The sequence below is a fragment of the Puma concolor genome, chromosome B1 (genome assembly GCF_028749965.1).
Source record: "Puma concolor isolate L17-30 chromosome B1, mPumCon1.1.hap2, whole genome shotgun sequence".
Classification (NCBI taxonomy): Eukaryota; Metazoa; Chordata; class Mammalia; order Carnivora; family Felidae; genus Puma; species Puma concolor.
The window spans coordinates 110,631,528-110,753,423 of record NC_141670.1 but is presented as its reverse complement, the minus strand read 5'-3'; the positions used below and the strand labels follow the sequence as shown (position 1 = coordinate 110,753,423).

The window sequence follows — 121,896 nt, the reverse complement described above, 5'->3', positions numbered from 1 at the left end:
GTAACAGTCTAAATGTTCTTTTATTGATTTCCATAAATTGTGAAAGGCAGTCCCTTGAATTCTGATGCAAATGTATTTAATGGTATGCTGCCATACCACCGCATACATTTTGTTATCACAGTTGTAACTACTTTCTGTGATTTTTGAAGTGTTGACTATGAGGCTTAGAGGCCCTTGTATTAGGGGAAGTCACTTTAAAGAAAACTCTAGGGCAGACAGAGGAGCCACATCAATCTAGGCCCATTGATGACCCATGATAAATTTTATTACAAACCATGCTCTCCTTTTTTTTTTTTTCTTTAAGTTTATTTACTTATTTTTGAGAGAGAGAGAGAGGGAGAACAGGAGCAGGGGAGGGGCAGAGAGAGAGAGAGACAGTGAATCTCAGCAGGCTCTGCATGCTCAGCACAGAGCCCAGTATGGGGCTCTCAGTACAGGGCTCGGTACAGGCTAGAACTCACAAGCTGTGAGATCACGACCTGAGGTGAGTCGAAGGCTTAACCACCAACTGAGCCACCCAGGTGTCCCAAGATCATGCTCCTTTAATCCTCCTCATGGTATTCACACATGTGAGTTCCAAACCAGATTTTTAATTATTCCAGGTAGGATCCATATCTTCATTTCTCTCTGTCTCCCCAGTGTGTCCACTTTATATAAGAGTAGGATCATTATAAATGTTATTTATTAACAAAAGGACATTTTTGTCTATGAAATAGCCAAGTGGAAACATCTCCTATTTGAAAAAAATCCATATTATTTACTATGGTAGTTAGCAAATCATACCTGCAATTGCCTATTTGTAAAGATGTTTGTTGTTAAGATAAAGAATATAATTTCATCTAGAAATTAGATCAGAAAAAGCCACAATAAAGTTTCTAGTGCCATAAAATAAGTCATTTTAATAATAAAGACACATAAATAAGGTGTTTATTATGATAGACAATAAAGTTGTCTTTCAACCCCGTACAACACTGAATTCCAAGTAATTTGTAAGGAATATATTCATCTTTTTACATTCAAATAATGGCTGAACAATGAGGATTATCATTCTTGCTGAATAATTTTCTTTTTATCTTTTACGAATTCACCCAGTATTACAGTAATTTATAGTACTACAGTGCTTGGTAATATTGAAGATATGAAATAAAATTCTTCTAACAGTATTTAGAAAATAAAAATAAAATAATTAAAAGTTATTTGTATAACTTTTTTTGTGAAAACAAAATAATTAATATTTTTTTCTGTAAAAATAAATTACATACTTTACGTTGAAACGTCATTCTATTAAAGTGTTTAGAAAATAGTTACATTCACGTTTTGGCAGTGTGCTCAAACATTCTTATATGCCATTCCCTCATGCATGACAGAATGAGGTGCAAGCTGTTTACATGGGAGCAACAGCTTATTTTCACAGGAAAGGAAATGATACGTGAAATGGAATTAACTTCAAAAACCAAGTATCATAAGACAGAGATACAATAATTCACGAAGAAAACGTATCTTTCAAGGCCTTTCAGGTGATGCAACCTTTGACTGTACTTTATCAAAGGTAGTTTTTAATCATGCTACCCTGTAACTTCCATCAAATTAGCATGTCCGTTGATCGCAGTTTTAAAGCATAGTGTCTGGTCAGTTGACGAAAGCACAACAGTTGCACTGATTAAGGACCATTTTTGTAAAGGAGAAAAAGAAATCAGCATCTCCATTCTCCTCTAAGTGTGGCTTGCAAGGGTAGCACCTTTGGCACAAAACAGAACCGTCTTCCACATGACGACCAGGTGGCAGCAGTCTCTGGAGTGGCACAACATGAAAACAGGGCTGCTACTTCCGGCAGTAAAATTATTGAGCCAAATTTGCTGGTCTCTCTAGAAAACAGCTAAAAGACTAAGACCGACTTAAGTTTAACCAGACAGGAAAAAAATTTGTACTTATCTAAGATAATGGCAAACGCCTGAATGGCAATTTGGAAATGAACCTGCTTTCGGCTGTTTCTTCTTTTTCTTACTTTTCTTCTGCTTTTTCTCAGCCTTATTTTTGCTCGGCTTCTTTTTCTTGTTTTCCTCTTTATACCATGGTCCCCAGACTCCTCCGTTGAGCCGAGGATTACTCCTAGGGTCTTTGGGAGGGTACCTGACAGGCACTGCAGTTTTATTGAACTGTGAGAGCCTCCGTAGGAGCTGTTTCACGATTCCAGGATACCTAGTAGATAGGTCCACCCTCTCATATGGGTCAGCCGTGATGTTGAAAAGCCATATGCTTTTGCCAGTTGACAACGTAATTCGTTCATTGTGCCACCGGTTTGGCCCCAGGTTGCTGAAAGACTGAGGGGGAACCCAGTCACTGTAGCCAGGGTTTCCTGTAAGCAGTTTCCAGTGCTGCACCCTGATGGCTGACTGGATTGCAGTGTTCCAGATCCCGTAGCCTGCTGCCCAGGAGCCATTTTTTGCCTTGGTATAAATGGGGTCGATGTTGTGCAAAATATCCACCCGGGGTGAACGAAGGCCTTCGCTTATGGTTTCCCAGACATCATAGCCATCCAGTTGAGTGTCCTCATCAATCTGTCCTTCAGCCAGTGAAATAAGAGTGGGGTACCAGTCAGTGATGTGCACAAGCTCCTTACACACTGTTCCCTTGTTTTTCAGAAGTGGACTATGCACAAAGCCAACAGCTCGAATGCCCCCTTCCCAGTATGTTCCTTTGCTACCTCTGAGAGGCCAGTTACTTCCTCCTGCTGTGGGTTGGCCACCATTATCTGAAGAGTAGATGATAATGCTGTTGTTATAGAAACCGTATGTCTTCAGAGCCAGGGTCACATTGTTGATTGCTTCATCTAAGCAGGAAAGCATGGCAGCGTACCTCCGCCTATTTATGTTGATAATGGATCTGTAATGTTCAAAATACCTGCCAGGAGCTTGCAGTGGTGAGTGAACAGCTTGGTAGGCAATATATAAAAATATAGGCTTTCTGGGATCATGGGAAGCTAAGATTTGCTGAACTCTTTGAGTGTACATCTGTGTGGAGTATAGGCCATTGTCATAGTCCCAGGCAGCATTGTCATTTTCATATAAGTCATAGCCACACATCCCAGGACTGTCACATTTGTAGTGTGTATAGTAATCACCACTTCCCAAGAGGGAACCAAAAAAGGTATCAAATCCTCTCTTTGTGGGCATACATTCTTTTCTGTAAAAACCCAAGTGCCATTTTCCAACCATATGTGTCGAATATCCAACCTCCTTCAGCTTCTGAGGTAGGGTTGCATTGTCCAGAGGTAAGCAGTTGGGTTGGGTAGGTCTTATGATAGAATGTTGAAGTCCGGTGTGTATCTGATACCTTGATAAGAGTAAAAAATTTTGTCAGTGCAGGATAAAAGAGACATTATAAAGATTCTTAAACTAAACAATGCTCTTGTGAAGAGAAACTTCACCCCAACTAAAATATGACCAATTCAGTATTTCCACTGCTGATTCAAAAGTCTTATCCTAGTTAGTTTCATATATAACATTTGAAATACATTTGACTCTAAATCGGTACTTTTGAAACTGAGATTTCACCACTTACTTCAAAGTGTTTTTAAAATTCTTTTAACAGGATTAATGTGAATAAACTTTAATCTCTTAACTAATTATGTAATGTTGAAAACTAATGTGATAAGGGAAAGGATATGAATGTACATAGAGTATTATTATTATTATTATTATTATTATTAGTCTAGAGAACTCACATTAGCTCCCAAATCATTTCCTGAGATCTCTAATTCAAGCTAATTCTGAAGTACTAAAAATACATGCAAAAGTTATACAAAAGTCTCCTGTTTGATTGTCACAAAAATATTTTATAATTAGTCCCCAGCCTGCTAGATGTCTGTAAAGAGAAAGAATCTTTTCTGGCTCACAATACATTATTGCTGAAAAACCATCCTAGGGTAAGTATTTTAGCTAATGCTAAGGAAGGATTACATTTTCGCCCAAACAGCAGGAAATGAGTTCTTTCATGTATTTTCCACAGTGTCTCCCTTTTTAAAAAAGTTACATTCACTTACAATGTAGTCTAGGAAAACAAGGTAACCCTTTCTATACATTAAAATTAAATGAACGTTAGTTTCTGGCATTGTTCTTTTTCCCAAAGATATTTTGCCAAGGATTTTTTTTTTCAGAGAATGGTTATTATCACATAGTGTATGAATTTTCACTTGGGTCAAGATGTGCCTATCAGTTAATGATATTTAAAAGTGATTGATTCCATAGTTATTATATAAGTTCAAAAGGACTTTTAAAATAGAAAATATAGAAATTCTGAGAAAATGAAGGTTGTAGAAGGTTTTAAAGTAAATGTGAAAATATTCTTGGAATCAAGTTACAAAGAGTAATATTGAGATCAAAAGTAAAAGTTTTTACAATGGATTTAACCAGAAAGGCCAACATGTCATACATACCTTGGGTGAGTACTTCAATTTATTTAAATCTACAAATGAAAGGTTAATGTAACTGCGAGTTCTTTTGAAGTATCAATTGTAGTCACATGCTTTTGGTTTTGTAGGGTCTATAGGGATATTTGGTCACTAAGGCAAGGCAACATTCACAGGGGCCCTGTCTGCTCTGCTGATCATTTAGCTGTCAAAGTTTCACAATTATCACAATTGTAAGAATTTAAAATGTAATCAATTCTCAAAGAAATAAGCATTTCAAAAGCATTATTTAGCACCAAAGTCAGACAGTATTGTTACTATCCTTGGTAACTTTTTAAAATACTATTTTATGTATATTGTTCTGGTTATTTTAAGTTTGTGTATTTTGAGAGAGTGCGTGTGTGAGTGCGTGCAAGCAGGGGAGGGCCTTTCAGAGAGGGAAAGAATGAGAATCCCAAGCAAGCTCTGCACTGTCAGCTCAGAACCCAGTTCTGGGTTGGGCTTGAACTCATGAAACAAACCGTGAGATGGATCATGAGCCAAAACCAAGAGTCAGACGCTTAATGAACTAAGAAACCCAGGTGCCCCTCCTTGATAATTTTTGATGATCTAGTTCAAGATCCAAAACATTCACTTGTGAAACTATTGATTTTGTGACAAGGACATGACAAATTGGTAACACCTATCATCATAAGCATTGAGTAAATTTAAAAACTGAAAAATCTGTATGGGCAAGCATTTTGATGAATTATTAACTAAATAATTCTATGCAGAAAATGTACTTGGCCAGAGCATCTATTCAATTCATTGAATGGCTAACCAATTTAATCTTTCTAATCAAACTGGGCATTCTCTCAGCTAGTACTAAAAGCAAAACTAATTGAGCCTTTTGAAAAGCAGGAAGTACAGAAAATGTTTACACAAAAAATAGTAGGAAAGAAGAGGTGTGCTTCTTTCAGGAGAGGGTACAGTGTTAGCAGATAAGTGAGAGAGGTCAGAATTATTAACTGTGTGGTTTCTGTCTTCCCCACAGCCTAGAACAGTTTTCATATGGGAAAATCCAGAACCAACAACAAAAAGATTAGGCAGCGGCTCATAACAGAAGAGATATTTTCAGGACAGACTCTTATTAAATGAACTTGAGACTGAGGCCAAATTGGTGAAGTTTCGGGTAGAATCTGGGGCATGGGTTAGGGGTACAGTTTGGGGGTCAGACACTGTTGGGTTTGAGTTTGCTCCACTGCTTATTAGCTGTGTAGCTTTGGGCAGTACTTAACCACTCTGATCCTCAGTTACCTCCTCTGTAAAATAGAGATAATAATACATATTGTGTTGCTGTGGCATTGAAGACAGCATAGAGTCTGGTAAGGAGAATATGTCAGCAAATGATTGGTTTTGCTATTATTACATCAGAGTTCTGAGTTACTATGTTACACATTTGTGTAAAGTTTTATAATGTATAGGCTTTCTTTCACATGTATTATTGGATTTAGTCCTCATTGCAACAGTAAGAAGTAGGATGCTTTTATGTTAACTTTAAACATTTTTTAAAAGTTTATTTATTTTGAGAGAGAGAGAGAGAACAGGAGGGGTAGAGAGACAGGGAGAGAGAGAGAGAAAGAGCGAGAAAGAGGGGGGGGAGAGAGAGAGAGAGAGAGAGAGAGAGAGAGAGAGAGAGAGAGAGAGAGAGAGGGAATCCCAAGTAGGCTCCGCACTGTCAGCACAGAGCTTGGCATGGGGCTTGATCCCAGGACCTATGAGACCACAACTGGAGCTGAAATGAAGAGCCAGATGCTTGACAGACTGAGCCACCCAGGTGCCCCTTATGTAAATTTTAGAGACGAGAATAGAGACGTAGAGATGAGCCCAATTCCTCCAACCTGCTCCTCCAAGCTGTGAAATGAATTCCTGAATGACAGAGCTTAAGCTGATGCTCTTTCTATTCTCTTACAGAGTAAATATCAGTACTTCTTGAAAAATCAAGGAGCAGAGGAAAGATGGCATCAGTCTTGAGAAGCAAATCGGTTCTAACTTTCTAATGAAAGATGGGGAGGATTTTTGTAAACCAAATAGTGAGGCTTATCATGATCCCAGAAAAAAATTGAGAATAATTTTTTAAGGGGATGCCTCATGAGCATGTTAAAATAAAAAAAACAAAAAAAAAAAAAATAAAACAAAACAAAAACAAATTAGGTGGAGCCAAAAAGAAAAGTCTTGCTAAGTTAGCTTCATTTTCTTTTTTTAAAAAAAGATCAGTATTAGGTAAACAGCTTAGGAAAATGATGGGCATTTCAAAAATCTGCTCATGATTCTTTTCTTATAAAATAATGAAAAAAAATAACTGCATGGTAACATTGTATATTCTCCAGAATAATAATAATATTACACATTCACACCAATCAAGGCATACAGAAAATTTTCATTTATATTATTTCTCTGGCTTCTACAACTCTGTGGACTAGGCAGGGGTAATCCATTTATTACTTTCATCTAATAACAACGAAGACAAAAAACACTGAAACTCAGAGTAATTTAGTATAATTGAGTGGTTTGCCAGGCTTTACAGCTGTAAATCTTGAGGTTCTACTCTGGAATCCAGATTTTTTGGCTTTAGAGACTTTTCCATGGTACACAAACAGATTACTGAACAGCTAGACCTATTTAAAGTTTGGGTTAATTCATTTGCATTAATCTTCAGTATTTATTAGTTCAGTTAAGCAATATGTTGAGTGTAAAATGTGTGCCAGGGACTAAGCTTTTGTTTTGTTTTGTCCACTACCTTCCCATCCCCAAAGCTTTGACATCCCTAAGTGAGCTCTAGGTAAAGATTGTACCAGCGACGGGGGTGAGTTCAAGGCATGAGCTCCTTGAACCTTGGGGTCAGGTGGGGCTTGAGACAGTGCTTTCAGTCATGGAGAACACCACTGAATAGTAATAAATTATTTTCTTTCAGGAAGGAGATGGTTGGAATCTAGGGAAGAATCTTTGGCAAAATAGTGACTTTAAGTTGGCAGCAGCAACTAGCTTGATTATCAATCAGATAATTCTTCAAAATAGACTACAAAATAGTATATTAATTAATGTAACTGATTAACTGGTCGAAGACTGCTGATCTGGAAAGTAGTCTCGAGCAGTACAACAAGGCTCTTTCCTTGGCTTCAATGCATTGGTCATTATTATCCATTGATTATTATAATCCATGATATATCCATATCCATTATCATCCATTATTGCTATGACTTGAATAAGAAACAGAAGAAATGCTTATTATCTAGGTGGAATAGTCAATATTATAAGTGGCATAATCAAGATTCAGAGTAATCTAAATGACCTGAAATGTTGAAACAAAGACGATGATATACAGATCAAAAGTTAAGGAAGGGCTCAAAGAGTGAGGGGAATATGTCAAAAAGATGCAGAATCCTGAATGAAGGGGCTCTTGCTGGCCAAATCTGGGATAATGTGAGCATCAAAATAAATAGTGATAGTAAAGAATTATACCAATGAATCAAATAGGAAACCCTGAGTCCATACTAATAAAAAGAAATAAGTAAATAATAAAAGGTTGCTATGGAATGGGATGACATAGTCTACATAATAATTACAAACCACGTAATCAAAGAGTAACTGTACAGTGAAAGCACCTGATAAACACCATATAAATCAAGCGATTAAAGTTAACATCTCAGTAATTGGGACAAATCAACATCTTGTGCCTGCAGACAGGATGCAATGAGAGAAGAACAGCATTGTTTCTGTGGTGTGCCAGCCTAAGATGCATAAGGTGAATCTAGTCCCGAGTAAACAACAGGCAAACCCAAACTGAGGGATATTCTACAAAAAAATGGCTGAAAATATTAGAAAAGTACCAATATAATGTAAGTCAAAGAAATGGTTCAGGAGAAAATGTTATTTTTTGCTGTACATGTGCAGTACTTGACTTTTTCTATGAGAGTGTTTCAAAATTAAAAAAAAAAAAACTGTAAGGAAATCTAATTGGGATAAGTGGAAAGCACTACATGTTAAAAAAACAATCATTTACATGATCATTATAGATCTGGGAAGTTGTATATAGCAGACTATGAATTTGATAAAAAAGCAAATATGTAAAGAGCTAAAATGCTAATAAGATCTTACATTATATAAGGGCAGTGTGCAAATTCTAAGAAGTAATATTCCTACTCTGTTAATCAGAACACATCTGGAATAGAGTATTCAATATTTAAGCATGTTCTCCCCAAATATATGTACATTTTTTAATTTATAAATCACACACATCCACTGCTATACCAACTTATGAACATTATAAAGCATACACAATTGAAATTTTTAAAAAAGAAGTAGATAAAAATAAATAGACTTTCTGGTATTTGTTCTTGTATCCTAATGAATCACCCTGTGTTGCCCTAGGGTGTACGTATTCCAATTTGGAGACCACTGATACAGAAGGTAGATTGGTAAAAGATGAGAACTGAAACAGGGATTAATTAGGACGCTGTTACAATAGTCTAGGTCAAAGATGATGGTGGCTTGGACTACCACCTAGTGGCAATAAAAATGGAAGTAAGTGGATAAATCCAATGTATAATTTGAATTTAGAACTGATAAGACTAAATCAGTGAAGGGAGGGAAAGGAAAAGGAAAAAAAAAAACAAGGACTTTCAGATATGTGGCTGCTATTTTGGTAGATGGCGGATGGACCAGTTGATCTCTGTTTTGTTCCAAAGTATACAATTAGGACTAATGAATAACATTACAAAAAGGCAGATGGCAAAAACAACAACAACAAACAAACAAAAAACCCAACTAAAAAAAAAAAAAGAAATGAAAAACAAAATAGACTAGATGATCCTCTGTCAGGGATTGTGTAAAAGATAAATCTGAATTGGAAAAGGAGTACTAGTTACCTTTAAGGTTCCTTCTAACTTTAAGAATTTATGGATCAAGGATGATAGGTCAATGTTTCCTCAAAGAACCCCATGCAATCTCAGAGCAGATTCACAAAAACAAGTTTATAATGTTACATACAAGTATTTGATAAAGAAGTTTCCACAATGCATCATATATATATAACATCTTTCTTTGATTAATATAAAGTTAGCTTAAAAAATAGGTTTTTCACATAGCATTTTCTGAATGCAATGATCATGACCAAGAAAAACTAATTTTGAAATTCAGTCTATTTTTTTTTATTACCATCTGGCTACCATGTGAAGAAAATTCCATATGAACAATAGTAAACCTAGAGTTGATGTCAAATCTGTTGAAATCAATAGCCATCATTCTCACGTTCCTGCCAGCTTAAAAGACAAAAGCTAAGTGGGCTTTTCAGCTTGGTGTTAGAACGTGTAAAGACTTCTGTAATCTTTTTAAATATTCATTTATGTCACTGGGTTCTGGTAGTGGCAGTGGTTTTGAATTCTCTTTTGTCTAGGGAAGTCTAATGTAATATTATTGTTTTAATCCAATTACGTAGTTAATGTACCCTAATAAATGTAAAACACTCATAAGGGTAAAATATGAATCATCACAGTTCCACGCAGACTCTAAAGTGTAGGATTGTTACAGAATATGAAGTTAGCCGATAGTGTAGGAAAAATTGATATTTTGAAGGGAAGGAACCAAGTATAAGAGACTATAGTTTATGAATCAAATGTCACTTAGATATTTATAAGTTAGAAAAATATAACTAATTTTCCATATTCTGCAAAGTATTCCTTTACCACTTCCTTCCAAAAGACTCTTTTACCTCCAAGACTGTTGTTCTATTTATAGGACTTAATTTCATCTTTTAGTTAATTTATGTCTTCTGACAAAGGTTGTACGTGGGAGAGAGGTATCATAAGTTTTTCATCTCATGAATGAATGAATTTCATTGGATATTCATTCATGAGATGAACAACTAGACATAGTTTAGAATGAATTACTTATTCAACATTCAATGATTGAGAGCAATGATTCCTGCCCTCAAAGAACTCAGTGAGCCTTCTTGCTCAACTATAGACCCCAACAGTTAAAAGCAGAAATAGACAAGACTGCTTAACTCATGCTCTAACTAAAACCCATTGTGCTTATTTCTTATCACACTTTGTTGAGGCATTGATGTAGGTGTTTTACAATGAATGGAAAATTCCAAATGCCAGGCCAGAAAAGCTCTGATAGCAATGGAATGCCTAGAAGACCACACATCCCCTTCCCCACCCAGGTTCATGGACTAAACACATATCCAGTCCCATCCATGATCACTCTCTGCCTGCTCTTTTGCACGTGCCCCCACCCCCATCCTCTCCTCATAAAACTTCAGGTGTCCATATTGCCAGTGGAGAGGCTGGTTGTTCAGTGGAGAGGGAGGTTGGTTGTTTTTGTCAAAAAAAAAATTTAATGGTTTTTTTATTCATTTTTGAGAGACAGAGCAGGGGAGGGGCAGAGAGAGAGAGAGGGAGACACAGAATCCGAAGCAGGCTCCAGGCTGTCAGCTGTCAGCACAGAGCCCAATGTGGGGCTCAAACCCATGAACCACAAGATCGTGACCTGAGCTGATGTCGGACACTTAACTGACTGAGCCACCCAGGTGCCCCATGTTGGTTGTTAAGGCTTGAACCTGCCACCTCCCCTAGCTGCCTTCACCCAAAATAAATTTACCTCCTTCTCTTTTCTAAAACTCCTCCCTTGAATTTACTGGCTTCTCTTGTGACGAGTTTATCTGAGTTTGTTGGGCAACAGTGTTGGCAAACATAGCCAGGAGCTCTGCTTTTGATTTGTTGGGATTCCTCAGGATGGAGCAGTTGGCTGTGGCAGCTTGCCAGGGCTTCCCCTTTGTTTCCTGAGTTAGAGGCTATGATAGATCTTTAGGTAACAAGTCTAGTGTCTGAGACAGACAACAATTAGAGGACTATTGTGACAGGGATAAATACTACAACAAAGACAAGCAGAGCATTCTCTGAGTACTCATATTAGGCTCAGGAAATGCTCTCAGAGGTGGTCATGTGGGTGGTCTGAGGGCATTGATGGTCTAGGTGAATGTGACGGAAAGGCAGATATTTGAAACACTTGGAACAATATGGACAAAACACAGAGTCACAAGGGAACATGAATCGAATGTGAGGTGATTCTTGAGGGAAGAACAGCCACCTAGGTGAAGAGCTGACATGAAGGCAAAGAGTTTTTCAGTAAGAGGAGCAGAATGTTCAAATGCACAAAGGGAGAGAATTTGGCCCTCTGTGGATCAACAGTTTAGAATATGAGAACAGAGATTCAGACACACCTTGGTGGAAGATGAGACTACAGAGGTAAGTAGGTGCAAGTTACAGAGAGCTGTATTACAGCACACAGCTGTACAAAGATTTTTGTACTTAATGTGAGGCTCACAGAAAACCAAAGAAATACTTTTGAAAAGAGTAATATATAATAAAAGTCTGCATTAGAAAACTCACTCTGGTTGTAGCGTGAAGGGTAGATTGGAGTGAAACATGACAAAGTTAGGTAGGTTTGCCCTAGTGTAAGAGATAAATGCTGACAACTGAAATGGAGATGGGTGACAGTAGGGATGCAAAGAAGATTCTAAGGAGGCACATCTGAGAAGGCTACAGGCTATGGAGAATGTGGGAGAGGGGATGGTAAGAGTGAGTCCCAAGTGTCTGGGCTGGGCAGTGGGGTGAAAGTTTTCCTGCATGAAGTTAAGAAATCTAAGAACAGGAATGAATGGGAAGATGGTGAGTTCTGTTCTGTGTTTAGTCGGAAGCACCTATATGATATCCAGTCGGAGGTGTATAGGACGAAATTATTCCAAGATTTGAGACTCATTAACATATAGGTGGTGGTAATTCATGGGAGCACATGACACCATTTAAAGACAAGATGAGATTGGGGCACCTGGGTGGTTCAGTCGGTTAAGCATCTGACTTTGGATCAGGTTATGATCTCACCGTTCATGAGTTTGAGCCCCACATCAAGCTCTGTGCTGACAGCTCAGAGTCTGCAGCCTGCTTCAGATTCTATGTCTCACTCTCTCTCTGCCCCTTCCATGCTCAGGTGCTCTCTCTCTCTCTCTCTCTCTCTCTCTCTCTCTCTCTCTCAAAAATAAACAAATATTAATTTTTTTTAAAATACAAGATGGGATAGGACACCAAGGTGACCCAGTCAGTTAAGCATTCTACTCTTGGTTTTGTATCAGGTCATGATTTCACGGTTTGTGGATTCAAGACCCATGTCAGGTTCTGAGTTGACAGCATGGCGTGGAGTCTGCTTGGGACTCTCTCTCTCTCTGTCCCTCCCCCACTCACAACCATGTGTGCTCTCTCTCTCAAAATAAATAAATAAACCTAAAAGAAATAAATAAAGACAAAATGGGGACTGAGGGCCAAAGATAGAGCCCAGGAAATGCCACTATTCCGAAGAAAAACAAGCAGCACAGGGAAAGAGTTTGAGATGAAACAGCTGCTGTGTGCACTAGAGTAGTCAAGGGCAGTTTTAGAGTTGACTGCATCACATACTGCAGAGAAGTCAAGAAAAGTGAGAATTGAAAAGCACCAACGAAACTTGGGAATAAGCCTGTATGATCTTGTAGGGGCCAAGGGCAGACTGCCACCTCCCCCACAACTCCCTGGATGTACCAGGAAGAGAGCTATTAACACAGGTTCCTTTTTACCTAAGAAACTTAATGGCATAATAGGGCAACCTTTGTTTTCCAAACATCTCCCTTCTCCTTCCTATTAATAAACTTCCTTCCCTTTGTATCCCCAAAGGCTTACCCCTCTTCTTAGCTCAAATAAACCTCACATTGCCTGACTCTCTTTGGAAGTTCTTGTCCGTGTGGATCCCGGTAAGTATGAAACTAAATTTGATTTTCTCCTGTTAATCTGTCTTCTGTCAATTTGATTCTTAAGTCTAGAATAGAAGGATCTTGAAGGGCAGAGGAAATTCTTTCTCTTTAACAACCTATTAAACTATATTTTAGTAGAAATCCAGATTTTAGTTGGTTGAGTCCTGAATGGAAAGTGAACACTGTGAAAATATTAATTTTCCACTAAGGTAGAGCTGGAAGGCTAGAAGCGGGAGCTATACCATCCAACATCAATTACAGGAAGAATTGTCAATTATAGATCCCATCAAAAGAATCTTAACAGGTAAGAATGATCAGTTACAGGTCCCAACAGGAAAAGATGTATACTGCATCTGCTTTAAGAAATTGAGGACCCCTGCAACTCAGCCAATGAAAAACCATCATCACTTTGAACTCTTGTTTTTTCTCCAATGGACCTTAGTTAAAAACAACCCTCCCAACTTCCTCCTTCTCCATAAAATAGTCTTCTTCTCCTTAGTCTGCTGGACTTGCCTATGGCTTTGCTGTAGCTTGCAGGTCCTGAATTATAATTCTCTACCATTCCTGAAGAAACCCATTTTGTTGATAAAATAACTGTTTTTTTTTTTTTAGGTTGACAAAATGTGTAGATGCTGAGTATAAACTATTTCATGATACATGAATGGAAAAAGAAAAAAAAAAAGAATAGGGTGAGGCTCCAAGTGCTGATATGGAGAAATGCTTATGATGTATTATTGAGTAAAAGAACATCTGGCACTGCCAGAGTACCTACTGTATTATTACATTTTTATAACAAAAAAATGTATAAATTCCCTAAATGCAGGAACTGTTCGCTGCTGTTATCTCCTAAAACAATACCTGGCTCATAATATGACATCAATAAATATTTGTTGAATGAATAAATGAATGAGAATGAGTGTGTATTCATAGAAAGAGAAAGAAAAAAATGTAAAGATATACACCAAAGAGTTAGACATCATTATTTCCAGGGAGATAATAATAATTGTAAGAGAAGAGGAAGCTTGCATTTCCTGATGTATATATTTATATAGAATTTATATATATTATGTAAATACCATTTATAATTTCTATATATTATATAAAATACTGTAAATGAAACAGGTGAATGGGTGTCAAAAACTTAGCTTACTCAGACTAATTACATATGGCACTAATGTTTAATTTAAAATAAAAAAAGAAATCTAAATTCAAACAAAGAAAATGTTCATCTCATCAAAGAGGGTTCTTCTATTAGGGACACCTACTCAGGAGACCACATTTAGACCAGAAGAAAGCAGATGGAATGAACTAAATAAATTATGTAAGTATCCCTTCAAAGCTAGAGAAAATGCTCCCTTTAGGCAAAAATAAATAAATCAATAAATAACTTGTCAGGTAACTTAAAATTCCTGGTTCTGAATGGTCTTTCCTTGTCATGAGAGCCTGTTGTTCATTCCTGCAATTGCCTTGCTCATCCACAATATGTTAACATTTACATCAAAGATTTTGCTATGCTGAATACAGTTGTCCTGGTCTCATTAGAAACATGGCTGCAAAACACATGTTTAGTGATTTCTTTCTGGAAATTTCCCTTTTAATCTTGAAATTGGTGTCCATCTTGTCAGTGCAGATGAAAGAATGAACGCTTGAGGTCATATCGCCCCAGGCACCACTGGACTGACCAAGGAACCTGTAGGAATGCGACTCTACTAGCTTATAGGTATGAATCAGCACTACCCTAGAGATAGATCACCGACTGTACCTAATTAAAAGAATAAAGATATTTTTCAGGTTTCAAGTCTCTTGGGATGGAGAAGACCTCCAGGCAATCAGACAAAGCGGCACCAGAGCACCTGCTAGCGTGGGCCTTCAATCAATGGTGTCCACCTTTTAGGAAACCCCTTCTCCAAATTTTGTCCTTAAAACCCCTCACTTGCAAACAATCAGGGAGTTTGGGACTTTAGAGTATTAGCTCCCTAATCTCCTGGGGGCACCACACCAAAAATTGCCTGTCTTTCTTTACTGCAAAAGGTGGATACTAGTTTTTATTGGCTTGCTGCATATCAGGTGAATAAACTTTTGTTTCCTTCAGTTATAGACTCTTCTATAGTGTGTGTGAATTCTTGGTAGTTTCCACCAAAAGGTCAATTTAGTTCCCAACTAGAGGGTCTTCTCCCTGATTCTTTTTTTCCATGTTGTCTTTCTTTTTGGAATTATTCCTTTTGAAGACCATACTTTCTACTACCTTAAAAAAATTAATACATAAGTAAAAGATTACCAAACATCTGTCTAAATGAATATTAACTTATAAAATTAATATGTTCCTTTTCGGTAAAATTATTTACACAATAAAATTTAAGAGGCAACTCCAGAGGTTTATTTACAGTTATTTAATTTTTAAAAAGTTAACATTTATTAATTTTTGAGAGTGAGAGAGACAGAGTGTGAGTGGGGAAGGGGCAGAGAGAGTGGGAGACACTGAATAAGAAGGCTCCAGGCTCCGAGCTGTCAGCACAGGGCCCGACATGGGGCTCGAACTCACAGACGGTGAGATCATGACCTGAGCTGAAGTCAGATGCTTAACGGATTGAGCTACCCAGTGCCCCTACAATTATTTAATTTGTAGAGACTATTTTAAGGTCACATATATTTCACAAAGCACAGTGTAACTATAGTGTGAAAGTAAAATTTTCTATTTCTTTTTGCTATTCTCTTTACTACCACAGAGTATTATTAAGTCATTTTTTTTTTTTTTAAGTGCAAGTTTTAATCTCTATTTCAAACAGAAAATGCATGCACAGGTGTGGACCAGAGATTTCTTAAATGTTGAACCACATTTCATGTTACCAACTTTGCCCTAGAGACAGGGTGCATTAAGGAAAATACCCTTAACTAATATCCTTTGATATTAGAATTCTCAAAGATATCGATTTCTTAGAAAAAAATTTAAATCCTTTCAATTATTTTGAAAATATGATCTCTCATTTTCCTCTGTATGCATTAGTCTATCATTATTATTCTTCTAGAAATAGGACTGCCATATTTAAGTCCAACATTTTCTTTGTAGTTCTAACTTTGAAGAGAGAAAAATTATGAAGAGCTTGACATTTATGTTCACCACGTGGCTTTTCTAGGAATTAGCTCAACAAAAAAGTGGTAACTTCTTGCATTCTTAAACAGAATTACTTCCTTTTAGCCATGGTTAGGAATTATCTTTCAAATAACATTATTTTTGAACCTGAAGTTATCCCCACATAGGTGAAAGTATTTCATGTCAAACTCATGTGGAACTCATCAGTGTCTTAGCTGCAAGCCAGGTGAAAATAAACTGAAAGTAAAGATGGCTTAGCAGGGAATAGATAATTGTTATATAATATAATTGTTGGGGAATGTGATCAAAAAGACATTCGTCAATTGACTCATGAGCTGGACTGGGCACTGGGGGGCTCCTCACCCCCTCCTCTGTCCCGGGAATGTGGGTTCCATTTGCCTTTCCTGCTCCCAGACGCTGCTCCAAGGACATAGCCTTGAGATGGTCCTGTGATGTTGAAAACACCTGTGCAGTATATAGTGTATATATAGGTGACTGAACCCAGTTAGGACCTCTTTATAAGCTTTTAAGATTTGGAGAGCTGGTGTGGGGATCCATTCATCTTGTTGCCATCCAAGATAAGTCTTTAGGTAAGTTCCTTTTGCTACTGTTAAAAATGCCACCACCACACACACAAAAGAAGCCACCTACAAACTTGGAGTGGATGATTTTTTTCTTAGGTCTTTCCCTGTTTTCCGTGGATGGGGCTGGTCTCAGATTACACCAGGAAATCTACAGCAAAGGCTCTGAACAGAATTCTTCAAAGCCAGTAGGTTTACTAACACTTTCAGTTGATTACCATTTGTTTTTAAAGGATGTTTATAATTCTATGCTACAAAGCAGTTTTACTAAAGAAAAACGCAATTATTGAATAAAAGCTCCATCAATTGATATGGCCAAATTCTCAAGGTTGGAGCCATGCATTTTCATGCAGGCACCATTAGACTTAGAACAGAGAACCAACTGTCATGTATTAGATAATTTTTTCTCTAAAAGCTGAATTCATGGACTTCTGTCTGTGACTTTGCCCTTTTATTGGTTTCTCTCTAAATTCTAACAGTGATTACTATTGATTCTGTCCTGAATACAGATATTAAACTATATTGAGTAGCTTAGGATTTATTATTAAAATGGCAGTATTAATAAGCAATTAGTGCAGATAAGGACGTGGAATTGATATTTTATGTTGTAGAAGATTGAACTTTATACATAGCTTTAAATGAGAGTAAGAAGGGGCGCCTGGGTGGCGCAGTCGGTTAAGCGTCCGACTTCAGCCAGGTCACGATCTCGCGGTCCGTGAGTTCGAGCCCCGCGTCAGGCTCTGGGCTGATGGCTCAGAGCCTGGAGCCTGTTTCCGATTCTGTGTCCCTCTCTCTCTGCCCCTCCCCCGTTCATGCTCTGTCTCTCTCTGTCCCAAAAATAAAATAAAACATTGAAAAAAAAAATTTTTGATAAATGAGAGTAAGAAAATTAGCAAATTACAATGGACCCTTTGCGCTGATAATTATTATAGATACTCTTTCATCTACCACATGTATAACAGGATGGTTATAATAGCTGTTTTAATTTTAAAGTTTGTTTGTTTTATTTATTTTGAGAGAAGGAGAGTGTGCACAGACACACTCACAAAGGCAAGCAGGGGAGGGGTGGAAGAAGAAGGTGAGAAAGAATCCCAAACTGTCCCCTTGCTGTCAGCACAGAGCCCAATGCAGGGCTCAATCCCATGAACCGTGGGATCATGACCTGAGGCAACACCAAAAGTCCAAGAGTTGGATGCTTAACCAACTGAGACACCCAGTCACCCCTGTTACTTTCTTAATTTTATGTAATATTGCAATTATTTTCATTCAACTTTCTCCTTTATGTAGAAAAATGCTCAGAATAGTTGTCATATTATTCTTAAGAAGATTTAGTGTGTTTGAAATGTTTCACAGTGATAATAAAAATAATTTTTGAAACTAGAAAAAAAAGGAAAAATAAATATACTCTGAAGATCTCTAATAGCTAAAACCTATTGCCTTGAAATATATCCGAGGGAAGGAGATTCTCCCCACTCTGGCTTATAATCAGAACACCTTTATCAGAGTTAACTATCATCTCTCTTGCTACATAGGCTAGTCAGCCCTCTTTTTTTTTTTTCCAGGAAAGTTATCCAAAAATTACAAGTAAAAAGTAATCATTATACAGGCACATTATTTTCCTCAGGAGAGAGCTCACTGCTTACAGATTAAAAAAAGGCACTAACTGGAAAGTTCCCAATATTTAAGTCACATGTGATCTGGCAATAATCCTCTTTCTTTTCTCCAAAAGTTTTGCCCTGGTAGTCAGGGTTGGGTCTACAGCCCAAGGTCTCATACCCATCTCCTGGGTAGTAAGTGGGAGAATGTGTACTTTATATTTGTTAGAAATCAGGTTGGTGGAGGGATCAGTAGATGGCATAGTTTATCTTTGGACATTCTGCCCAATGACTTGACATATTAGGATGTTTTCTAGGATGTACTGTGGAAACAATCCAGCCTATGTGGTGGTACTGAGAAAAGCCTACAGTTTTAGGAATCATAATGGCTGGATTTGAAATCCTCCTCCTTCCTGGCTGTGTAACCTTGAGCCAACCACTTAACCTGAACCTCAGGCTTCATTTGTAAAAAAGGTATTAATAATAGCAATGCATCAACTCCACAGGATTCCCCTCTCCCCTTTTTGGTTAGGATTAAATGAAATGAAATACTTAAAACATACTGTAAACTGTGAAATTTTATACAAATGCTAGTTATACCAATTATTATGACATCTTGTCTCTTCTTGTGCCCTTCCTTTGCATCGTCTCTTCAACACCATGTCCTCTTCCTCCACTGCCCTACTGTATACAAGTGATGTAACCAAAACCAAACCAAAACAAACATGTGATTCCATTGCTTGGAACTAATGAACTAGTATCTTGCCCATTCTCTTTCTTCCTGGCAGTCAGATTGGAATATGCAATTATCAGACTGAAGTTTTGCCCATGGAGTTGCTTACCCCCGACTCCTTTTATTTACAAAATATGTCAATTCCTCTAAATGTCTATGAGGAATGCAAAAAATAATAATTCACATTGCTCCATAAGGAGACCCAAGTTATTGCCAATTACTTAGCCTTATTTTTATGCAATGAATATTCTGAATGGAGTCAGTTTGTGAAAAGAACAGGTGTTGAGTCTATAAGAATATTTATGGTATGCTGAGTTGTAATGTCTTATAAACAAAAACCAACTGATCTAGTTGTCTGAGTCATAACTTCCAGTATTATTTTAATATATGCATCTTGATATATTTCAGGAGTAGAGATAAACTTATTCCCCTAAATTCTCTTGAGTGTTTTAATATTAATGTTTATTTTATCTATCAGAGGGAAGATTTGATAGATAAATCTCAGCTGGGATACACTATTCAATTATTTTCTTATTTTTTATTCATACCATAACTCATAACTCATTCTAAAATACTATGCAAATGCTGCATGTATGACCTCGAGAAAGCATACCCATTATTAAGCATAGTTTTCTCAGCTGACTCTATTCTGGAAAGCTTCCAGAAAGTACCCTTAAGATTGGCTGCACTAAAAATTGTTCTTTATGGTACTGCTTCTGCTAGTGCTCACCACTCCTTTCCTGTGCCATCAAGAGGAATTATGTCTTCCTGCTATGCTTTGCCTGACAACTCCTCTAAAAATTTGTGTTATAACATCCCAAACTGTTATCCCTACGTTCTTGAGATTTTGCAATCCTAGAGAGTTATGTAAATCCTGAAAAGCTATGTCTAGCTTTCTTTTACTAGGATCCCAAACACAGATTCCTAAAATTAACTTAAGGTATTTTTATTAGCAATATAAGGGAAAGTGCACACAAAAGTGCAATGATTAGTAAAAATTATATTCATAAGCTGTGTTAATGTAGTTCTTCGATATCATATTCAGAAAAATACTGTATTAGAAACAAGTTACCAAAAATAGATTGTTCTATTGCAATAGGCAATATAATTGGAGGCATACTAATACTAAAAGATTAATAAGTGATTTTGGCCTACTAAAGGAGGGCTGTTATCTCCCTTTGTAATTAACCAATGTATTATTAGTGTTCAATATGTCATATGCTTACCAGTAACTTTGAAATTCTATTACTTATCCTTGTCATTAGATTTATTTCATTTTGAATTTACTATCCTGTGAAACAATAGAGCTGAGCAGTAACATGGAATATTCATTTCAGAGGTTCTCTAAGCCTCAGTTTCATTATTTGCATAATATGAGGTTAATAATAGCACCTTCCTCAATGAGTTATCAAGACAATTAAATGAGTTAATAGATCTAAAGTGCTTAAAACAGTGGCTAACAGGGGCGCCTGGGTGGCGCAGTCGGTTAAGCGTCCGACTTCAGCCAGGTCACGATCTCGCGGTCCGTGAGTTCGAGCCCCGCGTCAGGCTCTGGGCTGATGGCTCACAGCCTGGAGCCTGTTTCCGATTCTGTGTCTCCCTCTCTCTCTGCCCCTCCCCCGTTCATGCTCTGTCTCTCTCTGTCCCAAAAATAAATAAATGTTGAAAAAAAAAAAAAAAAACAGTGGCTAACAAACAGAAGCACAATAGGAAAAATTAGAGTGCAATGACGTTATTAGAATTTTGGCAGATTTAATACATTTTTCCAACTAATTGATTGTCTGACCTCACCTAATGGTAAGTAAGACTCCCTAAGAAACTACCATTTGTCAAATTTTGGTGTAGTATCAAAGAAGAATACCCACATTTACCTGAAAACACTACTCACATACATCTCCTTTTTCCAACTATATGCCTCCATGAAGCTAATTTTCTTCATGTACTTCAATAGTAATAATGTATACCAATGACAACCTAGTTATCTTCTATTAAGCTAGCCATTAAACAGATCAGCGAATGTAAAAAATAGTGCTAATCTTCTCATTATTATTTTTTAGAAGAATATAGTTCTACAGTAGTCCTTCCTTATCTGCAGTTTTGCTTTCTGTGGTTTCATGTATTTCATTTAATCCTAATCAACCATGGTCCAAGCAGATGATCTTCTTGATGTATTGTCAGGTCAATAGCAGCCTGACACTACATTGGAATGCCTGCATCATTCGCCTCACTTCATGTTGTCACACAGGCATTTTAGCATCTCACATTATCACAAGAAGAGTAAATGTAGTACAATAAGATATTCTGAGGGAAAGAGACCATATTCACATAACATTTTTAAAGTGTATTGTTATAATTGTTTTATTTTATGATTAGTTGCTGTTAATCTCTTAGAGTGCCTAACTTTTTATTGTTTATTTAGTTTTGAAAGAGAGAGAGAGAGAGAGAGAGAGAGGGAGGGAGGAAGGGAGGGAGGGAGGGAGAGAACTAGTGAGGGAAGGGCAGAGAGAGAGAGGGAGACAGAATCTGAAGTAGGTTCCAGGCTCTGAGCTTCAGCTCAGAGCCTGATGTGGGACTCGTACTCAAGAACTGCAAGATCATGTCCTGATCTGAAATCAGGTGTTTAATCAACCGAGCCACCCAGGCACCCCTTAGAGTGCATAAGTTTCAAGCTTATCATAGGCATGTATATGTAGGAAAAACATAGCATATATAGGGTTTGGGACTTTCTGCAGTTTCAGGTATCCACCGGGAGGTCTTGGATCATATCCCCTGTGGATAGGGGGTACTACTGTACTCATAAAACGATCTTATTTATGTTAACATGTAATTGGTTTGTTATTATTTTTAAATGAATTAATAAGAAAAAAAATTTTTTAATTCTCAGCTTTAATTTCTATTATGGTAAAAAACAACACTTTTAACTCCTATAAATAAAAGTTCTTCGACATTCTTAGTGATTTTTAAGAATGCAAGCAGGTCCTGAGGACAAAAATTTGACAAAACACTGATGTCATAAAATTCTTTATTCTATGGTTAAAATTTTCTGAAAGGACACATAAATCATTATCAAAGCTAAATAACAAATATTTTTATGAAGCAATATTTTGCAATAAAAAAGAACATGAGATTAGGTATAAAATTTCCAATACTGAATCCATTACTAACTCTGTAGCAAGATGAAACAAATATTTTTTAGTAAGCCAACTCTGGCAAAATGCACATTAGTGGTGAAAATTTTCCAGGTTGCTTCCTTCAGCTTCTAGAGTAGTTGGCTTTGGTTTTTAGAAAAAGTTAAAAATAAATACATAAAAAGGACTATTTTTTATATGTAGGTTGCACTGAAGCTGAGAAACCTATCATCTAGTCTAGAACATGAGATTCAGCTGAGACCAAAGGCTGTAGAAAGAGGTGACCATGAGACTTTGAGCTACTAGTAATTAACAGAAGTCCTTGGAACACTACTGGACTTCAGTAAGATGTATGTTAGGAGTTGAAATCAATTTTATGTAAGTGAAATTGCAAAGGAAAGTGTAAAGTCGAGTGATAACAAATTGGCAGTGCCTTTGATAAATCAATTCTGTATGTATCTACATCTGCTCTGCAAAATGGAATAATACTTCCCACACAGGGTTATTAAACAGATTAAAATGTGTTAATGCAAACGAAATATCTATATAAATTATAATGTCCAAACAAATGGTTATTGTTGACATTGTTAAAATAACTAGTGGAGCCCTGGATCTGTCATTCTTCAGGTCATTCTCCATGATTTGGATCTATCACCTACCCCTCCTGAACCTAACTTTCCTAATCTGTATGAGGTGGGGGGCATGTTTGAGTTATGTGGACTTTGGGAAGGGATGGTTTGTGAGACGGAGAGCCAGAGAAATGGCAGAGACCGTTTGCTATGCAACATGTCCCTGAATTTTCAGAAAAGTTAGTCATGCCTCAGAAAAGCATTGAGGATCTTGTGGAGACAGGAGAAAGGCAGAGATTCATGGTTCAAAGTGACAAAAAGAGGAATCTGGAATATGGGCAGATGCTGAGAAATGCAAAGGAAGAATGGGAATGGCTTTCTTTAGTCCTGACTACAGAAGTGAGCTGTGGATTATAGTTAACTAAATCTCTACCAATCTACAATGGTCAGACTCGTACACTTGCCTTTCTCTTCTGGTTGTTGTGAAAGTTAAAATAAGATAATGTGTATAAATTCCTCTTTATTTTTTATTTTTTTTAATGCTTATTTATTTGGGGGGGGAGGGGCATAGAGAGAGAGAGAAGAATCTAAAGTAGGTTCCAGGGTCTGAGCTGTCAGCACAGAGCCCAATGTGGGGCTCAAACCCAAGAACTGCAAGATCATGACCTGAGCTGATATTGGACCCTTAACTGACTGATTCACCCAGGTGCCCCTAAACTTCCTCTTTAAAGAATGAAATATTGGGGCGCCTCGGTGGCGCAGTCGGTTAAGCGTCCGACTTCAGCCAGGTCATGATCTCGCGGTCCGTGAGTTCGAGCCCCGCATCAGGCTCTGGGCTGATGGCTCAGAGCCTGGAGCCTGTTTCCGATTCTGTGTCTCCCTCTCTCTCTGCTCCTCCCCCGTTCATGCTCTGTCTCTCTCTGTCCCAAAAATAAATAAACGTTGAAAAAAATTAAAAAAAAAAAAAAAGAATGAAATATTATGAAAGGTTAGTTATCATTATTAAGTACCAGGAGCAAGACGATCCTGTAGATCCCTCCCATAGAGATAATCTGGGTATTGAAATAGTTTCATATCTAACAGGAATCATGCTCTGTAAAGTTAATATGCTCAAGATTTATTAGTGATTTCTACTAGGAACAAGAAACACACTATTTCTATAAAAATGAAGCACTTCCTTTTGTGTATTGAACACAGTGCTCTACCCTGCTTTGAGTTTTAATAAAAGAGAAAGCAGCTTGATATTCCTTTGTATAAAGCCAACAGCTAGTTTCTAAGAGTTAGAAAATTTAATGCTACCATTGGGCCAAAGGTTGTAATTATTCTCTAGTTCTTGTAGCAGGCTAGTTTCAGTGTGGATCAAAAGGCTTCCTTGGAATATTTATGTTTGCGTGAGTGTTCAAATATCATAAAATATTCTCTAGAAAAGTGTTCAGTAGCTATTAGGTACAAATGAACAGGCCTAAAGCACACATTCATACCACTGAGCAGCAAACATAAAAATTACCCAGGATCACTTCAAAACATATCTGTACACTGTGATCTATTCATATATTTGCAGAAACAGGTCCAAATCACCACAGGTAATACACTCAAAGAAACACACAAACCAGTATCAGGAAAAACTGTAAACCTTCTTATGTTAAATAAAAAGTCTGTAATTTGGGAGCCTCCAGTCCTTTCAATTCTGGCATTCCAGCAATCAGTAAATTTATTGGCAATTAAAAGCTGAAAGATGAGGGCACCTGGGTGGCTCAGTTGGTTAAGCGTCTGACTTCAGCTCAGGTCATGACCTCACAGCTCATGAGTTCGAGCCCTGTGTCAGGCTCTGTGCTTACAGCTGAGCCTGAAGCCTGCTTTAGATTCTGTGTCTCCCTCTCTCTCTGTCCCTTACCCACTCACATTCTGTCTCTCAAAAATATATAAACATTAAAAAAAAAAAAAAGGAAAGCTGAAAGACTGACTGAATTCTCCTAAAATGAAACTTTTTTTAAAGAGAAAAATTGTAAAGAATCCAGAGGCAATATGTCTCTTCAGAGGCGACTGAAGAGTGGCCCATACTTAAATAAAAGTCCACGAAGGGTCATGACTTAATGACAATTGACCTGTTTTGACTGTCTACTCCGGGAAGTCAATCTGGTAAGTATTTAATGTGCATTATCACATTTTAGTATAAAAATGAAGTTTTAGAATTTTTAAATAACCTGGAGGTCCAAGATAATGACAAACGTCACATTTATATTCTTCAACAATTTAATCTGGGCTACTGACAAGGTCTTGAAGGTATTAGATTAAAAGCAATGGCACCAATCATGACACACTGGAGTGAATGGGAATGAAATGGGATGGCTGGACTGTGTCGGCACTGTATGGAATTGAATGAGATTCATCAAACAAAGAAAGAGCAGAATGCTGCTAACAATTCTCTGAAATAGATATACAGATACACATTTTAAATGACCATAGCTGTGAAACCAGTGGGAAACTAGAGTGTAGAAAGAAAAATTATAAGCTTTAAACTTTGAGTCAGCTCTGGTTAAAATGAAAAGAAACTATAGGAAACCATGGTATTTGATGACAAGTCTTGAGAGAAAAGAATCTTGTTGACACACATGCTCAGCAACTTCCATAAACTGCAGAGTATTACTCATTCTACCAACATAAGGAAGAACAGAAAGAGCCAGGCTGTTAGGAGACTGGAGGGTGGGAGGTGTGTGCAACAGATTTAGGTAAGATTCTTTTAGTTTATACATACTCTTTTTCTTCTTATCTTGAATGACAATTCTGTGTACTGTTTGTTGAGGAGGGGCAAGAGGCTCTCAGAATTATTCACCTGAAACTGTAAAATACGTTTAATCTACCAGGAATGTAACTTTTAACCAAGAGCTGGGTTAACCATAAGGCTGGTTAAATAGGTTTGTTTATATCCAGGATATAAATGAAGCCACCATCTCAGTGATTATTAACCCCTAATTCTAGGAATGATCTCACCAGTCTTGTGTTAATTAAACTTTCCAAATGGCATCGCTTCTCTTCTTAGTCAGAAAACTATAGTCACTTTCTATTTTGCAAACTACTAAAATGAAGGGTGCACTTAGTAGTCTCTAACCCAGAGGCAACATAAAATTTCATCTTTCAGACGGCCGCATGCAGGCAGAGTTGTGGACAACACCAGGAACGGGGTACCTTGGTGAAACTTCAGGTGGACAATGAGTCTGAACAAATAGGCAAATATCAATGAATTCTCACATAGTCCTAAGAATAAACCAAGTAACAACAATCATGCTCGTACAACATGAACAGGGCAGATTTTTTTTTTTCTTGTGATTCATCTTCTCCATTTAAGTGGGAAAGAGAACAACATCAACATCAAGTTTGTGAGGAAAGTAATGTCTACGACAGGAAAGATCACTTAAAAAATGCAGGAATATCCGTCCCTACTTCTCTGCTTAAGTAAAACATCATGCCTTAGTCAAAGATGTTATGTTAGGAAAGTACTGAGCTGAAATCCATGGTGCGAAGTTAAAAACCAGACCAAATCAAATATTGTTATTGAGTTTTAAATGGTTTCAATTACTAAGAGTTTGTAAGCAATGAAGAAATGTAATTTAACATTTAATTTTCATATTTGAAATGTAAACAGGATTATTAACAAATATTCCAGCTCTTTTATGATTAGTTATTGTTCAATGTTTAATTAAGGTATGTGTAATATTATCCTATCAGCTCTAATGCTAAGCTTTTTTCCCCTAATATATAAATATACTAGATATGTTCTGTAATTATTTGATGGAAGTTATGGTGGCTTCAACTCCTATCAATCACTGTTGTATTTTCACTATGGAGAAAATGGTAACATTTAAAGCAATCTTCTTACTTTTATTCATACATTATAGAAACAAAAAGTAGCATTTAGAATAATTAGCATCAAAGAGTTTTAGAATACCATGAAATAATATAACATTAACTTAGAGTGCTCTATCTGGTGATTTTTGAACATGTCAATTTTGTTTGATTTTAGAAAAGCAATCTGCTTTAGTACTAGTCAAATTCCTTTCCAGTGTACTCCATGGAACAATGCGGTTTGTTGTACTTCATACAAAAGTGCTCAGTGAACTATGGGATAATTAATTTTATATGTCAACTCGGGTAGGCCATGGTACCCAGATATTTGTCCAAACACTATTCTAGATACTTCTGTGAAAATATTTTTTAGGTGAGATTATCATTTAAATCTGACCTTCTCTGAAGAAAGAATTTTCCCAGTATTCTGCCTTTGGACTTGAACTGTAGCATCAACTATTCCCTAGGTTTCTAGCCTAATGACTTATCTTGCAGATTTTGGACTTGCCAGCCTCTGCAGTCCTTTAAAATAAATCTCTCTCATTCTCTCCACGCTCATAATACATCCCTCCACACACCCCTCCCTGTGCATTTAGGTTCCTTATATGTAAGAAGATAATAAAAGTAGAATTTACCTCTAGGGTTATTTTGATAATTAAGTATTATAATGTATGTAAAGTACTTGGCATCTTGTGAGCATTCAATAATTTTTAGATTTTATTGTATTATTACTATAATCCCAAATCCTAAAATGCACATTTTTCATAACTTAACAATTCCCAAATTGTGAAGCATTTTATAACTGACTTACATATTTTATATGGTTTTATATAATATATTGGGTTCTCCACTATTAATGGGATATTATAATCAATAAAATATGAAATATATTCCCAGAGCAATGCATATGTCTAAAATTTGCATATCAAAGTGGTACAAAATTCTAAAAAAGAACCATAAGAAATAAATTAGGCAGGAACATTGAGATGAATAGCTTGGAAAAAAGATAATTTGTTTTATTTTATGTCATAAGTATAAAACTTCAAATCTATGTCTCTTCCTTCACATTATGAAGGCTTTCCAGCAAATATTTACTTTTGCATGTCTAAAGGTAGACGAAAAGACCCATAGCTCTTTAGTCTTCTTTAGCTCTATAACTTCTTCCCTCCTTATTTCTCCCTCCCTCCCTTCTCCAACAATGTGCTACTCAAACAAAAGTAAAGAAGACACAGTGCTTTATCTAAAGGAGTTTATAGCCAAAAAATAAAAGATAAATGTCCTGGTGATTTCAATTCAGTGTGTTAAGTGCTCACATAGGGGTGATGACAATGTGATATGGGGACTCAAATGTTGCAGTTCAAGAAAGTTCAAGGAAATGTTCCCTGGAAAATATTTAAGCAGAGACCAGAATGTAGAAAGGAAAGGTGAAGAAGGGTGGTAAAGAATCTTTCAGACAGAGGCTAAATGATGTGAACAAGCACAGTGGTGGACTCTTACGTAGTTCAGTATGGTAGGCAAGAGCGAGGGTTGAAAGTGTGGGTAAGGGTCTTGTGTGGTAAAAGCTTAGGTAAAACTAGCTCACTGGGATGTCTGTTGCTATGACTTTGCCAGTAGAACTCTATAGTTTTCAAGATATTTTAGCTTTCAGGTTACAGCAAGGAGATAGTACATTTACTAAGAAATGTGGAACCACAAAGTTCTGAAAAATGGAATCTGGAAGAGATAGACATGAAGCCGTGGGGCTGTCCTTAAAATGCAGGAAGAGGCAATGGTTGCACCAGACAGGGTGCTGCGAAATGAGGCAATGGAGCCCATATATGAGGGAGAGAAATACTGAAATAGAAAACGGGAGCTCTAGAAGCCACAGTCATATACATCTTTTTTTTTTTTTTTTTTTTTTTTTTTTTTTTAACGATGTCGAGGCAATCAGAGGAAGTTTCACAGAATGAGGACTAGCTTCACTGCAAAGTGTGGGTTTCTGTGAAGGGGTGTGTGAGAGCAGCAACTTCACAAACTCAGAAGGGAAAAAAAATAAGATGAGCCCTGTGAGAATTAAACAAAATTGACATGTTAGGTAAGAATTTTGGTATATGTAAGTCATTTGGTGGTGACATCCACTGTTAATTTTACCAATGGTCTTAGCACCTATATAAAAAGGAATGAATGTGTTTAACTCAGAATGAGGGCCAATGATTTGCAATTTATCCAAAAAAAGTAAGTCAGAGGGGCAGTCTTTATTTTTGTGTCTCTGAGACTGCTGTCATTTGAGTGCCTTGTTTATTGGACTCTTCAATCTGTCCGTTCCTGAGACAAGTTTATCTCTACAGCAAAGATACAAGTACTTGGTTAGTGGTTTCCAAATTGGATGTATCCACCTCAGGGAAGATGCAAGGCAGAAAGAAAATCAGATTAAAAACACTATTTACAAGTATTTTATCATTCTTATAAAATTTCTGTTAGGGGGGTGTTATTTCTTATAAGGCATATTAAATATTATTTGTATAGATGATACATGATTAAATAAATGTGCATAAACTGGGGCAACTGTTATAAAAGCAATTTAGAAACCGTAAAACATTAGAATCCTAAGCATGTCCACCAGTTCTAGGTTCACAAACCAGTTTTTGCTTATAATTTGGCTTCCATTCAAGCAGAGAACGAATGCAGCAGTCATGCCAACACAAGACTATTCTACAACACATGACAATTTGTATTTTAAGAGAATAAATGCTCAACTCGGTATATGTATTTATCTTGTGATCCTGGCTATTAAGAATCTAATAATGATCTAATATTCTAAGAAAAAGGTTCATTTTCAGTGCAGTGGCTGAAAACTTAAATACCACTCTCTGAATCCTGGAAACTTAGAAGTTAAATATCATCCAATTAAGTATCAACAATTAAGCACTGCTTTTTAATTTGATTTTTCAATATGGTCCACACATGTTTCTAAGTCTGCTAACTGTAGCCAATAGAAGTATAAATAAATATGCATAAAAATAAAGACTAATGGCTCAGCCTCCTCTGCTTTGGCCCAAATTCAACATTTTGAGCAAGAAAAAAAGAATAAGTATGAATTTTCCCTCTTCATTAACAACTTTACACTCCTTTTGGACCTACCATGATCCAAGATTAAGTAAAAAGAAGAGGAGAAAAGAATTAATGAGATAACCAAAGCAAAAAGGTAGAGGAGAAGGCCAATTGAGCTATGAAAGGAGTAGCCATTGTTCCCACCTGCTTAGAAGAAACGAAAACTACCCTCAAGAAAGATTAGGTGTGTTCTCTCCTGCCCCATCCCTGATTTTATTATGATACTGAATTTTGTTTAAAGTAAATGTCTCCAAGAAAGTATTTTTACTTAGTCATGATTAAAAATAATATTTAGATTATTTTGGAATGGAGAATGTTTTTCCTTTGAGGAAGTTTTGCATGCAAGCAAGAACTTACGTCAAGAGGCTCAAAGGATTTTCAAGTAAAAAAGTAGTAATTAGAAGAAAAAATAAATAAAAATTAGAATCAAATTGAAAAGCAGGAAGTATCTTTATCTAGGAGAAATTAAAATGCAATTTAATATCTGAATCAAAACAGACTGAAATGTAAACATGGGGGCAATGAGATTATTAGTCTTAATCAGGAAAGAGTCATGAGATTAATAAGAAACCAAGAAACAAAGACAGGAACTGAATGTCACAGCCTCAAAAATGGCAATGAAGAGAATTTGCTAGAAAGTCAGAAAAGGATCGCTTCTCAGCCTTTTGGCTAAGATCAAGTGAAAGTCAGAAAAAAAAGATGCAAGAAATGAAAGAAAAGGTAAATAGTTCAGAGATGGAAGCAATTTGCAATTAGTTGGCAATTATCTGATTTTTATTCTTAAGCAGGGATTTAAGAGTGTAAAAGTATTTTTTTAAGCTTTTGTTTTTTTTAAGCAATCTCCACACCTAATGTGGGACTTGAATCTACAACCGAGATCAAGGGCCTCATGTTCCACTGACTGAGCCAGCCAAGCTCCCCATAGTATAAACACATTTTTAAAATAATTAAATCTGCTGCGTGGACCAGAAAATTGGCTAGCCCAGAGAATTAAGTCCCTGTCATAACCACAATAAAGCTAAATATTATTGGTGAAGCTTAGACTCTGGGGAACGGAAGGAGAATACAGGGAAAATAAATCATATTATGTGAAACTCCAGATTTTCCCAAGAAGTCAATGTCAAAACATATGTGAATTCTTGGAACCACAGTATCAGCCTAGATCTGACAAAACTCATAAAAGACATTCCCTAAAGAGCCTTTTCCTTTATAAGCTAAGAATCAGCTTAGGCTAAATTTCTACAGAATATCATCAATTTGTAAATGATCTAAAGCAGAATTTTCTAGCAAAAAGTTAGACTCTATTCTTATTCACACTCTACCTTTCTACTCATGAACCTCAAACATCATTTGTTAAACATGCTTATTTCCCAACAGTATATTCTCAGTTCTGCAGGCCAGAGGCAAGACTCTCCACCACAACACTGACAGGTCTCCATCACTCTCCTGCTCAGCCCTAATCCTATTTGGTCACAACCCGAGGTGAAACCTGCGTCTCTCATGTCTCAGTCTCTAATTTCCATCAGGCCCTATATATTCATCTTTCTGTTCCCATCCCTGACTCCTCCCCAGGATACTGACCCCTCTGGAGCTCTCAGCCAGTCATTAGCATAGTCCCCTTGATCTTCAATCTCCTCTTGAATGTGACCTTATCTTTTGGTTTCTTTCCACTCAAAACAGGCTCTCTTCTGAACACACTCCATCTCCTATAACCCTCTCAAGTGGCAGCTCTTCTCTCTTTGACACCTTTCACACCCTGGGCCTGGAAGTGGGGCAAATAACCCACTTGCATTTCATTACCAATTCTAAACAATTCTCTTTCTCCTCCCTGTAACCCCAACTCTGAACCCCATGTTATCAGACTATAGAATCTACTGCATCTCATTTTTCTAGCATCCCCTCTCCATATATTCTTCCCTTTCAGTTCTTGAAGAATTTGGCTCTTAGTTTACCATAAAGCATTCTTCAGTTCTGCTTCAATATCCACACAAATGATTCTTCCAATGCCTTGGACTCTTGGTTACTTGACTTCCTTTCCTCCCATGATCTTTTTTTTTTCCTAGCTACCAACTCCAGTGATCATGCCCTAGAAGATCTTCTCACTACCATTTATGGAAACCCCAATTTTAAGCACCTCATTCTCTAATCACTGATGCCAACTTTTTTCCTGCTCATTCCTTCTAATATCCTAATTAATAAAATATTTGTCCTCTTTGAGACTAAGAATCCACTTATTATACTTTCCACTACCTCTATACCTAATTGCCTAGTTTAAATTCCACACACCATAATTATAATTGCCTCCTTACACATGTGTACCACTCTCTTTCCTTCTTTCTAATTTTATCATACTCTTTCAGTGAAACTCTAATTCTGCTTAAATCCAACTCGCTGCCTAACCCATTTCCAGAGAAAAACCTTAAATGATGTGTACTGGTCTTACTTTGAAGTCATGATTACTAATCTCAAATGGGCCCTGATGCTGGCCTCTAGTCCTACTTTATTTTCCTCATTCATTGCCTCTCCGTTTTCTAGATATATGTTTCATACCACACTCTTCTCAGATCTCTAACAGCTCTTCCCTCATGCTCCCTCTTTCTGGTAAAAGGAATTACCGATTTCACAAAGGAAACAGAATCACTCAGATTCTATTCTAATTTCCACAAGTTACCCAATCCAATCTACAACCTCCTTGCTTTTGTGTTCATAACACTCTGTCTTCCTTACTATGTTCATGGCTAATTCCAATCCCTCATCTTGCACACTGGATCTCATCCTCTCTTGCCTACTCAAGAGCATCTTTCTATATTCAACATCAGCAAATTTTGCCTTTCTGCTGAACCATTCTCATTAGCTTACATATGTTGTTGCTCTTTTTTATTCCATCTTACAAACACCTTCTCTTAACCCTATGTCCCTTTTCACGTACTGCCCTGTTTTTCTCTTCACTTTTACACCAAAATTCGTTGAAATACTTGTCAATACTTGTTGTCCACCACCAGTTTTCTCCCATCCTCTTTTGAACATATTCTAATAGGTTTTTCTATCTACCATTCTACTACAAGATCACCATTGACCTCCATGTTGTTAAATCCAATGATCAATGTTCAGTCTTCCTCTCACTGAATCCATTAGTAGCTTTTGACAAAGTTGATCATTTGCCTCTTCTTTACACACTTCCTTCACTTGGCTTCCAGAACACACTCTCTTACTTTTCCTCTTAACTCACTGGCTGCTTATTTTTAGTATCCTTTTGACTCTACCTCATTCACTGACCTCTTAACTCTAGAGTGCTTGGGTTTATCTTTGGATTCCATAAGTCTCATGGCTTTCATGTATATCTTCAGATATAATCTTTATTCCAAAACTCAGTTTCTTGTATCTAATTGTTTACCTGACAACTCTACTTTAATGTCTAAAATGTGCCTCATGCTTAATAAGGCCCAAGTTAAATTTGTCTCCCTCCTTGAAAGAAGTATTAATATGGTTCAAAATAATAATATGAAATTGTGGATTATAAAATTGGGGTTTATATTTTGCTGTACTGGAAAATGATCTGGCCTAAGAAAGTAACAGCAAACAAAACCAGTTTTCTTGAAACCTGATTTAGGAATTCCCTATGTCCTTATTTTGACAGCTTGTTCAACTATTCCTCTGCTTTCCCATTTATCCTAAGTGTATACCATGATTCTCAAATTTCCCCTAATATAGTAATTAATAGTGTTTGCCTTTTTGAAAGTCTCTCTTAAAACTTAAAATGCATTTTAAACATTCTTTCAAAACTTAAGTAATTAACTAAGGATACTAACTGAGGGGATTAAATGTCAAATAACACCAAATCCTTAGAGAAGGTGTTGTCCATTATATCCTCAACCATAAATTTTAATGCAAAATAAATGCAAAACATGATGTTCTAACCTGTAAAAAATATTGTGATCATATGAGCAAGCACTCTGACTTCATATGACATTTCCCTCATTTGTGTAATAAACATACTGAGCAACTTCTAAGTGTAGGGAACAACTTTTGATGTCCTGAAGAATGCCAAGATATATAAGAAATAGCTAAGTAAGAAGGATAAGACATCTATAGCAACATATACAAGACAAATTCTTTAGATGTTCTGAAGAGGAGGAAACTAATTCTGGAAGGGTGGGCAGAAAGATGAGGGAAGGGTTCATATGTCACAGCTTATGATTTATTGGAGCATAGAATCTGAGTCTTACCATCCTGGTTTTCCATTTTGTACAGCACATTGAAATAAAGGTGTCACTTTAAAGATTATTAAATGAGGGGTGCCTGGGTGGCTTAGTCGGTTAGGCATCTGACTTCAGCTCAGATCATGATCTCGTGGTTCCTGGGTTCAGGCCCTGACAGCTCAGAGCCTGGAGCCTGCTTCAGATTCTATGTCTTCCTCTCTCTCTGCCCATCCCCTTCTCTCTCTCTCTCTCTCTCTCTCTCTCTCAAAAATAAACATTTAAAAATTATTGAATTAATGAAGGAATTAATACATGAATGAATTTTGTGTGCTTGTACGTTCATGAATCAGATTGACATTCAAAAGAAAGAGAACGAATGTATCTGCTACCTTTAAAAAGAGGATATTTACATGGTAGAAGTAGACAGAAGTAGACCAGATGCATTCCAATGGGGGTTCTGGTTTAGCCAGTAAAACAAATTTGAAGAACATTTGAAAACACTTCTACAACTTCCATTAGGTTGCTGCTTTACACACTTCACACACAGACATCTTAATTTGTAATCTCCTGTGTACATAATGCCAACATAATAAATAAATAAATTGTATGAATGTGTGTGAGTAAAGGTTGCATGTTAAATCTCTACTAAATCAACCTGTTTAGAATAATCTGACATTATCTTAATCACTGGTTTCTTACTTGTCCTCTACTCCCTGTTTACTAGAACTAGTATGTAAAGATCCAAGCAGGGGAAGCCCTTTTCGGACTTCTTTATTACAGTTGGTGCACTGCACAGTGCCTGATGCATACTATCACTGAAATAGTACATATTATGAGTATTTTAATGTAAAGTCATGGGGGAGTGGAGAAGGGAATAAAGTTAACCATTACAAATGAGGAAAGTTAACTGGTGCAGCTGCTCTGGAAAACAGTGTGGAGGTTTCTCAAAAATTAGAACTCCTCACGACCCAGCAATAGGACTACTAGGAATTTATCCAAAGGATACAGGAGTGCTGATTCATAGGGGCACATGTATCCCAATGTTTATAGCAGCACTTTCAACAATAGCTAAATTATGGAAAGAGCCTAAATGTCTATCAACTGATGAATGGATAAAGATGTGGTTTATATATACAATGGAATACTACTTGGCAATGAGAAAGAATGAAATCCTGCCATTTGCAACTATGTGGATGAAACTGGAAGGAATTATGCTAAGTGAAGTCAGTCAGTCAGAGACAGATATGATATGTTTTCACTCATATGTGGAAACTGAGAATCTTAACAGAAGACCATGGGGGAAGGGAAGGAGAAAAAATTGTTTCAAACAGAGAGGGAGGCAAACCACAAGAGACTCTTAAATACAGAGTATAAACTGAGGGTTGATGGGGTGGGGCGGGGGAGAGGGGAAAATGGGTGATGGGCATTGAGGAGGGCATTTGTTGGGACAAAAAAATATGCGATGGCCTCATCGCTAACAACTGATACTTGTTTAATATTGACAGTTTATTATTAGGCAGATGCTATATAGGATTTATATACTAAATATTAGGCAAAGAATATGAAAAAAGTATACTGTTTTTAACACCTGTTCATAAAATAAAGACAATAATATTATCATCCCCACTATAATCCATAAACACAGAATAACACTTTTTGCATTAAAAACAAAGAATTAGAGAATGTTACTAGATAAAGACAAATTTTTAATAGCTAGAATTAGAAACAGTGGTCTAATTTTTAAAAAAATATTTTGGTTGTGGGATGCCTGGGTGGCTCAGTCAGTTGAAAGTCCAACTCTTGACTTCGGCTCAGGTCATGATCTCACGGTTTGTGAGTTTGAGCCCCACGTCAGGTTCTGTGCTGACAGCATGCAGCCTGCTTAGGATTCTATCTCTCCCTGTCTCTCTGCCCCTCCCCTGCTCTCGCTCTCTCTCTCTCAAAATAAATAAACTTTAAAAATATGTTAGTTTCTTCTTTTTATACTACATAGAAACTTTCTAACCACAAAAGTCATTCTTCAAATTTTATTTATTTATTTATTTAATTTATTGAGTTTTAAGTTTTTATTTAAATTCCAGTTAGCAAATAGTGTAACATTAGTTTCAGGAGTAAGTGATTCACCACTTACATACAACACCCAGTGGTCATCACACTTGTATAAAAAAAATTTTTTTAAGCTAGCATGGATTCTTTTAGAATCAGAATCAAACTCACTGTAAATTTTCATTAATCTAACAATAATTAGAGGGCATCTGGGTGGCTCAGTAGGTTAATTGTCTGACTTTGACTCGGGTCATGATCTCACAGTCTGTGAGTTTGAGCCCTGCGTCAGGCTCTGTGATGACAGTTCAGAGCCTGGAACCTGCTTCAGATTCTGTGTCTCCCTCTCTCTGACCCTCCCCCATTCATGCTCTTTCTCTCTCTCTCAAAAATAAACATTAAAATAAATAAATAAATAAATAAATAAATAAATAAATAAATAAATAAAATTAGAAAGGCATGGTTATTAAGCATAGAGGTGAGGATATTTTATTAGCTCAAATACCAAACCATTTTTATTTTGTAGCTCATATAGCAGAATAATAATGAAGCAAAATAGGGGCACCTGGGTAGCTCCATTGGTTGAGTATCTGCCTCTTGATTTTGTCTCAGGTCATGATCCTAGGGTCGTGGGACACTCAGCATTAGCCAGATTAAACTTCTCTTTCTCTTTCCCTCGGCCCTTCTCCCCTGCTCATGCCCTGTCTATAATAATAATAATAATAATAATAATAATAATAAAGCAAAATAAAAAACACTTCTAAGAATTTGATTATTTCAAATAAAATATTAATGTATCTTTAATATCTTCTGTTCATATGTTCATGCTACCACTTTTAGTTATATTGCATTGAAGTCTGTGAACACAAGAATATTACTGAATCTAAATACACTAAAACCTTAGTGAGATGTAGGTCACACTGGATTAAAGTAACAGGAAAACGCTGAATGCCTAGAAAATGGTGATGAAGACAGAAGACCTAGAAAACGAGGCGGAGGGGCATCTGAGTGGTACAGTTGGTTGAACCTCTGACTTCAGCTCAAGTCAGGATCTCACAGTTCACTGCTGTTAGCACAGAACCCCCTTTGGATTGCCCCACCACCACCACTCCTCCCCACTCTTTCTCTCTCTCCCTCAAAAATGAAAAAACATTTTTTTAAAAAAGGAGGTGGAGTTACCAAAGATAGATTTCACCTACTTTATTTTTTTTTAAGTGTATTTATTTTGAGAGAGAGAGAGAAAGAGAGAGCACATGCACACAAGTAGGGAAGGGGCAGAGAGAGAAAGGGAGAGAAAGAATCCCAAGGAGGATCTGTGCTGTCAGTGCAGAGCCTGACATGGGGCTCAATTTCATGAACCATGAGGTCATGACCTGAGCTGAAATCAAGAGTTAGACACCCAACCGACTGAGCCACCCAGGCACTGCTCACCCACTTTAATTAAAACTTGGCCTAAAATTTACTCTAAGAGTTGCACTGAAGAATAAATTTAAAATGGATTATAAACTTGAATAAGATAATTTTTTAATGTTAAATGTAAATATTTTGACAGATGGCATGCATGTTTCTTAAATCTTGGGATATATGTGTAAAGCAGATTACTCTTGGGGCGCCTGGGTTGGCTCAGTCAGTTAAGCGTCCAACTTTGGCTCAGGTCATGATCTTGCAGTTCATGAGTTCGAGCCCCACCTTGATCTCTGTGCTGACAGCTCAGAGCCTGGAGCCTGCTTTGGATCCTGTGTCTCCCTCTCATACTGCCCCTCCCCTGCACGCTCTCTCTCAAAAATTAATAAACGTTTAAAAAAATTAAGAAAAAATAACTTAAAGCAGATTATTCTTAGAATAAGATTCTTAGGGATTCCTTACACAACTGATTTCCTTATTCTCTTCTAGCTTCTACAATGCCTTCCTGAAGTAAACCTACAGGTTACAGGGACAAAAATAGCCTTCCAGGTGAGTAGTCCTTGAGGGTTTATCAACAGAAAAAAACTATATAGCTCTTTCCACTCGGTTCCATATCTGAATCCTGTGCTCGTCACAGAGCCATGAACACTTTAGCAGCTCATAAATATTTCTATAAAGAATGAATGACTTCTTTCTAGATGTAAATGTGATGTACACAGCAACATGTGAACACACCCCCTATTCTGAAAATAAGATACACTAGTTAAGAGTTTCTAGGGACTCTTAAAGTTGTAAAATAAAACAAACACTTCTCAGTTACATGAATAAGCAAGCCAAAGTGGCTTGCTTTTTGGCATCTCAGAAATTTGAAAGAATATTGGAGTCACTTCCTTTGTGTTCATGTTTTGATTCAGTGAATGTTTACTTGGTTCCTACCATATGGAAGAAACCATATGGTAGGAAGAAAATCTACTAGGAATGTATCAGGACAGTGCAAAGATGAGAAGGCATGGCCTATATGCCCTCAAATGACTTGCAACAAACTAAAGTATCTGATATTGGTATGTTTCCCAGAAGCCCTCACATAATCATAATTCAAGATAGATATGTTGTTAACCATTATAAAATGTAACTTAATTCAAATTAAAAACATAAATATCTAATGTGTAAAGCATCATAACTCTGGGGTGAAAACTAAAATAATATTCCATTTCCACTTTCAATTAAATTAGAATCTAGATGCAGCAATAATTCATGTATATAAATGGCTGTATAGGAAGACAAAAGGCTAAATTAATATTGCCAAGCTGAAACTGCATCAATTCAAAAACAAGAATGCTCAAAATCTTTTCATTAATTACTTTAGCACAATTCGGAAGTGATGCTATTATTATTGTACATTAGAAGTTAGAGGTTTAGAGAGATAAGGAATGTGCGATGATAGATCATGGTTCCTAAAAGTGGAATTACAGGGATGGTGGTGGCAGCAGATTGGAGAAAGTGTCAAGGACATAACCTCCCTGAAATATGACTAAACAGAAGGAGGAAAAATGGATACCAGTTACAAGGAGCCTTAGTAGGTAAATGTGTTGAATTTGAAGAGCACAAGAACCGTCCAATTTTGTTGGAATGGAAGTGATGAGTAGTAAGCAAGAAATGCAAAGAAAGATCAGATCATGGGATTACTTGAAGACCTAGTCAAACCATGGTAATAGCAATGAATTCACATGTCCACCTTTTCTTTTTGCTTCCTAGGCCTTTCTGCTCAAATTAATTTATCAGACAGCTTTCAATTCAATATTTTATAAACAAATCCCAGTGATATAAACTTGCTGCTAAAAAATCAGTTACCTGAAAAGTACATAAAGTATAGATATCTCAGAATGAGGTCCTTGAAATTATGGCTGTAAGTTTTCACAGACCCAAGTAACTAGTATCCACTTCTTCACTGTTCCAAGTATACCCAAGCAATATTACTCCTGAGACTTTACTTGATATAAATTTTTGTTTTGGAACCACTTCCATATTTAAAGGTCCATTTCAAATGCCGCCTCTGCCATAAGGCTTTCCTCTTGACTCTGAGCCACAAAGTAAGCACAGTCAACAATGACTAGGGAATGTTCTTAGATTTTGGCAAGCAGTGGATATAAGTGATATTTGCAGATCTTCATTTTAATTTGGCATATACACAATGCACAATCTGCTAGAATTTTGGAACTTTTTCTTAAAATGGAAAAGTCACAAGAATATGAAAAAAATGTACCACATGTTTACTTAAATAGCACCCAAGCCGTATGTTCAATCATAGCCTAGAATAATTAACTGGTGCAGCTAATAAATACATGTGAGGAAAATATCTTGCCTAATGAGTCAGAAATTTACCTAGATACTAAAGAACAATAACTAGGAGTACAAGGCATCTTTCTACTAAGAATCACAAAATATTCATCCATAAATGTAGGCTTTGAATATCTTTGGTGGATCCTCACACATGTCTTGAAACCCCAACAGGGTTTATCGGGAGGCCACTGACTTCTTTTGACCAACATTTATCACTATGGGTCTAGAGTTGCTCAGATACTTTTTAAAACTTGACAGAGAGGAGTCAGCATCTGGCATAGACTCCAATTTCAACTTTCCCTGCTCTTATTCCTATCCTGGGGCTCCCATGATCCTGAATCCGTGCTTCATACCTTAGCTCACATCCAAGTACCTACCAAAGCCCTATCCAGGAGTCTCTTCTGCCCTTATGCTCTATTGTATCAGATCTATTATTGTCCTGAGCACCATTCCATCATGTTCTCTCACATTAATGTAACAGGTTAGATTCCTAAACAGAGCAGAAATTCCTCCATAATACCACAAACATACTTTACTGGGTTTTACCTATGCTTTAACAAATATTAATTGAACACCACTTTGGGACAGGCACTAGAGTATACATGAACCCTAGCTCTACTCTCTCCACAGGGGAGTTGAATAATAAACAAACCAGCTGCAAATAAGAAAATTCAAGTAGTAATCTGCTATGGAAAAAATTAAAAGAAGCAAATGGTGGAGTGACTAAAGAAAGGTACATTAGAGGGGTGCCTGGGTGGTTTAATCAGTTAAATGTCTGACTGTGGCTCAGGTCATGATCTCGCAGTTTGAGTTGGAGTCCTATGTTGGGCTCTGTGCTGATAGGTAGGAGCCTGGAGCCTGCTTTGGATTCTGTGTCTGCTCCTCCCCTGCTCTCTCTCTCTTTCTCTCTAAAAAATAAATAAACGTTAAAAAAAAAGGAAAAGTACATTAGGTGGGGGGCAAAGGAAGTATTCTTCGAGGCTGTAGGTTTTAGACACCTGAATGACAAGATGAAGCCCAGTGAAGATATGGGTAAAAGTCATTCAAGCAGAAGGAATGGTAAATGTAAGGGTCCTGAGCTGGGAATCAGTGAGATGTGTCCATGAACAGAGAGAAAGATAGTGTGGCTGGAGCACAGTGGAATAGCAAAGATGGCAGGTAAGGAGGCCATGGAGGTAGAGGTCAGACTGTGTTGGGTCTTGTAGGCCATGTCATGAAAATTTTATTTTACTCTAACTGAAATGGTAAAGCCATTGGAAAGCTTTAAGCAGAAAAGTAATATGATCCAATTTAAGTTTTTCAAAATCTTTCTGCTGACTTATAGAGAATGTAATTTTGGTGACCAAAGACGAAACAATATAAATGCTGCTGTCCTAGTCCAGGCAAGTGATGTTTGTGGCTTAGAACCAGGAGACTCAGAGAAGTGATATATAGGAAATGATTTGCTCATAGATCTGACAGGGCTAGACAAGACATGTGTATATGTGTGTGTTTGTATATGTATATATCTGTGTGGCTCTATGTATTTGGGAAGGGACAGATGGATAAGCAGAAGCCAAGATGATTTCTAGGATTTGGAATTACATAATTGTGTGAACAAGGGCAAACGTAGAAGAAGACAGAAAGAAATCAACAGCTCTGTCTGAGCTTGAGTTTGAGAGTCTTAAAAGTTTGAGAGTCATCAGGTAGATGAGGTCTCATAAAATGGCCTCATGGTTTAAAAGTTGTCTAGTTACAAAAAGGGATCTATTACCTAAAAAAAAAAAGTCGTCAAGATCAGTATGTCCAATAAAATTATATACATTGTGAACGAAATATTTCTCAAGACCTGGAAAAGGGTGAAGGAGATTTCTGAATGTCCTTTTCAGGTCCATGATGGGGGGTAAAGTCTTCTACCAGATCCCCTGGGAATTGTCAATTCTATAGGAATGTGTCTTATGATTGACTTGGCTACTTTACAACTCTGTAGGGGTTAGAAGTTAAGTGTTAGAAAACTGAGGGTAATACAAATGATTCTCATTTGTAGCAATGCAAATGAATTTTGTCTGGTAGAGAAATAACTGATCTCTGCCCTATAGAAAAGATGACCCCTAACACTGTATTTCATTACACCATGAAAATTAACTAGTCTTGCATTTACTAACAAATTCACTTCAGCATTCATGACTGCATATATATCATTCTTCAAATTCTCATTTAAATTAATATTGACATCTTAATGGGTCTCTCCTTAATGAATTTAATAAATCTTTGACATGTTTATTTTATATTTGAATGACAGAAGTATTTTTATATTTTGAAATTACATGTTAACAAGAATAACAACAGTGCATTAAAAATCAAAGGGGCATTTTTAAAATCCGAATAGAAAGTGATTTGCTGTGATTAGTTCTTTGATGGTCTCTCTTCAAATGTCCATTTCTGACAATTAAAGAGCAGATAACAGGGGCGCCTGGGTGGCGCAGTCGGTTAAGCGTCCGACTTCAGCCAGGTCACGATCTCGCGGTCCGTGAGTTCGAGCCCCGCGTCGGGCTCTGGGCTGATGGCTCAGAGCCTGGAGCCTGTTTCCGATTCTGTGTCTCCCTCTCTCTCTGCCCCTCCCCCGTTCATGCTCTGTCTCTCTCTGTCCCAAAAATAAATAAACGTTCAAAAAAAAAAAAAATTTAAAAAAAAAAAAAGAGCAGATAACAGAAATTGGTAAACTTTGAATAGTTAGAATTATAATTGACTCGTAGAGATATGGGTAGTATCATAATTGTGTTTGAAATATATGTAATCATTTCTAAGATACTCATATTCTAGGAGAATTTTTTTTGTCATTCATTCAAAACAGGCATCATGAACAACTATGAGAAAACAAGTTTTGGCATCATAAATCCCATTTGTCCATTTCAATATTAAAATTCTTAAAGCAGTTTACCTTTATGCATGACATTTATATAAATAGGTAAAACAACTATTGTTTAGAAGTAGCTGTATTTTGCCCATTCGTTTATTTCTTCTTACTCTCTTCCTAATGAAAATAAAAATAATTCTACCTAGAAATTTCCACACATATCCTTTTCTGATTTGAACCAATAATTAAAAAAAATTATGTTTATTTATTTTTTGAGAGGGAGAGAGACAGTGCGAGTGGGGAAGGGGCAGAGAGCGAGGGAGACACAGAATCTCAAACAGGTTCCAGGCTTGAAGCTATCAGCACAGAGCCTTACACAGGGCTTGAACTCACCAACCACAAGATCATGACCTGAACCGAAGTTGGACTTTTAACCTACTGAGCCACCCAGGTGCCCCTGAACCAACAATCTTGATTGTTGGGAGAGGATACTGGGGACTTAAAAATGTCAATCTGTTTCTGGGTTGCAGGCAAAGTGATCTGAGAAAACAATTTCACACAAAGTACTTTCCTTCCACTCTTTAAATTCCACGCCCGCCTCCCCCCCAACCCCACTAATTATCACTTTTCCCCCTTGGTCTAAATATAATGTGCCTGGTGGTTATTGTGATGAGTAACTTAAAATAAAGGAAGTGTAGGTCACTTCTGTGTTCTCCAGGTTGGATAAAAGGAAATAAATAAAAAGCAAGCCAGAATTTACTCCTTCACTCTTCTAGATGTCCTTTTCATCAATTTCTTATCTGTCTTCTTTATAATACTTTCTTAGAACTAGGAACAATAGGGACTGTACTCCAAAATTAAAGTGAAAACAAATCTTAAATGTATCCACCATCTTTTAATGACTTGCAAATCATTACGCATAAATACAATGAGGCAGACACACATGGAAGTTCCACACAGAGAAGACTCCTTTGCACATCAAGTGGCACTTTTAGGAGCATAAAAAAAGTACCTGAAAGAAAAGAATGTTGAGATATTAGAGATAATTTAAATATGTTATATTTCACAGTGGATCCACATCCCAAATTTTGCACATGGTCTCCACCAAACATTTTAGAATAAAAAGGAAATCCAGAAAGGCTGCATTATATGTATACATAATATATACACTCACCCATGCACATACACATGCCAGTAAACATGATTTATATATTTAATATGCCAAATTCTTCAAGTGCATACATTTGTATTTTGCCTTGACCTTAATAATAGCAATAATAATGCATTTATAATATTTTATGTAAATCATATTATTTATTTTCATATACATTATTACAATTGAGCTCAGAGGTTAGCCCATGAGGAAAAAATGTAGCATGAAAATTATTTTAATGATTTGAATTATAGCTGTTTTGTTTTCCTGTACAATGGTTTCTAGGTTCTTATTTTCTTTTCCAAAACATAGTTATGATTTTTTAATTATAGAAAATTTATTAATATTGTAATAACAGTTAAAAGTTACTTATGCAACTTAAAATTTAATATAATTAGGGGCGCCTAGGTGGCTCAGTTGGTTAAGCATCTGATTTCAGCTCAGGTCATGATCTCACGGTTTGTGAGTTCAAGCCCCACATTAGGCTCTGTGCTGACAGCTTGGAGCCTGGAGCCTGCTTCAGATTCTGTGTCTCCCTCTCTCTCTGCCCCTTCCCCACATGTGCTCTCTCTCTCTCAAAAATAAATAAACATTAAAAATAATAAAAGTTAATATAATTAAATTTTCATATATAAGAGATGAGACATCAGCAAAATGAGTGGTATGTAACATTTGATGATTATACACTAAAAGAAACTGATGACTATCACTTCTCCATAAACTATGTGGAAAGCATTTGATTTTTATTTTTGTCAATAGGATATTTTGACATATATCCAAAATTTTCAAATTTTGATGTTTAGGTAATTTCACTATGATTTACAGGTGAAAAATAGGTTTTACTTTACCCAGTAGAGAATAAAGTGCCTTGCCAGTTAAATAAAGAAATTATACAAACTGTGTTTTACAAGTTACTTAATAAATTTTACTTTTTGCATTCGATCATTTAGCTTGAGATACTTTGTACTTTCTTTAGAGAAGTGTAATATGGTAAAACATATGACCAAATATATCTGGATATAGAGTATTTTCTTTAAGTAAAGTACTTGGAAAGTAAGTCTTTAAACTTTGTATCTGATGAAAATATATTAAAATATAATATATTGAATATCTTAAGCTGAAGGAGTTTGAGAAAACAGCAGAAGCATGAAGCACCCCTTCCTAAAAAGCAGGAGATAAACCTTCCATGTGAAAGTTTCTCTCCCTGTACCAGGAGGAAGAAAGGCATCCTAATCACCAGAGACAAGGAATTTAGGGCTAAGAAAGCTGTGTAAAGAAACCTTGTTACTTGTTCACCATTCTTCACAAATTTATTATTTCTTTGTGTAAAAAGTATTAAAAGCTTTTTGCTCTGGTTACTTCCTTGGGTCTTGTGAAGGAAAGCTTCCATGTACATGTAAAACTTCAATAGAATTTGAATGCTTTTCTCTTGTTAATCTGTCTTATGTCAGCTTACTTCTGAGACAGAGTCATAGATCCAAAGAGGGTGGAGGAGAACTTTTCCTTTCCTACAGAAATAATAAGCTTATGAGTCACTTATGGCTTCACTCTACTGTCTTATCTATATGAGCCCGGGTAAGGAATTGTCGAAATTTATATTCTTTCATAACTACAGATCGGTAAACACAAATCGTTTACAATCACCAAGAAATTTAAACCAGGAAAGACTTTAAAAACTATTACTCTTTTCTTCAGAAACCCCCTTATAGTTAACAAAGATTTGGGTATTCCCTCGAACCCTAAAGCTATATGAAATGTCATATTTTATACCATGTAGGCAGTTTTATTTATTTTAAAACCAAACACTTATACTTTAGTATTCTCTGATAACAGTTGCAAGCATGCTGCATTCTAGCATTTTTTCCAAGCATGTTGTTAATGTTATCCTTAGACCCTTGTTTTTCATTGTGCTTTACGGATTTTTTCTATGTCTAGGCAGTCATATATTAGAACCACATTCTAAGGCACACACAAAAATTAAAGCACATACCGGAAAACACAACAGTTCTATCACCACAGAAGCACAAAGAGTACACTACAGTTCTTCGTCACAGATGAGATGGATTTAGCCATTCCACATCCTCTCCTAGGCTTCTTAGATGTTATTTGGCTTTGCTCTTAGAATTTCCTTTTCTTTCTTTCTTTCTTTCTTTCTTTCTTTCTTTCTTTCTTTCTTTCCTTTCCTTTCCTTTCCTTTCCTTTCCTTTCCTTTCCTTTCCTTTCCTTTCCTTTCCTTTTCTTTTCTTTTCTTTTTTTCTTTCTCTCTTTCTTTTAAAACTTTTATTTTTAAATAATCTCTGTACCCAACACAGGGCTCAAACTCACAACCCAAGGTCAAGAGTTTTACATGCTCTACTGGCTGAGCAAGCCAGGCACCCTTGCTCTTGGAATTTTCTCTATCTCTTCATTGCAACACATGCTCAAAGAGTTTCTTAAAGTCCATCTTTAAGAAATGCGCTACCTCACCAATAGCACGTTTTTTTCTGTCTAGAATTGAAGATGCAGTGATACCAGAAACCATCATTTCCCTTTCCGCTTGACTTTCATCAAAGGAAGAAAAGGAAGTGCATGGATGGAAGTTAAGGAAACACACACTAGAATCTGTCATTTCTTTCTTCTTTTTTTAAAAAAAAATTTTTAATGTTTATTTTTGAGAGAGAGAGAGGCAGAACATGAGTTGGGGACGAGCAGAGAGAGAGAGAGGAGACACAGAATCTGAAGCAGGCTCAAGGCTCTGCACTGTCGGCAGAGAGCCCAACGCAGGGCTTGAACCCACAAACCGCAAGACCATGACCTGAGCCAAAGTCAGACGCTTAATCGGCTGAGCCACCCAGGTGCCCCTAGAATCTGCCATTTCTGAACGAAACTCAAGATCTGCACACACTGAACAATACTGGCATTCAACAGCCCCCACCTTTATTGCACAGGCATTTACTGATGGTCCATTCACTGTCCAACTGAAAAATAGACAGGAATGGAAAAATCTGAGTGTTATTGAGGATCTACCCCATGCCAGTCCTTGTGCTAAGGGGTTTTACCTCCTTCTTCTTGTTTTCTCCTCATAATTACCCCATGGGATACATATATCAGTGTCATTTTAAATATGGAGAAATGGAGGCATGAAGAGATGTAGCTGATGGTCTCATCACTAATAAGACACTTTTGCAATCTACACTCTGCTCCATATATATCATATTAGCTCCTTGACACCATCAGGCCACCCTGCACAGCAGAAGTAGATTCTTGTTATGAAGGTTCACAGCATCTCTTCCACTTGATGTTAAAGACTCTCTGGAGGAAAGAAAAGAGAGGTGTGGAGATTTTTTTTTTTCCCTAGGTTTTCCCAACTTTTAATCTGGGAATGGAGTCAGACACTGTAAATGCCAAGACTCTAAGGACCCAGAGTAACACATGCTATACGATGCAAACTACATGGTTTCTCAGGCCATAAAAATAAGTTCTAGTAAAATGTACTGAAAAGTCATTACATATGAGTGGCAATATTGGGCCATCTGAATGGAGAAACCTGCTTCTGAAGGAGCAGCTTCTCCATTTCCCTCCCTTGGAAGAGATTTCAGCTGTCTAGAGCTGCCGTGAAGGAAATCCATCACAAAGGAGGAAGGACATTTCTGTTGTACACCCCCTCCCATTCTTTTTATGCTCCCCCAAAGCTGCTTCCCACTGTACCCTCATGGTTGCCTTACTGCCAGCTGGTGAAGGGGAAGCAATTCCTAGTACAGCAGAGGTGGGAGACAGACAGCAGCCAGTTGAACCCTGGACCCGGCAGTGTGGTTTGGCAATAAGGAAACAACTCAAGAGAAACATAGGAATGGGACACTTGATCGTTCTGCTGAGACACACCATGAGACAACTGTGAGATAAATCCTGAAGGAGAGAAAAAGAGGGAGGAACGCAGAGAAGGAAAGAGAGCGAGAACTGATTTTGCTTCAAAACGGCTGCAAATTCTGAAGTTATATAAATTCTGCTTGGTTCTGTAATATGAATATCGAAACATTCACATAAGCTCCTTAGGCTTATGATAAAGTGTGTTCTTTATTTTCATAGTCGCCAAATATAAAGCTTTACCTATTAAGAGACTATGCTTTTCTGATTATACCGTAACTGGGGATAGGAATGGGAATTATTTTCTCTGGAGTCTGTTCTGAGACAGCATCTTACTCTTTTTTTTTTTTTTTTTAATTTTTTTCAATGTTTATTTTTATTTTTGAGACAGAGACAGAGCATGAAGGGGGGAGGGTCAGAGAGAGAGGGAGACACAGAATCTGAAGCAGGCTCCAGGCTCTGAGCTGTCAGCACAGAGCCTGACGCGGGGCTCAAACTCACGGACCGTGAGATCATGACCTGAGACGAAGTCGGACGCTTAACCGACTGAGCAACCCAGGCGCCCCAGCATCTTACTCTTAAAGAAATCTGCATACAGTTGAAACACTGGCATACTGCTTTGGCCATGATATCCTGTAATTCTGTTTATGACGCTGCCTTGTCCAACTTTGTACAAGTTTGGGAGGAGGGATTGGAGAGCAAAAGAAAACAAATGAAGGTTTCTGTATTTGAAGACAGAAATGTAAAAAGAGAAAGGAAACAGAATCATAAAAGTTAAAGATTTACAAGAAAGGCATTAGACACCCCAAACAGTAAAGCTATAAAGAGGCATACTTGTTTCTTAGTCCTACGGCTTTTTCTAGAACACTTCCAGTGCAGGGAGTTCAATTTCTCACCAGACAGCTCATTTTGTTTCTGAAGAGTTTGCTAATAGAAGGTTCTTATTTGGATTGATCCAGCCTCTACTTGTCTGGAATCTTAATAAACGCAGCATCTCCTCTACATTACAGTTCTCCTAATACGTGAAGACAGCTACCATGTTTCTGAGTCATCTCAGCTATTTCAGCCAATCCTCACGCCCTGCAGTTGCCAGATCTCCTTGGCACATGCTTCAGTTTGTCAGTGTCCCTCTTAAAATCTGGCACTTTAAACTGAACATCCTACGCCAGATGCGGTATGAAGAGTGCAAAATTCAATGGGACTATTCCTTTCCTTGATCTGAACTCTACACTTTATTAGGACTCACGTTAGCTTATTTGGCAGTCATCACACTGTTGGCACAGGGTGAGCCTGCCGGCAGCTAAAGCCCTATGTTACTGGTTTTTTGTTGTTCTTTTTTTTTTTTTCTTTCACTTATACTTTTCTTAAGCCAGGTTTCCTGCATTTTGTAGCAGAACGGTTTAATTTGTGAATCAGCACAGAGAATTTTCCATTTCTTGGTTTTCTCTCATTCTTCCTGCCATTTAGAGACCCAGAAGATACTTGATTTTGTCATCCAACACGTTAGCTATTCCTCCTCTGTCAATTTTGGCAATAGAGGTCTTCATGTGAATCACATGTTAAAGATTTTGAGGGGACAGCGCTAACTCAGATCAAAGCCTTATAAAACGTTACTGGAGACCTGCCCTCAGGCTAACTTTTGATTTAGTACTCAGTTCACTTTGAATGGCTCATTCAACTTTTTACTTACCACTCAATCTAATTTTTTCTTTATTAAAAAGGATTGCATTTTCTATGAGCTTTGCTGAAACTGAGATAGAGTATATCCATAACTTCCCCTGATATTGGCATGCTAAAAGAAAAGTAAATGATATTTTGGGGGCATGATTTCTTCTCAATGAATCTAAGGTAGATTCTAATGATCACTGATTCCTTTACTAACTTACTGAATAACAATCATTTCCTAGTCAAGTAGAATTTTTTTTACCAGGGCACTATAATCAACTAACTGGTCTTTTGTTGTTGTTGTTGTTGGCACTGAGATCCTACACATCTTCAATATTGTGACACCTTCTCTTTTCAGGAGTCTTCTATGGCTGCTTTTCAGTTTTTTCACACACATGTTAATGTTTAAAATATGGAATGTAATTTAACCCACTGTGGCTTCTCAATTCAGCTGACTGTTCTTACAGTCTTTTAACCCAGGTAAACAAATGCTTCAGCACAAGAATAAACCACCAAATGAGATAGTGTGGAAAGCAATCACTAGAGGGCAATAAAGGGCTAAGAAATAGTTACTAAAGTGAGTGACAGCTGGTTAGAAGGACCAAGAGACCTATAGGCTAGAGAAGGCCGGCCCTCTGCAGGAGAGGCAAATCTCTTAGGCTTATCCAAAAATTCCAGTTTAGATAACAGTTCACCTAAGAACTGGGATAGAACTGGGACACAATCAAGAGGGATCAGCCAGTCAGCAATCAGCTGGAGGACACAGCAATGACGTTTTTAGGAGGTTTGATATCAGTGTCAGAAAACAGCTTTGACACTGGGAGTCTTGGTATCATTGTAGACGTCTATCTTGAAAGCTAAGATCAAAATAGCATGGATTCAGGGGTGCCTGGGTGGCTCAGTTGGTTGAACATCCAACTCTTGGTTTTGGCTCAGGTCATGATCTCACAGTTCAGAGATCAAGTCCGCTGTGTTGGGTTCTGTGCTGACAGTGCAGAGCCTGCTTGGGATTCTCTCCCTCTCTCTTTGTCCCTCCCTGAGTCCTGCACACGCATGTACATTCTCTCTCAAAAAAAAAAAAAAAAAAAAAAAAAGAAAGAAAGAAAGAAAAAAGAGAGAAAGACAATAGAAAAGAAAAGAAAAGAAAAGAAAAAAGAAGAAAGAAGTAGCACAGATTTAGCAATAATAGCTACAATTTATTGAGTACTATATATCTAGCAATAAGCCAACAATATATCTCTCATTCTTGGAACAACCTTTGGAAAATAACAGCGTCCCTGCTTTATAAAAAGGAAACTAAGGATTAAGAAACTGAAGTGACAGACCTAGTATCTAGAGTGAGGTCTGTTCAGGGTTGTTCTTTCTATGCTCAAAGATTATAGGGTATCCTGATTCAGTAAATTAGAACTCTGGGAAGATGGCGTGGAAAAAGCTTGTGACAACTGGCTTTAAAGTCTTGGCCATCTCTCTTAAAATCTGTGGAGAGTAGACACATCTCATTTACTTCTTAAGCTACTATTTCCTAATAATCATATTTCATCAATCCTTCAGTTTGAAGTTCATTCTGCTTTTTAAAAAGGATGCAAACAAAATACATTCCATTTCCTTTAATTTTTTTTATTTTATTTGTTTTATTTTTTTGAAAGAGAAAGAACACACACAATCGAGCGTGAATGGTAGTGGGGGCAGAGAGACAGGGAGAGAATCTTAAGCAGGCTCCACGCTCAGCACGGAACCAACGCGGGACTCAATCTTGTGACTCTGGGAACATGACTTGAGCCAAAATCAAGAGTTGGATGCTTACGGAGCCACCTAAGAACCCCTCTATTTTCGTTAAAGTCTTGAGACAACTCTCTCCCTCCCCTGACCGTGCTCTCTCTCTCTCTCAAAATTAAACATTAAAAAAAATTTTTCTTTAAGTCTTGAGACAAATATATACTTTGTAAGCATAACATATGGCTTTTTTTGTTCAGTATGATGGATTTAAGACCAACGTCATGCAGTGAAAATCCTTAGCAATAATTTGAATTTCAAACAAGAACTGCACCTTTTTGCCCCCAATACTGGCCATACATATGTGGCACCAGATCAGCCTAGTGAAAATGCTAACTAATTAATTAAGGGAGAAAATATTCTAAAGGGTAAGGAAAAAAAAAGATTTTCAATTTTGGTATCTGTAAAATAAAAAAAAAAATGAGTGCTAGCACAAGAAAAGAATTTTAAAAGTGCTGAATGTTAAATCAGTCAGATAAAGTGCTCTGGGGAAAAAAAAAAAGGATCAGAAAGTTAGCAGAAGCAAATAAGGTCACTGATATCAAAGATGTCTGACATAAGTCTGAATAAAATTGTTTCAAGAAATGTGAGATTCAAAAAGGCAACATTTCTAAATATACTAGAAGCATTCTAGAATGTGGTATAGGCCTAAGTGAGTATGGTTCTTTATAGCTTTATTGTTCTGGGTTTCTGATAGCTTTCTCAGACAAGAAGTAATTAAAATAATATATTACCACCAAAATCTATTTTAGGCCTCTGAAGGGATGCCCTCTGGTTTCCTGGAGTCACTGACATCCCATTAGATATGCAAATATATCCAATACACAGTGACTCTAGGGAAATCTATTAGCCACGGTGCCCCTCCTCTTTGCCTCCCTCCTTCCCAGTGTATATATAAAATATTCTTGGCAATTAACACAGAATTTTCATTAAAATTAATATGTAACGTTTCCATAGTAGCTTTCTCTGATCTTTAAAAAAATATAATCCGCAAGGAGTATGACATAGAACAAAATTTTAGGCATATGTTATTGTTTATGTTTTCATTCTTTACGAAGATACATGTTTTAAATACTTGTAAAAGAAAATAAATGAAACGTTTATTTCAAATTCTGCCTCAAACAAAATACCTAGGAAGCACTGCTTCCAAAACTAAAATATCTCCCTTCATTTCATTTAGAGTTAAACATAGATTGTACTTTAGAAGTCCACATCTATCTCCTTTAACGCTCTTTGCACAAACTGTTCCTGGGACAAAGATTTCTGCAGTTATTATAGGCATTTTTTGATGTATGGGTATTGCCAATAGGTGGGAATTTATCTCATAGCAGCGAGACAGATGAAGCCAGATCACACTGGGCAGTGAGCCACCAAAGGCCCACTTGCTGAAAATAGAGCCATGCCTTTTAAATTTGCACTGTTTCCAAGAGGTCTATGGGTATTCAACCCCCAAAACCCAGGAGCCAGATGTCTGGAACCTCTTAGGAATGATTTCCAATTTGTTGTAATGCAGTAATGCTTCCCCTTTGCTATTGTCTGTGCATTTATCTGTCTCGTGTTATTTTGGTCCCATTCTTTACCCCGACAAACAGAGCTGTGTTCTTTTTTATTCCTCTTCTCAATTTCATGACTGTTTTCTTTAGCATATGTGAGCACACAGCATCTGTTCCTGAGTCTATGCCAGATGGATGAACTTAATTATTGGAGAAATCTGAGGAAAGGGAGATCAAGGTACTTTTAACACAGGAAGGAGATAATGGAAGGGTAGAACCAAAATCCAGAGACACTCATCGGAAACACAGTAAACCGCTTCTCAAAGTTTTGCCAGATCCAGTGACGCTGGATACATCTTGCTTGAGAAAGTCTTTGAGCAGTGGGTAGATGCAGGATACTTATCTCTCCCTCCCCCACATTCTCATTAGAGCCTATCAAAATAAGTACTCAGACTGCTTACTATCAACATATTAACTCAACCAATTCATCAACTTCTTTTAGGTCCTAAATCTACATGGACTCGTGGTAATCTAAATGATTACATAATTAAACAGGAAATTCCAGAAAAGACTATCAACAGAATTACTAAATTAAATTACTTGGAAGCCCAGCTTCCATGCCATCCTGCAGGGGTTGTGTCATAGTTTTTATTATAACAGAAAGCACAAGGATGCAGTGTGTTTGGTATTTTCAAGCACCAAATTCATATGGGTACAGCTTGATTAAATACTATGAAAATAATAATGACTAACATCTGTATAGTGCTTTCTTGTCTACACATTGCTTTGTTTAACCTTGATAAGCATTGTCATCCTCATTTATAGATAAGGAAACTGAGGCTTAAGGAGGAAGGCTTAAGGAAGTCATTACGATTCCATTGCAAAAGACAGTATTTTTAGCTATAATTTTTGATTCTAAAATGAGTTTTTTAATTCCAAATCTAGTGTGAGCTCTACTATGGTATGCTGCCTCTCTTTGAAACATTTTAACAAATTCTCCATTGCGGAAACAATAATGTGATTATACTTTCCAATGTTACTTTTAGAAATTGCTGTCTTTTAGTATGTTCCAACTATAGGTGCTATGGTCTAATAGTTCATGAAGATAGTATTTCTGAGCCATTCATACTATGGAAACTGTTTTTAAAATTTTTTTAATGTTTATTTATTTTTGAGAGAGAGAGAGAGAGAGAGAGATTGAGCGAGCAGGAGTTGGTGGAGGGGCAGAGAGAAAGGGAGACTCAGAATCCGAAGCAGGTTCCAGGCTCTGGGGTGTCAGCACAGAGCCCCACTTGGGGCTGGAACTCACTCACCGCGAGATCATGACCTGAGCTGAAGTCAGATGCTTAACCAGCTGAGCCACCCAGGAGGCCCTGGAATCAGTGTTTTTAAACTGAAAATTTTTAAGTATTGTTGAAATTTATTAAACAGTTCTACTTGGTTCCACTGGTGACAAAATATTTTTTCTATGTATTGAATTTTGCAGTTTGGGTAGACAGTAGTCATAGAAAAAGGCTACAACCTCACTGAGGGATCCTTATGGTTATGGACACATGCTCTACACAAGTGGGCCAACAAATCATGAAAAATGTAATGCCTCAGGACACAGAGCACTGACTTAAAACAAAATGTGTTAACGTAAAGTTTCAAGGCACACTAACTTTGATCACTGTTAATTAAGGTGCTGTCCCAATTATCAGTGTTTCTAGACTAAAGATAAAGGTTATATATTCATTTAGATGAGGGAAAAATAGATGCCATGTGTTTAATTATATGATATAATTGCCATAGCAGTTAACATGTTTTTATGTTAAGCATGTTGAACTCACACTTCAAAAAAAAAAAAATTAAAAAAGCCTGAAATGTTTCTGTAGTAAAATATTCAAGAAAAGTTGAAGACAGTTGTCTCAAACTTTAAAGCAAGTATAGTTCACTCTAGTTTGGGGCTAAATGTGAAAATAGTTGGTTGAAATAGGGACTAGGTTTGTAAAGTGCTGAGTAGCTAAAATAAGAATGCTATTTTTTAATCATTTGCAAATGACAATTCAATAATTTTTAAAAATATTTTCTTAAGTTTATTTATTTGAGAGGGAGAGGGAGAGAAAACAGGGGAGGGGCAGAGAGAGAGAGAGAGAGAGAGAGAGAGAGAGAGAGAGTCTCAAGGAGGCTCCATGCTGTCGGTGCAGAGACCCACACAGGGCTCGAACTCACAAACCATGAGATCGTGACCTGAGCTGAAATCAAGAGTCTCACACTTAATGGACTGAGCCATCCAGGTACGCCAATAATTCAATAATTTTAACAGAAACAAAGAGTGCAATTAACAAGTCTCTTTATAGATTTTGATCTTGTCCAGAGGCCAAAATAAATGTACTCTTCAGTCCTTATCAACCCCCTGATGGTAGTGCACAGCTGCCTTCATGAAAGGTCTGTAAATGACCTAAGAGATGCCTTTTTATGATGTTGCCCTAACTTTACCAAATTCTTCCACTAATGCACTGGGATCAGGTGCAGGGCCCCATACTCACCAGCTGGCCAGTGTTAGATGCATAATCTATGGAGGCTCCTGGAGCCTGCAATGACCCATGGTGGTGTTCCCTGCCCTTAAATACTTGGGTTAGGCTCCAGGCAGCAGTGGGGAAGCCTGCCTTGGAAACATGGGGAATCAGACTGCATTTGTGCAGGTGTATAAGTCTACATTTTACAGTAGGGTTTGAGGGGCAAAATTCACTTCTGTGGACCAGCTCCCCTTGACCTAGCCCAAAATGCAAGTAGAGAAAGCAAATTCTACTCTATCCTGGGAGACACACTATCCTTTACTCTGGGAGGCTGTGGCCCTCTGCCTCAGATAGCCTGACTGAAGTACTGATAGCTACAAAAAATCCTTTTGGAACCCAAATTAGATCATGTCACACTTCCGCTCAAAACCTTTCAGCGGCATCTCCTCACTCATAGGTTAAGTTTCAGAGTCTCTACCATGAGCTGCAAGACAGACTCCATCTCTGTTCTCATTTCCCACCATGCTCTGCTCATTGACTCCACACCAGCTTACTGCCCACTTCTCAAACATGCCAAGCCGGCTCCAATCCCAGGACCTTTGCTACTGTTGTTTCCTCCACCTACACCAATTGCTTCCTTTCATTCAGGTTGCAAATGTGTCCTCTTCACAGACACCTTTCCAGAGTGCCCTATAGAAATAGGGCAATTCCTCTCATTCTCTTTTTCCTGAAGTTGCTTTATTTTTCTTCATAGTATCTACCACTTCTTGGCATTGTATCATCATTTTATCAATGTAAGCATTAGGTACAAGAGTACCATTTTATAGGTTAAAAAAGCCCAAATATCAAGAACTTAATGTAGTAGATATACATGCAAGCTTTTTATCTACACTGATACATTTTTCCTCTATGTGAAAATATTTCATGTAAGTTATATGCAATGCTGGTTGGATTATTCTGTTTTATCTATTCTAATCTACACTGTTTAAGTCAGGAGATGAGCTAGTGCCACAAATCTTTTGTGTGTGTGCGTCAAAAAATGCAGTTATTATACATAAACTATAATACAAATTTATCGTTATACAACATTATATAATTTATGAAAACTAGTTTGCTAAAATTTACTTCACATCAAGCTCTTATTCCATGTGTAGCCCAATCATGATGAAACAGAAAAACACTCCACAAAAACAAAAGCTCAAGGAAATCAAGGCCAAGGAATGAATTAAGGCATTTATAAGTTATGAAAATGACAGCTTGTAAGTATTCCAATTCCACTGAATATGGGGAAGGACAGAAGAAGCCTAACTGGAATTTAAAATCGGTTATAAAGGAAAACTTTCCTACCCATGTGGTTGAAAGTAACCATGACTTTTTTAAATCAAAGGAGGTTTTGGAATTTTTTTCCCTAGATTTTTTTTTTTTTGAATGAAAAATTTTCCCTTTTGGGGATTGTTCAGCTATGATGTAACTCCAAACTAACATAAGCAAATGGACTGTATCCAAATGTACCACAGAAGGAAATAAAACTTATTTTCTAATTATTCTAGGATAATAATACATATTACTTATGAGAAGACAAAGGATATCATTCAACCTCTGCTTATTATATCCTAATTTTAATTGGAAAATTAATATATTAAGGAAATATAGCAAATAATTTATGATATTTAATTTCTATTTACACAATTTATAATATATAAAATTAATAGGTTCAATCAGGAAGGACAAAACAATTTTATAAATGTAAAAGATTTGATTTGAAAATTATGGTAGAGGTATAAGGCAACTGTTTTCAACAGGATATATTACTAGTCAAACCTGACTGGATATAAAATATCTAAAAAATATACAGCATGTATTTATGCTTCTTTGACGATTGTACTCAAATGGTAGTTGTTTGGTTTACATTCTGATAATAATTTCTTTTTCCCTTTCTATTCTTTGTCTTTATATTTCTAACTTGACATAAGCTGTACTTTAAGCAGCTAGAACCAAGATATAAACTATTACCAAGTATTCATTGAATTCCATGTTTACCAAGACTAGATGAATAGTAGATGGGGCAAGTTAATAAAATAGACATGTATTGAAATATAATTTTTCAAACCAGCACTGGGGAAGTTGAATATTTATCCAGCTATATGTCCAAGCTAAAAAAAATAATACAGTATTTAATTTCTTTGTCTAAAAATTTAAGAATAATACTGGGGATAGACCTTGTACGGATTTTGAAAGAAAGTAAGGCAAAGCCTTCTTTATGAAAACATAGATTTAGAATAAAAAATTAATATTCAAATAATTCATAATAATAAAGGAGGCTCTGGGATGGCTGGGTGGCTCAGTCAATTAAGTGTCTGACTCTAGATTTCGGCTTAGGTCATGACCTCATGGTTCATGAGATTGAGTCCCACATTCAGCTCTGTGCTAACAGTGCACAGAGCCTGCTTGGGATTCCCTCTCTCCTTCTCTCTCAATGTCCCTCCCCTGCTTGTGCTCACTCACTCTCTCTCTCTCAAAATAAATAAACATTTTAAAAAACTTAAAAAAAATAATAAAGGAGCCTCCCCTTCTTACAGGATGTGATTAATATATTGTTCCCTTAGAATACAAAGAGTTAACTATTAGTCATTTAAAAGAAAAAATAAAGAGAAGGGGCTGTAAGATGTTAAAAGGGAAAATACTAAGAAATATTACAAATATGTTAGAAATCAGTAGGAACACACATTCACTTAATATTTATTGACTGTTTACTATAGGCCATGTAATGCTAGGTACAGGCTGAATTTCAACTTATAAGACAAGGCCTATGCCTCTGACGAGCTCAGAGTGCAATGGAGAATACGGCAATGAGTGCTATAGTACCGGTAAGTATAAATAAAATCTACGAATAAAAAAAAGAGAAACCCGTCTACAGGAATAAGCAAAGGAAGTAAAATTGGACTTGAGTTCTGAAGGATAAATCACATATAAACAGAATGAGAAAGGAGTGAAGAACACCTCAAAAGGGCCTGTGGAAAGGCAAAGAGATATGTAGAAGAGGTAAGTTCATGGAATGGTGACATATCAGTGTTCACAGATTACAGGGTACTTGGAAGGGCAGTGAGAAATTAGACCAGAAAGAGTGAGGGACTGGTTTGTAAAGGCTCTTTTATGCCAAAGTGCGGGCTCCACATTGTCAAGAGCACTATCTTATAGGTTATTCACAAAGATAATTCCAGTGGCTTATGGAAGGGAAAATGATGGAAAGAAGAGACAGGTGGTAGTGGACCATTTCACAGGCAATTGCAATTGTACAGGCAAGATGTATGTTGTGAATTAGAGAATCATTTTACTTTAGAATAATTACTGTCTTAGTAGTTGTGGGCAGATCGTAAATATGAAATGTTTTGATGCAAAGCTAGATTTGGGGAGGAGGGTCTTGAGGAAGATTTCATTACATAGTAAGGTAATAGCAATAAAGGCTTCAATGTGATGTCTGATGCCTTGGGATAGTGACGGTTCTTTTATATTCAGCTCTCCAAAAGGTATTACCACAATTTCATTTACATATCTTTATTAACATCCTTAAACACTAGGGGTTTCTTCTTTATAAAAAAGTTAAGGGGCCCCCCGGGTGAGCATCCAACTTTGGCTCAGGTCATGATCTTGTAGATCGTGGGTTCCAGCCCCAGGTCGGGCTCTGCACTGACAGCTCAGAGCCTGGAGCCTGCTTCAGATTCTGTCTCCCTCTCTCTCTGCCCCTCCCCCACTCTTGCTCCCTCTCTCTCTGTTTCAAAAATAAAACATTAAAAAAAAGTTTTAAAAAGTTAATTTCAGAGACCTCTCTGAAGAAAAGTGAACACAAAAACAAATCCTTCATAAGTGCAAAACTAATAAGCAATACATTTTATTGGAAAAATAAAATCTAAAATTAAGTGGACTAGCCATTTATTTGAGAATAGCAATGGGTCTTTAAAGTTCTTCTGCAACAAATGTGACTATTAGTTTCATTGAGAAGGAAAATTTTAAATTAATCTTTCCAGGATAGAACACTGAAAAAACAAAACCCAACAACTCCAAACCTTCTCTCTACTGTTGAGCACACAACTATAAACACAAATGCACAACATATGTTTCCATAGTTCACGGCCACTGATTTATTTGTATATTAAACACAGTGGTTTCCATCTCTTGTGTTTCTTACATACATACATACATACATACATACATACATACATACATACATAAATAAATAACAGTAACTTACAAGAAGGACTCCCAATCACATGTGAGAAAAAACCTTAGAAGTCAGAATTTCATCTATAAGGCTTGTATCTTTTAACTTTAGGATGCAATGGAAGTCTTAAAACTTTCATGGATAAATAACAAAATCAGTCAACACACAGACTTCCTAAGACATCCTTTCTGGATAATATCTTCTAAGTTAGCATTCAGTGATTACCATTCTATGTTCCATGCTAAGATGATCAAGGAAAACACTTCATATTGAGTGACATACACAAGTGCAGCAAATCTTTTTAAATATGCATGTTGTTTTGGGAACCTTTTTAAAAGGAACGGTAAGCCAGCATATGGAAAGTTATAAATGGGGCCCAAGTCCACCTGGAATCTAATTAGAGATGCCTTCCAGCTGTTGCCACTGCCTGGAGCCTCTATTTCCTCTTACTCTTTCCTTCCAAAATACCATGGAAAAGAAACTGAACAACAGTTCTCCTGAGGCAACGTGAAGAGTGAGGTGGTTTGGTGAAAAAAGAGATGAAAAATCAGCTACCTTATTGAATGTCCCTGTACATAAAGCATTACTCTATGAAAATCCAGGGAGAGAGTTATAGAGGCAAAATTAGCGTTAAAAAAATTATGCACATAACCAGTAGCACAGTGTTACCAATGCTATGACTAAAGATAGAATGCAGTCTAAGGTTTCCCTGTGTGTAGAGAAATTAAGAAATCCATTCATTATTTTTCTTTTCATACTATATTCCCCAAACCAGAAACCTGTGATAATTATAGAACCTCTATAAACTGTTCACTTTGACAGATATCAGACCCTACCTCATAGATTGCATATATTTTTTCTCAATGGATGTTAACCTGAATATTTTATTGTTGGCTATATATATATATATATATATATATATATATATATATATATATATATATAATGTATACATAACAGAGCTTAAGGCTCTCTCTCTATATATAATGTATGCATAACAGAGCTTAAGGCAAGGAGGATTTGGAGAAAGACAGACATTGGTCTGGACCTTCTAGGACAAATAAGATTGCAAAGAGGCTAAGAGAAGAGGGTAATTGTGATAAAAATTTACCGCTTGCATTTGTTTAAAGATTTACTTTCCCTTTATTTTCCTCTATTTTCTGCTAATTCCCCTTTATTTTCTGCTATACCTTCACCAACATCTTCAAGCACATGTCTTGAAAATACCGTCTCTTTGACCCTGCTGCTTTTTAAATCACCAGAACTACTTCCCCCTTGCCTTTGTTTCAAAGTCAAACTCCTCTCACAGTTTCCACCAGTCTCTCCATTTCTACTTCTACTCCACTGGCCCTTTTGGTAACCCTGTCAGAATCAAAGCCATTTGTGGTTTTAGTTGTTGTTGGTTTGTTTGTTTTTTGGTGGGGGGGGGGGAGGGTGATAAAAATGTCTTCCTTCTTAAAATAGCAACTTAAAAGCACTATAAAATTTTTTAATGATAACTAAAACTGTCTAAAAAGAACATTCCTTTTCAGGCAAATGTTAAACTAAGTAATCAGCTTCACATTGCTGTAGACAGCTTTGTGAGTGGCTCACACAGAATATAAACTTCTTAAGTCAACAGCACACTGAGAGGGGAAATAATTTCTGTTCACCCTCAGTCCAGTGTTCTGTTCTGTTAACAGCTCTACTTCTAAATATGCATGACATTTCCTTTAAAAAAAAGTCTTCTGTTTCATGTTTCAAATGCACAGACTAATTCTGATCTAGTGAATTGATTCTCTAATATTGAATCATTCTGGCAAAACATGAGTCAGAGTAATAAAGCTTTCTGAGACAGCTAGCTATTAAAATATTAGGCACATATGTGAACCTGTGAACAACTTCACAGTCTCAAAAGGGACAGAATTTTAGCTTTTATGAGAGACCAGGGTAATAGAGAAACAGCACTTTATTATTTTCACATCTTATCTTTTCTGAATTTCAATATTTACTAGAAGAACCTCAGTTTGCTATCATTTTTTATTTTTACAGGGTTTATAATGATCATGTGTGGAATTTAAAAAAAATTTTACAAACACTTCTATGTTTCGGTTTATATTTATTTACCATGTTTTTATTTTAATCATCAGTTTTTAGACCATTTGGCAACTACAGTGGGATGACAATGATGTGGGATTAACTGTGTCACCAGAATGTCTTTATATGGTTGCATATAATCAAAAGTCATTTGGTTTCTGAAAAACAGAATGCAAATACAAAGACAAGTAGCGCAGTTTAAAGTCAGAATATTCACAACCTTGTATTTTGATTAATGTCTACTTTGGTTAACGTTAGGTAATCTACCTGCCACCCAAAGAGAACTTTCCTGAAAGTCTTCCAGTTTTTCCTCATTTCATTTCAAGCTATGTTCATTTGGGAATTCAGTAATGTTCATTCTATCGCTGATTATCTCTTGAAATTTTGTTCTTTTTTGCCAATCTTATTGTTATTATTATGTCTTTCCAGCTTCTCATTTCTTACCTAGAAAGTTTCCTACTGATTTCCCTGCTACAGAAAGAGAGATGATAACAAGGTAGTGGAGTCAAAGTCGGCATTTTATAGACTATGCATAGAAGGAGGACACATTTTAAGTGTTAGTTCTCAATAACTGTTGTGCAACAGGCTTACCTATGACTTAGTTATAGAATAATAGTCTCCTTGTACTCTCTTTTGCTCTCTTGGGCTATTGAAATGGTATTTGATGACAAGAAAAAAAAAAACTGAAAGTCTGATATTACCTAGGATGTCTTCTCCACTGTACAGATATTGTTTTTTCATTATTATTTTCCACATGCATCCGTGTACCTGTATTTGAATATTAACATCTTTCATGCCTCTGCATTGTAGCATTACAATACCTTAAGATTATTAGTAACTGCCTCATCTTTAAAAACTATGATCAATTCTTTAAAAGAATCATGACAAACATCATGATTTGTAAAAGAAAATATGTTGTAATCAAAGTATTTACTTATAAAAGATGTATTTAAGAGATTGGCAGCTTTTTGTTGCTGCTGCTATGTCATTATTTTTACATTTTGTAACTTGATGCCTATATTCTCTATCCTTTTTTTTTAAGTTTATTTATTTTGAGAGAGAGAGAGAGAGAAAGCAAGTGGAGGGGCAGAGGGGCAGAGAGAGAGGGGCAGAGAGAGAACCCCAAGCAGGCTCCCCATTGCAAGCACAGAGCCTGATGTGGGGCTCGAACTAGTAAACCATGAGACCATGACCTGAGCCAAAGTTGAATGCTTAACCAACTAAGCCACCCAGGTGCTCCCTATATTCTCTATTCTTGAGATTGACTGCATTGTCAACAAACTATTTATTTGTAGCATTAAGTCAGTAATGTGTCTGTAATGTATCTTCCCTGACCTGTTAGAAAATCACTCACAGAGTAAATAAAATATGCCTAAGTGTTTCAAACCATGACCCAGGAACCCTGAAGATTGGGCAAAGAGGCCCTGAGCCCGCCTTACAAGGAAGAGTTTGAGGCTAGGAACCTCCACCAGACTCTCTACTTTCTCATCTGTTTCATATATATTTTCCATCAAGACTTGAGTAAAAAGTTCCACAACAGAAAAAGGGTAAGTCACAGAACAAGTTTCAGGCCCAACACGGAAATAAATCAATTTACATGTGGCAGAGAAACCTGTGGACTGGCCAGCTCCTCGAGGTCAAACAGAAGCCCTGGGACAAAGCAAGGACTGTATGGCTCCTGCATAGACAGCCAGAGGCATGATACCCTAGCCCCACTCCAGGGGCCCAGAAAGACCTCAGCACTTGGGAAGTGAGGTAACCCTTAGAGGACAGAACAACATGGCTTCACTAAAGTTTCCCACAAAGATTTAAAATTAAGGGATTTTGAGAAGAAATTTGAGATGGTAAAAGATTCTTGAGATTCAGTGTTCTTCAAAAAATAATTTTGAAAATTTCTTTTGCATCGGCATACAATTTTTTTTACAGTTCTTGTGCTTAAAAATCCAAGAAAGGGAAAGTTTGGGCTCACTGTTATATGAGATGGAAGGTGGACCTTGTGATCACAATATGAGGTGGGTAGGTGAGGTGAATAAATGCCCTGAAACAAATATTCATCTCATTAAAGCTTGTTTTGGGATCTGCACAGTGTATCCCAGAAAACAACACAGAAACCAGCATCAGTGACACAACTTACCCAAGGTGGTTCATAAATTGTCTAGAGAACAATTTTACTAATTCGGAGAACAAAAAGAAGAGATTGCCGATGTGGAAAAGTTTGTTTATATAAGTGTTTTCTAAAAATAAAAGCATATGTTCTATTTTTAGCCATTTTTAAACTAAGGAACAAAATAGGCACAGCTCAAATTAAAAAAAAAAGTTCTTAACAGAAGTAGATCCTTAAACATTACAACTCTATAAATACAGGTGCAGAACCAACCACCAACTACCACTCAGACTCTTTAGCCTTGACATGAATCCAAGAGAAAGGGAGGTGGGCGTGTGTGTGTGTGTGTGTGTGTGTGTGTGTGTGTGTGTGTGCGCGCGCGCGTGTGTGTGTACACTTGGTATTTAATCTGTCTCAAGTAGCAGCATTTTCAGTGTAATAGCAATAGAGAGGAATGTTGAGTTTATACATTGGTTGTTCTTGTCTGTTTCCTTTTTTCAGCAACCATCTGAGCAATTCTAATAATGTGTAGTGTTTGTGTCTACATGTCTGAGGAGGTGAAGTGATGGGATTGGTGAATTTGCCTAGTTAATGCTATTCTGGGTGACTTGGGGACCAAACAAGCCCCTGTTCTTGCTCTGACACAGCTGCCTTCTCCACATTCACCCACACTCTTTGTCTTTCCTTTGAAATATTTGTGAGTGGCTGAGCCAGAACTCAAATACAGATTTTTTTATTTTTTATTTTTTTTATGAAATTTATTGTCAAATTTCATACAACACCTAGTGCTCATCCCAACAGGTCCCCTCTTCAATGCCCATCACCCACTTTCCCCTCCCCCACCCACCCCCATCTCAGTTTTTAAGAGTCTCTTATGGTTCACTTCCTTCCCTCTCTGTAACTTTTTTTTCCCCCCTTCCCCTCCCCCCCGGTCTTCTGTTGAGTTTCTCAGAATCCACATATGAGTGAAAACATATGGTATCTGTCTTTCTCTGCCTGACTTATTTCACTTAGCATAACACTTTCCAGTTCCATCCACGTTACTACAAATGGCCAGATTTCATTCTTTCTCATTGCCAAGTAGTATTCCATTGTATATATAAATCACATCTTCTTTATCCATTCATCAGTTGATGGACATTTAGGCTCTTTCCATAATTTGGCTATTGTTGAGAGTGCTGCTATGAACATTGGGGTACAAGTGCCCCTATGCATCAGTACTCCTGTATCCCTTGGATAAATTCCTAGCAGTGCTATTGCTGGGTCATAGGGTAGGTCTATTTTTAATTTTCTGAGGAACCTCCACACTGCTTTCCAGAGCAGCTGCACCAATTTTCATTCCCACTAACAGTGCAAGAGGGTTCTCATTTCTCCACATCCCCTCCAGCATCTATACTCTCCTGATTTGTTCATTTTAGCTACCCTCACCAGTATGAGGTGGTATCTCAGTGTGGTTTTGATTTGTATTTCCCTGATGATGAGTGATGTTGAGCATCTTTTCATATGCCTGTTGGCCATCTGGATATCTTCTTTAGAAAAGTGTCTATTCATGTCTTCTGCTCATTTCTTCACTGGATTATTTGTTTTTCGGGTATAGAGTTTGGTGACTTCTTTATAGATTTTGGATACTAGCCCTTTATGCGATATGTCATTTGCAAATATCTTTTCCCATTCTGTTGGTTGCCTTTTAGTTGATTGTTTCCTTTGCAGTGCAGAAGCTTTTCATCTTCATGAGGTCCCAATAGTTCATTTTTGCTTCTAATTCCTTTGCCTTTGGACATGTGTCAAGTAAGAAATTGCTGCGGCTGAGGTCAGAGAGATTTTTTCCTGCTTTCTCCTCTAGGGTTTTGATGGTTTCCTGTCTCACATTCAGGTCCTTCATCCATTTTGACTTTATCTTTGTGAATGGTGTAAGAAAGTGGTCTAATTTCATTCTTCTGCATGTTGCTGTCCAGTTTTCCCAGCACCACTTGCTGAAGAGACTGTCTTTATTCCATTGGATATTCTTTCCTGCTTTGTCAAAGATTAGTTGGCCATACTTTTGTGGGTCCAATTCTGGAGTCTCTATTCTATTCCATTGTCTATGTGTCTGTTTTTGTGCCAATATCATGCCGTCTTGATGATTACAGCTTTGTAATAGAGGCTAAAGCCTGGGATTGTGATGCCTCCCACTTCAATATTACTTTGGCTCTTTGGGGTCTTTTGTGGTTCCATACAAACTTTAGGATTGCTTGTTCTAGCTTGGAGAAGAATGCTGGTGCAATTTTGATTGGGGTTGCATTGAACGTGTAGATTGCTTTGGGTAGTATTGACATTTTGACAATATTTATTCTTCCAACCCATGAGCACGGAATGTTTTTCCATTTCTTTATATCTTCTTCAATTTCCTTCATAAGCTTTCTATAGTTTTCAGCATACAGATCTTTTACATCTTTGGCCAGGTTTATTCCTAGGTATTTTATGCTTCTTGGTGCAATTGTGAATGGGATCAGTTTCTTTATTTGTCTTTCTGTTGCTTCATTGTTAGTGTATAAGAATGCAACTGATTTCTGTACATTGATTTTGTATCCTGCAACTTTGCTGAATTCATGTATCAGTTCTAGCAGACTTCTGGTGGAGTCTATCGGGTTTTCCATGTATAATATCATGTCATCTGCAAAAGGTGAAAGTGTGACTTCATCTTTGCCAATTTTGATGCCTTTAATTTCCTTTGGTTGTCTGATTGCTGATGCTAGCACTTCCAACACTATGTTAAATAACAGCGGTGAGAGTGGACATCCCAGTCGTATTCCTGATCTCAGGGAGAAAGCTCTCAGTTTTTCCCCATTGAGGATGATGTTAGCTGTGGGCTTTTCATAAATGCCCTTTGTGATGTTTAAGTATGTTCCTTCTATCCCGACTTTCTTGAGGGTTTTTATTAAGAAAGGATGCTGAATTTTGTCAAATGCTTTTTCTGCATCGATTGACAGGATCATATGGTTCTTAACTTTTCTTTCATTAATGTGATGTATCACACTGATTGATTTGCGAATATTGAACCAGCCCTGCATCCCAGGAATGAATCCCACTTGATCATGGTGAATAATTATTTTTATATGCTGTTGAATTCGATTTGCTAGTATCTTGTTGAGAATTTTTGCATCCATATTCATCAGGGATATTGGCCTGTAGTTCTCTTTTTTTGCTGGGTCTCTGTCTGGTTTGGTCAAATACAGGTCTTTTAACCCCACCTACTATGTTCTTTTCCCTCCACTGTACTACTCAATGAAAAAATATATATGTTATAGCACTCCCTCAAACTATAAAAACTCAGAGAGGCAGAAAAGAAGGGAGAAACGAAGGCTCTAATTTATTGGTGGGCTTTGAAGTGTAAAATGTAATTGCCAAAGGCATTCCTGTAATTTGTAATGGGTAGTAACTTTACCTTCTTGAGGGAACACACTTTTTTTCCCTGCTGATAGCAGAATGAATGACCTTGAAGTTGTCCTTGACTCCTCTTTTCCTTCCTAACCCATCTGTAGTCCATAAAAGAATTTTATGTGGAACATACTCAGAATCCACTGCTTTCCATCACCCATCTCCACAGCCCACAATCTCTCTACAGGCTAACAGATGATCTCTCTACCAGGTATTCCTGCTGCAAACCTTACCTCCACAATCTATCCTCAACAAAAGCACCAAAGCAATTCAGTTAAAACTAAGCTAGGTTAGGTCACCCCTCTTCTCTAAGCCTTTCAGTAGCTCCCATTTTGCTCAGAGTGGAAGTCTTTTTCCTGTCCTGGTCTTCACTGCACTACACAGTCTGGCTCCTTTAATGACCTTGACCCCACTTCCTCCAACTCTTCCCTGTTCTCCCTGATTGATCTAGGTAGATGAGTTCTTAATGGAACCTGAACAAAGGTGTTCCTACCACAGGGCTTACGCATTTACTGTTGTGTCTGCCCAGAGCATCAATATACAAGACTCCCTCCTTCACTTCATTTCTTAATGAAGCCTTCTGTGACCTCCATAATATTGCCCTCTTAACTCCCATCCCCTTTCTTGCTACATTTTCCTTCACAGAGCATATCATCCTCTGGTATACTATATATTTTACTTACTTGTTTCTCCTTGCACTAAAATATATATGTCACAAGAACAGGGATTTTTGTAGGGTGTGTTGAATGATATGTTTCCCAGTGCCTAGAACAGTAGCTGGCAAAGAGTAGGTGCTCAATATTGAATGAATGAATGAATGATGAATGAATCTCAGGGAAATAAAAACAAGAAGCTCAATTAAGTTAAGGGTGATTACCTCAGGAACCATTAACTGGTAATGGAAACTTCATGAAAGCTTACACGTGAGTGTGATGAAGTAGTCAAAGTATAGTTTTCTCCTCTACAGAACTTCTAAGGGTTTACATTTAATCTTGGGAGACTCCTTTGTAAGACTAAGAAATATTAACATTCCCTTTCCTCATAGATTTGTGGTGAGGCTTAACATTTGTCTTAAAAAAAAAACCTTAAGTTTAAATCATTTATTTATTTTGTTTTGTTATCTTGGCATCTGTGATCATTCAGAGCCACATCAGAAAAGAGATCTGAGAAGTTCTATTGTTAAAACCAAATCACTGAATTATTTTAGCAAATGTGAGACTACTGAACCAAATGGTCCGATTTCATTTAAAGGTAAATGATGACAGTGAATTCTTCAGCTAATTCAGATTAGCTACAACACTTTTAAGAATTAGGATATACCTGAACTCATCCTGAAACTGAGGCAAATTAGATAAAATTCTTTTTTTTTTTAATTTTTTTTTGCAACGTTTATTTATTTTTGGGACAGAGAGAGACAGAGCATGAACGGGGGAGGGGCAGAGAGAGAGGGAGACACAGAATCGGAAACAGGCTCCAGGCTCTGAGCCATCAGCCCAGAGCCCGACGCAGGGCTCAAACTCACGGACCGCGAGATCGTGACCTGGCTGAAGTCGGACGCTTAACGGACTGCGCCACCCAGGCGCCCCTAAAATTCTTAATTTACTGATTTAAAGGAGACCTCAAAATAAATGTCCATTTTCTCTAAGTCGGCATTGTGGTAGAAAGGTTCTAAAAGAGAACAATGTGCTAAAATATCTTTATTTCCTAGCACTTTTAATTTCATGATTCAGTTCTCAGAAATTCAATTGCTTTTGCTCTTGTGCCAGTTGCTTTGCCCAAAATTGGAATCTTTTTATCATCCACTTTGTGGGAGAGCAGAAGCGCATTAATAGAGAAGCTGTCTCTTCCAAGAGCCAGATCTATGTGACCTGAAACAAGCCTTCAACTGTAGAGGATGTAAAGAAAGCCTCAAGAATTAACTGTGCTTGCTAGTCGGATGGTATTTAAACAGACTTGTGCATATAGTGGGTGCTAAATAGTGGCAAAAAAGAAAGAAGTAAAGATGGCAATAAACAGGGGCGCCTGGGTGGACCAGATGGTTACGTGTCCAACTTCAGCTCAGGTCACGATCTCATGGTTCGTGGGTTCCAGGCCCACTTCAGCCTCTGTGCTAACAGCTCGAAGCCTGGAGCCTGTGTCTACCTCTCTCTTTGCCCCTCCCCTGCTTGTGCTCTGTCTCTCAAAAATAAATAAATGTTAAAAAAAAAAGATGGCAATAAAGTGTCATGGAGCCTTAGGAGACCAAAACTGTATCGCAGTGTCACTCAGCACTCATTGTGGTCTCCAGACTAGCAACTTCACCATCACCAGGCAGTTTATTGGAAATGAGGAATCTCAGGCCCCACCCAGGACCTTCTGAAACAAAATTTCTGGGTGACGCCCAGAGGAATTAATGTTTTAACAAGTTCTCCGGGTGATTCTTATGCACCACACTATTACATACATCTTACAGTTCTAAGTATCTAATTGTTAATATTTAAGAAGTTAGAGTCAACAATACATATGAAAAAAATCCTTAAAACTTTTCAAAGTCAAATTAAACAAAACATTTTATAGGGACTAAACAACTATTACTTCAAAACACAGTAACAAAAATAGAGCTGGAATCACATGGTTAAGCATCAGACTCTTGATTTCGGCTCAGGTCATTATCTCACGGTTTGTGGGTTTGAGCCCCATGTCGGGCTCTGCACTGACAATGTGGAGCTTGCTTGGGATTCTCTCTGTCTTCTCTCTGCCCCTCACGTCCACCCCTCAAAATAAATAAGTAAGCTTAAAATAATAGAGCTGGGATTATATTTTAAGTACCTCATGGGCCATTTAACTTCTTCATTTCACCTCAATATGAGAAAATGTAGTTTGACTAATAATTTAAGTAGTACAAATTTTGAAAGGTAAACTAACAGTGTCATCCTTAATTTAGATATGACACAAATGGATAACAAGAACTTCCTTCAATTTTCCTGAAATTGTGTGAGTAAGCCAATTTGAAAATGCATTTCTGCCTTTTAGAATTGCTATGTCTATTTTAGTCTGTTACAGCTTTACTTCAATAAGATATTTACTGATTTCTACTCTAAAGATAAGCTGTGCAGCTATACTAAACCTACCCTGTCAACCATCTGAGCAATGTGGTGGAGCACTCATAGTGTTAAGGTTGGCATTCTAGTCTCATCACCTACTATGTATGGGGTCTTGGCCAAGATATTTCATTTCTGTGAGCTTGATTTCTTCATATATAAAATGTGATTAATAATATTTACCCCTGAGTGATGAGGCCTATATACATATTGGGACAAAGAGAGATACATACATAGACAGATTAGAGAATAATATATATTTCCTGGGGCTCCTGGGTGGCTCAATTGGTTAAGTGTTAGACTCTGGATCTTGGCTCAGGTCATGATTTCAAATTCATGGGACTGAGTCCTATTTCAGGCTCTGTGCTGAGTAGAACCTGCTTGAGATTCTCTCTCTCCTTTTCCCTCAGCCCCTCCTCTGCTCTCTCTCTCTCTCTCTCAAAGTAAATAAACACACACACACACACACACACACACACCCCCATATATATACACACACACATATACACTTCTTAACACTTGTTAAATGCCAAGTAAATGTTACTTCTCTACTCCCAAGATTTTATCTTCAACTAATCTCTTAGAAAAATTTATGATTAAATTAGACTTCAGAGCATTGCAAATGCAACCAAACTAGAACCAAAGCCAAAAAAACAAATAAAAAGAAAGTAAAAACCAAAACTGATTTCAAGTATCTGAGCTTATATTTCAAGTGTGTTAAAAATTATCTAAACCAAAAAAAAAAAAAAAACACTTTAATTTGATGAGCCTGATACACTCAGCTCATATACTTTTATGATACATACTTATTCTGTGCAAGAACCTGGTATGTTCAAAAAATATAACACAGTCTTTAATCTTATAACATTCAACCCCAAAGATAATTTTTTAAAGTATGATAAAACAATTTAAAAATTCTTGAGGTCTTCTGATCCAAGATTATGGCAAGTCTTTTTATAAATTTGTAATAAATTAAAATTATAGATAATTTATAGTATACATTAATATTATGGTTTAGAGTATTCATTATTGCTTCTGTTGTCTCAATGGAATTTTGAAGTAAGGCAATGAGCTGATGAGAGGATATTGGCAATTTGAGGAGATGGGAAATTTTGAAATGGTAGTCCTAAAGACTGGAACACATACTAGAGGGAGTTAAGAAGATCGCTGTGCATTTTTGAGTGCCTATTTTCAATTTGTGGTGATAAATTTTTAAATTTTTTTTTTTTCAACGTTTATTTATTTTTGGGACAGAGAGAGACAGAGCATGAACGGGGGAGGAGCAGAGAGAGAGGGAGACACAGAATCAGAAACAGGCTCCAGGCTCTGAGCCATCAGCCCAGAGCCCGATGCGGGGCTCGAACTCACGGACCGCGAGATCGTGACCTGGCTGAAGTCGGACGCTTAACCGACTGCGCCACCCAGGCGCCCCATGTGGTGATAAATTTAATCAAGTGTTGGTCGCCACTCATGTTCCTGCTGCTATGCCTACCTGTTCGCTGGACCTTACTGGACACTGAATGCTGCCAAATCATGCTCACAAAGCCTTTTTGGACACTGCATGGAACAATCCAGTACTCCCATAGCGTCCAGTCAGTTTCCTCAGCCTCCTTCTTACCCAGGTCTGATTACCTTACCCTCTCCAATCCAGCCTGACACCAACCAAGTATTGAGAAAGCACATCAGTATATCTCCTCAGCAAGGGGGCAATGACCTAGTGATTATTTTCTGGCTTGTCTCCCTACTAGGCCCAGGTGGTTGGTAGATCGGTGTTGGTGTTATGATAGAGATGCACTATTATTGATTCTATTTGGTCAGTGGAGAAAAGAGTCTCATTCATTGTCATAAAATGAAGGAGCTGAAAAAACATTATGTGTGATATCCATCTGCATTCTAAGAATTCTATCACTGTGTTGCTGCCATATCACATACCCAAGAAAAGGTTTATAAAGCCTACATAAGGTAAACCCAAAGGGTTCCTGAGTATTGTCATATAATTTGTGGTAAGGCTCTACACATCCCCACTTTGGAAAAAATTTAAAAGAGTAGTTGAGAATTTGGAAAGATTTTTCCTTTTCTGTTCAAAATAAATGCCCCATAGAATTCAGCTAAACCTAAAACTAGAATGTATGAAGCATCTATTATATGTCAGGCAATACTTTATGCTCTTTCACCAACAAGGTCTCATTTAATATAATAACCAAACCAGAAATTAATGGTCTGTTAGCTCTTATTATGCTCATTTGATGAGGAAACTCGGAGGCATGCAGTAACCTATCTAAAGTTTTACTGTAAGTGGGAATTAGTATTTAGACCCAGGTCTTCAACCCTATGCCTACTGTTCTTTCCACATAGCAAACTGCTTCTCAAATAACTTCCACTTAACATGGCTGCTTTCTCTGAATATAATAGTTTAAAGTTATACTTGAACAATTGTTACAGGTTGTTACCAATCTGAATATTTATGTCTACCTAATTCTATTAAATGGAGTATCAAATCTCAGTTGATCAGCAATGGTGATATGGATGTTGACAATTTTTTTAAATGTTTATTTCTTTATTTTGAGAGAGAGAGAAGGAGAGAGAGAGGGGGAGGGAGGGAGGAGCAGAGACAGAGGGAAAGATTCCCGAGCAGACTCTGGGCTGCACAGAGCTCAACGTGGGGCTTGATCCCATGAACCGTGAGATCATGACCTAGGCCGAAATCGAGAGTCAGATGCTTAACTGACTGAGCCACCCAGGCGCCTCCAGATGTTGACAATTTTTAAATCAAAATATTCCTTTAGGGCACCTGGGTGGTTTAGTAGGTTAAGCGACCGACTTTGTCTCAGGTCACGATCTCATGGTTTGTGGGTTCAAGCCCTGCATGGGGCTCTGCGCTGACAGAATGGAGCCTGCTTGGGATTTTCTCTCTCTCCCTCTCTCTCTGCCCCTCCCCTGCTCATATGTGTGTGTGCACTCTCTTGCTCTCTCACTCTCTCTCTCTCTCAAAATAAATAAATAAACTTTAAAAACAAAACAAATTCCTTTAAAATTTTAAGTCATTGTACTAATCAATGAAAAATATGGAAGCTCCTAAAATTCAGAATAAACTCAAGTATGTGACTCATATACACTTACCATATTTTTGATATTTCTCATTAAGAGCTTTTCACTTGATTCAGTACAATTATTGAATAAATATTTATTGAAAGTCTGATTATCAACACTAATTATCTGTTGGATAGCTTAAAGTTGTCCAGCATGAAGGTGATAACCAAGATAATCAAGGTTTATATATATAAATATATAGAACATATATAGATGGGTTTCTATGTGGCAGACTCTATTCTATGTGTTCTTCCTACACAATCCCACTTAAGCCTCACAGTAAACCCTTTGAGTAGGTATTATAATTATGATGACCATCTTCCCATGAGAAAACTGAGGCACATATAGCTTAAGTTACATGGCTGATGTCTTACAGGATCCTTGCTTTTAATCACTAGGGTATATATTTTTAAAAAATAGACTATGTGGTAAGAAGTGTACAGTTTAGTGTGCTGTTGTACATTTTGGAATTTGAAGGAAACAGGTAAATAAAATAATTGGAATTTATTATAAAAATAGAGAGGAAAGGTTGCAGAAACAGAAGAATGCACTTGATTCTGCCTGGTGTGGGGTAAAGAAACGATCAGAGAAGGATTGGAGAGGAGATGAAGGTAGCAGAGGGTCTGGAAAGATGCAGTAGCATTTTCCCAGAGGAGAGTGAGGAATATTCCATGCTTAGATGGAAAAAGGAGGATTTGGGGCATAGCCCTTGTGGGTAAGTGTAAGTACCCTGGCAGTGATAACCCAAAGAAGGTATAAATGGGAATGTGTTGGCAGCTTGCACCAGAACCATATCAGATGCCATATTTTAAAAGTCCTTATATAGAATGCTTAGGAATTGGGCTTTAGTCTACAGATAATGGCAGCTTCTAAAGGATTGTAAGCAGGGGAGTGGTATGATTTCGACTGTGTTGAAATTTCACTCACGTCCTAGTGTTAGAGTCAGATGCTGCAGGCAATATAATCATTTTGGAGGTGACTGAAATAGTGGCCATAGAGCATATAAAATTCCAATTCCCATGAAGCCAAGAGCAATATCTTAATTCAAAACCATTGCATACCTACTGAGTGGTAGTCCCAAGGGTGAACTGGCATTCAAAACTGAATGAGATATGTTGATGATATTCAATAAAAAAGTTATTGTTGACTGAAGGAATTTGAAGTAATCTTTCCATTTCTCTATGTCCATTACTTCTCATTTAGTGTTGTAGTCTTAACTTATTGTTTAAATATGCATCTGCTTTCAGTTGTCATGAGCTTAGCAGTATTCCATCAGATTCTGCCAAGCATGATGATAACAACACACAAAATCTCCAAGTGCAGAAGCTTTAAAAAAAATATACCCCTAGTCACCTTCCCGAACATCTCATAACTAATAATATTATGTGAAAAATGTTGGTGGATAAAATGTATAAAGTTTAAAGCATATGGTATTTAATTTTAACTCTGCACTGCTAGATAGAAATTGGAAAAGAGATACGACTCTTCTACAGAAAACTTTTAAAAAGACCAAATTGTTCTTTTAAAGTTTGTACGTAATTAAAGATTATGGAGAGGTAGCTCCAAATTTAAAAGACTTTTTACTTAAAAACTATATAAACTTAAAAGTTTTCAAAATGTTTTCACATGTTACCTCATTTGACCAATGGAATAACCTTTGAGATTAGTAATATAAATAATACCATTATTCCTATATTACAGATGTAACCATGGAGTCTCAGAAAGATTAAACTACTTATTAAAGGTCACAGTCAGGAACTTGTTCATTGAATCAGCACTGTAATTCATATTTCCTCACTATAAATTCTATGTTATTTCTTCTCTATCACATTGCCTGTCAGAAGGAAATAATCATTTATTCATTAATTCATGTATTCATTCATTTTTCACACATATGCTTATTGTCTATTAGTACAAAGCACTGTGAGATTTACAGAGATTATAAATCAGGGTCTGTTCTGGGGACTGACTGGCAAGGGAGGTACGAGGTTCAGTGACAGCTATGAACAAGGGGGAAATCATGCATAATGAGACAGTAATAGAAAGAATTATGAAAGGTAATCGCTGGAATAAATTATTTCTGGCTAAGGAACCATGGAAAACTGCACAGGAAAGGTGGTATTTTAGGTGAGTCTGAGTGGCTGACATTTGGGCAAAGAGAGATAGGGTATGAATTCCAAGAAGTGAAAACAGTATGTGCAAAAGAAAGAAGAAAGTGAACTATGTAACGTGCTCAAGAAACTGAATCATTCTCTTTGCTGGGGTTGAGTGTGAAGGTTGAGAGAGGAAAATAAGGCTAAACACTTTTTTAAAGACTTGACTAAGGTGCTTACAATTTTCATATAGTGCAGAATGATGTGATGAAAACAGCAAGGGTCTTGTTGAAACCACACAAGTATAGGTTCACATACAGGCCCTACCACTTAGTGGCTGTGTGATCATGATCAATTTAGGTAATTTCTCTAAAACTTTCATATATCATCCATGAAAGGAAGACATTTGTTAAATATTTCATAAATATTTTTCAATAAAAATATTTTACCTTCAGGGTAGCCATGAAGATCAAATGACAGGATGTTTGAAAAATGACTAGCATGATAAGGTTGTCAGTAAGACTTAATTTCTCTTCTTATTCTTTGGTAGTCAGTGGTGAGGCAGGAAGGGTGTTTGCTGAGGCTGGTGATGTAATGAGAGTCATGTTTGAGTAAAGCAAATATGCTGGGTGAATTAGAAGAGAGAGGAAGTAAATGAGGTAAAAAGTCTTTTTTTGCAATGGAGCACACGGGAATGCATGTCTCAATAAAGTAACACTATTGGGAATATTTACTATCTACAATGATAGAAGGACATTGCAATACACAATAATTATATCAAGGTGAAATACGGAAAAAGATCGTAGTGAAATTAATTCTGGAATATTGCTATAGGAAAAATATGAATGAAATCAAGCTTTGAAATAAAAGAGGCTTTCATACTGAGCTCACATTAGAAGCAGGGGCTCTATGTCTTTTGCTTCTCTCACCTTTGATCTCTCTCAAAGAGGTCATTTGGATGAAACAAAATGTTCTCAATTCTCTACACCTGGATAAATTTCCACCTTTCAGAGCAGCCATTCAGGAAACTCACCAGGATCACCTGAATAGAGATTCATTTCAAAGGAAATCTTTTTAAAAAGCCTCATTTAAAATTAGGGACTTGGATTACAAGAGTGTGCCAATAGCTTACTAGACCATGATTCTATTGTCAGAAAAACCCATATGATCAAATAGGAAGAGGGAGCTATTTGTTGAATTGTCTCCTCTATTGAGCTGTTCTTTTTGAAATGGATATGTGAGGTTTTAAAGCCACCCTCTCCATTTGTTGTTACATTCATTTGCCAAAGCCCAAGTGAGCCTTGGAAAAAAATTGTTTCTTCTAAACTTTTAACCATAAACATTTCTCTAAATGTTTATGCATTAACTAAATATTTATGCATGTAATAAGTGAACTCTTAGTAACTGATATTTATTGTGTACTCTGAGTGTGTAGAACCCTACTTAAAACTAGGCTTTGGATAAAAGAAGTAGATGGGAGAGAAAGCATGCATGACTCTTGATGTTATGTTTACAATACAAGTAGAGGGAAAATGTGTACCCGCATGCCTATGAAATGAAATAATTGAACCCTACTCCCCTTAGCTTCCTTGAATATTTCTCCTATGAGAGTGGCTGAAAGAGTTCAATTACTTTTTCAAGGTTTTCAACACCAGAACAATTGTTAATTGATAATTGATTTTTTTAATTTATTTATTTTGAGAGAGAGCATGCATGCGAGCAGGGGAGGGGCAGAGAGAGAGGAAGAGAGAGAATCCTAAGCCTGCTCTGTACTGTCAGCCTGACATAGGGCTTGAACCCACGCACCATGAGAGATTATGACCTGAGCCAAAATCAAGTCGGACACTCAACCGACTGAGCCACCCAGGAGCCCCATTAATTGATAATTTCTTATCTACAAACAATATGTTATAAACTCCCAACAGACATGGTCCCCTGCTTCCACTGCCCATTGCAGTCTACAGAGGAAGTCTACATGGATCCTATCTTCCTGGACCAAATGAGGCCCCCAGGGCTCCTGATTATGTGCCCGATTATGGCTGCAGTAGTTGGCAATGAAGGGCCAGGAGTCCCCAGCTCAGTCACTCTCCAGGATGAGGCTATAATGAAAACTGAACACTAATTTCCTAGGAGATCTTCTGGGGAAAAAAAACCAACGTGCTTTTCAGCACCATCTGTGTTTTCACTATAACTCCAGTCTTCTCAATGTATCATTCTTCACTTGGGTTTGTATCTCTGTACATCCTCTACTCTGATTCAATCAATCCCTCTCCTCTCCTCTCTAACCCTAGCCAAGAAGCCTTCTGTTACTGAAAGTATGCCATTAGCAAAATTCAATATGACCTCCCCTCTTTCCTGGACATTCTCTCCACCTTCTTGCTTTAGTTGATTGCTGGGTATCCCTGACATCCTCTCAACTTGGAGCTGTTCTTTTACCCATACCCCAATTATCACAGAGCCTGAAACAGGGGTGGGTGTCCTCTTAGCTCCTCACTGACACTTCCAGGCAATTTTGGCTCTTGTCTCCTTCTAAAAGCTCAACTCCTTTGAAAACCAAGGCAACAGATTATAGACTCACTATCTTCCCTGTCTGACTTCTTTACCCAGTTCCAGGCCCTGCCCCTTACCTCTCAGTCATAAATGATTCCAGCACTTGGTTCACTGTCCTGTTGAATATTACTTCTCTCATTGTTGTTAATGGTTTCAATATCCACTGAAGTGATCCATCCAATACCTTGCCCTTCTAACACCTTGCCTTCCTCATTTCCAAACATTTTTTCTTCAATCTCACCTTAGTATCCATCCCCCTGTCATTTCCCCAAACTGTGCTACTCACACAACTTTGATCCCAAGCATACACTTCTCCAACTACCATTATCTATCTTGCTTTTCAACTTTATAAGAGTGTCTCACTTGACCCCAGCCAGATAGCAAATTCATCGACCCTGGCACTTTTCTAGAGAACATAATTCCCTCCTAGTCTTCCCCTTTTCCTTGCCAAGTTTAGAGTCCATGATCCCACTCTATTCATTTAGCAAAGCTCCAAATCTAGTTAAATCTACCTCTTCAATGGCGATTCTTCTGCACACCAGCACCTGGCCATGGCACGAGAAAAACAGACAATAACTAGTTTCTGTTTAAAGTTATGACCACAAATCTCAAGTGGGCTCAGCTGAGTGCCCCATATTTGTACAGCATTTCTCTACTTAATTCACTTTCTCATTCTCCTGGAAGAATATTTTCTATTTCTGTCTTTAAACCTCCAGATCTTTATTCTTAGCTAATGACCTCATTTGTTATTTCACTTAGAAAGTAGTATAATTCAGAAAAGAACTACTTCATATTCCAAAACCAAATCTTCCATGCTATTTGCATCTGTACACCCATATTTTCCCTTCTTTCATATTACAATGAATGAACTGGTAAAGAAGGACTAAGGCAATTTTGAAGGAGAACAACTAGGAGAACTTAATTCCAGATATCAATATTATAAAGCTACAGTAGTTAAGAATGTAGTATTGGCAAAGGATAGACAAAGAGACTAATGGAACATAATAGAGTCCAGAAATAAGACCCAATGTCTACATTTATCTGATTTATATAAAAGTGATTTTCAACAAATAGTGTGGGCCAAATGGAGGTACACATGGAAACAAATCTTGAATCTTGACGTATACCATAACAGAAATTTAATTTCAAATAATTATAGATCTAAATATAAAAATAAGACAATAAAACTTTTAGGAAAAAAAAAAGAGCATTGTCATGACCTTGGTTTAGTCAAAGATACCTTAAATAGGACATAAAAAGAAAAAGATTACTAATTAGACTACAATAAAATTAAAACCTTCTGTTTGTCAAAAGACACTATTAAGAGTGAAAAAGCAAGCCACAGAGTGGAAGAAGACATCTGCAGTGCAAATATCTGACAAAGTCGTCCAAGTCCCTGCTCCGCTGTGTCGGGTATACTTGGGCCCAAGCTCGAACTTGCAAATAAACCCTCATGTGTTTGCATCGGAAAACAAAACAAAACAAAACAAAACAAAAAAAAAACACCTAAATATCTGACAAAGAAACAAATATATTAATAACTACTACAAAGAAAAGCAATCACCTAATGAGAAAATAGGAAAAGACTAAATAGTCCATAAAAATACAAAAAGATGCTCAACTTCATTAGCCAATAGAGAAATGCAAATTTAATCCATACTGTTATACCAGTGCATAACAATCAGAATAACTAAAACAAAAAAGACAGTATCAAATGTTGACAAAGATGTGAAGCAAATAGAACTCTCCATACATTATTGAGAGTATGTATTGCTAAGAGTATAAACTGGTGGAATCACTTTGGGAAACTGTTGGGCAGTATTGATAGAAAACAAATACACACATTCCCATAACCCAGCAATCCTACAACTGCATAGATATTCAAGAGAAATGTATACATATGTTCACCAGCAAACACCTACAGATATGTTTATGAAAACACTATTCATAACGGCTCAACACGAAACCACCCTAATGTCTGTCAACAGTAAACTGGATGAATAAATTGTAGTATATTTGTACAAAAGAACACTGTTCAGTAGTGAAGATGAATGAATTATGTCTACAGGCAACAACACAGAAAGGTTTTACAGTCATAATGTAAAGAGAAAGAAGCCAGACATGAAAGAGTACATTGTCTATAATTCCATTAAGATACAGTTAAACATAGGCAACAATTAACCTGAGGTGTTAGAAGTCAGGAGAGTGATTACCCTCTGCAATAGGAAGGGCTTGTTTTAAAAAGAAATAAATTTATCAATATCCTATTACAAATACACATTTGAGTTACCTTTGCATTTATAAAAATGCTCATCTTGGTATTTCAAGTAGAAAAATGAATAACAAAATAATAAAAAAACAAAATTATTGCTAAAGACATAAATTCGGTTAAGACGGCCAATTTTTCCTACTTTAAAGTCTACATAAAATGCATGTCTAAATTTTGCAAAACTTTTCTGAAGACGTCACTATATTCTAAGAAGAAATGATGTCATTTATCCATGTCTATGTGTAAAACTGTGAAAAACAAAACAAAAGGTGGGAAAATTACTTTGAAATAAATCAAATGTAGGCAGCTACTTTCTCAACCAACCTTTGTATCATGAGGCCAACTTCAAACACATACAAGGCTGTTTCTCAAAGCCCCATGTACAGAACCCCTGCGTTACTATCTCTCTTGAAATCTTTTGCCATAACTATATAAAAAGATAATAACAGCAACTATCTCATAGTGTTATAAAGGTTAAACAAGATAAAAATGCATTCTCCTGGAACACTTAATTTGTATTAATAGTGTTAACATCACAATAACCTGAGGTGTTTGTTAAATCACTATTGATTTCTGGGCTCAACCCCCTACATACTGAAGTAGAATTGCTGGTTGTGCCTGGAAATCTCCATTTTATCTAGCATTCTGAGTGATTATTTTTGTTGATTTAAATTTGAAGACCACTATCCAAAGATTAAGGTCCACTTCCTACTTGTTCCACAGATCTTCAATACAGGGATCCGCACACAGCTAGTGCTTACTGACAGTCTGAATGATATTCAACATTGCCAGACGAGTATAATATAAATGATTAAAGGAATCTGGAATTTGTTACAGATTTGTGTAGTATAAGGGAATAGATTTTTACATTTTGACGCGAGTAGGTTTGTTAATATTAAAAGTAGTCTCCGTTTCAATCATTTTAACTTTCTTTACAAATGCAAAGATATTTGAATCCTCTTATATTTTACATAACCCATTTTTTCTTAAAATAATTCAGTCCATTTAGATTTTTATTGTTTTTTGTTTTGTTTTTGTTTTGTTTTGTTTTGTTGTACTTGAGAAGATCCAGAGAGTATAGTCATGTGCTCCTGAAGAGGACAAATGACCATATTCCCTGGGCACTGCACTATTCACATTAGGCCCATAGCTGGGCTTCTAGAACTACTTTCTTTCTTACATCTCATTCATTTACAGGAAAGTTCCAGTCTAAAAAGAGAACTGTAAATGAAAATGTCTTCAATTGTTTAATTCAAATAAAAATTTAAATAGAATTACAGTTGCTATTTAAACTTTTTGTCTATAAAGCACTTACACAATTTGTTGCACTGAATAGAAAATCTTAACAGGAGACAAAATCTTTTCATAAGATGTTTGATTGCATTGAAAGAACAAGAGAGTCACCCTTTGACAAAAGAGATAAATTAGCCACACAGCAGTGAGCGCAGCATAATGTAGAGTCATGGAATCATTATGTTGTACGCCTGAATCAAATGCAACATCGTGTAACATGTTCAATTTAAAAAAGAGAAAAAAAAGCTAGGAATTATTTCCAGTTTCATTTCTGTTTCATGTTATTGGGCAAACATAAAGATTAAAAGATAGGGGCGCCTGGGTGGCGCAGTCGGTTAAGCGTCCGACTTCAGCCAGGTCACGATCACTCGGTCCGTGAGTTCGAGCCCCGCGTCAGGCTCTGGGCTGATGGCTCAGAGCCTGGAGCCTGTTTCCGATTCTGTGTCTTCCTCTCTCTCTGCCCCTCCCCCGTTCATGCTCTGTCTCTCTCTGTCCCAAAAATAAATAAACGTTGAAAAAAAAAATTTAAAAGATAAAACCTAGATATTTTATCAGTACAAGATGTTTAGGAACTAAATGTTCTTATTTGGTGAAAAGCCTTAAAGCATATGCTCTATTGTGAAAGATAAATTCATATAATTCATTTACATATTTTCAACTACCATTGGCTATCTGAGTAAATCTAAATTCTATAAATTAATTGAAGAAGTTCAGTGGGATTTTAAGACACATTTAATTCATAAACCAAATATAAGAGTGGTTGGGATTAGACATGAAGAACTTGACCTGCAGGCCGCCAGATGGACTTATTTTCCAGCCAAAATCTGCTACTTTATAAATATCAAATGCCCTTGACTTTCTGACGCCACAATTAACCTTTAAAATTACTCTGAAGTACAGTGAGACTCTTTTTTTTTTTTTAATCTCTCTCTCTCAAGAAAGGAAAGGATAGGATTTTTTCTTTTCTTTTTTTGGCAATGATGCTAAGTTCTGACAGTTTGCTAAGCAGTGGAAATCATGCTGTAAGCAAAAGTCTCTGCAAGACAGAGATTCTTACAAAACAGTCTTTATGTTTCCAACGGATACTGGCTACTTTTATAGGATTCAATTCCAACAACAACTTCACTGAAGCAGGGTTCCCTGAGACTGAAATCACAGGACACATATACTGAGCCACTAAGGATTCCCCACTATCTTTGTCCAGTGGTAGCTTGACCTCCAGACCTCCTAGTCTATCTCTGTTCCACACGCTGACTTTGGCCATCCAAATCAATAGCAATAACCTAGATTCTAGTAGGATAGAATGAAAATATGGAAATGAGTGAACACCTTAAGTAGAAGGTTTACCTGTTAAGCAAAGCGACAATATTAAAAACGCTTTACTTAAGCATCCAAATAACTTGATTTTTCTTAGAGTTAACCAGAAAATTCCCAGACCTGTGAGAGCAGCAGAAAACTTGAGATGAAATTTGACTCCTGTTGAACATTTATCATTGAATTTCCCTGCATTTTGAGAATGGCCTTAGTAATTGCACATGACCGTCTTTAGTGATCCAGTTAAGACAAAATTACCAAAGACCCAAAAAGAGTCATTCGTACACTGATTTTATATTACCTTCCATCTATTTCCTTGACCTCTTTTCTGGCCATGAGGACCTGTGGCTTTGATTATTCAATTCTAGATTTAAGAACAAATCGAGAGTTGCAGAAACGTTTTAGTCTGTCTTTCTTATCAGTGATGGTGACTGGGAATTCTGTTGTGATACGTGAAACAAATCTGAGCATGCTCAAAAGTCAAAATGGATTTGGAAAAGGAGACCCCTTCTGGAGACATCTGGTTGGTAGGTGAGACTTCAAAATGTCCTGATCTTGTTTAAAAACCTGGAGGGCACTTCACAGCAGGCTCTGAGAGTAAGCAGAGTAATGAGCCTAGACTAGTGACAAGCCGTTCAAGATCACTAACAGGGAATCCATTTTAATACTAACATAAATCAATACCACATTTCATTCATTCATTCTCTCGTTCCCCATATTTTCTGTTACTCTTTAAATTAGGAGCGGGGTCTTAGTTAAATGCTTAAGATTTCTGCAAGGCATAAATACATGAAGCAGTAACACTTACTTTCCAGTAATAAACTGACTCCTGGACGGTGTGCAAATAGGCTGGACATAGTAGTTCTCCAGTTTAACTCCTTCGGCAGCAAGCTTGTCAAGAGTGGGAGTCTTTATCTCCGAGCCGTGGTAACCCACATCTCTAAATCCCTGATCATCCGCTAGGATGAAAATGAGATGGGGTTGGGAGGTGGCAGATGTGCTGGGCTCTGGCCTCTCTCCAGACTGAGCTCTCAAGGCCCCTTCCTCCTCCTCCTCCAAGCCCTGGCCCCAGGACAGGTAACCGTAGGTGAGGAGGCTGAGGACCCAGAAGGCTGCCAGCGCCCCCATGGCTAGCATCTTTCCGGGCCAAACCCAGGCCGGCGGAGTCGGCGGAGGCGGGGGCCCCGCACACCCCCTGGGGGCCATTCACTTGGGTCCCGGCTGAGACTCCACTCGCAGAACCACGCACCCGGTGCGGCCGCAGACGCACACATGCACGCGGGAGAGGGGTAGGTCGCACAGGCGGTGGACGGTCCCCACCTGGAAAGAAGTCCTGCGCTCCTCTCGGCTGTCACCACATCCAACAGCTTCAACCTTCTACAAGTGATGGGACGTCGGACAAACAAGGAGTTGCTCTTTTCCGTCGGATTTGACTCTCTCCTCCTCCTCGCTCCCCTGAGTAGCTTCCACACACAAAAAAAGTGAAGGCTTCCACCCGAAAGTTCTCGGGACAAAAAGTCTAGCAAGGAATCACCTTGAGTAGGGACCTTTTGTGGCCAGAGCGCCCTTGACGTTGAGGAGCGAGGTTCTGGCAGCCGCGCGCGCACACAGGTCGGGGGACCGGCGGTCCGGCGGTCCCCTCACCTGGAAGGCACTGGGGGGCGGGGGGAGGGAAGGGGGAGGGTTGAGCAGCCGCGCCGCGCTCTTACCCTGACAGATAAACGGCTGCCTGAAGTGCACCGACTTCCTGACCACTTTCTCCACTTTTCCAGGGCTCTCTATTTCTCCCGGTCCTCTCCAAGGCGTTTGCCAGTCTCCCCGACACTAGGCGGCGAAGTAAGGGGGAATAAAAGCCCAGTTTCCTGATCTCTTTCCACGGCTCACCACCCTTTTTCTGCAGGAACTTCGGGCACCAAGTCCTCCGGGCCTCTGGAGCGCGGAGGGAGCGAAGCGGGGTTCCTGCCCCGGTGGCCACTCCACTTCGAGCCCACTTGGTCTCCGCGGAGTGGGTGCACCCGGCCGAGGCGCTGCAAGATGGGTGCGTTGTGTCAGCTAACTTACTTAGTTTTGGCACTGGGATTTCGTGGCTGCCTCCTCCCTCTTTTTTGTCCAGTGAATCACAGAACGGTACTTTCTGCTTTAGCTCCTCCAGGAAGAGGGGGAGGGGTAAGGTTGGTTTAGAGGTTCGGGCTCTCCTTTTTCCCTTCCGGGAGGAGGAGGGAGGGGAGGCTTTGCGGGAGAGAGAGAAAGCTGCGCGCTCCTCCTCGATCCCTGCGGGATCCGGGATCCGCCAGGGCTAACGCTTCTCTGGGTTTCGCCGGCTGCCCTCCATCATCCGGAGAGGGGAAAATCCGCGGCGGCGCGGATCCGGAGGGGGGAAGCGGGCGCTTCTTGTTGTTGGTCTGTAAATGAAGAGCTCTCTCCCCCATCCCGAAGGCTGCGCTTGCAAACTTTTTCTAGCTTCAGGAGGGAGTGAGAGAGGAAGAGCAGGAGAAACAACAAACTGCGTAGCATACCCTTTCTTCTACTCTTCTAGTTTTCCTTTACTACTCTCTTCTGCCCCCCTCCTCCCCATTTTTCCTACTCCTTTTATCCCCGCCTCTTTTTTTTTTTTTTTTTTTTTTTTCCAGCAGCCTCGACTACAAGTTTTTAAATTGAATTTCCTTTCCCTGTTGCTGGCCTTTCCAGCCTGACTTCCTCATTAGCTTCTCCCCACGTGAAGATACTGAAATTGCCCCCTTATTCTTACCTCTTCCCAAACTTACCCACAGGGCGTCTCCAGCCAAGAATGTGGGGCGGAAGAGGAGTTACACATTTCACCCTCAAGAACGGAGAGCCCAGTCTGTACTCCTGCAGTAAAGAAACCACAGTTTCCCATCTAATAATTCAGGGAACTTCATCACTTTTTAAAAACTATGTGGAGTGAAAGTATTGTAAAAGCTTGTGCTGACGGGGAAGATCTGCATGCTTGTACTAGAATTATGGGGTTTTAAAGCTCTGCTCAGTCAGGAAAAGGATTTAGGGTATGTATTGAGAGAGAAGGCAACAGATGCCAAGAGCCACTGAGACATGTTTTTCTTTCTCCAAATTTATTCAACGGTTCTTTCTTGAATACCTACTATGGGCTGACACATGAAAAGTCAGATTCTCCCAAATGCCTGAGCATAAATCTAGGTTTCACTTAGCCAATTTATTTTTAATTCTTTCCTATTGCTAAAGTTCCTATTTAGTTTCTAGGCAAAACATTTGTAAATGGAAACTTAGCACCTTTGAAACTTGCAGTGTGCTCCATACAGTTAATGTTACTAACGTGTAGCCTTCTGCTAGTCTATTTTCTTTCCTGAGACCATTCTGATTAGTTTGTGGAGAGATGAGCAGTGTTAGAAACCTGTGAGAAATATGATCTTAGCAATTCGGTAAGTTAAATCACCAAATATGTAATGAGTGAACGGAATATTGGGACATTGGAAAGCACTAAGGTAAGGCTTCCAGATTCGTGGGTCTAACGAGAGGCTTGAACGCCAGCAGACATTTCAGATGGGTTAGCCACTTTTAGTTGGAGTGGTCAGTGACATACAACAAGAAGTATCCATGTTACTATGCAAGAAACAGGGTCCCTTTTTTTTTAAAATGTCTACTTATTTTTGAGAGAGAGAGTGTGAGCAGGGGAGCGGCAGAGAGAGAGGGAGACATAGCATCTGAAGCAGGCTCCAGGCTCTGAGTTGTCAGCACAGAACCCGATGTGGGGATTAAACTCATGAGCTGTGAGATCATGACCTGAGCCGAAGTTGGAAACTTAACAAACTGAGCCATCCAGACGCCCCAAAAGAGGGTCCTTTTCAGTTCAGGTTTCAAGCAAAAGAAAGAGTAAATAATAATATGATGATGATGTTAACAGTCATGGAATACCTACCACGTGCTGTATTTAATGATTTTATATATATGTGTGTATACATAAATATACACACATATGCTGTATAGTATTTATATAATGCTTTATATGCTTTATCTCTTCTCCTTATCCACCAATTTTATGAGGTATTCTTCCATGGAACAAATATCTGAGGAGCTGGGCCAATGCTAGAAGCTGGGAAAGTAATGGTCAGCTAAATCAGGCACAGTGTTCTTGTGGAGTTTACATTGATGGAAAGAGATTAACAGATCATCCCCAAACTCCAAAGGTTTGGAGTTTATTCTGAAATATTCTGAAGAAAAGGAACAAAATTAGAAGAAATTTTAAAACAAAGAAATCTGACTTAGACTGGGTGTGTTAGTGGGTGGGGTGGTACAGGGATGTGACCTGTAAACTGAAGGAGCTGTTATTTTGTTATCCACACCCGCTTTGGTTTTAAGAGTTCAGCTTTTTATTGAACAGATTGCAGAAGAAGTTTAGTCAGAAAGCCCGTGTCATCATCAGATTCCTCGGATTCTTCTTTCTTTGCTTCCACTTTCTTCTCCTCAGCCTGAGCCTCCTGCTGGTGGAGCGCCAGCTGCTGGGGCAGGTCCACCAGCCCATACACTGCAGGTGAGACTCCTGATGTTGACATTGGCCAAGGCCTTTGCAAACAAGCCCGGCCAGAAAGGTTCAACATTTACAACCGCTGCTTTAATGAGGGCATTGATCTTATCCTCCGTGACCCGTCACCTCATCGTTGTGCAGGATGAGGGCTGAGTAGAAGCAGGCAAGCTCCCAGACCGAGGCCATGGTGCAGGTGGGTGCTGAGTGGGTGCTGCCAGGAGCTGTGCTAGTCACAGGGTGAAGTGAGGGCCTCACCCTATTCTGGCCGTAGCTTCCTTAGAAGAATGGAGCACGTTAGCAGCAGCTGAGGAAAAGCTGTCTATCCCCCTTTTACAGGAAATTTAGACTTGCAAATCTGTCTGACTTCAAAATCCATGTTTTTCAAAAAGATAATCTTCCCACAAGTAGGCATTAAGGTCTTTTCCAGCCACACAGCACAGAGAGAACACAGCTGCCAGAGTTGGAGAATTCTAATCTTTACACAAGGCATGCATGCTCTCCACATTCAAGATAGAAGGGCAGAATTCTGGCCCTAAAAATGCCATTTTGGAATAAACAGTACTATATTAGGGGAGACTAAGAACTATTTGCAATTAGTAGTAAGAGCCAAGAAACAAGAATAGTCATGCTACGGCAGACCAAATGAGATGTGACTCAGAGGGAAAATCCATTGGTTGGGTGCCCTAGCCAAAGTGGGAAATGGGTAATGGTTATTCCCACATCCATAAGGAATACCTTCAGAATGAAATCAGAGGCTATTGAATGCACTATACATTATTGTACATATACTGGTATTATAAGCACAGAAACTTCACATTTCTCATTATAGGATTGGGTTTCATACACTCCAAGCAGTAGTTTTAGCGTCCTCATGAAATCCCAGGTTAAAGACCCTCTATAACTGAACTGTTTTTTTCTGACTTTAGAGCCAGGATTTTTGGTGTTCAGGCATCAGCTTCACTAATGGAACCACATCATAAATTTATTTCGGCCCAGATATAGTCACATTACACAGTCCTATAGTTATGGAATGGCATTATAAAAATTAAAGGTACCATTTGATTTAGTAAGGGGAGAGAGAAAGGGAGAGAAATAGAAGTGCTTAGAGATGAAATTAGCATGGACTGATTATTCAGGTGAGGCTTACTCAGGAGGTAGGACTAAAGCTATGCCTGAAAGGACCAACAAAATTAAAATTTGGGAGAGAAGAGAAGAAGTTAAGGGAAAGGCATTTCAGGTAAGAGGAAAGAGAAAACCAACTGGCTGAGATATGTTTGGACTGGGAGAGTATGGGAAGTAATATTAGGAAGTTCAGATCACCCCATATATTGGAAAGCTTTGAAAAAGTATGAAGGGTTAGAACTTGATTTGGGGGCATTAAAAGGGATGAGGTCCTTTGAGCAGGACATAACATTCTCTCTCTCTCTCTCTCTCTCTCTCTCTCTCTCTCTCTCTGTCAAAAGAAATAAACTTAAGAAATAAAAAGACTACGGAACTAAAGCTACTTTGAGTCATTGTCACAAGAAACAAGAGCTCTCTGATTAGAGAGAGAGCACAATTACTGATTAAGTAATTGTTAAGTAAGGATCACTTACTGTCCTTTCTTGGAAAGTCTCTGTTGAAATAAGCTGTAATAATTTGAGTAATGTGAGTGACACTAAAGTTTCAACCATGCATAAACATTGCTACCCAAGAGTGACAAGGTTTTTGACTTTAGAAACTCAGAAGATCTGAACTGCCAAAGAAGAGATCTTTTTTTTTTTTTTTCCAAACGTGTGAAAGTAGACATTTAAACAAAAATTTTACAGTGAGAAACCTGGTAATTTCAACAATTTTAAAATCTGTTCTTACTGCTTAAATTGTAAGTCAAATTCTGTATTATTTATGTAGCAATTTTCTATTTAGAATATCAATTTCTAAACCTGGCTGGTCATTAGACTCCTTTAGGGATTTTTTAAATAAGGAAATTCCCAGCTCCACCCAAGATACAAATCAAAATATCCAGAGTTTGGGAATATTTATGTTAAGAAAAGCTCTCCAGCTGATTCTAGTGTGGATAGAGTTTTGAAAAACACTGACTTAGAAGCTACAGCATCAAAAAATTTTAATAGGGTTGCTTAATGGGTGAGTTTGGTGCCATCTATCAAATGTAATAAGGGGAACACAGCTGAAAAATGGGTGGATAAATGTAGAGTCTGAACATCTGAGGGAACAGTCAGATTCTGTAAGAGGGAAGGAAGAATTAAAGTTGGGGTATAGCCAAGCCACCAGGACCAAGAAAAAAGGGAAAGGCATTAAAGCTTAAGTGGGTGAATGACAGGGGCAATAGCGTGGGCAGGCACTGCTGAGTTCACATGTACTGAAGGGAAAGACTGGAAGGAAAAACTAAGTTCTAAAGCCAGCTCTTCCATAGTGATATCTTTCGTCAGGATTTGTAGTATTCTCCCAGTTGCATGGGCCAAAGGTCTAAGGTGCTGACCTCCTGAGATCGAAATGTGCTGGTGTCTGGTCTCAAGGAGTCTAGATAGCTGTGAAATCTAGAGTCAAGGTTACTAAGTAAAAGTAAGTGCCTGATCTGGTATCCAGAAAATAGCACATTCCCAATTGTGGATTGTATGAATTTATAAAAGTCATATGAATTAAAGACTATAAGAACCACATAAATCAGAAGAACAAAAATTATATCAATTTATATGATACTCAGTGGTGAAACCAAGAGAAGTTAGTGATTGGAGAATTAAAATAAGGGGAATAAATGATTATGCCCAATTTCTGGTTTGAGGAAATTGCCTGAATGGTAGTACTTATTTATTTATAAGTAATACAAATATGTAAATGGCATATAAACTTAATTTATGAATGGTATATAAATTTATATGGTATATAAACTTATTATAAATAATTAAATGATAGTACTATTTATGTATTTATTTAATTTATTTAATTTAATTTTTTATTTTTTTAAATTTACATCCAAATTAGTTAGCATATAGTGCAACAATGATTTCAGGAGTAGATTCCTTAGTGCCCCTTACCCATTTAGTCCATCCCCCCTCCCACAACCTCTCCAGTAACCCTCAGTTTGTTCTCCATATTTACGAGTCTGTTCTGTTTCGTCCCCCTCCCTGTTTTTATATTATTTTTGTTTCCCTTCCCTTATGTTTATCTGTTTTGTGTCTTAAAGTCCTCATATGAGTGAAGTCATATGATTTTTGTCTTTCTCTGACTGACTAATTTCACTTAGCATAATATCCTCCAGTTCCATCCACCTAGTTGCAAATGGCAAGATTTCATTCTTTTTGATTGCTGAGTAATACTCCATTGTGTGTTTGTGTGTGTGTGTGTGTGTGTGTGTGTGTGTATATACCACATCTTCTTTATCCATTCATCCATCGATGGACGTTTGGGCTCTTTCCATACTTTGGCTATTGTTGATAGTGCTGCTATAAACATGGGGATACATGTGTCCCTTCGAAACAGCACATCTGTATCCTGTGGATAAATGCCTCATTGTGCAATTGCTGGGTCGTAGGGTAGTTCTGTTTTTAGCTTTTTGAGGAACCTCCATAATGTTTTCCAGAATGGCTGCACCAGCTTGCATTCCCACCAACAATGTAAAAGAGAGCCTCTTTCTCCACATCCTTGCCAACATCTGTTGTTGCCTGAGTTAATGTTAGCCATTCTGACAGGTGTAAGGTGGTATCTCATTGTGGTTTTGATTTGTATTTCCCTGACGATGAGTGATGTTGAGCATTTTTTCATGTGTCAGTTGGCCATGTGGATGTCTTCTTTGGAGCAGTGTCTATTCATGTCTTTTGCCTATTTCTTCACTGGATTATTTGTTTCTTTGGTGTTGAGTTTGATAAGTTCTGTATAGATTTTGGATACTAACCCTTTATCTGATATGTCTTTTGCAAAAATCTTCTCCCATTCTGTCGGTTGCATTTTAGTTTTGCTGATTGTTTCCTTCACTCTGCAAAAGTTTTTATTTTGATGAGGTCCCAGGAGTTCATTTTTGCTTTTGTTTCCCTTGTCTCTGGAGACGTGTTGAGTAAGAAGTTGCTGCAGGCAGGATCAAAGAGGTTTTTGCCTGCTTTCTCATCGAGAATTTTGATGGCTTCCTGTCTTACATTGAGATCTTTCATCCATTTTGAATTTATTTTTATGTATGGTGTAAGAAAGTGGTCCAGGTTCATTCTTCTGCATGTCGCTGTCCAGTTTTCCCAGCATCATTTGCTGAAGAGACTGTCTTTATTCCATTGGATATTCTTACCTGCTTTGTCAAAGATTAGTTGTCCATACGTTTGTGGGTCCATTTCTGGGTCGTCTATTCTGTTCCATTGATCTGAGTGTCTGTTCTTGTGCCAGTACCATACTGTCTTGATGATTACAGCTTTGTAGTGTAGCTTGAAGTCTGGGATTGTGATGCCTCTTGCTTTGGTTTTCTTTTTCAGGATTGCTTTGGCTATTCAGGGTCTTTTCTGATTCCATACAAATTTTAGGATTATTTGTTCTAGCTCTGTGAAGAATGCTGGTGTTATTTTGATAGGGATTACATTGAATATGTATATTTCTTTGGGTAGTATCAACATTTTAACAATATTTGTTCTTCCAATCCAGGAGTGTGGAATCTTTTTCCACTTTTTTGTGTGCCTTCTTCAATTTCTTTCATAAGCTTTCTATAGTTTTCAGTGTATAGATATTTCACCTCTTTAGTTAGATTTATTCCTAGGTATTTTATGTTTTTTTTTTTTTTGTGCAACTGTAAATGGGATCGATTCCTTGATTTCTTTCTGTTGCTTCATTGTTGGTGTATAGGAATGCAAGTGATCCCTGTGCGTTGATTTTATATCCTGCAACTTTGCTGATTTCATGAATCAATTCTAGCAGTTTCTTTGGTGGAATCTTTTGGGTTTTCCATATAGACTATCATGTCCTCTGCGAAGAGTGAAAGTTTGACCTCCTCCTGGCCGATTTGGATGCCTTTTATTTCTTTGTGTTGTCTCATTGCAGAGGCTAAGACTTCCAATACTGTTGAATAACAATGGCAAGAGTGGACATCCCTGTCTTGTTCCTGACCTTAGGGGGAAAGCTCTCAGTTTTTCCCCATTGAGGATCACATTAGAGTTGGGTTGTTCATATATGGCTTTTATGATCTCTATGCTCCTTCTATCCCTACTTTCTTGAGGGTTTTTATCAAGAAAGGATGCTATATTTTGTCAAATGCTTTCTCTGCATCTATTGAGAGGATCATATGTCCTTTTTTTTATTGATGTGCTGAATCACGTTAATTGTTTTGCGGATATTGAACCAGCCCTGCATCCCAGGTATAAATCCTACTCGGTCATGGTGAATGATTTTTAATGTATTGTTGGATCCGGTTGGCTAATATCTTGTTGAGGATTTTTGCATCCATGTTCATCAGGGAAATTGATCTATAGTTCTCCTTTTTAGTGAGGTCCCTGTCTGGTTTTGGAATCAAGGTAATGCTGGTTTCATAGAAAGAGTTTGGAAGTTTTCCTTCCATGTCTATTTTTTGGAACAGCTTCAAGAGAATAGGTGTTAACTCTTCCTTAAATGTTTGGTAGAATTCCCCTGGAAAGCCATCTGGACCTGGACTCTTGTTTTTTTGGCAGATTTTTTATTACTAATTCGATTTTGCTTACTGGTTATGGGTCTGTTCAAATTTTATATTTCTTCCTGTTTCAGTTTTGGTAGTATATATATTTCTAGGAATTTTTCCATTTCTTCCAGATTGTCCATTTTATTGGCATATAATTACTCAAAATATTCTCTTCTTATTGCTTTGATTTCTGCCATATTGGTTGTGATCTCTCCTCTTTCATTCTTGATTTTATTTATCTGGGTCCTTTCCATTTTCTTTTTGATCAAACTGGCTAGTGGTTGATCAATTTTGTTAATTGTTTTAAAAAACCAGCTTCTAGTTATATTGATCTGTTCTACTGTTTTTTTGGTTTTGATAGCATTAATTTCTGCTCTAATCTTTATTATTTCCTGTCTTCTGCTAGTTTTGGGTTTTTTTGCTGTTCTTTTTCCAGCTCCCTAAGGTGTAAGTTTAGGTTGTGTATCTGAGATCTTTCTTCCTTCTTTAGGAAGGCCTGCTTTGCTATATATTTTCCTCTTATGACCACCTTTGCTGTGTCCCAGAGGTTTGGGGTTGTGGTGTTATCATTTTCATTGACTTCCATGAACTTTTTAATTTCCTCATTAACCTCTTGGGTAGCCCATTCATTCTTTAGTAGGATGTTCTTCAGTCTCCAAGTATTTGTTACCTTTCCAAATTTTTTCTTGTGGGTTGATTTAGAGTTTCATAGCATTGTAGTCTGAAAATATGCACGGTGTGATCTCGATCTTTTTGTACTTACTTAGGGCTGATTTGTGTCCCAGTATATGGTCTATTCTAGAAAACGTTCCATGTGCACTGGAGAAGAATGTGTATTCTGCTGCGTTAGGATGAAATATTTTGAATATATCTGTTAAGTCCATCTGGTCCACTGCACATTCAAAGCCATTGTTTCCTTGTTGATTTTTTGATTAGATGATCTGTCCATTTCTGTGAGTGGGGTGTTGAAGTCTCCTACTATTATTGTGTTACTATCGATGATTTTCTTTATGTTTGTGATTAATTGATTTATACATTTGGGTGCTCTCGCATTTGGTGCATAAATGTTTACAATTGTTAGGTCTTCCTGGTGGATAGACCCCTTGATTATGATATAATGCCCTTATGCATGTCTTGATACAGTCTTTATTTTAAAGTCTAGTTTGTCTGATATATGTATGGCTACTCCAGCTTTCTTTTGTTGACCATTAGCATGATAGATGGTTCTCCATCCCCTTATTTTCAATCTGAAGGTGTATCTAGGTCTAAAGTGGGTCTCTTGTAAACAACATATAGATGGATCTTGTTTTCTTATACATTCTGTTACCCTATGTCTTTCGACGGGAGCATTGAGTCCATTGATGTTTAGAGTGAGTACTGAAAGATATGAATTTATTGCCATTATGATGCTTATAGAGTTAGAGTTTCTGGTAGTGTTCTCTGGTCCTTTCTAATCTTTGTTGATTTTGATATTTATTTATTCATATATATATATATTTTTTCATCTTTTCTCCCCTCAAAGAGTCCCCCTTAAAATTTCTTGCAGGGCTGGTTTAGTGGTCACAAACTCCTTTAATTTTTGTTTGTCTGGGAAACTTTTTATCTCTTCTTCTATTTTGAATGACAGCCTTGCTGGATAAAGAATTCTTGGCTGCATATTTTTCTGATTCAGCATACTGAATATATCCTGCCACTCCTTTCTGGCCTGCCAAGTTTCTGTGGATAGGTCTGCTGCATATCTGATCTGTCTTCCCTTGTAGGTTAGGGACTTTTCTTCCCTTGCTGCAGTCATGACTCTCTCCTTGCCTGAGTATTTTGTGAATTTGACTATGATATGCCTTGTTGATGGTTGGTTTTTGTTGAATCTAATGGGGGTCCTCTGTGCTTCCTGGATTTTGATGTCTGTGTCTCTCCCCAGGTTAGGAAAGCTTTCTGCTATGATTTGCTCACATAACCCTTCTACCCCTATTTCTCTCTCTTCCTCTTCTGGGACCCCTATGATTCTGATGTTGTTCCTTTTTAAAGAGTCGCTGATTTCTCTAATTCTTAAATCATGCTCCTTTGCCTTAATCTAGCTCTTTTTTTTTTTTCTGCTTTGTTATTCTCTATAAGTTTGTCCTCTATATCACTGATTCTCTGTTCTGCCTCATCCATCCTTACCACCGCTGCATCCATCCATGGTTGCAGCTCAGTTATAGCATTTTTAATTTCATTCTGGCTATTTTTTACTTCTTTTATCTCTGCAGAAAGGTATTCTAATCTATTTTCGACTCCAGCTAGTATTCTTATTATTGTGATTCTAAATTCTGGTTCAGACATCTTGCTTGTATCTCTGTTGGTTAAATCCCTGGCTATCGTTTCTTTGTGCTCTTTCTTTTGGGATGAACTCCTTCGTTTTGTCATTTTAAAGGAAGAAAAGGAATTAATGAGGTAGAAAAATTAAAATTAAAAAAGTATTAAAATTAAAAAAATATTAAAATTAAAAACACACACACCCACAAAAATCAAATAAATGATGCTAGATCCTAGGTGTGTTTTGGTCTTGGTGTTGAAAGTGGTTTGACAGATTAGAGAAAAAAAGGGGGGGGAGAGGCAATCGCTTGAGAACTTGAAAAAAGGAATACACTGAAGTAGACTAAAATGAGATGATGGGAGTAAAATAGAATTTGAAAAAATATACACAAAAGTAAAGAATATAGTAGAAAAAATAAGGAAAATATTTGTGATAAAAATTAAAAATAAAAATGAATTTTTCTTTTTCTGTATTCAAGAAAAAGGAAAGAAACAAAAAAAATTTAAAAAAGGAAATTGAAAATTTGAAAAAGTAAATACACTGTAGTAGACTAAAATAAAATGATGGAAGTAAAATAGAATTTGAAAAAAATTTACACAAAAGTAAAAAATATAGTAATAAAAATTAAAGAAAAATGTTTTTAATAAAAATTGAAAATAAAAATGGATTTTTTCTCTTTCTGTATTCAAGAAAAAGAAAAGTGTAAAAGAGAAAAAAGAAAAGAAAGAAAATTGAATAGATGGACCTGCTGACAGATTGAAGTAGTACTGAAATTATTTTGTTTTCCCCTAGAAGTCAGACTATGTAGTGCTTTATAGTGCATAAACTAAGCAGGCAGTGAGACTTGTGTTCTTGAAGATCAAGGTTGGCCCAGTTGGGCCAGGCTCGGTGTAATGGCTCTGCTCTCCACTAGATGGCGCTGCTAGCCTACTGGGGTGGAGTGTTATGGCACCCATAGGTGCCATGCGTATGTGCATGTGCGGGAATGGTGAAAATGGCGCCACCCAGTTACCCAGTCTCTAGTATCGGAACTCTGTTCTCCCGGATCAGCAATTGTGCACCCGTCCTCTGTCTTCAGCTTTCGTCCACTCCCCACTTTTTCACTGTCTGTGACCAGGCCCCAGGCAGTACTCTCTCCTGAGTTTTGTCTCAGATGTGGCTGTTTTCCCCGGCCCCTTACTTCTGAAAGACTGTGGCCTTGACCCATTCCGCGCCTCTGTGGGAGGGTCTCACTGAGCAATGGCCAAATGAGCAATGGCTGAATGTCAGCTGCACCCAGAAACCCTTGCTGGACCCTGCTGCTGCTGGTGCCCCAAGACTGAGGCCAGGTGCCAGCCCGCCCCAGAACAAGTTCATGAGATAGTATACCAGCAGCTTTTCAGGGATTATGGAAAATCACAACACACATCTGGCACCAGGCTTCACCCTTAACGACCTTGTTCCAGCACCAGCAAATGTGGCCATTTTCTGGGGTCTGCTGGGACCAGGTGGCTTCAACAGTCTCTACCAAATATCCTGCCAGCAGTGGAACAGCTTTTCCCCATGTGGCCCGAAAACCTCCTGGACCCCACTCTGGTCCTGGGGATTCGCCCTCCCCACCACAGCACTGCCAGGTATCAAGCTGCAGAGTTGCAGACTTTGCCTCCCTTTTTTTTGTTGTTTTGTGTTTTTTTGTTTTGTTTGTTTTTTTTTCAATATATGAAATTTATTGTCAAACTCTTTTCCATAAGCCTCCCCTTGTTTACAGTCTTAATGGGATTTAAACTCTCTCCTTTCTCCTTTCTCCTTTCTACCTTTTTAGTTTAGTCCCTCTGGCTGTTTCCAATTTTCCACTTTTTCTCCAGCTGCTTTTGGGGAGGGATGCTTTTCCCGTATTGTCCCCACCACCACTCCCCCCCAGTCTCTGTCCTATCAGCTCACAAAAGCACGAAGCTCTCCAAGTTCACCTCTCCGTGCCGCGTACCTGCTGAATTCTGTGGTTCAGGTTGTGCAGGTTGTTGTGTTAATCCTCCAATCAGTTTTCTAGGTATAGGATGGTTTAGTGTTGGTCTGGCCGTATTTCATGGACGCGAGACACACAAAAGACTTCCATGCTGTTCCGCCATCTTGGCTCCTCCCCTCTCCTCTTTATTTATTTTAAAATTTTAAAAACATTTATTTATTTTTGAGAGAGAGAGACAGAGAGAGTGCAAGCATGCTCATGCGAGTAGGGGAGGAGCAGAGAGAGGGAGACAGAGGATTGGAAGAAAGCTCTGTGCTTTGAGCCCAGAATGGTTGGAACTCAGGAACCATGAGATCATGACCTGAGCCAAAGTCAGATGTTTAACCGACTGAGCCACCCAGATGCCCTGGTAGTACCATTTATAATGGTAGGAGTCATGAAAGGACTAGCAAGTTTGAGGAATAGATGGAAAAAAAAATTACTCTGGTGTTATTGAACTTGAGATCTCTGAAAGATCCCAATAGAGGAGTGCAGTAGATAGGCAGATATATGGGTCTGGACCTCAGGGTATAAAACACAGAAGAGAAAAAAATTGTATTCACAGGTAGATAGGGTGGATAAAATTTCCCAAGGGAAGATAGGAGATAAGAGGTGAGAAAGGGGACTAGGACGGAACTATTTTAAGGATAGGGAAGATGAAATGGAGCCCACAATGTAACCAAGATGTAGCAAGAGGAATAAAACTGCAACAATGGCAACTTTTATTGAACATTACTCCATAATGGGATGGTTCCGGCACTAAACTATGTGGTTTTTCACATACTATCCCAGCGCTCTTCACAACCTATGCAGATAGATGCTATTATTACCATTTTACATGTGAATAAAACAAGCTTAAGTTACATCAGATGGTTGTACAAAGAGACGGAAAACAAGAGAAAGATATCATAAGAGAACAGAATATCAAATAGCCAAGGACCAGAAAACTAACACACCAAGAAGTAAGAAAGGCCAATAAAGTCAAGAGTGAAAAGGACAGTGAACTGGGGAACACAGTAGGTGCTAATGCATTGGAATAAGGTCTCTGCAAATAACTTACTAAAGCTTTTTTCTTTCTCTGAATTTACCAACAGTGACAATGATAGAACTCTATTGTATTGAAGTATTGATGAACAGAGTAGGTTTGTAAGGAAAAAAGGATTTTAGCTCAAAATCTGTTCAAAGAAACTGACAATCATCAAAACATATAAATGTTAGAATAAACTCGAGATGTGTAAAGTCCTTATAAAGAAAAGTATATATTTATATATTGGGAGTTGAAAATATTTAAATAGATGATTTTGAATAAGGTTTTTTCTGAACTAAGGACTCAGTGTTATAAAGATGATCAAAAACATGCACTATGGTGCATGTACTATGGTGTATAATTAGTGCTAGTCCACTTGCTAGCCAGTAACTTACTGAGCCTCTCCTTGCCTCATTTTTCTCATCTGTAAAATATGGATAATAATAACACCTACTTCATAGTGTGGCATGTTACTTATCTATCACCAAACAACACTACTTAACAAACTACCCAACGCTCAATGGCTGAAAGCAACAGTAATGTACTCTTACAGATTTGAGCATTCACTGGGCCAGCTCTGCTCCAGCTGTTTCTCATCTCTTCCTAGGATCAGTGGGATGGACATATGTTCTTCTCAGGGCATAGCTGAAGCTCAAGAGAGAAAGCCCAACCAAGCAAGCACATATCAACACTCCATTTATCTGCTTATAACTCACTGGCCAATGCAAATTTTATGACTACACCCAGAGTCAAAGGGTGGGAAATGCATTCTTCCTAGGATGAGGGTACCAAAAAGTTGTTGATGCAGGATGAGGTGATGAAATGGGGCCAATAATTAAATTGACCACAGTTGTTGTTAGAATTAAATGAGTTAATACTGGAAAGCACATATGCTTTATAATTTATAATAGAACAGCATTTGGTCCATTGCAAGCAGTATTTTTTAAAAATTTTTTTAATGTTTATTTATTCTTGAGAGAGATAGAGAGAAAGCATGAGCAGGGGAGAGGCAGAGAGAGAGGGAGACACAGAATCCAAAGCAGGCTCCAGGCTCTGAGCTGTCAGCACAGAGCCCGACTTGAGGCTCGAACACACGTGACATCATGACCTGAGCCACCCATCTGCCCCATTGTAAGCAGTATTAATGCTTTTTTTAATTTGTTATTCCTATTATAATTATTCCTAAATTAATTTATATTTTAATGTCATTCCCATCAAAACCTCAGTCCAATGATAATTCAAAACTCAGCGTAAGGTAATATTTTAAAGAAGAGTAACATAGATGAAACAAGCTGTGCCCCAAAATTGACATGAGGTAACCACTTTTAAGCTATCCCCTATCACTGGGAAAAGTCTAATGCTATAGCAATCATTATAAAGAATAAAAAGCCTCTGCACTGTTACTTAATACACTATCTTATAACAATATAACTCTGAGGCTCATTCCACTGTTGGTTTGAAAGCTCCTGGTTTGCAAACTATTCTTATATGCATGATAAACTCTTATCAAATGACATAAAGGTCCCACCCAACCATAGATAGAACATATTACTATATAACAATAACTTAATGCTGGTTAGTGAAAGAAAGGAGAAACCAAAAACTGATCCGATCCTATAGGAAAACAGTATGTGAAAATAAACTTTTTGAAATAAAAGAAAGTAAGTAAGCATTTAGAATGATGGACAGAGTAATAGGATAACTATATAACCACACTAGGAAGATCAATCCGTATTTTGTAGCACATAACAAGAGAAAAGCATAACTGGTTGAAGTTGGAGAGCTAAATAAAAAAAGAAAAAGAAAAAGAAAAAGAAAGCCTGACAGAAAATTTAAATGACTATATTAAATACATGTGGGGAAACTATTCTATTTTTGGTTTTTAAATGATAAAGTGATTTCAATGATAGATGATTATAAAATACTTACAGCAGACTATTAAATCAGAAGTTTTAACTGAGGCACCAAGATTCAAAGCTGTGACTTTCCAAAAAGATGTGCCAGAACAAGATGCCAGTTTTCAAAGGAGATTATTGAAAACCAGTTTGACAACTCTTAACATTCTTACACATACAAAGGTAGTAAAAGGGTCAGAGTATGTGGAGACTGAAGAGTATGTGTGAAGAGCCATTTTAATAAAATTATTGGTATGCTCTGAGAACTCTAACCCTGCCTACGTGAGGCTGAGGAGGGAGGTGCTGACAGGAGCACCTAAGAGTCAAGTGCGTGAATGAAAGCAGGCCTTGAGTCGTCTTTGGTCCTGTTCCGGAAGGTCTCCTGCAAGCTTAATCAGATAAAATATTTATCTTATTTGTAAGGAAAGGAATATAAACTAAAGCAAATTATCATAATTTTTATACCTATTAAACTAGTGAAAAGAATGGTATGTAATATGTAGTACTAGTAAGATTGGAATGATACCGTGCTCTGTTGAGAGCATTGTTTTATTTTTTTTTTATTTTTTTTTTCAGTATATGAAATTTATTGTCAAATGGGTTTCCATACAACACCCAGTGGAGAGCATTGTTTTAATATATCTTTTTCCAAAAAACAACATAGCAATATATGTCACAGTATCACATACAAACTATACAAATATCTCTACACATTAGCTCAGTAATACCATTTTTTGACACTTATCCTAAGAAAATAATTCAGTAGAATAAAAAAGGTGTATTAATAAAAATGGTTATAGGAGCACTAACAACAATAGAAAATACTGAAATAGTCTCAATGTTAAAAATAGGAAAGTGGGTTAAATAAATTATGAGTCATCAACTTGCTGCAATGCTATGCCCACTAGAAATGATAAGTATGAATATAATAGGACATAAAATATGCATATAATGTAATGCATAGTGAAAATAAGAACATAAAATATTTTGTACACCAGAACTATATATACAAAATGTATATGTTAAAATATAAGATATATGTTTGCATTTCTTTTTTGAAAAAGTTTTTAATGTTTTTATTTGTTTTTGAGAGAGAGAAGGAACGAGAGAGAGAGAGAGAGAGAGAGAGAGAGAGACATTCTGCAAGCTGGGGAGGGGCAGAGAGAGAGGTACACACAGAATTCAAAGCAGGCTCCAGACTCTGAGATGTCAGCACAGAGCCTGACATGGGGCTGGAACTCATGAACTGTGAGATCATGACCTGAGCCGAAATCGCTTAACCTACTGAGCCACCCAGGTGCCCCGGTTTGCATTTCTTATATATTGCTTCAAACTAGTAAGTTTCAATAACTGAGCAGAGACATATTAAAAAGAATAGAAGGTGACAAGAAATTAAGGAAGAAAGAATAAAATTAATTGAGGGGCGCCTGGGTGGCGCAGTCGGTTAAGTGTCCGACTTCAGCCAGGTCACGATCTCGCAGTCCGGGAGTTCGAGCCCCGCGTCAGGCTCTGGGCTGATGGCTCAGAGCCTGGAGCCTGTTTCCGATTCTGTGTCTCCCTCTCTCTCTGCCCCTCCCCCGATCATGCTCTGTCTCTCTCTGTCCCCCAAAAAATAAATAAACGTTGAAAAAAAAAATTTTTTTTTTAAAATAAAATTAATTGAATGGAGTAAAGTCTATTTCATAGGACACAGAATGAGGGGAAGCCTCAGAGATATGAATCAGATGTGGCTTCATGGTCCAGCTCTTCCTTTTATCTCTTTGAGATTTAAGGCAACTCACTTAACTTTTCTGAGCCTCAATGACCTCAAGTAAAAATAAAGGGTTAGATGAAAACTATCCCTAAAATTATATCCTTTGTTTCCCTTTTTTGTTCCTTTTCTCTCCCCTTAATAAAAGAAAGTGCAGGATTTCTAGGGCATAAGCCAGCTGGATACCAGGCAAATTGATGAAGTCAGAGATTTCAAACAGAAGCCAACTAGAGGAATTTATTTCTTTTCAAAAAAATGTTACACCATCTTCTCATCGTGAGTATTAACTGTAGGCTTATATATCTTGTTTTGCTAAGAAAAAAAAACGTCAAATTTTGTAAATACCTCACCTCCTTCCTTACTTGAAACATAAAATGATATTTGAAGACTGGGTTCAGATTTGAGTTCCGTTATTCATCATGATGCAAGCTCTTGGAGTTTCAACTGTTCTCAACTGTCAAGAAAGAAAGTAATATCTTCCCTATCTATTTTGACAGGGTCGTTCTAAGAACCAAATTAAAACAATATACATGAAAGGGTTTTGAAATCACCAACTACCATATACCTGTAGGTTCTTCATCTCTGCCTAATTTTCTTCATTTCCCTGACTTCAGAAAACCCCTAGAGCAAATGCATGACTCAGCATCCATTGAAAAGAGTATGTGGAATTTTAAACCTAAGTCAATGGTTGTGGAAAAGTCTGGTTAACTTTCCACATAAAAATAAGAGCTATGAGGGGCGCCTGGGTGGCTCAGTCGGTTGGGCGTCTGACTTTGGCTCAGGTCATGATCTCCCAGTCTGTGAGTTCGAGCCCTGTGTCGGGCTCTGTGCTGACAGCTCAGAGCCTGGAGCCTGTTTCAGATTCTGTGTCTCCCTCTCTCTCTGATCTTCCCCCATTCATGCTCTGTCTCTCTCTGTCTCAAAAATGAATAAACGTTAAAAAAAATTTTTTTTTAAATAAAAAAAAATAAGAGCTACGAATATTAAGAAGTCCATAACCAGCTTAAAGTGAAAGATCATTTCAGAATCATAGCTTTCTAATAGAAGGTAAACATCCTGGCTAGGCCTACCCCTAACATTGCAGAGCTGGTGTCAAGATTAAAAATGGAGGTCCATATGCCATATATTTAAATATATGATATTTAAATATCATATAGAATAGAATAGAATGGTATGTAATATAATATAACATATTTAAGTATATTTAAAATTTTTAAATATATTATATTTAAAAATGAATATATATTTAAATATATAAAAAGTGAGTAGATACTCCAGACCACATGAGCAAACTGCCATTAAAGCAGTCCTGTCTTGCTCTCCCCTTGATACAGAGAGTATACTATAGCTGTGTGATCCACCCTCAGGAGGACAGACATATAGAGTAATCTTTACATGGAATTTCTGGGTCCCAGATATTCAAAATAGGATCTAAAAGGACGTATATGGACTCTGGGTGGGCTCCCTGCCTTTTCGGGAGGAGTAGGACTGGATGGGGGCCAGAGAGTAGTCTTTCACAGGGTGGGAACCCAGGGCAGGTGCCCCTCTTGCCCAGGCCTACTGTACTATTTCTGGATTTTTGATTTATCAAACTCTTTGATTGCCCAATGTCCCATTTATCCCCACTGTCATCACCCTTAGTCTCAGTTTCACTTCAGGCCTTGTAATCCCTCAAAATGGGAAATCTTTGCTCATACCCTTCTTATATTGTCATTCCTACCGAATATATCTTTACTTGTTATCATTCTCTCAGTGGATAATCACTTCCTTTGTTAACTTGTGCTGGCAGGCCTCTCTACTATTTATTCCCTTACTCAGCTCACATCCTCTCCATCAATTTCAAACATATGTTTGTGTACTTACCTCTTTGTTCTTTCCTCTCTCCTGCTTTGCCATTCATTCAACTATCCCCTATCAAGGGTCTATTATTGGTCAGTCATTGGAGATGCATACAACAGGACACAAGACAGGTGTGGCCTATGTCTTCATGGAGATTACAGTTTCCTGGGAGAATTGATAATGGTGATTAGTTACAATTATGATGAATACTATGAAAATGATGTGTATCTATGAGAGTCTAAAATGCAGGTGTGGGAACAATCAGACCCCAATCATCCAGTCTATGGTATTTTGTTTTAGCAGCACAAATGCACTAAGACACTAAGTAATGAAAAGAAATTGGTGTCCATATTTGCTCCATATGTAATTTAAAACATCAAGATCTTATATCATTAGAAGTGTAAAGAAATATACCCTAGTACTGATTTTTCCATTGTAATCACTTCAATGCTTTTTTGAATTTTCAAATATCAAAAATTTTATTTTTCCCCAATATTTGTGATGTCTTGCCTTATTTATTTATTTATTTATTTATTTATTTATTTATTTATTTATTTTAGCTTCCTGTGAAAACGAGTCATAAATTCTTCCTATCTTTGCATGCTGTATACTGCCTTTTTGCAAAACTCCTCTAATCAAGGGGAGGAATCTATTTTTTTTCTCTCCTTGAATCTGTGCTTGACTGTGTGACTTGCTTTGGCCAATGGGACACAAGCAAATGTGATTTAGCAGAGGCTTAAAAAGTGCTTGTACCTGGGGACTTGCCTTTTCTCTTTTCATTTTTCAGGATTTGTGGGTAGAAACCAGGAATAGCCTACTGAAGGATGAGAAATTACATGAAGCAGAGATAGGTTGTCTCTTCTTCCAGAGACGAGGCCTGTTAGACCCAGTTAGTTACGAATAAGGCCATCCTAAACCATTAGCCTCAGCTGAGTTACCATCTGACTATAGGGATCCATCAAGCTGGCCCAGACCAGAATTTCCTAGCTTATTCAGAGAATAATGAACAAATGAAGTGGCTATTGTATCAGGCTACTCATTTTGGTTATGGTTTGTTATACAACAGCAATCTCCCTGCCATGGTTAATTTGGCTCTATCTGTGCTCAGGCCATGATACAAAGCCTGACAACAAAGGGTCAGAACTGGTGGAGGCTTTTCCTAAAGGAGAAGCATCCTGAGATGAGAATGGAAACAATAACAAGGACTGATTGCAGAGACCAAAGTGAGGAGAAAGCAGGAAGTTGAAAGTCTTTTTAGGAAGGAGATACAAAACTGGAGGAAAAAAATCTCCTGGGAATAAAATTAATGAATATAATGTACTTGGTAGAGAGTTTATTCTTAACCTTTGTCAGATAATGAGAAGAGCTTTTTGAAAGAAATCTCTTCAAAATCTGCATATAGTGAGTAAACAGTAAACATTTATGGAATAAATACAACACCAATCGATTTTTTCACTAAGGCATTTCAAGATTAATAATAGCATACTGTGCAGTGCTATCTTCCTTAAAATTATTTTCTATTAGATTTCTTTGAATCATAAACATAATACCATCCTTGTTATATCTTTCTCTGAGAGAATACAAATTACCATATAGCCTTTTTTTTTGCCCCAGAGAACATTAATTGGCCAGGCACTATTCTTTTTTTTTTTTTTTTTTTTTTTTTTATATTTTACATTTTATTTTTTTTTATTTTTTTTTTATATGAAATTTATTGTCAAATTGGTTTCCATACAACACCCAGTGCTCATCCCAAAAGGTGCCCTCCTCAGTACCCATCACCCACCCTCTCCTCCCTCCCACCCCCCATCAACCCTTAGTTTGTTCTCAGTTCTCAACAGTCTCTTATGCTTTGGCTCTCTCCCACTCTAACCTCTTTTTTTTTTTTTTTTTGTTCCCCTCCCCCATGGGTTTCTCTTAAGTTTCTCAGGATCCACATAAGAGTGAAACCATATGGTATCTGTCTTTCTCTGTATGGCTTATTTCACTTAGCATCACACTCTCCAGTTCCATCCACGTTGCTACAAAAGGCCATATTTCATTTTTTCTCATTGCCACGTAGTACTCCATTGTGTATATAAACCACAATTTCTTTATCCATTCATCAGTTGATGGACATTTAGGCTCTTTCCATAATTTGGCTATTGTTGAGAGTGCTGCTATGAACATTGGGGTACAAGTGCCCCTATGCATCAGTACTCCTGTGTCCCTTGGATAAATTCCTAGCAGTGCTATTGCTGGGTCATAGGGTAGGTCTATTTTTAATTTTCTGAGGAACCTCCACACTGCTTTCCAGAGCGGCTGCACCAATTTGCATTCCCACCAACAGTGCAAGAGGGTTCCCGTTTCTCCACATCCTCTCCAGCATCTATAGTCTCCTGATTTGTTCATTTTGGCCACTCTGACTGGCGTGAGGTGATATCTGAGTGTGGTTTTGATTTGTATTTCCCTGATAAGGAGCGACGCTGAACATCTTTTCATGTGCCTGTTGGCCATCCGGATGTCTTCTTTAGAGAAGTGTCTATTCATGTTTTCTGCCCATTTCTTCACTGGGTTATTTGCTTTTCGGGTGTGGAGTTTGGTGAGCTCTTTATAGATTTTGGATACTAGCCCTTTGTCCGATATGTCATTTGCAAATATCTTTTCCCATTCCGTTGGTTGCCTTTTAGTTTTGTTGGTTGTTTCCTTTGCTGTGCAGAAGCTTTTTATCTTCATAAGGTCCCAGTAATTCACTTTTGCTTTTAATTCCCTTGCCTTTGGGGATGTGTCGAGTAAGAGATTGCTACGGCTGAGGTCAGAGAGGTCTTTTCCTGCTTTCTCCTCTAAGGTTTTGATGGTTTCCTGTCTCACATTCAGGTCCTTGATCCATTTTGAGTTTATTTTTGTGAATGGTGTGAGAAAGTGGTCTAGTTTCAACCTTCTGCATGTTGCTGTCCAGTTCTCCCAGCACCATTTGTTAAAGAGACTGTCTTTTTTCCATTGGATGTTCTTTCCTGCTTTGTCAAAGATGAGTTGGCCATACGTTTGTGGGTCTAGTTCTGGGGTTTCTATTCTATTCCATTGGTCTATGTGTCTGTTTTTGTGCCAATACCATGCTGTCTTGATGATGACAGCTTTGTAGTAGAGGCTAAAGTCTGGGATGGTGATGCCTCCTGCTTTGGTCTTCTTCTTCAAAATTACTTTGGCTATTCGGGGCCTTTTGTGGTTCCATATGAATTTTAGGATTGCTTGTTCTAGTTTCGAGAAGAATGCTGGTGCAATTTTGATTGGGATTGCATTGAATGTGTAGATAGCTTTGGGTAGTATTGACATTTTGATAATATTTATTCTTCCAATCCATGAGCAGGGAATGTCTTTCCATTTCTTTAAATCTTCTTCAATTACCTTCATAAGCTTTCTATAGTTTTCAGCATACAGATCCTTTACATCTTTGGTTAGATTTATTCCTAGGTATTTGATGCTTCTTGGTGCAATTGTGAATGGGATCAGTTTCTTTATTTGTCTTTCTGTTGCTTCATTGTTAGTGTATAAGAATGCAACTGATTTCTGTACATTGATTTTGTATCCTGCAACTTTGCTGAATTCATGTATCAGTTCTAGCAGACTTTTGGTGGAGTCTATCGGATTTTCCATGTATAATATCATGTCATCTGCAAAGAGCGAAAGCTTGACTTCATCTTTGCCAATTTTGACGCCTTTGATTTCCTTTTGTTGTCTGATTGCTGTTGCTAGAACTTCCAGCACTATGTTAAATAACAGCGGTGAGAGTGGGCATCCCTGTCGTGTTCCTGATCTCAGGGAAAAAGCTCTCAGTTTTTCCCCGTTGAGGATGATATTAGCTGTGGGCTTTTCATAAATGGCTTTTATGATCTTTAAGTATGTTCCTTCTATCCCGACTTTCTCAAGAGTTTTTATTAAGAAAGGGTGCTGGATTTTATCAAAGGCCTTTTCTGCATCGATTGACAGGATCATATGGTTTTTCTCCTTTTTTTTGTTAATGTGATGTATCACGTTGATTGATTTGCGAATGTTGAACCAGCCCTGCATCCCAGGAATGAATCCCACTTGATCATGGTGAATGATTCTTTTTATATGCCGTTGAATTCGATTTGCTAGTATCTTATTGAGAATTTTGGCATCCATATTCATCAGGGATATTGGCCTGTAGTTCTCTTTTTTTACTGGATCTCTGTCTGGTTTAGGAATCAAAGTAATACTGGCTTCATAGAATGAGTCTGGAAGTTTTCCTTCCCTTTCTATTTCTTGGAATAGCTTGAGAAGGATAGGTATTATCTCTGCTTTAAACGTCTGGTAGAACTCCCCTGGGAAGCCATCTGGTCCTGGACTCTTATTTGTTGGGAGATTTTTGATAACCGATTCAATTTCTTCGCTGGTGATGGGTCTGTTCAAGCTTTCTATTTCCTCCTGATTGAGTTTTGGAAGAGTGTGGGTGTTCAGGAATTTGTCCATTTCTTCCAGGTTGTCCAATTTGTTGGCATATAATTTTTCATAGTATTCCCTGATAATTGTTTGTATCTCTGAGGGATTGGTTGTAATAATTCCATTTTCATTCATGATTTTATTTATTTGGGTCATCTCCCTTTTCTTTTTGAGAAGCCTGGCTAGAGGTTTGTCAATTTTGTTTATTTTTTCAAAAAACCAACTCTTGGTTTCGTTGATCTGCTCTACAGTTTTTTTAGATTCTATATTGTTTATTTCTGCTCTGATCTTTATTATTTCTCTTCTTCTGCTGGGTTTAGGCTGCCTTTGCTGTTCTGCTTCTATTTCCTTTAGGTGTGCTGTTAGATTTTGTATTTGGGATTTTTCTTGTTTCTTGAGCTAGGCCTGGATTGCAATGTATTTTCCTCTCAGGACTGCCTTCGCTGCATCCCAAAGCGTTTGGATTGTTGTATTTTCATTTTCGTTTGTTTCCATATATTTTTTAATTTCTTCTCTAATTGCCTGGTTGACCCACTCATTCGTTAGTAGGGTGTTCTTTAACCTCCATGCTTTTGGAGGTTTTCCAGACTTTTTTCTGTGGTTGATTTCAAGCTTCATAGCATTGTGGTCTGAAAGTATGCATGGTATGATTTCAATTCTTGTAAACTTATGAAGGGCTGTTTTGTGACCCAGTATATGATCTATCTTGGAGAATGTTCCATGTGCACTCGAGAAGAAAGTATATTCTGTTGCTTTGGGATGCAGAGTTCTAAATATATCTGTCAAGTCCATCTGATCCAATGTCTCATTCAGGGCCCTTGTTTCTTTATTGACCGTGTGTCTAGTTGATCTATCCATTTCTGTAAGTGGGGTGTTAAAGTCCCCTGCAATTACCACATTCTTATCAATAAGGTTGCTTATGTTTATGAGTAATTGTTTTATATATTTGGGCGCTCCGGTATTCGGTGCATAGACATTTATAATTGTTAGCTCTTCCTGATGGATAGACCCTGTCACTATTATATAATGTCCTTCTTCATCTCTTGTTACAGCCTTTAATTTAAAGTCTAGTTTGTCTGATATAAGGATGGCTACTCCAGCTTTCTTTTGGCTTCCAGTAGCATGATAAATAGATCTCCATCCCCTCACTCTCAATCTAAAGGTGTCCTCAGGTCTAAAATGAGTCTCTTGTAGACAGCAAATAGATGGGTCTTGTTTTTTTATCCATTCTGATACCCTAAGTCTTTTGGTTGGCGCATTTAATCCATTTACATTCAGTGTTATTATAGAAAGGTATGGGTTTAGAGTCATTGTGATGTCTGTATGTTTTATGCTTGTAGTGATGTCTCTGGTACTTTGTCTCACAGGGTCCCCCTTAGGATCTCTTGTAGGGCTGGTTTAGTGGTGACAAATTCCTTCAGTTTTTGTTTGTTTGGGAAGACCTTTATCTCTCCTTCGATTCTAAATGACAGACTTGCTGGATAAAGGATTCTCGGCTGCATATTTTTTCTGTCTAGCACACTGAAAATCTCGTGCCAATTCTTTCTGGCCTGCCAAGTTTCAAAAGAGAGATCAGTCACGAGTCTTATAGGTCTCCCTTTATATGTGAGGGCACGTTTACCCCTTGCTGCTTTCAGAATTTTCTCTTTATCCTTGTATTTTGCCAGTTTCACTATGATATGTCGTGCAGAAGATCGATTCAAGTTACGTCTGAAGGGAGTTCTCTGTGTCTCTTGGATTTCAATGCCTTTTTCCTTCCCCAGTTCAGGGAAGTTCTCAGCTATTATTTCTTCAAGTACCCCTTCAGCACCTTTCCCTCTCTCTTCCTCCTCTGGGATACCAATAATGCGTATATTATTTCTTTTTAGTGTATCACTTAGTTCTCTAATTTTCCCCTCGTACTCCTGGATTTTTTTATCTCTCTTTTTCTCAGCTTCCTCTTTTTCCATAACTTTATCTTCTAGTTCACCTATTCTCTCCTCTGCCTCTTCAATCCGAGCCGTGGTGGTTTCCATTTTGTTATGCATTTCGTTTAAAGTGTTTTTCAGCTCCTCGTGACTGTTCCTTAGTCCCTTGATCTCTGTAGCAAGAGATTCTCTGCTGTCAGCTATACTGTTTTCAAGCCCAGCGATTAATTTTATGACTATTATTCTAAATTCACTTTCTGTTATATTATTTAAATCCTTTTTGATCAGCTCATTAGCTGTTGTTATTTCCTGGAGATTCTTCTGAGGGGAATTCTTCCGCTTGGTCATTTTGGATAGTCCCTGGCGTGGTGAGGACCTGCAGGGCACTTCCCCTGTGCTGTGGTGTATAACTGGAGTTGGTGGGCGGAGCCGCAGTCAGACCTGATGTCTGCCCCCAGCCCACCGCTGTGTCCACAATCAGACTGGTGGGTGCCTTCTCTTCCCCTCTCCTATGGGCGGGATTCACTGTGGGGTGGGGTGGCCTGTCTGGGCTACTTGCAGACTGCCAGGCTTGTGATGCTGGGGATCTGGCGTCTTAGCTGGGGTGGGTAGGCAAGGTGCACAGGGGCAGGAGGGGCAGGCTTAGCTTGCTTCTCCTTAGGTGATCCTCTTCAGGAGGGGCCCTGTGGCAGCAGGAGGGAGTCAGATCCGCTGCCGGAGGTTTGGCTCCGCAGAAGCGCAGAGTTGGGTGTTTGCGCGCGGAGCGAGCAAGTTCCCTGGCAGGAACTGGTTCTCTTTGGGATTTTGGCTGGGGGATGGGCGGGGGAGATGGCGCTGGCGAGCGCCTTTGTTCCCCACCAAACTGAGCTCTGTCGTCCGGGGGCTCAGCAGCTCTCCTTCCCTTTGTCCTCCAGCCTTCCCGCTTTCTGAGCAGAGCTGTTAATTTATGACCTCCCAGACGCTAAGTCGCGCTTGCTGTCGGAACACAGTCCGTCAGGCCCCTCCGCTTTTTGCAAGCCAGACTCGGGGGCTCTGCTTGGCCGGCGAGCCGCCCCTCCGCCCCGGCTCCCTCCCGCCAGTCCGTGGAGCGCGCACCGCCTCGCCGCCCTTCCTACCCTCTTCCGTGGGCCTCTCGTCTGCGCTTGGCTCCGGCGACTCCGTTCTCGGCCAGGCACTATTCTTTGTGCTATGCAAGTATTAACATATTTGTCCTTGCATCAGTCCTGAGTGGTAGTATCTTTACCTTCATTTTATAATTAAGGAAACTTAGACAAAGGGAATATCATTAATTAGTTACACAAATAGTATATTCGAATAGGAATCTGAACCTAGTCAGTTTGGATCTGAAGCCACCTCAATAAAAGTAACAATTTTTTTTTTTTTTTTAGCACTTTGGTACTTCAGGAAGTTTGCTATGGTTTTTCCGCTAAGAGTCAAATTCTTTAATTTTCATAATTTTACCCTGAAGTACTATGGCTGTCTGCATTTTTTTTTAAATTTTTTTTTTTCAACGTTTATTTATTTTTGGGACAGAGAGAGACAGAGCATGAACGGGGGAGGGGCAGAGAGAGAGGGAGACACAGAATCAGAAACAGGCTCCAGGCTCTGAGCCATCAGCCCAGAGCCCGACGCGGGGCTCGAACTCACGGACCGCGAGATCGTGACCTGGCTGAAGTCGGACGCTTAACCGACTGCACCACCCAGGCGCCCCATGGCTGTCTGCATTTTATAGTAGGTGCTCAAAAATGTGCTGGTTTTGTGTCCCTCTTTTGTCTTATTTTCTCCCCCTTGCACTTTTGCCCTCTCTTCCTAATTGCAGTGACTAGAAGAAGGGCCTATCTCCCAATGCACCCAGCCTCATTCTCTGCATGCTCACCTGCTGATAAAATCCTTTCCTCTCCTTCATTCAGTCTGCTGTGGAACCATCTAGTGTCATTTTCAGTTCAGTTATTGTATTCTTCAGCTTTGTGACTTGTATTTGGTACTTTATGTTTTCTCTCTCTTTGTTGAAGTTCTTACTGTGTTCATTCATTTTTCTCCCAGTTTTGGTGAGCACCTTTATGATTATTACTCTGAACTTTTATCAAGTAAATTCCTTATCTCTGTTTCATTTTTTTTTGAGGTTTTGTTTTGTTCTTTCATGTGGAACATAGTCCTCTGTTTTCTCATCTTGCTTGACTCTGTGTTTCTATGTATTAAATGTAACATCCACCTCTTTCAATCTTGAAAGAATGGCCTCAGGTAGGAGAGATGAACCTTATCATTCAGCCTTGCTCTATCTTTCAGTAGTCTTTTGAATCCTTGTGATTGTCTAAGCAGCCTATTTTATTTTTCATGGTTCCCAGTTGTGAGGGTGTGATAAGACCTATCAGTGTCCCAAAGGGGGAGATCTCAGCACCTTATCAGGCTGATTAAAAACCAGACCCTCAGGCAACAACTTTTAAAGTATGCAAATATACAAAGTCCCGTGAGACCCGTGAGCAGAAGCCCTTCTGGCCACCAGAACCAGGTGATATAAAGGTATCCCCCATCAGGAACTGCAAAAATCAGGGCATCAGACAAGGGTATAAGCTTCTTCCTGGAAGATACCAGCAAAAAGGAGAAAGGCAGAGAGAAAGTAAAAAGAATGAATCCACTGGCCTCCTTCCCTGAGTACCTCTGTAGTCTCCTATGAGCATGCTCAGCCAGAAGCCTGTCCCTCAGGCCAAAGCTCCCAGACAACCAAATAGGACCTTTATCAGAAAAACTGGGGGTGTGTTTTAGTTTGCTATCTGTGCAGTGCCCTAAGTGTGGTAGTCTGCCAAGAACTGTCTTTCTGATTGTTAGAGTCCCATGGGACCCAGGAGTACAAGTCCCCTGGCCACCAGAGCCAGGAGATCAAAGGGTGCTCCCTGGGCTACACCTGCAAAAACTGGGACACCACATGTAAAAACCAGCACATCAGCTGTGTGTATAAAAGCCCCCTCCCTGCCCCAGAGATACTGGCACTGTGGAGCATCACAGAGGGGGAGTGTGAAGATAGAACCCACTGAGAATAAAAAAAAAAGTTGCCTGATGCTGACTTTAACAAGGTAGAGAAAATGCTTGAAAATTAGACCTGACTGTGGCTTTTCCCCAGAGAGTGTCCTAACAAGCCCCTGCCCATCTGGAGGACACTTTAAAATTAACAAATGAATCCTTCACATTTAGACTGGGTGTTTTTCAAACTGCTACTTCTGTTCGGGGCTCTAGGGTAAGTGAGTTTGTGCATGAGCCCTTTAAGGGCAGCTTCTCAGTTTGCTACAGCCCTTTGGGTCCTGTGGATGACAGCCCTATTGGTTTTTGAAGCCAGATATTTTGGGGTCTCATCTCTCAGGTGCAGATCATAAAAGTTGGGGTGCCTGATGTGGGGTGCCAACCTTTCTCCCCTCAGAGAGAAGCTCTGGATTTGTAAGCTCCTTTCAGATTGTGTGTTGCTGTACTGGTGCTGGGGTTTATGACAAGATCACATCTCAGCCTCTCCCGTCTTTTCTTTTTTGTAGCTGAGAAGGAAATGTTTAGCAAGTTTTCAGGTCTTTTTCTGAGGGAATTGTTCCATGTGTAGTTACAGATTTGGTATGCTGCAGGAGGAGGTGAGTTCAGGATCTTTCTAGTCGCCATCTTGGACTCCCTCCAGCTGGGCAGCCTGTGTGGTATCTGCCACCGGCCTGATGTTTCCTGATATACCCTATTCTTTTTGATAACAGGCTCAGGCAGGCCTAGCTGGGGTGTATTACTGTAACATGGGAGGATCACACCCAAACTTATTAATTCTGGAAACAGCTGGTAACCATTAATATGTATTTACTTCACAGATAAGTAAAGAGACACTTCAAGTTGTTCCTTGACTTTTCAAGGTCACATAGCAAATCAGTGACTAAAGAGTCAAGGAAAGTACATGGTTCTTGCCTTTGCTTTCAGCCTTTCCTTTTTCATTACATCATGCTCTTGATTATTACTTTTATTATTTTCTTTAAAATTTTTTTTAAACATTTATTTTTGAGAGACAGAGAGAGACAGAGCATGAGCAGGGGAGGGGAAGAGAGAGGGAGACACAGAATCCAAATCAGGCTCCAGGCTCCAAGCTGTCAGCACAGAGCCCCACACACGCACTCAAACCCACGAACTGTGAGATCATGATCTGAGCCAAAGTCCAGCGCTTAAGCAACTGAGGCACCCAGAAGCCCCTCTTGATTATTATTATTATTATTAAAAATTTTTTAATGTTTATTTTTGAGAGAGAGACAGACAGACAGACAGAGCATGAGTAGGGGAGGGGCAGAGAGAGAGGGAGACATAGATCTGAAGTAGGCTCCAGGCTCTGAGCTATCAGCACAGAGCCCGACATGGTGCCTGAACCCACGAACTGTGAGATCATGACCTGAGCTGAAGTCGGATGTTTAACTGGCTGAACCACCCAGGCGCCACTATTATTTTTAAAAGTAGGTGCCTTCCTTCTTATTTATACTTAAAGGTCGGAAGATTTTAATTAAATAAATTTAAAACATAGCATCCCATAAGCCCCATAAATATATTGTTGGTAAGGTCAGTTCTTATACTGAGTTATTTGGAAGGAATTTAATTTTTGGAAAATAAGTAGATTTGACAAAGAATATACTCTTATATTATGATAGATGTCTTGAGGAGAACCTCTCCTTCTCTTTCCTGCTTAACCTCCCACCCCCCACCTCTTAGGAAGCATTTGATTTTAAGTCAAATAACAAGTGAAGACATAACACCATCTTTTGGCAACATTAAAACAAATGCAGATGTCTTGCAATATTTCATGTCCAAAATGGGGAGCACTAATTTTGCTGATAAGATTTTTTTAAATGCCTTTTAAAACAGCATTTTCTATTAAAAAGTGTTGTCAGCTTTCCATATTAAAATAATTCCATGAGAAAGGCCCTTCAGTGCTTTAAGTGTTATTGTAATTGATATAATTTCCTTTTAATATCAAAGATCTGGCTCATAAAAATAAGATTTTATAAGATACATTTCCCTTTGTGGCTATCTTATGTTTACTTACCACGATAAGTAAAACAAAACCAGATTTTCTGCAGATGTTTCTATTAGCATATTGAGGATTCTGACCCACCAACTGTTTTATAAACTATATGCTTCTTAAAAACTTTCAGAAAAAAATTGAATGTATTTATTCTGTTTCTTTCAGTTTAATACCACATCGAAGCAAGTTTTGTAACATTCATAAATTTGGTATGATTTTAAGGAATCTGTACTTTATGATATGTTAATTTTTATAAAAATTTACATGCAAATGTACATTTAATCAGACAGCATCTCTTTGTGGAACTATCCAACTAACTTACGTGTATTGAATTCAACATAAATTAACCAATAATTATATGTGTATGGCTAATGTGATCAGTGGTTTTCAAATTCATAAATTGATAGGCAGAAAATAATTTTTATTTTGGTTAAGCATACTTTCCCTCTGTGGTAAACTTAGATGACATTTGTAATGGGGGTATTTCTAGTTCCTACCTTGTGAAATAGAAGAGTTTGAAATGCAAGGGAAGGAAGGAAGTATGATTTTAGAGATTTTCTGAAGTCTAGACTGTATAGGAAGTGGTAAACAGATGGCATTTCAAATAATTTGAGGTTAAATAGGAAAAGATTATAGAGGAATAATGGAAGAATAATAGAATTTTCAGAGACAATACATATAAATATATATATTGTATAAAGGTGGAAAGATAAAGGTGAGAGAATTGTCTCATTAAACATTTTGAAATCTATTTATTTAAGTCACTTTCAATAGAAAGTTACCGTTTTCTTATACTATTCTAATCTAACATTTCTATATCATGTTTGTTAGCTGAATTTCCTAAGTCAATGTTCTTTTCTGGAAATATGTAGAGGAATCTATTATGACAATATATTTTGCATTGTGATTTCTTTTAAGGATCTATGTCGACCTAATACTTGGATTCAGAAATAACAAATAGTTGAATCTGGTCCCACTGGTAGCCATATTCTGAAGCTTTATAGAGAAAATGAGTAGAGCAAGTCTTAACAAAGGGTACTTGCTTGCCACCCACTCAGACCCTACTCCAGTTAAAACATGCATGAAAGGAATACACAATAAAACATTAAAAGTTCCATGAACATAGAGTAGCTTAGCCTGAATGTTGCCCAGCTTACATGTTTCCCACATAGATGTAAAATTTCTTTTTCAAAGTTCTAGACAAGTGCACATAAAATGAGATTTCTTCTAAGTGTATTTTTATTAACTAATATGAAAAGTCAGTTCCCTTGCAGAACAGCATCAGAGCATCTTACTAATGAGTAATTACTTGGCTTTCTTCCAATTGATTTTCTACATTCAGCAATTATGTTTTAAAAAAATCACAGATCGGATCATGCACCAGTCGTACACTCGATCTACTCCATATTCCTTTTGTCCAGAATGTTTATTTCAGCTTATAAAGACACTGTGAGTATCTGGTTAATGCCAACCCCCATACTGCAATAGGGGCTGGGTCAGGTTTTGTTCACTATCCTAAGCCCAGGGCTTAGCGCAGTGTCTGTTCCATACCAAGTACTTAATAAATACTAGCTGAAGAGCAGAGGGGGGCATGGAAATTGATGTTGCATGGAACAAAGTTCCTTCCTCTGTTATGTCTAATTATCTTCAGTGAATATGAAAGATCTGGGACATTTGATATTTCTTCTTAGCTTCTAAAATTGCCTCAATTAAACCCCCATGCCCACATTTGGAAATGACAGATTGGTTGCGAAGCTCCTGGTGCTGCTAAATTCCATCAAATATCTGGCTAAAAAATTTAAAAAAAAAGTTGCTGTTATCTGTCACAGGTACACTAAGATAATTTAACTCGTATTTGTTAATTTACTCTTACAACTCCACTCGATAAATATTTCAGAAGCATATTATGGCAAACACTAGAATAGAGGGTAATGGAGTTTTAGCTATTTAGTTAAGTCTTCTTTCTCAATTGGCAATATTGCAGCAGAATGGAGTTGTGCACTGACTCATAGGCCACTTTCCTTACTTGTCGGCTTGCTCACCTGAGAGGATTGTTTCCCGTCCAGAAAGGGTGGGTTGAAGAATTAATGTGCAGCTTAGCTGGCCCAGCAGAGAGTCTTTCCTCCTTAGGAGGCTTGAGCCAAAATTGAAAACTAACCCTGCCATCCCTACCCATTCATTCCCATATGGAAACTTAAAACCTGCTCAAATCAGCTTACATAGAAGACAGTGTATGTGTCTGTTTCCGATTGCCAAGCCAAGCAAGTTGTTAAGAGCTGTGCCCTAAGAGGCAAGATTTATGTTACCATTGCTAACCTTAACTAGGGGGATGGAAACTGGAAGGCTGTTTCGGTGGCTGGTGGGAGAATTCCTCCTTCCTGCCAAAGGTGAATGCCAGCATCATAAACAGATTATACAGCATGCTTGAGAGAGGGGAAGGGTTTAAGGAGCACTTCTCCACAACACTCTGCAGGGTCAGAGATGGAAGAGTTGCTAGAGTTAATGGAGGGTGTGAAACCAAAATAGAACAGAATGTGAGCTCTCCAATAATATGAAAGGAATACACATCTGGCAATAGGAGAGACAGACAAAGAGAGCGAGAAGAAATTGACAGAAGACATAAGAAAAGCCATTCTGTACTACTGGAAAGACATCTTTTGAAGGGGCTCATCCTTTGAGAGGATAATCTGAACACTTTTTGGAGAATTCTAAAACAGTAAAATTCATTGCTGATAATGAAAGATGCAAGGAAATCTGGCCCTGTGAGGAAACAAGGATTTATGATAGCTGACATCTGAAAGGGCCTGAATATACACTCCCTGGGAAGTTGGGTGCTGCCTTCTTCAAGCAGATCTTTGAGGGATGGGAATAGGACCATCGGGAAAAAGACGGTTCAGAATCTGATAGATAGACTTGTATACAAACTCTGATCTATCAGTTGCTAGATGTGACCTTCAATAATGTGCTTGTCTAAGTGCCCTAGGTTTTTTTTATGAGTGGGCTAATTTATAAAGAACACTATATGAAACAATTGGCAACAAGAGCTTCAAAGTGTGATTGTCATGTTAACGTGTTAATTTTATCCTTCCAAAATTTCTCAAAGCTCATGTGGGAATGAATGATACTCTCATGCAAAAACATGGAGGTGTATTTCAGATGTATAATGATTTGGGGGTAGTTTTAGGTCATAGTTAGAGTTTGCACTATTTCTTCCTACTGACAGTTGAATCTTTCAAATGCAGAACAGCTAAAAAATGGATGATCTGCTCTACCTATGGTATAAGTGAATAAGATTTTTCTGATGGGCTCTTGCCTTTTAGTTGGATATGGAGTTACGTCTCAAGTACATTCCAGAAAGATCAGCTTTCATTCAAAGGTGTGGATTCCAAGAAGTGGGGATCACTGAGGGCTATCTTAGAGCCTGCTTACCACAGCAGCCAAATTTTTCCAACATGTCCATGTAGATAGTTGAAATTACTACCGTTTTCAGAAAGGATTGTGTATCATCACTGCAAATGTAATGTTGCCTTGAACTAACCATGATTTATATTTTTGTGCATGTACTACTTTTCTACTTTACATTAGCATTCTGTTTTTACCAGTTCTTTGTTATCACTCCTTCCCCCTTGGAAAAGAGACCTGTAAAAATGAGAATAACTGGCCAAAAAAATTGTATAGGGAATTTAATACTGTATTAAGTTTAGGCTCCAAAATAATAAACTATAGTTGGCAGATTGAACCCCCAAAATCATTTCCTTGAAAGTATACTTTGAAAATATAATTAGTCAACATTAGGGTAAAGTTGCTTCTTTCCCAGTTCTAAAATTTTCTGATTATAATCAAGGAACTTACTGGAAAAAGGACATTCAATTTCTCAGTTTTTCCTATAGATAAGATTTAAAAGAGAATAAAATCAAAATACATAGCTGAAAGTGAATCTTGAAGATGATATACTCAGTCTCTCATTTTATAGATAGCCCTTACAAGCCTCAGTTTCAAAGCTATAGCAGTCTAAAACCAAGTTCATGGGGCGCCTGGGTAGCTCATTCAGTTAAGCACCCGATGTTGCTCAGATCATGATCTCACAGTTCATAAGTTCTAAGTCCCACATCGGGCTCTGTGCTGACAGCTCAGGGCCTGGAGCTTGCTTAGAGTTCTGTGTCTCCCTCTCTCTCCGCCCCTCCACCTGCTCATGGTCTGTCACTCTCTTTCTCTAAAAAGTAAATAAACATTAAAAAAAATTATAAGACCAAGTTCATGATCTTCCTTGAAAACATGTTCCATTTCCATCTATGGTGATATGCGAGCCTCAAATTTGCAAGGCCCTGCTGACACTCTCATCCACTACATCCAATCTATCATGCAATCCTACTGATTTTACTTTTCAAGTGAAGTATATTCTGAATCCATTTATTTCTCTCTCCTCCTTCTACATTCTGGATTCCTGTAATGGTTTCTTCCCTGATTATGCTCTTCTATCTTTCTAATCCATTCTCCACAGTCTGGGCAGAGTAATTCTTTTCAAATGCAGATCTCATCACATCAATTCAATTTCTTCACATTACTATTAACATTAGACCTACAAGATCTGGCCTTTTTTGTGATACCTGGAACCTCTCTTCCTCTTACCTAGGGGCCTAGAATTCCTTATTTGAATTACTTTGCTGTCAAGGTTTTCCCATGTCTTTTCCTCTGCCTGGACCAGTCTTCCCTGTTCCCTGACCCCACCTTGTTATTTCATATCTCAGATTATATATTGCATCTTCTAAGTAGCATTCTTTAGCCTCTCTGGTGCAGTCAAGTTCTCCTACATCCTAATTCATTTATCACAGTTTCTAATTGCATTTTTATTTGTGTGATTATCTGATTAGAACTTGCCTTCCTCACCAGATTGTGTCATTAGAGTGGGAATAATAAATACTTTGTGCACCATATTATTTCATTATCTGGCACAGAACTGAAGGTTTAAAAACACTTATTGTGGATAAAGTCTGAACGAATTGGGTTGGGTTTTAGACTTAAGCCCTTACTCTCAGGTCCAGTGTGATTTCTACTACATTTTGTGTCCTTTTCCTCTCTTGTTCAATAAATAGTTTTCTCTTTTCATTGAAAACAAAAGGATCATGAGAATCTTAACTTCATAGAGAGATTATAGAATGGGAGGTGAATAATTGAAATAAACAAGATCAGATTATTCATAACGGAATTGCGTAAATAGAAAAACGAAGCACATGCAAGTCTCAGTGCTAAGAAATTCAGAAGGACATAGAGGTATAAAGGGAAAATTATGGATTTTTCACCATTATCATGGTAAAATAAAAGCAGAGGCTACTTGTTTATGTCATAAGTTGGCCAAGTGTGTAAAATAAATTAGGAGGACACGGGCAGAAAAAAAGCATGTGTCACACTATTATTGCTAACATGCCTGAAGAGAGATGAGCAAAGCTGTGGCACCTTTTCAAGCTCTAGAATGTAGTTCACAGACTTGTTACTTTTCATTAGCTAGTTCTTAAAAGCCACAGAAAAACTGATATGTTGATATTTGGTATCCTAACCTGCCCTCCACCCCCCCCCCCACCCCCATAAAGATTAGCTTAAAATAAGGGAAAAGAATTTCAATGGCCTATTAACCTAGTTAGATGATCAGAATCAGCATTTGGCCACAAAATAATTCCCTGGGATTCACAATGGCTTCTGAGTAAACTGTCTAAAACTTTTGATAGTAGCTTTTTAAAATCACAGTATTTTTTGCAAATAGTGGGAAGACCTATTTTGAAAGTTATAAGGGAGATGCTTGGAATTCCGCTGTTCCCTGTGGAAGAAGCGAATAGAAGACTGTTAAAAAAATACCGAAGCACCTGGGAAGAGGGGCTTTAAGCCCTCTCTCAGGAAATGATCATGCTTTATATCCTACACCTGGCTGGAGTTTTGCATTCTTACTGCATCCTGAGTATGACTGTGTTATTTCAAAACTGACAAATGAAAGACTTGCCTAGACCATCTGTAATTTTATAATACTTATTAAGGATGGTCACTTTAACAACAAGAAATTGCCATTACACTAATACTTACAGGTAACAATTCAATCCTTTTTTTTTTGGATTAGATGCAGATGTGAAGTCAACAAATATATTTAAAAATTATTTATATTTGGAAAAAAGAAAAATCAATTCTAAAGAGAAAAGAGGCAAGACACTTGTACCTACTTTATTCATATAAAAATCTTTGCTATTTATGCTAGCTGAAAATTTTTCAAATAATGATTTATATTTGGGTATGTTCATTTCTAATGAAAATGCCTAGTTTGATCCTAAACTCATATGCACGTTGTATCTGGTTGTTCAACTTCAAGGAAGTACAGTATATTAAAATGGCAATTATATTTTAACTTCAAAAATCAATAATTAGGAAAAAATATTCCTCTTTCTGTTATTTTATATTATATGACTATCCTTCAAGAAATAGTTTACTTGTGGGGCACCTGGGTGGCTCAGTGGGTGAGGCATCCAACTCTTGGTTTTGGCTCAGGTCATGATTTCGTGAGTTCGAGCTCTGTGTCCAGCTCTGAGCTGGTGGTGCAAAGCCTGCTTGGGATTCTCTTTCTGGCTCTCTCTGCCCCTCCCCCATTCACACTGTCTCTGTCTCAAATAAATAAAATAAAACTTACAAAAGAAAGAAACAGTTTACTTGTGATATTTGAACAGTTGAATATCAGTGACAACATCAAAACACAAGGCAATATCTTTCATCTCAAGTTATTTGCATTTTTTGGTGTTTCTGTTTCTTAATCCATAAAATAAGGGTGATCATTAATTAGCTCATAGGGTTATTGTGAAGATTTAAAAAAATACATATGTATACTTATTCTAAGCACTTTATAATAAGCAGCAAAATTAAACTCTAAAGGAAAACTAAAGAAGTAGAAATTAAACACACCTCAAGCATATACAAAGAAACTCAATTTCTAGATTTCCCCACCATTTTG

The 121,896-nt window shown here is 37.8% G+C and overlaps 1 protein-coding gene and 1 pseudogene across 1 annotated transcript; both read right to left on the bottom strand.

Moving 5' to 3' along the window:
- Positions 1-906: 906 nt before the first annotated feature.
- ARSJ (arylsulfatase family member J) lies at positions 907-85,525 on the bottom strand. The gene is made up of 2 exons (XM_025921971.2): positions 83,420-85,525; positions 907-3,333 (listed from the first exon to the last, which is right to left on the bottom strand). The coding sequence occupies exons 1-2, from the start codon at positions 83,815-83,817 to the stop codon at positions 1,929-1,931; spliced, it is 1,803 nt and encodes a 600-aa protein (XP_025777756.1). The 5' UTR covers positions 83,818-85,525; the 3' UTR covers positions 907-1,928.
- A 1,439-nt stretch (positions 85,526-86,964) lies between these two features.
- LOC112858805 (large ribosomal subunit protein P1 pseudogene) lies at positions 86,965-87,316 on the bottom strand (annotated as a pseudogene).
- Between the last annotated feature and the right edge of the window lie 34,580 nt (positions 87,317-121,896).

Coding starts and splice junctions, on each gene's coding strand:
- ARSJ (XM_025921971.2), bottom strand. CDS start 83,817: ATGGCCCCCAGGGGGTGTGCGGGGCCCCCGCCTCCGCCGACTCCGCCG. Junction 3,334..83,419: donor AGTCAGTTTATTACTGGAAA/GTAAGTGTTACT, acceptor ACTCTTATCAAG/GTATCAGATACACACCGGAC.